Source organism: Cibotium barometz, chromosome 12 (genome assembly GCF_041138505.1).
Source record: "Cibotium barometz isolate CiBa-2024 chromosome 12, ASM4113850v1, whole genome shotgun sequence".
Taxonomy (NCBI): Eukaryota; Viridiplantae; Streptophyta; class Polypodiopsida; order Cyatheales; family Cibotiaceae; genus Cibotium; species Cibotium barometz.
In genome coordinates, this window is record NC_141057.1 from 12,287,447 (window position 1) to 12,431,625 (window position 144,179).

Below are 144,179 nucleotides of genomic sequence, written 5' to 3' on the forward strand. Positions count from 1 at the left end.
TTCACACAATTTCAAAGGAAAATTCCAAAGATAATCCATCTTGTGAATAATTATTTTGTGTTAGCCTAAGAGGTACTCAAGCTAGCTACATATAAGGGCACCAAGATTGGACGACATCTATGCATAGGTGGAATCCATGCAAACAAAATATGACTTCCTAAGTTCCATACTTAGAGTCTTGTAGATCATCATTTGAATCACAATGACATTGGCACCTAATGGGTATACAAATCCAACTATAAATATAGCGGTTCTTTGGAGGCATGGCTAGTTGTAAGGGGTTTTGCACTTTTGTGGGAATTTTCTCACCTAGCCAAATTGACCATGATTTGCATTGTCCTAGCTTCGGTAACACATGGAGGGGTGACTTTTCTAACAAATGAATGTAAGATTTGCTTTCCTTATAGAAAGTTTGATGAGAAGGTATACATGGAAAATCCACCTCTTGGTTTTTTATTCCAAATGCAAGGTATACAAACTAGAGAGGAACTCTATAAACTAAAATAGATTTCATATGCTATAGTACTAGAAGTTGATTCTTGATTTATAAGTATTAATTAGTCTCTCTTGCAACACATCAAATGCAAGTACTTGTATAGTCTTTTATGAGAGTATGGCGTTTATATGGTCCTCTTAAGTGGATGGCATGATCTTAACTAGGGATCACAATAAAAGATTTCACAAACACTAAATATTGATATGCTAATTATGATATGATCATTCTTGGACTTATTATTTGGGGAATTGAGACTTCATAGATAAATAGGTTCTCTAATAATCCCCAAGGTAAATATTAGAAAGCGAGTATGCAAGTGTAAAGATACATCCAAAGTTTTCAAGAGTGTGTTATCAACAAGGTCCTTAGTGGCATTTGGGCACTAAAATTGGGTAAGTGATTCAGAATAAAAATCTCTTATTTTCTTCTTAGTTCAAAATGTATTTCTTGGATCAATAATCTTGAAGTAGCCCAAATTTGTACTCTCATCTATATAGGCTTTGTACAAAGCTATTCACTTTGCATCATGTTTGGCATTATGATTGAGGATGATTGTAAAGGGTATAGAATTGGTGCAAACTTAGCCACAATGTTGCAATGTGAGAACAAAAGTTGCATGGCCCTTGTTTCAAATCATGTGCTTCATGCTTGCACAAAACGCATTGAGATTCACTATCACTTAATGTGCAAGCTTAGAATGTCTAGAGAGGTTGAAATGTTGTATCGCTCAATGAACAACCATTGTGCAAACATCTTCATGAGGACTCTCAAAGAGGCATCTTCATCAACTTAGCATCTGCTGACCATGGAGGTGGTTCACAAGGGGGCTCCGCCACAGGGGGGAGGGATAATGATACTCCACCCTCACAATGTGCCAATCCCCCATTATGAGGAGAAGAGATGGTTAAGCATACCAACAACCCACTTTCCTCCCATCCACCTAAGAAGGTTTCCTAGAGTGTAGAGATAGCTTTGGCAGACTACCAAATAGGCTACATGCTTGAGTCAGCTATGACATCCATAATAGTCTATGTATCGGGTGATAAAGTTTAATTTTGGGCACCCTCCTCTCTTGAGGTTGTGGGTTCGAAGAAGCAAGCATACAAATGGTTTTGAATGTCCCTAAAAGTTACAATGCAACTGAGGGTTTCATGTGAATATTCGTATTGACTTCTTATAATTATATCAACCTAGTTTGCACCTACCACATGGTGATTGCACAAGAATCTGGTTCTTCACACATGCTATTTACATAGTCACACTTTGGTCTATGTAAGTGGTGTTTTCCTAGCTTATTGTCTATTATACCCTAGCTTCTATTAGCATATATATACCTTCCATGCCAACAATATCATATAAGCCATTGAAGCTCCAATCCCACTTTGTATGAGTGTTTTTTGCATTAAAGATAACACATGCATGCTCAAAGGTTACATGTGTGCAAATGGGTTCCTAATAGAGCCTGTAAGAATAATATTTGGAAAGTTTCAACAACCATAGAAAGCTCACAAGTTCACGTAACCATGATACACTATCATAAGGAGATTTGGGTGTTTCTTTATTCATAAAGTGACCTTGACAAGCATGGTATAAAATCTAGAAGTTATGCCATTTAAGCTCCTATAGATATCGGGCCAAAGTTTTTAGTTATAGGTTTTTAAAATGGCCCAAATCAAATTTATTGAGTTAAAAAGACAAAATGATAAAATATACATTGTCTATCTTTTTTATTAAAAATTTCAAACAAGGTACCAGTCAATCTAAAAACTTACTTCAAAAAAGGCATTAGTGCAAGTAGTGTTGATAGAAAAATATTTGTAGAATAAAAAAGAGGTGTGTCACATTATTTAGTGACAACTATGATATAAGAGCTACTTTAAGGTGGTTTTACAACCTTGAGAGACGTAGACCCGGATTATTTATAGAAAATGAATGAAATTCTTCATTTTGAAGGTTTGGATTGAAGTTTGCTTGATATATTCATGTGTAAGATGCATATTGGTGTTTAAACATGGAACCTAGTAGATTCTTGGAAAAGTTTAATTAGACTTCTTAAGATGTATATTCTTTTAAATAAGTGTTATATTGAACCCCTCAACCTTATCAATAACACATGTAATGGGACATGGTTTAAAATATTCAAGGTTCAATTGTTTCATCTTCACAAAATTTGACCTAGAAATACATCATATTATTTGAGCCAACAATTGACTTGCCATGTGGATTTTTGAAATGTGAGTAGGCATTAAAATGTGTGAGGATACAATAAATTATTAGTGTTCATGGTGGACAATGAATGGGCTTAAAAATAAAGAAATTGTTGTGAAGTATCTCATGATGCAATCAACTCATCTTAACAATAAATCAATTGTTGTGAAGTATCTCATGATGCAATTAACTCATCTCTTGATTAGGAGCTCGATGTGTACCCTCATCCTAGAGAGAGAGAGAGAGAGAGAGAGAGAGAGAGAGAGAGAGAGAGAGAGAGAGAGAGAGCAAAAAAGCAAAATTTTACTCCTTAATATTAGCACCCTCTTCTCCCAATGCTCCAAGTGTTAGATTAAAATTTTTATATGTTTGACAATGTTCCTACCTAAAGATTAGAGCCCCCCCTCCCCCCCCCCCCTCTCTCTCTCTCTCACACACACACACACACACACACACACAAATCTTTGATGGCCCCTCTCAAGTTTTTGGAATCTATTAATCACACTATAATAAGATGCAAAATGGAGACCACTTACAAATCAAGACAAGCATCCAATAAAAACTTGTAATCTCAATTCCTAATTTTGTTTTGCTCATTCCCTCGACTCAAGCTCATTGGCATCAAAAGACCTCTCTCTCTCTCTCTCTCTCTCTCTCTCTCTCTCTCATTCCCTCGACTCAAGCTCATTGGCATCAAAAGACCTCTCTCTCTCTCTCTCTCTCTCTCTCTCTCTCTCTCTCTCTCTCTCACACACACACACACACACACACACACACACACACACACACAAGTCTTTGATGGCCCCTCTCAACTTTTTGGAATCTATTAAATCACACTATAATAAGATGCAAAAGGGAGACCGCTTACAAATCAAGACAAGCATCCAATAAAAACTCGTAATCTCAATTCCTAATTTTGTTTTGCTTAAACCTGAGTAATCACCCCAAAAAAATAATCAAGCCAACAATGTTATACTTTCCCTATTCCCAACTTACAATTTGTAGGAAATTCCATAGTAGAGCCTCCTTAGATTGAGGTGTGAGGACGTTAGTCTTGCTTGCATCTCATGCGAGAGCATGTGAAAGGCAAGGAATGACTCACCAAACATGCATGACATGAAAGTTATCAGACCTCTACTCTACTAATACAGACAATGCACGGAAACTATTTTTATTAAGTCTTATATCAATCGACTTTTGTTTAGAGGACTTAATGTCACATAGAGATGGCATAGAACATGCACAATTTTGCAATGATTTTGGTATATCAAGGACACATTTTAGGGTGTGAAAAGTATCCCATAAGTATGAATTTTCTCCTACGTATGCTTATGTTTTGTTAAGCAACTCCATGAAATCTTAAATAACCTCTTCGGTTGCAGTCTTGGGGATTCTAATTCCTGCATCAACATTGGTTTAGAAAAAGCATTTTGTTCAAACACAAGCACGTCCATAGTCTTCCTATTGTCCCGAAGTACTGTACAATACACTGTATACCATATTATCACAATTTGTTGGATAATGAATCATGGGGAGCCAAATGCGGCTGCAATACTGTCGTGAAGAAACGGTGCACTCTCAAATTCTTTCCTTTGAGAGAACTGAAGAGATGAGAGCATCCTGTTGCAAAGAGGGCAGCTATGAAGATTTTTCTAGCGTTAAAAGGGAAGCAATATGTCTTCAAGGAGCTGGCCTTCGTCAAGGGTGACAGAAGTACTGAGTTGAGGCAGATATGGAGAAGGCCATGGAGCTGGGCCGGACTGCTGTGGGCGATTAATAATTGATTGCTGTGGGGAGGGCTTAGGGTTAGGGGGCAATAAAAACCTGTGTACTAAATCTTGCTCTTGCATTTGCATGGCCAACTCGAAGGTGCTTCTTGTTGGGAAGTTCATGGGCGGTACATTTTGCACAGCAGGGAAGCTGCAGAAGAACGAAGGTGACTGACGATTGATAATCGCAGATGATGATGACGGCGATGGTGGTGGATCCAGCGTAGGTCCAATGATAGTATTGTAATTACGAATAGCTGCTGTGCTGCTTGTAAAGAGCTCTGTAGATCCGCGCCGTAGAGCTGCAGGGCTGTGATGGTTGTGTTGGCCCTCATACGTCGTGATGACCATGCTTGAATCCTCTGACGAACGCTCGACTCGCTTCTTCACTGAGCACTTGCTGTATGTGCATCTGTAGTAGCTCCTGGAAAATAAAATAGAGATATTTCGAATTTAGAAAATGGGAGTTTTTTTCCCTTACTACAATAAGAGTGCTACTTGGCAGCAAATGGTTGATCCACGTTTCTTATGGCAAGACAGCTACTACAATAACAGTGCTACTTGGCAGCAAATGGTTTATCCACGTTTCTTATGGCAAGACAGCTACAACAGTACTTGCCCCCCCCCCCCCCCCCCCCCACACACACACACACACACACTTACAATAATTTATGGCAGAATTTTGTGTTCTTTCTAAATGTTCTTGATATGCCTTCTTTACCCTTAGTCTTGTTGAAACACCTTGAGTAAAAAGATATGATGTATATAGCCCTAACAGGCCAAAAGTTAGAGCTCGGACCTTCTTGCATGGCTCTAAGCTTACTACCATCGTTAGCCCCCAAATACACCCTCTTTTCTCCCTTGCCTCTCCCCTAGCTCTCTCCTATGTTGCTTGCCCTCAAGTCTTGTAGGCAAGAAAAGAAATAGTGGATATTTTTAGCCCAATGACTATTTATGAGGCCCTAGTTGGGCTAGCTCACAAGGAAAATTTATGGTTTGAAAATTTAAAATCACGCACATTTATTAATTTTGGCTCGGTTATAAGGGTAATAATGTATATATGTAGGGCTATGTGTATATATATACATACACACACACATACATGCATGCATGTATCACACACATGACACATATACACATGACACATATATAAGTGTGTGTGTGTGTGCACGTGTGCATATACAAGTGCATGTGCACACACACATGTATATATGTGTGTGTGTGTGTGTGTGTGTGCGTGCGTGTGTATACACATATACACACACACACACACACACACATATATATATATATATATATATGAATATATATATGTAGATATATGTATGCATACACACGCTCGCACACACACACACATATGTATCTATGCATAATATACATATTTTTGCCCTATTATCCTTGGTAGCGAGCTCATGTAAGCAAATTTTGCAAAATTGACCTCATTAACGTGAGATAGGTTCTTTCAAAAAAGTTTTACATCATTACATTAGATCAGATTTTACGTCATTCAAGCCTTGTTTAGCAAGTCACAGACCAAAGACCTATCATCCTCAAGAGGAAAAGAAAACTGCTTTTTTTATAATAGTAATTATATATATATATCTATTGGTCCCCCCCAAAAAAAAAGGGTTCTTTCAAGGTTTCTTATGGTGATTGGAACTAAGTCTTCATATGCAATTAAGTTGAGCCATATTGATTGTTGTCAATGGCTCATGTTCCTTCAAGTTGTAGTCTCAACACAAATCTAATTAATAATTTGATGATCTAATAAGGATGCCTAACCTTGGATAAGGGCTGTTCTTGACTGCTTTTTGCCCATATTTCCGCCACCGGTAGCCGTCTTCCAAGTGTTCAATCTCGCTCTTGGTCACCAATGCAACCCTAGGCTGTCGGTTTCGCTTCTGGCCTTTCTTGTGGGGTATGCTTCTGCCCAACAGGAAACAATAATCATCGAAATAAGCATAGTATAACAGATAGTGTTAATAAATAAAAATCATAGTTCCATCAAATATGTACTATATACATAGGTTAGTAGCATATTAGTAGAAAAGTAACCACGACAGCTATGGGGAAATGAAAAAGTGACTAGTTGTATTGTCGGTGGAGTAAGTGCAGCAACTAATTGCATTGTACAGGAAAGAAGGCCTCTTACGGCTTCTTTGCAATGTCTGATGGTGAAGAATCCATCACCATAGCTGCTGCAGCTTCTTCTTGTAGTTCTAGCTTAATGGACTTCTGGCCTGGTGCTCCTTGCATGCTTTGCGTCTCCTCCTCTTGCCCCCCATCGCTTGATAATGAATAGGAAAGCGATGAAATTGGCGTGCTGGGCACTGTTGATGTCTCTCCTCTTGACGTAGCACCCTTCATTGCAGCCTCTTCATGAGCCGATGACTGATCAAGTGTAGACGTTGTTGTTGATGAAGGAAATTCATGCCCTAGTGATGAGGGCCTTGGTGATATCAATGAGCCCATTAGGGCTCCATCAAACGATGATAATAATGGTGATGATAATGAATCTGTCATCTGATTGTAAATGCCTTGGCTAAATGAAGGAGAAGCTAGATTATTAGGCTCCAAGTTGGCACCACCCAATTGCCTCATGAAAAGATTGTTGTAATGTAGCGAGTCCATGTTCACGCCCTCTTTCAAGCACTGTGAGAAACTCGTGAGCACGGAATCGAACCCGGGATCCACGATATCTATAGAAGAAGAAGAAGAAGGGGAAGGTCCTCCTAACATTGGAGCAAGAGCCCTCTGATCAAGGCTCATTAGGGCTTGCCAAAAAAGCTGATCATGGCTGGTGCTGACACTAGTGGTGGTGCTGCTAATAGGGCCTTCCAATGAAGTGCTGCATTGGATGCTAGGGATTGGTTGGAATTGTGGTTCAAGAGACCTCCAGAGCGAAGGAGAAAGTGAAGAAGGCAATTGTTGAGAGAGAGCTGATGGTGCCAAGGGGAGACCACTGTAAGAAGGCATTTGAAGAGTAGAGGGTATTGGTGTAGGTGAGGTTTCTGATGATGGTAATGATATTGTGGATGATGATGATGGTGGTGTAGACGAAGGCCACGAGTTAGTGACGTGCTTTCCTCCTGTAGCTCGGGGGTTAGGAATAGACGGAGGCTCACCTTCCATGCCTTTGCAAAGCACAACAACTCTTATTATACCCTAAGAGTGCTCTGCTATTAGCCAACAAGTTGGAGCTTTTGATAAGATCAGAAAAGAGATATTGGGTGTGCAAAGAACAGCAGCAAATGATAAATGATTGAACTGTGTGTGTGTGTGTCGCGTTGGGGGTGGGGGTGGGGGTGGGCCTCTCAGAGCCGTGTCTGCGAGTGGACGCTTACTATCTGGGGTTGTGGGCGGTAGTCAAAGGGGGATGAGTGTTACAATGTATGTAGCCAGCTGTGTGAAGATAGTGGGGAATAAGGGATTAGAAGTGGATGAACACAAATCCAAGTGATTCAAGAGAGTCGCTGCTTCTTTAAGCACTGATTGGAATTAGGGAGGAGGATTAGAGAAAGAAGTGCAATTTTGCACGAGTGTGGAAGCTTCATGCGCAGCATCGCCCACGTCCAATGCACACACGTCCGATGACCTGGCAGCTCGTCGATCGTCATCGTATACGCCTCTCGCTGCCACGCCAGCGCACGTTCCTGTACCCACCCCCTTATCCCGCCGAAATAATCGCGTGTGATTTCACACAGCTTTTGACCTTTTTTCTCTCTCTCTCTCTTTCGGAGAGTTCGGCCTGGCCGGCGAATAAATAGACAGGTAGATCCTGGCAAGCTTGCATGCAGCCAGCCCTAGATCAAAACCGGGGTGGGTGTATGTGATATGTTCGTCTGTGCGTGTGCGCGTGTCGGAGACATGTAGCTGACCTGCCAACCCCACTCGTCAAAGTTGCTGATCTTGTCCTTAGTCAACTTCCCACTCTTCCCCACATCAAGCCTCCCCTTTCACATGCCCCCCCTGGAACCCCACTTTGAAAGCGTTTACTATAGCTTCCACATCCCCTTCTTTGACCTCTTGGGCTATGGCGTCCTCCTAAAGCTGCCATTGTTTGAAAGCTCATACTCAAAAGGCAGACTTGCCCACTCCATTCCTCAGCTATTGCGCTATGGCCTCCTCCTAAAGCTGCCATTGTAAAGCTCTTTGCAAAGTTCATTGTCAAAAAGGACACCTTCGTTTCTATAGCCATGTTTGAGGTGCAAATTGCAATCGATCAATCTTTTGAATGTTGACTATTTTACTTTCAACCCATCATCCATGTGGCCATTTCCCCCCCATTTTCATGTCCTTACGAAAGCTTTTCAAACAAAAGTGTTATCGAAGTACGCCTTAAAAATTACACATTTTTTTTTCAAAGGGAAGATTAAATTTTCTCAATATCTACCTTTGAGCATGCCATAATATGTACCTTTTCTTCTCATCTAACTTTGAAATGTGTTGCTCTACAATTACAGGGGTTACAAAGTATTATAGTACAATAACTTATGGGCTTGTGGGGTTGCACTTGGAGGATGTCTAAGGTCACAATATCATTGTGGTTAACACATCATTTTTTGGGAACAAACGTTTGGAAATGCAAAAAAGGGGAAAGGGATGGTTGGGTGGGGGGTCTTGGATCAAGTACGTTCTCTAATTATGTATATATGGTGGATATGACTTGCTTATTTTTGTGGACAATAGTCTCCTAGCTAGGTTTACAAAGTTCTACATACCCTAATCATTTTTGTGTTTTAAGATGCATACTAAGGCTTCTTCAATTTGAAAAAGAGTTTTCAAGATGATAATTTTTTTCCCTTGTAATTGGTTGGAGCGTTGGTCTTCTAAGGTTGACACTAATAATCCTAAAATTATCATAAGGCTTCTTCCATTTGAAAAAGAGTTTTCAAGATGATAATTTTTTTTCCTTGTAATTGGTTGGAGCATTGGTCTTCTAAGGTTGACACTAATAATCCTAAAATTATCATTAAAAATTTGATAAAAGTTGATAGAAAGGATAACTAGTCCTATAATGGTCTAAGGTCTCTCTTACCTTGTAATTGGTTAGAGCGCTGGTTTTCTAAGGTTGACACTCATAATCCTAAAGCTATCATAAAAAATTTGACAAAAGTTGATAGAGAGGATAACTAGTCCTATAATGGTCTAAGGTCTCTCTAAGGTTTGGGGAATGATACTTGTGATTCTAATTCTCGTTATATGAGAGAACACTTGAATACTTCAATAATAAATTCAAAAAACATCTTGTTTGAAGAATGTCCTACAAAAGTTCTTTCTCTTCATTTGATCTTTAAGGTGTATTAGTGTCGCGACCTGTCTCCGACGGGCAGGAAGCATTTTGCATGTAGTTACAGGCAAAAGAAATATGTGTAAAATCACCCTTCCTTTCCTTTTAGAAGCTAGGCACATCTAGTTACACACAAACACACATAAAGATGTATGTATGTATGTACATGTACGTACGTGTAATCCATTGAAACCATACATGCTACAACTGGAAGATATGTGTATGTGTGTGTGCGCGCCTATGAATTCATGTGTGCATATCACATACACACATGTAAAAATGTGTCTGTGTATGCGCGCGCACTCATAATATCCATAGTTATTGTTCACATGAACATACATATATGTATACATATATTTATGAGTTGACTTCATCGTCCTCAACTTGCTAACCTTATATATAAACACATCATGATTGCCATATATATCCATATAGAAGCTCCTAAAGCACCAAACTTGGCATATAAATATACATCTAGCATTACAAACCCATAAAATGATGACAATCTTAACACACCTGAACACAGCTTTAAAACAATCTTCGGACAACTGGATTATCTCTCCTTGGTGGCAGCCTATACCCCTCGCCTCCCTGAGTTTTGTAAGCCTATACCCCTCGCCTCGTGCTGAAGAAAAGAAGGATAAGGAGAAAAGCTTACAAAACTCATTTGGTGGATCAATATTTGAGGCGAACGGCATTTGAACAGGCTTGTAAACAGCAAATCGAAAAATTCTGTATTGTCCAGTGCCTATGCACCGAAAATCTAACTTATCAGGCTTTTCATAATCCACAAACATTACACGTACATAAAGTTGATCTGTAACCTTCCGCAATCTTACATTATAAATTCCAAGGAGCCCAAAGCTCTCGTTGTAATTATCTCGACCATATAAACCTAACAATAATCTAGGTTCTAAAAAATAAAGATATTCCGTGTTGCAAAAAGAATGTTTCAATAAAAATATAAATTAATCAAATAAAACATAAAAGCTACATAAAAAGGAAGTTTCTATATGTACTGTAAAACACCAGTGCTCTCTAATAGTTTGATAATTAGAGATGTTGTTGCTTGTCCTTCCCAAAATGGAGGGTCTATAATTCAACCATGAATATTAAATAGATATTGGAAAATAATAATACCTATATTATAGCAAACGTCTAAAAAAATTACCTTCAATATCTTGTCCATCACCATAAACGAACGAAAATGATCTCCTTGCCACATCCATCGTAAGCAATATAGCCCTGATATCAAATATAACACTCTCTCTCTCTCTCTCTCTCTCTCTCTCTCTCTCTCTATATATATATATATATATATATATATGTATATATATGTATATATGTATATATATGTATATATGTATATATATGTATATATGTATATATATGTATATATGTATATATATGTATATATGTATATATATGTATATATGTATATATATATATATATATGTATGTATGTATATGTATATGTATGTATAAATGCAGTCTCTAACATTTGTAAGCTACCATTTACATTTACATTCTTCGGCAAGCCATTTGCAAAACCTCCTTGTAGACAACATTGGTTATGAAGACTTCATTTGAACCTTTTGTGCCGCTCTCATATTCCACAATATACTTTACACACACTTTCACTACACGGATGACCTAACACGTGACATAGCAACGTACAGTTATCCATGTATGAATACTTGTGTGGCAAGATAAAGTCCCAATACACTCAATGTTTGTCCTTGGAACTTATTTATTGACATACCAAAAGCTAACTTGATAGGAAATTATCTCTTTCTCATGTCAAAAGGCAATTGAAGAATAGTAGGCATAAATGTTATCCTAGGAGGAATAAAGACTCTGTCTCCAATGTTTGTACCTCTAATGATTTTTGCTTCTATCACCTTTGAGTTAAATTGTTTGCATATCAATTTGGTACCATTACAAAGTCCCCGTCGAGGATCCAAATTGCGGAGCATCATGATAGGGGGGGCACTAATCTTCAGAAGTAAGCGGTGAGGAGGGTAACCACCACCTAAGTTCAAACTGTTCAAGTACTCAATTGGATACAGTATTACGTCATTCTCGCCCAAGAAACAACAGAATCTGCACTGAGGTATTCTCTTTCAAGACCAGGCAATGAACTCAAGGGTAGTTTATTGATCTCATCAACCTCTAGATTTCGTGGTCCAAGAATAGCATGGTCTTTGAAGAAGCATGCATAATCCTCCACTCTCTGAAGATCTTTGTATACCCATTCTACCAAACTCAAAATAGAGTTGCCATGGATCAAGATTTGTGGTGGAATTACCACTCTGCCTTTATTGTTTGGCTGACCTATAATGCCATCTCCAATTTGTAATGTCCATTTGACAAATTCATGTTCTATACCATTATAAGCACTTTGTCTAACCCGCATGTTTTGGGTGAGCTTTAAAACACTCACATATCTCCAAATATGTGACTGGCATAACGTTGCATCAACAATATCCTAGCACGATCCCTTTGGTACAATCGGTAAGATTTGCCTGAAGTCACCCCACTAAAGAGCATAACTTTTTCACTAAACACTGTATCACTTTGCATAATGTCTTTCAATGTCCTGTCTAGTGCTTCATATGTGTACCTATGCATCATTGGAGCCTCGTCCCAAATGATTAACCATGCAAGCTTCAACCTCAGCCAATGGGCTATTAGCTTTGATTCCACATGTGTTAGAAGCATTGAGTACCAATGGGATTTTGAAACGTGAGTGAGCTGTATGACCATTTGAGAGTAACAATGCGGCTATTCTAGAAGATGCACATGCCAAGGCAACGTGTTTCTCTCCACACAATTGAGATAGCAAGGCATTGTAAAGATAGGTTTTGCCTGATCCACCTGGTCCATCAAGGAAAAAAACACCACCCTAGTTCAAAGAAATAGCTCTAAGGATAGTATCAAATGCTCTTGATTGACAACTATTAAGACTCCTTTCCATGGAAACAGAAACAACCTGTTGAATAGAATCAAACATCATCTCTTCCATCAGCAAACCATTGTTGTGACAGTGGCAACACTTGATCTATCTGGAATAGGCAACCCTTCCAAATCAGCTAAACCGCTTTCCATAGTAGTGTAAGAGATCTTGCATGTGCAACAAAGCCTAATTCTTTGCTATAGAATGACAAACACCAACATCGACACACCCTCTCTACTGCAATGAATGGAAAAAGTCTTCTAAAAGTTCGACGAAGAATTTGTCCCAAAGCTACCCAGGGTATATAGGCTCACAAAAACCATTATAATGACAAACAATTGACACAACTGGAATCCTCTATTCTGAATTGCAGCTTCATTGAGACACATATACCACTCCTCATCGCTCTCCAGCATCCCTTTGGCTTCACATGTAGCCTTAAAACATGGATACAAATGTTCATTCACTGTTTGCAAAGCCTCAAAAGATTTACACCCTTTGCACACTGTGAGTAGCATCCATAAAGTAATATTGCTCACCTGCACTCGGACTAAAATTATACATACGTCCGATCATATTTTTCCTTTTCCTTTTAGTCCATGAGCGAAGAGCCGAATTCCACACCCATTTGCAAGGGAAATCAACATATAGTAAGCTATTTGCATCCGCATACAATTGATTGGTTTTGAACCATTCGATGAAAGATGTTCTTTGGTTTTTGTCGCAACTAATCACATCACGCAAGTCATCCTGGTCATTGAGAAGCACATTATTGTGCATCGGGAGATGAACATGTAACCTTTGTATATCGGACTTTTCATCGTGCAAATCATATTGATATATGCGCCAGCATGCCTCTGATGCAAAAACGTACCGTGCATCCAGATATTGACTAACCTCATCAATAACCCCATTTTTGTCTTACAACTCTATAGTAGCTCTATCATGTCCTTTGTATACATACTTATACAAATACTTTACACTGTAATGGTAGAGCATACTTCTATGCTAATATGGGCTTTGTACCTCAAAGAGAGAAAAGGGTTATATGGGACAACCCATCGACTATCCACTCTATGATCCTTTACCTGGATGAAACTACTATCATCTCGTCACATGTAAGTTGGATACCCATTGTTATCAACGCTAGTAGTCTCGCAAAAATTTTGAGGATACTGATGTTTTCAACTCCCATTAACCATGCAAGGAGAGCGCATATTTAGTTCACCACATGGTCCATAGAAATTACAATGACTAATTATGTTGTGCAACTCTAGAAACATCACCTTGTCAGGAAGTTCAGCACATACCAACATATCATAGTGAGGGATCTCAATCGGTTTACATCCACTTTCCAATATCAATAATATATGTGCATGTGGCAAGCCTCTTTTTTGAAATTCAATAACAGAAACAAATTCCAATACCGTTCCAAATATTGATTTTTTCACCAATAAGTGCATCATGTCCTTATGCTTCACATTATACATAAAAGACCCGTGCAGTCAAGTCGGGTCGATCTTGCACAACCTGACCCGGCAATACTGCATTAATTATTTCATCCCACTTGGGATTGCAAGTAAAGGTGATAAACAGGTCAAGTTTACCCATCTTTCTAACAATAGCCATTGAATCCTGGTACAATTGATGCATATATCTAGGCCTCCTAGTATATGTAGATGGCAATACCACCCTGGGTCTAGCAATGCTGTTATGGCTCACCCTAACCCTCCTTGAAACACATCCAAAAAGAGGTTACTTGGTAAACCGCAACTGTCGTGAGGATCTTTCCAATGGCTGAGCTCATAACCCTTGAGGTCTCCAAGCTCTACAACTCCTTGGGAAGCAATTCCACCGCGTCCCCCCGCGCACACATTGCTGTGTTGTACTACGGGTCCTCGTCCCTCCTCTCACCTCACTTCACTCACACACACTCACTAGCATGCATTAGGGAGAGAGATTAGCAAGAGTAAGACTCAATTGCACAATGGGAGAGTATGTTGTATTATGAGAGAAATTCACTTATATACATGGCCATAAGTGTTCACACTCACTTAAATTGTGGCCGATCGGGCACTTTAGGCTCATAAGAGGCCTAATGCTATTACAATGACTACTCTCATAATATATCCATGAAGTACATCACTTAGAACTTCATCCTAACTTGCTACCACACGCTCTTGAAGTAAGAATCGCCATAAATACTCCGTCACACCATTATGCTATTACAATGACTACTCTCATAATATATCCATGAAGTACATCACTTAGGACTTCATCCTAACTTGCTACCACACGCTCTTGAAGCGAGAATCGCCATAAATACTCCGTCACACCATTATGGACGCCCGTCCAAGTTGTAGCTTTGGACACTATTGCGTCATATCTTGAATGTATGACCCTTTGGTGACTCCTCGATGTAAGATAATGGCGGTAGCTCTTGTTAATCCTAGAATTGGATTAACATCCCCCCCTTCCTGATGATGATCACGTCCTCGTGATCATGTTGAAGACCTTTGTGTGGAGAGAATGAGCAAGATTTGTCGATGGCATTGATGTTGAGTGATGTTCAATGGTCTTTGTTCCTCTAGAAGGATTAAGAAAAGCTAGTTAATGAATGAAGAGGTTAGTTGTTTATTAGGAATTCCTAAGGGGATGGAGGGTGGGGTTTTGTGAATGAGTGCATTTTTATATTTGTGTGAGCCCTTTTTTTTGCTCAATTTGTTTTTGGCAATCATTGGCAAGGTTACATGTGATTTTTGTAAGTGGGGACACTAAGAGACGTTAATAATATGAGAGAAGAGAGAGAAGGATCCGGAGGAATGTAGACTTAATCATCAGAAGAACGAGATGGTGATTCTCAGTTCCTCATTTGATTCATTGAAGCAACATTCATCCTTTGAAGTATCTAGCTTATGATGATGTCCCTTTGTGTGGCAGGATTCTTGTCAAATGTTGTTGAGTAGGACCTGATCCTGTCTTCTTCTGCCCATGTGCTTTTTATGTTTTTATGTATTTATAAGTGCTCTTAGAAGTAGATTTTCATGAAGTACAAGAATTGAGTCATATAGACTCTTATTGAACTGCTCTTTGTTGAAGTAGCCACTTGTTTGGTGAGGATTGAAAGAATTACGTCGGCTTGCGAGACTAATATAGAGATCTTCACTAAGGATTGAAAATCATTGACTTGTGAAGATTGAGGCATCGTTTGGAGAGGTTTGTAATTTGAAAGAAAATTCTAGGCGATGGGTTGTACCATTGACCACGCTTTTGCCCACCATGGCCCCCCCATCCAAAGATGTACCTGGAAGTTGTTGATGGGGTGAGGTTTTGGTGCAAATGTTCTCCAGTGCATGAGTTACTCATGGAGCAGCTGCTACATTAATTAATCCAAAAGAATAGTAAGCAATAAGCTTAACCAATATATAGAGGCTATTGTGTGATATGGCTTAATCTGAGATGAGGCTTAAATCGTGAAAGTGCTGGTTCTTAAGCCGTGAGATGGAACTCCTTGAATTGTATTCCGTGAGATGGAATTCCATGAATTTGTAGATTTTGACCCTTTTTTTAAATTTTATGGGTCATCTATATCATGATTTGCAAGCAACAGCTTCTTATGCGCTCATTTATTACTTCAAGAGGGGTGACGAGAGCATTGTTATTCTATTATTGATATGCTCCTAAGTCTCCGTATTGCTTCTTGAATTTGTTGCTAAAATGATGTCGAGGTAGTAGGGAAGACTATTGATTGTTTGCTTGAAATAGACAAGCTCTTGAGTTGGTGCTGAATGCACGAGAGTGGTTGATAGATTTGCTTGCTGTTTCTTGGGCCTCCATTCTTGTCAAACTATAAGTGAAGTTATTGGGGTTGAAGTTGGTGGTGAGGTTTTCTTTACATTGTTCGCTTTTGGCAACCATCTGATGAAATTACAATCATAGTATCCTTGTTGTTGAAGTACATGCACACGCACCCATCTTTGACGAACACTGTAATTTGGTTGCCGATGTGCTTGGTGTTGAGGCTTTCTTCTTTGTGCAAGCTTAGGGGACTTTGTGATGCGCTTGGGGACCCAAGCTTTGGTATTTCTTTGGTATTACCCTTGTGCTTGCAGCAGTGTTTTTTGGTACCCACACTTGTTGCATTAGTGGAGTTCTTTGAGGAACTCGCATAGACTTTTGTGGATGGTGTTGTGGAGTATTCTTCTTCCTTGGCTTTCGAGTGCTTCGTTGAGGAAGAGGTTTTGACTGTCGAAGCACCCAAATTTGATTGGCACCTTCATAGTAGCCTTGAGCTACAAGTAGGTGCCACATTTTGATACTGTTAAGATATCATGATTGTGGGAGTCTTGGTGGAGTTTTCTTTAGGGTTGATGTGGAAGGTTTGGGGTCTTCCTTGACTTTGGCTAGTGCTGAGGCTGTGGGTTTGAGACTCATGGGCATTGTTGATGATGATGAGGTTAGAGACACTTGTGGAGTGGTTGTCCAATGACGAGGCCTTTGAGCATGTGGTTGTCTCCTTTGTTGAGGTTTATCTCGAAATGAAAATGCACAAGCTCCGGGGTCTTTCCTTCTTTGAGTTCCCTGTTAGAGATAGATGGTTGGGCTCTGAGAACTTCTTTAGGAATAACTGCTGATTGCGAGGTTTTGGCATCGAACTTCATAGGTGAGAATGGGGTTAAAGGAGTTGATGCTTTATGGGAGTCGGTTGTTGACACGGATGGTAGGTCCTTGTGTAGAGGGGATTTTGTGGAAGAGGCTTGTATCCATTAAAGTTGGATCCTCTTCCTCGCAGTATGATATTGTCAACTTTTTATAGTTGACCATCATGATGACTCTATTACTAGCAAAGCACGGTGGTACTTGGGCAGCAATAGTCCATTTATGCCCAAAGATTAAATCTGCTTCCAACACATACTCAACCACAAAAAACTTGCAAGTGAGAGGGTTAGTTTCAATATACATTGTAACACCATATTGGGGAATATAGAAATTTCCCACAAGTTTGGGACACGTGGTTAAAAGTTTGGATTAAACATAACTTGAACACCACTAATCCAAAATGAGCGCTTTATAGCTCTTTAGATTCCCATTTTCAAGCGCTTTCCAATGATAGGTCATATGATAGGGTTTTGAGAAACTTACAAACATGTTATCCATGTCCCCTTTTTTAAGTATTCAAAAATGGGAATTGGGAAATTCCCAAATTCACTAATATGGTATTTTGTATGTTCAAAGTACCCCATACATGGCATGTTCAAGTCTTGTGTAAAGGTAATCCTTTCAGGATGTGCCGTGAGTGTTGGTTGACCTAACAAATCCCATAGCTCGAGGGTCATGAGATTGTGTTCTCGTGTTGGATAAAGATGTGCTTAAGCTATGGTGATTTTATTTGCAATTTACAATCCAACCAAAATCCTAGGGATCTTTTTCGTAAGATATGTTGGAAGTTCCAGCTCCTGCAAGGTTTCTTCCTCTCGTAAAGCATAGCTTTTGGCTCTTTCGTGTTTATGTCCCTTTTTGGCTCTTTCGTATTTATGTCCCTTTTTGGCTTTATGTTGAGACTACAGGCTCCTTTTACCTGTCTTTTAATTCGACCTTGGTTTCGATAGTTTGTTGTCCTTTGTTTTTCTTGGTTTGAGAAGTTTTTGCTCCTTCTTTTAGGTTATGTTTTAAAGCATGTTCTTCGACCCGTGTTGAGGTGTTGTCTTTTACATTCCTTTTGACTGTTTCTCGTGCCTTAGCTTGTAAGCATGTAAGCACATTCCTTTTGACTGTTTCTCGTGCCTTAGCATGTAAGCACATTCAAGGGTACCATGGCCAGTTGCCCGTTTTGTACACTTAAGATGTTAAGAGTTATATTTTGTGAGACAAGTTGCATTGAAGCAACTCGTCTTGGACAATCTTGGAACATGTGATCAATACCACATCGTTCACACATTGGTCGCAAGGTGTCAATGACTATGGGCATGGAAGTATTCCAAATTGTGCAGTCTGCCACCTTGTGAGGTCCACGATAATAGAAACATTGAAGTGTCTGATTAACTGCTTCCTGAGCAGTTTCTACCCTTTGGACTATTTCTATTTGATGCACGGGAGATGGAGGCTTTGAGTACATTGTGGATGAAGCGGGACATTTTTTAGTATCGTGGTCAAAGGTTTTACCATATATGCAGTATAGAAGGACAGGTGCCTTGTATGCACAATGAGGATTGGGATGATCGTAGTGAATGCACTCAACGCAAGGCATTTCGTTCCTCACTTTTAGAGGCATTAAGGATGTTTGGTTTTGAAGGTTTTCATCCTCTCTTAGGGATGTTTGCTATAAGGTTTTAAGCAAGGCTACATAAAATTCTAGGAATGTTAATTTCGAGATCGATCTTTCTTTTGCCATAACTTCACTTGGTTTAGATGAGTAACATCTCGTAGCATGATCATCTTCTAGCATGTTGTCATCTAAACAGATTGCTTCTCTACAACATTAATCGAATGTTTTTGGATTGGATACAATGATCAAGCTGTGTAAGCTGTTATTCTTTAAGCCCATCATGAAACATCTTTTTAATTGAACATCCTTTAATTTTTCCCATGACTCATGTGAGTCCAAGAGTTTTATCCTAAAGGATAAAATCTCTAATGGATTCATTTGATCGAATGTTTTTGGATTGGATATAATGATCAAGCTGTGTAAGCTGTTATTCTTTAAGCCCATCATGAAACATCTTTTTAATTGAACATCGTTTAATTTTTTCCATGACTCACGTGAGTCCAAGAGTTTTATCCTAAAGGATAAAATCTCTAATGGATTCATTTAGTTGACGCTCAATTTAATAGAGTTCTATTGTTGCACTCCACCGATCACCTTGTCTAGAAAAGCCATGTATAAAGGCTAATTTCAAGGTTTTGAAGTTGGTCTTGATCACCGGCATCAATGCGATGAACCATCGACTAGCTTTTCCCTCTAAGCATAAGTTGAACGCATGTACCTTAGTGGGGCAGTTGGGATTTCCAAAGGCTTCACATCTCTGTTCAAACATTTGAATGAATTGAACAGGGTCTGTTGTTCCATTATATTTGCTCATAATTTTTGAAATTTGTACGATCGTATTTCTGTATGAATCACTGAGGCCGTATGTGAGTGCTCTTGTTTGGAAGAGACTCACTGAGTCCTTGGGCCACCCCCTTTCTTGTATGAATCACTGAGGCCGTATGTGAGTGCTCTTGTTTGGAAGAGACTCAGTGAGTCCTTGGGCCACTCCCTTTCCTAGTCAGTATGTCCAAGGTGTGGGCATTCAGGAAAGGGTTGGTACTTATAGGATTTGCAGGAATGTTAGGCAAGGAGCCAAAGCCCGGTGGAATCAAAGTGACAGGGGGTGTAAAACCCGATGACACGCTTGTTATAGGCATGGCCAATGGCATTGGGAGGTGAATTTGCGGCATAGATCTCAATGGCTCGAAGATGTCAGCCATTGGGTTCAGTCCTTGTGTAATCCCTGGCAATCCCTCTATTGTGGCCATGTCAGAGTGCCTAAATGCTCCTTAATGAGCAATCACAAATTTTTTTTTGTGCTTTTTATACTTTCCCACAACCCGTTATAGCTTCAAGAGGGTTGGTGTACCCTTCGTTGGATCAAACGGGTGTCCGATTGTCCTAATTAGCTTAGGCGCTATATGCACGTGAACGACCTAATATATTTTTCTAGAAAAAGCATATGCTAAGAACTTCCCAAATGGAAGAGGAGGTCCTAAAACCTATTTTCTATCACTATCTCAAGAGATGAAAAAAATTCTGAGAATTTTTTCCCTATTTCATAGCACATTTTTTAGGGTATTCCAAAAGGAATTTTGAAAAACTCTGTATGAGGGAGTTGTAGTAATTTTGGAGTACTACAACTTTGTTTCCCTGAGTCGTCCATGGTTTTGTCCTTTAGACTCTCAAAAAGTAGCCCGAATATGCATTTTCGCACTGTTTTTTTGTGATTTTTTGTGGTTTTTGCCCCTATTTTTGGGTCGAATTTTGAGGCTATTGGTCGGAGGCCAAAATGGTCGATTTTGACTTCGGACAACCGGTCCAAAGTCGAAGAGCTCGATGTCGACTTTTCGATGAATCCTAGAGCGCCTTCATTGAATATACGGTTTAGGAGATCGGGCCTCCAAACAAGGGTTTTTTAGTTTTTATTTTTTCGCTGTGAGACGGACCTCTTTTCACGCCGTGAACCGGACTCCATGGAATATTAAATTGGATTTTTTTTTCTCGCATCAAATCTTAGGCTTTCACGCATGAAACACTAGGAAAATGGTTCATGCCATGAACCAGACTCCACGAAATATTAAATTTGATTTTTTAATATTAATTTAAATTTAAATTTTTATTTATTTTTTATGGACCTTTTCACGGGCTAAGCCTTTCATGTGCCAAGCCGTTCACATGCCCAGCTGTTCACGTCTAAGCCGCTTACGTCCTGCACTCACGCCCCCTCTTTTTTTTTAGTTTAGTGGAAAATACAATTTTCTTTTTTGGGGGGAGGGGATATTTTCGAATTTTAAATGAAAAGGGTTGGGCATTTTCCCAAAAAGGTAAGTGAGAATCAAAAAAGTCAACCTTTTAATGACACACCTTACACCCTTCATAAATGACCCCCAAAATGGACAATTTTGACAACTCATGAGCATCTACTCATTGAATGCATTAGCCTTAATGAGTTATGTAAAAAAAAGTGATTAAAGATTAATTCAAGATTAATTCTTTCACTAATCTTTCTCTCTTTTACACTAATCAAGGACTCTAATCAACCATTAATCCCTAAATAATTCACACAATTAAGCACATCATTGGGTAGAGCAAGGAAATGCTAATCTTTGTGCATCAATAATTGTGTAAATTAATCTAAATTAGAAGATTAATTAGACTCTTAATTATAGTCTCCTCTTTTAAGGTAAATTTAAGCAAAGAGAGTCAAATTTCTCCAATTGATCAAAAAATTGATGTGATTAGGTGTTTTGATGCATCTAGATGCTCTCAAAACACTCAAAAATCCCAATTTCAACTACTCATATGATCAATTTAGATCCCAATTAATACATTTTCTAAATTTTTAGCATCTTGAACAAGATTAATCACCCTTAATGACAAAAACCAGTCCATTGAGAGAATTTAGTCAAATTTAAGGATTTAGACCCCAATTAACACATTTTTTAAATTTTTAGCATCTTGAACAAGATTAATCACCCTTAATGTCAAAAACCAGTCCATTAAGAGAATTTAGTCAAATTTAAGGATTTTTTAATGGTTTTAAGATTTTTTTGAAAGATTAAGCTACTCCTAATGCTTGCTAACACTCTAATCCAAACAATTTCAACAACAAACACACAATTAAACTAAAATTGATGATCTTAGATCTATGTTTAAACTAAAGAGGGCTAACATCCACTAAGAAATGCATTCTCTTTCATTGTTTGATGTAATGGATGCAAACTAAGCCTAATACAAACTATGCGCAAGCCCTAAGAACATGAAAAACTACAAAAACAACAACAAAAACATAAATTAATCTAAAAATTTAGCAAAAAGCACTCTTTTCAAAAACAAAAAAGAGAGCTATTCTACACCAAATCTCATACAAATCACCATCAATTCCACATCTTTTTCATGGAAAACCATTAATCAAGATAATGGGCAATGGGTTATGCGTAGATTAGAGGCAAAACGATGGAAAAAGCCAAGGGATGGCTCCCCAGTCAGTGGCGCTAAAAATGTTATGGCTCACCCTAACTCTCCTTGAAACACATCCAAAAAGAGATTACTTGGTGAACCGCAACTATCGTGAGGATCTTTCCAATGACCTAGCTCGTAACCCTTGAGGTCTCCAAGCTCTACAACTCCTTGGGAAGCAATTCCACCGCATCTCCCGCAAGCGTTGTCACATCGTCGTGTTGCACTACGGGCTTTGGTGTATCTACCATGACTCCTTGATGTAAGATAATGGTGGTAGCTCTTATTAATCCTAGAATTGGATTAACAAATGCCTACAGAGACTCTATTAATCCCATCACTTAAATTAACCTTATTTGCAAGACCTTGGTATACTTCAACACGCAATGCTTTCTGGTTATTGCGCATCCATTCTAATCTAGATTCTTCCATGCTACTATATGCATCAACAATGTACTATTGTAAAAGACGACCACCGCGTAGAAGGCATGCATTTGTATCTTCCCTAATCTATAGTCTATATGCATAATATTGTCGTTGAGCTACAGTCTTTGTCTCCTCATTTGAGCCTTCTCTATTCCTACCATTGAGTGGAATTTCAACATGCCAACCATCCTCTCCCCTCGAGGAAATAGAAGAACATATAATAGAGGCATATATGAGCGTGCAAGTTAGATATTTGTTTTATAGCACCTGTGTGCGACATTAGTTGAATGTCTCTATGTCCCACATGAAAATCGTCTCCTTGACCCGGCATGATAGCTGCTACCTCACTTCCTATAGGGACCAAGTATTGCCGTGAGGTTGATCGAGCTTCAGTGAGATGACCATTCTCAAATCTGCATGTGGACTTGACAACAACATTTCTCTCATTAAACGAAGTGCACGGATTATGTACATACATCATTAATTGTAACCTTTCAACAATGTTATGATTAAAGAGGGCATCCCATGAAGTCTATTCTCTAATTCATGCTCTGTATCATACACATAAAGCTGAGCAAATCAAGGAGCCGTATCTTGTGTTTCATCAGGTATGAAAGAACCAACATGATGATAGGTGGTACCATGGATTTGAAAATTGAATACTCCTCCTCCCCTAGTGAACTGAGTATCCAAGTGAGCACCCAGTGAAACGAATGCCAAGGCATTATTATAAGACCGTATATTCTTTCTGTATTCCTTACTTGCATTATCATTACCACGTAGTAACAACTCCACCAATGCAGGAGGTGGATTTTCCAATGGTAGTAAAGATACCTTCCCACTTCCACAACAGTGTTTGCCCACATATTCTCCAAGCTTTCTTGATGCCTCACACTTCTAAAGCATTGTGATGTTCATTGATAGATTCTTGAAGAACCATGGCATTGATAATTGTTATGTTACTTGAATCCAAGTGGATTCAAGTGGATTCAAGTGGATTCAAGTGAGAAAGGGCCTCGTGCCATATCTCTGTGTCTGAGCATTGTGATGTTCATTGATAGGTTCTTGAAGAACCATAGCATTGAGAATTGTTATGTTACTTGAATCCAAGTGGATTCAAGTGAGAAAGGGCCTCGTGCCATATCTCTGTGTCTGAGCATTTGTCTGAGCATTGTGATGTTCATTGATAGGTTCTTGAAGAACCATAGCATTGAGAATTGTTATGTTACTTGAATCCAAGTGGATTCAAGTGAGAAAGGCCTCGTGCCATATCTCTGTGTCTGAGCATTGTGATGTTCATTAATAGGTTCTTGAAGAACCATAGCATTGAGAATTGTTATGTTAATGGAATTTCGCCATGGAGTTCTCTATGCTCCTCAGTTTCAACCCTTCTATATATATATATATACATACATATATATGTATATATATATGTATACATACATACATACATACATACATACAAATTTGTTTTTGTCATAGATCAACTTCAAGATATTTAATGACATGTCTCTACATGAAACATAATCAAGCTATATATTAATAACAATCATGATCTTTTTTATACTTAGAGATAGTAAGAAAGAATAAAAAATACTTATACAATCTAGCACCAATGGTTACTAAATAAAAACACAACCATATTTATTTTCGAAGGAGCTTATGCTTTGGGATACATTTAATAACCTCATCGAATACTTGTCGTGCTTGATCTCTATCACCATGGACATTATAGTCTATTTCATAATGATCAATCAAGCCTAGGCTTTCTTGAATAATCACATGAGCGCAATATTTTCATCTAATTTATATGAATCTAATCATATAGTAATTTGGAAAACATCGTTCCAATTGATAGCATAAACCGGCCATGGCCCATACCAACTTGGAACATGGAAATAATGACGCTCAAACTCTGCAACCAAATTCACCCCTTTCTCAAAGGAAAGAGTGCTTCTCATGTGCTCAAAAAAAGTGCAAGTCACCTCTTCCATTTGTCAATCATTCATACAATTATATAAGTAAGTAGAAGCATGAATACTATATGCGTCAATATGTGTGTCAAATATACTAATGCGATTACATTGTGTGTGTACATGGATGTTTGGACCTGTACATTTGGGTGCTTAACCTTTGTGTGTGTACATGTGGGTTTAATTAAAGACACATAAGTACCTCCCTTTTTCTTGCTGTGTGATAGTGTTTGAGAGTTTCTCTTACTAATCCACTCTCCCTAAGTGTAAGTGCAGCTTGGATTCTTATAAACCTACTATACAAAACATATGGAACAATGCACTCTACAAAGTTAACACACAAAAATCCTCCCAATGAACAAAAAAACTTAAGACACACAAAAAAACCCTACCTTTCTTTTACTCACACACACACACACACACACACACTCTCTCTTTTTCTATTCTCAAAACTAAAATATTTTTCTCGCCCTCATATACACACACTTTCCCCAAAATCACACACTCGCTCTCTCGCTCTCACTCTCTCTCACACACATATGCTGTTTCAAAATTTTAAAAAATCATTTTTTATTTTATAAAATACATAAATATATATATGATTATTACACACACGCACACACACACACACACACACATATATATATATTAACACACACATACATATATTATACGCACATAAAATAACTATAAATACATGAATTATATATATATATATATATATAATTATTACACACACACACATATAAAAGATAAATATAATTACATAAATATAACATATATATATGTGTGTGTATATACATATATATACATATATATGTATATGTATGTATATATACATACATACATATGTACATAAATACATACATACATATATATATATATATATATATATATATATATATATATATCAACACATAAATAAATTATACACACACATAAATTATATATGTATACATATATATGTATATATAAACACAAACATAAATAAATCACACACACACACACACACACACACACACACACACACACACATACACATAAAAGATAAATATAATGCAAGACATATGCAAACTTCAAGATTTAACTCTTTAGAACTTAGAGAAGAAAACAATGGACCTTTGCTAAGATAATGCATGAAGAGAATAATAATGTGTTTATTGATACACATGATGAACATTATCACCATGAGGAGGAAGAGGACATGGTTAACATAGAGTTTTCTTTGGTTGACATAAATACATACATATATACACAAATATATATCAACACATAAATAGATTATACACACACATAAATTATATATGCATACATATAAACACAAACATAAATAAATAAAACACACACATACACATAAAAGATAAATATAATTACATAAATATAACACATATATATAAGATAATTATATAATTATATAATTATATATACATACATATCCTTGCCCTCAATTAGATGGGGTTTAGTTAGGAGTTTTATTGCATTTTAATGTATTTTCTAATGGTGGGCACCCGTGCTTGCCTCCTTCAATGTGTGTGTACATTTATGTGTGTGTGTAGGTGTCTCTGGATGTGTGCATGCATGTACATGTCTGCATGCATGTATGGTGCATGTGTATATACATATACATGTGTGTGCATATATATGCACATGTGTGCTTGTGTATGTACACATGTGCACGTGAACGCGTGTGTGTGTGTGTGTGTGAGTACATGCATGCGCTCTTATGAAGTGTAGCTAAGGGGAAGGAAGTGGGCATTGCTACTTGCAAGTCTTATTGATTACTTCTCTAAAGGATGATCAATTATATGAAATGATATTACTATACACAAAGCCTATGTTTATGAGGGATATGATTTGTTAAAATTACTCTAGTAAGGATAATTACTCTTTGAGTGGTGATACTGTTTATTAAATACTTCTTTTTAAAGGATGATCACTTATAAAAAAAATAACTCTCAACTTACATACAAACTTTACACCCACACACCCCCATAAAATACTCTCTCTCTCTCTCTCTCTCTCTCTCTCTCTCTCTCACACACACACACACACACACACAATTTCAAAAACCCACACACATACCCATAAAATACACTCTCTCTCTCTCTCTCTCTCTCTCTCTCTCTCTCTCACACACACACACACACACACACACACAATTTCAAAAACCCTTGAACGACACACACACACTATTCACTAACTTTTAAAATTAATTAAACTTTCAAAATACTCTCTCTCTCTCTCTCTCTCTCTCTCTCTCTCTCTCTCACACACACACACACACACACACAATTTCAAAAACCCACACAGACACCCATAAAATTCTCTCTCTCTCTCTCTCTCTCTCTCTCTCTCTCTCTCTCTCACACACACACACACACACACACACACACTTGCTATCCAAACATTTTTAAAAAATTCTCTCAACTAACACACAAACTTAGGACACGCACATAATTCTCTCTCTTTCTCTCTCACCCACACACCCACACAAACACACACTTGCTATTCAAATTAAAAAAAAGTTTTAAAGAACTTTCAACATATTTAAAAAACTATCTAAATCTTCACACCCGCACACCACACCATTAAAAAACTTTCAACTACAATTTTAAAAAAAAATCTCAAGCACACACATCACACACACAAACACACTCAAATTAGTAAAACATTTTAAAATTTTAAACATTTTTAAAACACTCAAAACAATTAAAAACCCACCCACACACCCACAAAATACTCTCCCTCTCTCTCTCTCTCTCTCTCACACATAGACACACACACACACACATACTATTTCAAAAACCCACACACACACCCACAAAATACTCTCTCTCTCTCTCTCTCTCTCTCTCTCTCTCTCTCTCTCTCTCACGCGCACACCACACAATCAAAAAACTTTCAACTACAATTAAAAAAAACTCTCAAACACACACGGCACACACATACATACACTCAAATTAGTAAAACATTTTAAAAATTTTAACATTTTTAAAAAACTCAAAACAATTAAAAAACTTTCAACTACAGTAAAAAAACTCTCTCAAACACATAGCGCACACACACAAACACTCAAATTAGTAAAACATTTAAAAAACTTTTAACATTTTTAAAAAACTCTCTCATTAACCTTAACCAAATACATTAACCAAACACATCTACAATTGGCATGTAGGGTAACAGGACCTGCAGCAACCCTCAACAGAGAGATGGACAAAACATCCACTACGGGTGACTTACTTCCGAGAAAGCACGCGGATGACGAAGGAGCTGCTACCTGTCCATCGATGGCTTACAAGTTACCTACCAAAACAAAAAGAGAGTGAGAGATTTATAAAAAAGAAAGAAACTATGTGAAAGAAAGATAACCCCCCCCCCCTCTCTCTACCTGCAATCTTTACAACCGACGGCCCAAATACAATAGGGACGGCACTACAGCATGGATGTGGTGGCCCAGAGAAACCGGTGCATGCAGTGGTGGCCCAACAATGTAAGAGAAGGGGCGGCGCTGTAGCGTGGACATGGAGGCTCACAGAAACTAGCAAATGCAATGTAGACATGGACGTGGAGGCAAAGCAAAAAACACGACACATGGAGGGCAAGGCAAGCTCTATAAGAGATAGTAGAGAAGATGCTACATATTCTATTGTCTGCCTAATTCAAATACACTCATTATACGTAAGTAGAATACACTTATTATTGTGTAAATTAAGTAAAACTTTTCATAAATTTGATTTTCTTTTAAGGAAACATTCACTAAAAACTAATGGTCTTACAAAAAAATTGCTTGACCAATAGGACTGCTTGGTCCAAGATTTCTTAGAGAATGTTAATCCCTTATCAATGGAGGAAAACTTGGGCAACACTTTATTGTAACTGTCCTCTCACACAATGTTAACCACATATTGGTTAACACATTCCTATGACAACTATGTCCACACACTTATGTAATGGTGTGCTCACACTATATTGTAAATCCCATCATTTGATGAGGAAAATGCCCTAAAGATGCTCCCAAGTATTGAGATTTGAAGGACAGACAAGAGGATCTTGGTTAGTTGGCCAAACCATAGAGAAAAGCCTTGTAACTATGTTTTGGGCACCTCGGGTCACTTACTCCTGAGCGACGTAGTGGGAAAAGGCTTGGAACTATAATTCTCCCATTTGGGCAATAGAAGTGGATTGTTCCCTCTCCCTCTCTCTTAGAACTCTAATCTAGCATGTGTGGTGTGCTTAGGGTTAGGGTTTGTGAGTGATTAGTACTAATCACTTGTTCTCTCATGCTTCCCTTTTGCTTCTTCTCTCCCTCTTGCTTGAGTGATTAGGCTACCATCGCGGTCATCTTCCATGGAGATCCCACACGATATTCGCAAGAGAGGTTGCACCACCTGTTGGATTAGCAACAACCGCCTCAATGTGACAAACGAGTGTAGGACGAGCGCCGCGAGCGGCTACGGTGGAGCTTGAGAGCTCGATGGATCGGTAACTTCCCATGGCACTATTGACATGTTTGGCACTATTGACGGGGAGCGCCAATATCCACTACTTGTCAAAGAATACTTTGATTCGAATCTGATAGAGTCTCCATAGCCCAGTGTTGGAATTAGGGTTGCAGGAAAGCACACCAAGCTTGGAGAAGAAGAAGCAAGAATACACACAACACACTATTAACCATTTACAAAGGGGGAGGCTTCATTTATAGGAAAAAGTGAGCCTCTAACCAAGCAAACTGATTCTAGAATTTTCCAGATCAGTTTGTTCAAATTTTGACCATTTTTAGGTTAGTTTAGCTTACTTTTTAGATCTAGTTGAAGCACGAGAGAGGAGAGATGAAAATATCTCATTATTTGTGAGTTTAAAACTCAACCACACATGTGAAATAGGTGCCTCCTTCATGAGGGGAATTCCCCCACACTAAGGTGTCAAAAATGCATCATTTTTTCTAAATATCTCTTCTTTTTTAACTAATAACCTTGTCCTTAGTCAACTCTTCATCTTATGTGAGTATTTACTCATTTTTGGGAGGATTTTCTTTTATTCTTCAATTTATCTCCTCCCTACATTTGGATTAATCTAATTGGTCCATAAGAACCTTAATTCAAAAATTTCAGAAAATCTGGACCCTTAGGCTAAGGTCCTTTTTACCTGATTTCAATTTATTCCAATTGCACATTGGAAATTTCTTTTTGAATAATTATTTCAGAGAAAACCATTTTAGATACTAGGAGGATTTTTATATCCAAAAATATCTCAATTTTGAATTATCTCCCTCTAGATATTTTCTCTCTCTAGGTTAAAACTGGGTAAAATAGGATCTTTCTTTTATTTTAGAGGGGGGAATAATTATAAGATCAGAAGGGGAGGTTCTTACACCTGCACACCTCAAAAGCCAGAGGGAGGAATCTTATAGCTTAAACATAGAGTGTTTTTTGCTTTCAAATATGTTTTTTGTTAGATTAGTGTACATAGGTAGCTTAGGTATGTAAGATAGAATCCTAATCAACCAAAAATTTAAAAAAATCACAAACAATCTCTTAATTTTTACTAATCTACTAGTTAGTGTGATTAGTGATCTTAAAGAGAGCTAAAAATAAAAAAATTGAGCCTAATTGCTTGCAACAATTGGAGTATTTGCAATGGCATTAGTGTTCTAAATATCTGCCTTGACCACTCCCATTAGGTCACAATTAGTGAGAATTAGCACTAATTAGGTCTCATTTGCTTAATTTTTTCTCTTTTGAGTGGGTTAATTAGAGACTTGATTAGAGAGATTAATTAGAGACTTGATTAGAGACTTGATTAGAGAGATTAATTAGGGGTGATCACAGCATTGGGTTAATCTAAATATTGCTAATCCAACAATCCCCATCTCTAAACTCCTCACCATTAGGGAGAAATTAGAGAGCAAAGAAGAGAGTAAAAAGGTGATTAATAGTGGGATTAAGAAGGATTAATCTTTAGTTAAGTTAGAGTGCCTCTAGATTAGTTGAAAATCACTAATCTAGAGCTAACCTCTAACTTTAGCCTTTTCCCACCTACCTTGCATTAATGAGAGGATCTTAGTTATCCCTCACTCAATAATCACCTTACCTCAAATTTAAATTTGCATGGTGTACAGCGTACCACCCGACACTCCAAGAAAAAAGGAAAAAAAACTTTTTTTTTAAAAAAGAAGAAGAAACGACCATACCTTTGTGAAGACACGGTCGTATCTTCTTAAAGCCACAGGTGTACGCTCATAAGCATACAGGCGTACTATCCCAAAAAAACTCTTAAAAAATAGAGAAAAAAAAAAAGAAGACACGGCCGTACCTTCGTGAAGATACTACCATTCCTTCCTAAAGCCATGGGCATACTCATAAGCAAACAGGCATACCGTCTCCAAATTTTTTTAACAAAACTTAGACACGGTTGTATCTTCATGAAGACACGATTGTACCTTCGTGAAGACACGATCGTACCTTCCTAAAGCCATAGGTGTACACTCGAGTATAAGCGTGTGGTTGTACCTTCTTGAAAAAACTTTTTTTTTTCAAAAAAAACTTAGATACAGCCATACCTTCATGAGTGAAGACACGGCCGTATCTTCCTAAAGCCACGGCCGTATGCTTATGAGAGTGTACGACCGTACCTTATTTTTTTTCCAAAATAAATTCATTAAAAAAAACTTAGACACGGTTGTACTTTTGTGAGTGAAGATACGGTCGTACCTTCCTAAAGCCACGGGCGTACGCTTATAAGTGTACAGTCGTACCTTCTAAAGTTTTTTTTTTAAACTAAAAACTTAGACACGACCGTACCTTTGTGAAGACATGGCCGTACCTTCTGGCGTAGGCTAAGCATACGGGCATACCATCCCCCCCAAAAAAAACATTAAAAAAAGGAAACAAAGAAGACATGGTTGTACCTTCCTAAAGCCATGAGCCTACGCTCCATACCTTCAAAAAAAACTTTTATTTTCCAAATTCAAAAAAAAACTTAGACACGGCAGTACCTTCTTAAAGGCATGGGCTTATGCTCATAAGTATATGGGCATACTGTCCCCCCAAAACTCTAAAAATAAAATTTAAAAAAAGAAGAAGAAGACATGATCGTATCTTCGTGAAGATATGACTGTACCTTCCTAAAGCCACGGGCATATGCTCATAAGCGTACGCGTGTCCGTCCCACAAAAAATAGAAATAAAATTTGAAAAAAAAAAGAAGACTTTGCCATACTTTTGTGAAGACACGACCATACCTTCCTAAAGCCATGGGTGTACGCTCATAAGTGTACGGTTATACCTTCCTAAATTTTTTTCTTTAAAATAAAAAACTTAGACACGGTCGTACCTTCATGAAGACACGGCCATACTTTCCTAAAGCCACAAGCGTACACTCATAAGCTTATGCCATACCTTCCTCCCAAAAAAAAAAAATTTTGTTAAAAAAAAACTTAGACACGTCCATATCTTCGTGACATGGCCGTACCTTCATGACATGATCATACGCTCATAAGGGTATGGCCATACCTTCTCGAAAAACTCAAAAAAAAACCTAAAGACACGACCGTACCTTCATGAAGACATGGCCGTACCTTCCTAAAGCCACAAGCATACGCTCATAAGCGTACTAGTTGGACAGTCAGTCAAATGATGGTGGGTAGATTACCCTGATGAGAGATCAATGATTCTCATTATGAAAATATGGATTAAGAAAAAAGGGTTTTGTGGAACCAATCTCAAACCGGAAATTTTACTTGCATAGAACCTCTGTTTTCTTTTAAAGGATTAATTTACGCCAAAATATTGGAGGAAGCATTTGGTATGTGTTTAAACTAAGAAGAGGCTCGTTGACAACAGCTGGCGGGGAGTCGTCGAGGGACGTCACTCGCGGGCAAAGCCTGCCGAGGTCTTGACCAGCCTTAGTACGGTTAAAATGGTAAGCTTCCAGTAAGATGGGTGAGGACCAACGAAGCAATCCATGAGTGAAGTGCTAGGACACCTAGCTAGGATCCTAGAGGGTTTTGACCAGGTGATGCACGGGCTCACGGTTGCTAGGACACCCATGCGTGCATTGAGGAAGATTCGGATGGACTAAAAAATTTGACTTTTGTGAGTCAAATTTTGATATTGGATCTCGTTGGTTGGCCAGCTGGTCTTCAACGGAGAGTCCAGATGACATTTGTAATACAATGGACTCAATATTTTGGAGGATTATGATCAGTAATACTATGATTTTCATTGAAGGATTGTTTTAAAGACAGTCGATTTTGTTATAATGGCAATTTCATATTGGGTGTGTACGTGGTATGCCTATCTTAATTTTTGCATGAAACGTCAGTTAGGCAGCCTGGGAAATCTTTTCCTCTCGGTATCCGGGCAAAACATAACCAAATCTTTATAAAGGAATCCCACTAATACAGTGGTCAGGCGATTGGCTAACCCATGGGCCAGTTGGGGTTAGGTTAGATCGGGGGATTCCCTCTGCGATACAAATAAGTTACGATTAGTTACGTTAGTTAGATTAAGTCCTAGGAAGACCCTTGTTCCCTGCTATACAAATAAGTTGCGATTAGTTATGTTAGTTAGATTAAGTCCTAGGAAGACCCTTGTTCTGTGGGAGGGAATCAGTGTGGCAACTGTGCCTCGTTAAAGGAGGAAAAAAGCAATAATTCCAAGTGCAAGTCTCTTCTTTGATCTGACCATGTGACTTCAAGTTCAGTCGGATTAGTTTGAATAGTTAAGACTTTGACCCGTTAAATTAATTCTCCTGTTAAATAATTTCCTTGTGGAATTGCCCATGCCTTCCGGGCGAGGGAAGTTTTTCCGGGTTCGATTTTGGAGGAACCACCGGACTAGTCTCTTGTCCGGATCTCCGTGGTGAGGCCCCGAGTGTGGATCCCTATCCCGCGCAACAGGCTGACGCTACTTCCATCGCCGCCAGCGCCCTCAGAGGGGACACCACGGAGGGGGCGGGGGTTTCACAGCTGGTATCAGAGCATTGTTAAAAGCTAATAAGGACAAATGAATTCTTATCAAGAAGTTTTTCCGGGTTCGATTTTGGAGGAACCACCGGACTAGTCTCTTGTCCGGATCTTCATGGTGAGGCCCCGAGTGTGGATCCCTATCCCGCGCAACAGGCTGACGCTACTTCCGTCGTCGCCAGTGCCCTCGGAGAGGGCACCACGGAGGGGGCGGGGGTTTCACAGCTGGTATCAGAGCATTGTTAAAAGCTAATAAGGACAAATGAATTCTTATCAAGAATTGTTAATAAAAACTCAGAAAGAGCATTTAGGTATTGTATTTTCATTCCTTAAACTTCATTAATGAAGAATTTTAATCAAAGAATTTGGTTTTATAGATGGAAGTTCCACACTTATCTGGTGTTCCCGACCTCACCCAATCACAAGATATGACTGCTTTCGCCTTTGAGCATCTCATCTCTTCCGCCTATAACTCGAACGAGCCGAGCCAGACTCGCGGGCCATTTTGAGGATTTATAGTTCCCTGACCCAGCGGAGAGACGACAACACAAGTGGTTTGCAGGGCAGTATGCCCATGCCTCTTGTGATGAGTGCACAATGCTGAGGCATAATATCCCTTTGACCATGACTCTGATGAGGCTGAAATTGATACATGGTGTTATTTTATATCACCCAATGCCTCAAAATTTCAAACTTTCATGCCATATCTGCAGACTCCTTAGTTACTTTATTCCTAAGAAGAAGATAGTAGCTTCCTTGGCAGTAAGGGAACATTTGTATTAGGGCATGTCTATAGCCTAGTATCGCCGTCTCATACGTCTGAGGAGATTTTGACTTCTGGACCCAAGCTGCAAAATCTATTACCAGTGGGCATATGTCATAGATCTCCAATAAGATCATTTATCTTGTTTAAGAAATTATTTTTCGAATCTCTTAAGTCTTGGGATCTCATGGACGAAATCAAAAAAAAAATTAATAATGTATCATTTTGGTAGAATCATGAGGCAAGGGAACCGTGGCCGTCAGCCAGATCCTCTCACTGATGAAGAGGAGCTTAACCCCGACGTTCACAAGACTCTTCACAGAACTCAGCCAGGACCCTTCAAAGGTGAAGGGGAGAACTTGGGCGAGGTTGTGGAGAAGTGGATTGAAGCAATGGAGGAATATTTTGATGTCATCGGATACAAAGAGAGGAGCAAAATGGCTCTCGCTAGGTTGAAAATTGTGGAAATACCCAGGGTGGCATGGAGAAACCATTGTGACACCAACCATCTAGACAGGAATACCTAGTCCTGGAATGATCTTAAAGCCTATCTAAGGAAGAGATTTTGTCTCCTCGGATTTTTAGAAACCAAGATGAATGAATTTTTAGAGCTAAATCATGGGAGCAAAACCATTGAAGAATATCACGACGCATTTGCTCTTCTCCTCAGGTACTCACCACTGCTAGATGAAGAGCAAGTTATGGCCAGGTTCATTCAGGGAGTGAACGAATCCTTAGACACACTGGTCAAGAATGCCAAACCAGTCTCCATGGCAGAAGCTATAAGAATGGCCAAGGACTTCGCCAAAGCTTTCATTGTAAAAGTCCCACCAAAGCCAGCTCTCTCATTGTTAACCCATGAGACGGACATTGAGACGTACTATGTTTTACATCATTAATTTAAATATTCTGAGTCATGGACCGGGCTTGTCGGCACCATATGTTAAGGATAAAGGGATTGGGTGATCGCCGATGAGAGGCGCACCTTGAATATCAGCAGGGTAAGGGTTAGGATCAGCGGGCCATGTATGGGCGCCCATGTGTGAACGGCCAAGTCACCTATAAGAGTCAAATGTAACCTTAAAACCCTCATTCTCATGTGTTGACTACAAGAGTGCTCTTACCTTATCCTCTTGGTTTCCTTCTTCTGTGTGTGTGTGAGAGAGAGAGAGAGAGTGAGAGAGCGATCAAGCAGTGTGTAGCGGCACGGCGGCGGCGAGGCGGTAGAGCAGCGAGCGATGGCGGCTCCTTCTTCACTGCGACGCGGGAATCCTTCAAGGCGGCGAGAATCCTTCAAGGCGGCGGTTGAGCGGTGAGTGACACACATTTTGCATTCTGTTTGAGCTTGCTTTCCTAGTTGTATGCTTGCAACCATTCGTGGCTCGCATACGGTGTTCGACAAGTCCCCAGCTACTACGACCTGTGCGGCCAAAGCGCACATTTTTGGCGCCGCTGTCGGGGAGATGCCCTGCACCAAGCTCCAGTTTGCAGCTCTCTCGGGCTGCTGCGTGAAGTTTAATTTACACTATAGGAAAGCGACTGTGTGTTTGTTGTTGAGGTGTTTCCGTATTTTGCAATCTGTTTCTGCAATTTGTCTTCTAAATTTCTGTTTCTTTTGTTATTTTTTCGCTCCGCGTATGGGCGAACGTTCTGTTATCTGGTTTTCTGCGTGTGAGGGGGGATTTTTGAATTCCCAGACCTGTGCTGCGTGCGAACTGCACCGCGGCCAAGGTTGAACCCTAGAAAGAAACCCTAGAAAACTTATCTCAAAAAATTTAAAAAAAAATAATTTCAAAAAATAAAAAAATAAAAAATAAATTTTATTTTTAAAGAAAAAAACAAACGTGTGGAGAGGAAAGATTTTTTAATTGGAGAAAAAAAATTTGAAAAGAAAAACCCTGACCCCGACCCCGACCTCGGTCTTGGTCTTTTGATATATATATATAGGAGAGTGAGCCTCCATAGCTTTCTTTCAAGTGAGAGCTTATGGAAAGTTGTGTCCTATATGTAGCCCACCCCCCAAGGAGTAAAGTGAGCATGTGTAATAAAGCCCTCACCCTTTCCTCCACAAGCAAATAGGCTTTCGCCCCTTCCCCCACCACAAGGAAACAGACTGTTTTGAGGACCACAGAGCTCTGGATAGTCGAACACGGTGCTGTAAAGCACGCTAGGACCCTTTAAACGATACGCTCGTTTCGAGCTATCACACGCTCTAGTTCAAATTCGACCATAAGTAAGGGGGTTAGAAATAGGTTAAACGGGATGCGAAACACCTAAGAAACCACTTGTGTGGGCTTCAAAGGTAGTCACCAACGCCCGTAGGGTACCCACGTCACATGCATCTACGCTCTGGTCGGGTACTAGAGCCTGAGCCACTAGAAAGTGTTTCAATTTACGTAGGCTCACACCATCCCTCCACGTTGGCATCTTGGCCTTCGCGGCTGGAACCCAAGGGAGTGCAACCCAAGATCCACGAATAGTGGATAGTGACTCGTCCTCTGACTCAGAAGCCATGGAAGGGCACCCTACCAAGAACCCTGAGGAGACAAGCCAAAACATGCTAGTTTGGGCCCCACAACCCGGATCTAGCATGTTTAGTCATCTAATAGAGACCTTTAGTAGAGCTACACGCTCTGAGCATGCGACAAGAGAAGTAAATGAAGAAGGAGGGGTAGTAGATTCGCCATTCACATCTTATGTAGACCCTACCCTCCCAAAGAGTGTCCATGTGGATATTCTACCTACTTCATTTAATGAGGGCCCTACCTGAGCTACCACCTTCCGATGCTCTTCCTAAAGTAGAGGTCCCTAGAGGAAGTCAATCCATAAGAAGTGACATTGCGTCCACTTCAAGAGAACCGTTTGGCACACCAAGTCTAGATGAGATATTTCTCAATGAAAATTGGGAATATGATCTACACACAGAGACTCCAACTGACCTATACACGGGTTACACATACCATGTAGGTTGGTTAGAAGTCCTATGATCTACATCTAGTGCCACTAATCTAGAGGAGCAACAACAAATGATATGTGAGGTCATTCATAGAATTATCCAATTTGAGAGGCAAAATAGGGGAGTGAACCTAGTTTCCACTGGCCCTATGAGATTTTTGGATACGGGCAAGGCCAAACAACCAACCCTATCACAATTGGAGACTCCCTCGGTGAGTCCCATAGACCCTTCGTATGTTGTTTCGCCTGGAGTCTCAATGCAGGTTGAGCCCACGAGTAGTAACTTTAGCTTTCCAACCTTGGCTCAACTTTCCATTAAGGAATCCACAATGCCTACCCCAATGATGAGCATAACAGAAAGTGCACCTGTTACCGCTGTAGTTAGTACGATGCCGCTACCTAGTGGAATAGTACCTACAACAGTGCGTGCCAATGCCTATCGACCCTATGTACCTATCGCTACTCATGCTCATGTAGCTCCTACGCCTCTTAGTATGCCAATGGCGTATGCTCCACGACCGCCTTATCACCACCCTTATCCAAGAGGAGCTAGGCCTAGTCACATATCATATCCTATGTCATTTGCCAACATATTCAGACCAACGCCAACTCTTATCAGCCAAGCTACCCCAGAAGTGCCTCCACCAGCTATGCCTGCTCACCTAGGTGATCTCGCAGCGTTTGCTCAGACGATCGGACGATCTATTGTGGAAAACATGCGAGGCATGCCTGAGAGAGAACCTAGAAGCAAGGCAGTACAAGTGGCTAAGCTCACTCAAAACTTCAGTGGTAACGAGGACGTTAGGAAGCACATTGAAGTCTTTGAATATGTGTGTGATTCCTTGGAAGCTCACAATGAGCTGCAAAAGTGTAAAGCCTTAGGCTTAACCTTGAGTGGGAAGGCCGGAGATTGGTATCGAACCTTAAGGGTTGAAGAGCGCACTCACTACCCCACTCTCAAGAGATTGTCCTTGAAAGAATACATACGTGAGGGTGTGCTTTGGGAAGTAGCCTCTCAACTCCAAAAAGCTGAACGCGAGGAAGGGGAGTCAGTGAGAGACTTTATAAGTCGATTGAAGCATCTAAATTCTCGCTGCACTCCCGATGAGCGCTTCAATAATAACCAACTGCTCAATAGATTCATCCGAGGATTGCACCACGAGGACATATACAATGGCCTAGTCATTAGAGGTCTTACAACGTGGGAAGCAGTCACACTGCCAATGCAATCTAGTTAGAAGACAACTTAATGATTGCAGGTAAAAAGGTATCTTCGAAGACAAAATCCGTTAGTTCGCAAGTATCTGGGCATGAGCCAATGACGATAAAACCTATTGCCAAGGAGCCCAAGATATCTGAAATGTCTATGACCGACCTTACTAAGGCTCTCCAAGAATACTTTAGGGATAATCGAGCTCCTCAAAATAGCCATATGTACCCAAGAAGAGAGCAACAATGGTGTTCGGTTTACTTAGGACCACATAGCACGAGTGAATGTCCCACATTCAGAGTCAAATTCAATGGGAATTGCAATGCATGTGGTAAGTATGGCCCCATCAATCTAAAGATTGCCTAGTACTTAAGCGAATGTTGGCAAATCAGGCACCACTAGCCTGGTCAAACACACCTCAAGTACCCGCGCTGATGCCTGCACAATCTGTCGAGCAACCGTCACAGCACAGAGTTTCGAGGAATCCGAATGTAGTCCAGTCTGTGCCGTTACCACCGCCAGTGCTAGGACCACAACCTCCACATCCAAGGATTACCCCAATAAACCAGATGGGTTGTGAGTCACATAGTGCGTGTGGGGATTATGAAGAGGAGATAGACCCCACTGCTCCATACGGGATTGATACGTTTGAAATGACTCCCCAGTACTACATGGAGGATCATTTCGGGCAAGTCAAGCCTGTATATCAAGCGGCTGCTCTCGCCACAAGAGGGCAAAACCTTAATACCTTGGCGAGGAGACCACCTCTTCAATGGTACGAGTGTGGTGGACCGCATCGTGTAGCGGAGTGCCCTAATAGGCTACAGAAGATCGCTACTTAAATGCAACCAAATCAAGGGAGCACATCGGGAATGCCGATACTTACATGTAATCGTTGTGGCATAGATCATTTGATCGCTCAATGTCCACATAATCCTAATGCACCCAAGATTACGCCATTGAATTTGGTTGAGGTCACTAACCAAGCATGAGGAACCACACCCGTTGTACCCACGAATGTAGTTACACGGTCAATGCTTCAAAATCAAAACTACATTCTTGAAGAGAGAGATACTGCATCAATCGCTCAGGCAAAGAAAAAGAAAACACGGAGGAGGAGATCGCTTAATGCCACGAGCTCCAAGCCTAGTTCAAAGACTAACATAGGGACAGGAGATGACCCCGTGTATATGAATGATCCTGAAGATGATTCCGATTCAATAGAAACCATGGGGACCAAAGCCACTACCTTAAGGGAGGAACCCACTCGGGAGCTCAATGAAGGAGAATCAAGCGAGTACATAAATAAGGGGAAACAGAAGGAAACTTCCTCTGCCCCACAACCAAGTCAGTTAATGCCCTCTCGACCACCCAAACTGACTGAGACTCCCCAAGACAAGCCACGGGGGCCAAAAAACCTCAAGAAAAAGATTGGAACTTATCCAAACCCAGTTGAGGAGATTGAACAAGTGCAACACTTAAGGGGTTTGGTGGAAGAAACACAAAGACAACTGGAGCCAAACCCGAGAAAAATCAAAATTCCAGACACAGTGTTTCCTACGCAAGTTCAGCCTCACAGGAACCATAAACCGTTAGCTATACCTAGTATCATTCGAGAAGAAAGTGAGGATAGGACATCAGGAAGTGGGCAAACACCCTTTTTGCTTGAAAGAATGTTTAGTGAGGGAATGCCTGACCCCATCGAAGAGGAAGTGATTCCATCTTAAGTCAAGGGGCGATGTCTCGAAAAGTACCGTTAAATGTGTCTAAGCTAATGGATTTCATGTCCTCTGAAATCAGAACCACGATCATATCCAAATTATACGGAGATCCTGAGCTATTCTTAGCTCTTCGGGCATTTCTCAATGGAGAACTAAAGGCAGGGCTACCACAATTTGCAAATATGGATAGACTTGACACGCTTCAAGATGAAGGGGAACATTGGGATCTACAACCCAACCTAGATGAAGACGCGGTCGTTGAAATACCTGTGAACAAGTTGGGACAATACTTTGAAGGTGACAAATCTAATGCAACCCTCCCCATTACTACCAAGGGATTAACTCTAAAGGGAATCCTTGATGGTGGTGCTGGAGTGAGCATTGTGACTAAAAACTGTTGGGAATCTATGGGAAGACCTCACCTCGAAGTCACAAACATAGTGGTTAAGATGGCAAACGGAACTATTGCTAAACCTATTGGAATGTTAAGGGACCTTAAGATCAAGGTTCTGCGATACAAGGTAAAACATACCTTCATTGTAATGGATTTCTCCAAGCATCCTATGTCATATCAAATGATCTTAGGACGTCCTTTCATGAGGGAAGCACAAATGGTGCATGACTGGTCGAAAAACCATGTCTATCTACAATTCCAGGACTCTGTCATTCGAGTTGATCTTGAGAATGGTCGTGCACATCCTTTAGGAAGCAAGGTTATCATTGATAATCGATCGGATACCACTATTCACTCCGCCCCATTAAGGTATTGTTATACATGCAAAAAAGAGACTAATGATGGGAAAGATTCTCCTTATATGGATGTCCTACCGGGTATCACTGAGTCGGATAACGTGGATTGGGTACACCTAGCGGCAACCATAGACACATGGGAAAATAGAGGCACAAGTTGGGTAACACCTGAGGGGCAAGATATGCCACCATTAGTGCCAATAAACATGATAGGTGTTATGCACTTGACTCCTGATGGTGAGAAAGTGGCAAACTCCACTGACACTGAAAGTAGCGAAGACTCTGACCAATGCAACTCTGAGTATGAATCTCAAGAAGAAACTAACTCTGAGCCTGATGGAAGGGATGAATCAAATATTCACCCAAATGTGGAAGCAAGGTGCTCAAGGCCTAGAACAGTGACCTCTTGCAGTTCATCCGAAAGTGAGGGGGACACAAGTGAAGATCGACCAAGTGAATCTGAATCTGATAGAAACAAAAATCAAAAACTTGGTAAGAAGAAAACGAGACATAAGCGCCAACGCTATCGAGCTAATGTACGCACTGCAATAAACAAGGAAAGATCCACTACAGAATGGCTTAGTTATGTAGGAGCCATTAATGCTCATCGGAAGTTAGCGGATAATTGGGGACAATACCTCCAAAGTGTCATGTGGTGTATTCCGCAACCTCATGACGTCGCCCAATTAGAAATCGAAGAGAAACCGAAACTAAGTCATACTGCGAGAAGGCGGCAAAACCAAGAGTTAGCTCAGCAACAAAAGGAGGCGGAATTGAAAGAAAAAAAACTGGCACAACAAGAACCAGTAGACTTACACCCCGCACCCGAGCATTTCAAATCATTCACCACAGGGGAACGTAAAGTGGTCTACACAAAAGCCCAACGAATGCCTACCAATGGGAGTAGCGGTGTCTACGATGGCTCTGCGGTAGTTAAGGAGATAGACTTAGCAGATCCGAGTGAGGAGTCTAAACCAATTTTTATTGCTCAAGACCTCACCAAGGCGGAAGAAGCTGCACTTACGAAGCTTCTTAAGGAATTCAAGGACATATTTGCTTGGACATATCATGATATGAAGGGTGTTCCACCCTCTGTGGTGCAACACACGATTCCAATGATTAGCACTGCTAAACCAGTCCAGCAACGTCCCTACCCAATGAATCCTAAGTACGCAAAGATTGTACAAGAGGAAATTGAAAAGCTTGTAAAATGTGGATTCATATACCCTATTGAGCACTCAGAATGGGTTTCTTCGATAGTCATCGTACCAAAGAAGAATGGGAAACTCAGAGTGTGCGTTGATCTCAAAAAGGTTAATGCAGCCACCAGAAGGGATCATTACCCCTTGCCATATTCTGAACATGTGCTTAAAAGAGTGGCAGGCAAGGAGGCATATAGCTTTTTAGATGGGTACTCGGGTTACAATCAGATCACAATTGCAGTCGAGGACCAAGCTAAAACAGCATTTATCACGGAGTTTGGAGTGTTTGCCTTTTGCGTCATGGCTTTTGGTTTGACCAATGCACCTACAACATTCCAACGATTGATAAACACGGCCTTTAAGGAATATCTAAGGGACTTCTGTGAAGCTTTCTTAGATGATCTTTGTGTTCATTCCTCTTGGGATGAGCACTTGATGTGTTTACGAAAAATATTTGAAAGGTGTAGATTATATCGCATCTCCTTGAATCCTTTCAAATGCCAATTCTGGGTTAAACACGGAGTTATCTTAGGGCATATAGTGTCCAAGAATGGGATTTTCATGGATGAGAGTAAAATCAAGGTCATTCTGGAACTGCCACCACCCACCAACTACAAGGGAGTCCAACGCTTTATGGGCCACGTTGGTTATTATCGAAGGTTTATTCTCTTCTTCGCCGAGATTGCTCGACCATTGTATAAGCTTCTCATCGAGTTTATTTGGACCGAAGAATGTGACCGTGCCTATGAGCTATTAAAGAAGGCCTTGGCGAGTGCTCCAATCTTGAGAATGCCTAACTGGGATTTACTCTTCCATGTGCATATTGATGCATCAAACTTTGCTATTGGGTGTTTAACCTGGAGAACACAAGCTAGACTACCCCATTAGCTTTGCCAGTCGCCAGTTGAACGATGCTGAGATGAACTACACCACTACGGAGCGAGAAGGGTTGGCAATGATATATGCAGTAAGGAAATTTCGTTATTACCTCCTTGCCACCAAGTTTGTTTTCTATGTGGATCATCAAGCATTGTTGTATCTGGTAAACAAACCATGCTCCACAGGAAGAATCACACGATGGCTATTGATTCTTCTTGAGTTTGATTTCACTGTTGTTGTGAGACCTGGCAAAAAACATGTTATGGCTGATCATTTGTCTCGCATACCTAATGGTGAGGCTCCTACGGGGGTTGATGATGACTTACCTGACACTTCCCTGTTCATGGTGGAGACAATGCCTGAATGGAGTGAGAAGATTGTTAACTTTTTGGTTAAAGGCTTTCCACCCAAGGAGCTTCGTAAATATTTAGCTTGAAAGCTGATCAAAGAATGCGAACCCTATTGCCTGATAGCAGGGACTCTTTATAAAAGAGGAAAGGATGACGTTCTTAGGCGTTGTGTCCGAGAGGATGAGTATCTATACATTTTGCAAGAGGCACATATGGGCGTAGCCGGTGGTCACTTCTCAGGAGACTTAACTGCGCGAAAGATCTTACAATCAGGGTATTGGTGGCCCACTATGTTCCAATATGCATCACTCTTTGTGAAGGGTTGCGATGAATGCCAACGATACAAGAAACCCCAACGAAAAGATCAGATGCCCCTACATCCAATCAAAGTAAACCAACCATTTGAAAAGTGGAGTTTGGACTTTGTAGGTCCAATTAGCCCAGCGGCTCGAAACACACAATCTCGCTATATTATTGTGGCCACTGACTATATGACCAATAAGGCAGATGCAAGGACAACAGCCAAGTTCCTCTTTGAAAAATATAATCACACGCTTCGGTTGTCCTTTTGAACTTGTGAGTGACAATGGTATGCATTTTATAAATGACGTGATTAAGGAGCTCACAACACTGTAAACTTAGGGCGCAAATGGATGATGGCCACCAAGTGCAATATCGATTGGGCAACTAGACGAGTCACAACGCAAGAACCAACACTAGGTCTAACCGCTCAAAATCCCGCACCTAAGTCATCCACTCAAATATTAGATAATGAAAAATCACAAAGTCCAGTGGCAAAACCATCTTTGATTGTTTGCCATCCCTCTAACGCTTCAACGCCAAGAGTGGAAACAGGCAAGGTGGTCTCTAAGGTTCCGCTTACTATGCCAAAGAGTATATACAAATGGGTCCCAAAAGCTTCGTTAACAGCTACTTCCCCTGCTCAATCTCGTTCAGCCACCAAGAAGCCTCGTAAAAGGAAAGCAGCTAACCACCCGAGAAAGGGCAATGTAACATCGCGATGGATCCCTAAAAAATTATTAGTAGCCCAAGGATACTACGAGGGGAATGACCAGATTTGGGTCCCTAAACATAAGCTGAATCCCTCTACATCACCTGTAAAACCTTGCAAACCAATTGTTGCCACCCTAATGACAATTCAAGACCGTGGTAAGGGAAAGGTAACAGAGTGCTCCGCACCACTTCTTCCAGAGTTAGTTTGGATTCCCAAACGATATAGATCATTACCACCTAGCTCAGGAAGGGGGGAGCCACATGAAGCTTCTAGCTCCTCATGCCAGGCACACACTCATATAGAAGCTTCTACATGCTCTACACCTACTCTTGTCAACACCCAACAAAAAACCGATGAGTCTACGTCTTCCCTTGTAAGAGTATCATCGGAAACCATTTCCTCCATTCGTCAATGGGAGCGTACACTACCATCTCTACAATTGGATGTGGCCACAAGGGTCATAAAAAGCTATCTGCCCACATCACAACCTATGACCCACTGGACAAATTGGTTCCAAGAGGCTGCAACATCATTCCAAATAATATGATCTACCCAAGGAAAGGGGGAGCATGTACTCACGCTCGACATTCTAATGCTTCCTCCTTAACCTTCTCCCCTGACCATGTAATTGCCAAATTCAAGGGGATGTATATATATAGCTTCGTACATTTAAAAAAAACAAAAACAAAAAAAACAAAAAATAGTAAAAAGAGCAAGAGCACAAAAAGAGGATAAATATCCGTATACAATCAAGAACTAGATTGACCTGTCACAAACCTGTTGATGCTATATCTGTGTTTGTAGATATGGCAGATGCACGATCATCATACACTTCATCCACTCCCACCTTTGGTGAGAGGTATCATCTGTACCTTTCTCAGATATTTCACATGTGCTATCCTATAATTGAAACTGAATGGGATCATATAGATGTACTAGCCAGAGAGGAAAATGTTGAGGAATTAGAATGGCTAATTCGCCTATTGACCATGACTGACCCCTACTCCGTAGAGGAAATATCCCCGATAGCCCAATGCTTTCCTTTTGCACAAGATGACTATCCTCGCATGATTACATTCTTGATGAGTTTATGTGGATAGGAAAATGAAAAGGAAATATCTGACAATGATGAATGGACGGATGAAACTCATGGCACTACTGAGGTTGACTTTATTTATTTGGATGATGCGGATAGAGGCTTAGCCTTAGGGCTAGAGCCAGGACTCTACAACATCCTTTTACCGTATCCTCAGTAGTAGTGTGGTGATTGGTAGGTAGGTTAGTGTTTTTAAGTTTTTTCTAGTTTGGATTCCTTAAACGAGTCTTTAATTTTTCACACTGATGTGCCTCTCAAGGTATAGTGCTTGTTAGTTGATTGTACAGGTTGAAAAGTTTGAGGTGGGTTCGCTTTCAAGTCCCGAGATAGCCGCAATGCTCATACATAAATATCTCATCAAATTGCGGGCATTTCTCTCATCGCATCAAGGAGATCTCCAAAATACAGGTGTAATTCTTCCATACCCACTCTCTTTCGTTTTTTCTGTTCAATTAATTGCATGAACTATAATGCATGACCACATGGAAATTGTCAATGTAATACTTAGTTTGTGAAGTTGCTTGACGTGCTAGTGTAAATCATTAATTAGCTTAACCTTATTGGATATATTCTTGAGAATGCATGACGTCTTTAGTTAACCTTGGAATACGATTGTCTTAGGTCTAGGGTCAAACCATCTTAATGTTTGACACCTGGCCATGTGTGTGTTGACCTCTAGGACATAGCTTTTACCCCTTTGTCGAAAGGATGTAAGACAAATTATAGTTCAGGAGCGAAGATCAAAAGAAATTTTTTTTTTTTAAAAAGAGCCTACAATAAATGGCAATACAAGTCTATGATGTGCTTTTAATGTTGGCCTATCGCCTTATTGATACTTGGTAGGCGAGGAGTATTCTACTCCACACTGATGCCTTGGTTGATAGGGGGTAGCCTTGCCTAAAGTGAGCTAATAGATTCCTGGATAATGCCTTGTGTTAAACATGGTACCAGGATCGATGTTAGTTTTGCCTTAGGAAGGTCGCCATTGTGTATAAAAATTGTCACGTGCGTAAAGAAATAAAGGCAAAAGGCTCTTGTAACTTTGATGTTTCTTGTGTCCCTAGACTCGTGGTATTAACTTGTTCTTAGAGTAGACACAGTGTGGTCATCTGTTTATTTATTAAGCTTGGTTATTTTCCTTGACTTAAGCCAGTTATTATAAACCTTGATTAACCTTTGACACCTTGCTAACTCTTGATTTACTTTCAATAATTTTAAACTTCTGTTAATTTGCTACACTAGCTCATTCATGTGACCCTTAAACTAAGTTCTCATAGCAACATCCATTGTGGTGTAACATGCTTGAATTTATACACTTTATATCTTTTGAATTCCAGCATACTTTCACTCTACTTCCCTGTTTTGCAGACGATCCACCACAACAACCCTATCGAGCTTACCATACCATAGCTTTTGAGGATGGAATCTACATCAGGAAGGGGGCATGTTAACCATGTGACGGACATTGAGACGTACTATGTTTTACGTCATTAATTTAAATATTTTGAGTCATGGGCCGAGCTTGTCGGCACCATATGTTAAGGATAAAGGGATTGGGTGATCGTCGATGAGAGGCACACCTTGAATATCAACAGGGTAAGGGTTAGGATCGGCCGGCCATGTATGGGCGCCCATGTGTGAACGACCAAGTCACCTATAAGAGTCAAATGTAACCCTAAAACCCTCATTCTCATGTGTTGAATACAAGAGTTCTCTTGCCTTATCCTCTTGGTTTCCTTCTTCTGCATGTGTGAGAGAGAGAGAGAGAGAGTGAGAGAGCGATCGAGCACTGTGTAGCGGCACGGCGGCGGCGAGGCGGTAGAGCGGCGACGGCGGCTCCTTCTTCACTGCGACGCGGGAATCCTTCAAGGCGGCGGTTGAGCGGTGAGTGACACACCTTTTGCATTTTGTTTGAGCTGGCTTTCCTGGTTGTATGCTTGCAGCCATTCGTGGCTCGCATATGGTGTTCAGCAAGTCCCCAAGCGCACACTCATCCTTCAAGAGATTCCTGACACCGGGAAGTTCTTCCAACCTTCCGCCTCCACCAAGGTCCCAACCAGAATCTGGAGTCGAGAAATTTCAGGAATGAAGAAAGACCCAAATCCGGGTACTACCAAATCAGAATCAAGGAACACGACATCCCAAAGACAACATTCAATACTTGCTATGGGCATTATGAGTTCACAGTCATGCCGTTTGAATTAACTAATGCCCCAACAACGTTTAATCGTCTTATGTAAGATATTCTCAGAGAATACTTGGATGATTTTGTTCTTGTCTTTTTTTTATGATATCTTGGTATACTCAAAGAATGCTGCAGATCATGAAGATCATGTGCGCAAGGTCTTGGAAATCCTAAGGAAACACCAACTCTTTGCAAAAAAGAGCAAGTGTTCTTTCTCTGTTGACTAGAGGGAATACTTGGGATTCATAGTATCAAAGGATGGGATTTCTCCTGACCCCGCAAAGATCTAAGCAGTCATAGATTGGCCGCCGGAACCCAAGACGGTAAAGGAGGTCAGAGGATTCCTAGGATTAACCGAATGGTATAAGATCTTTATACCCAAGTATGCTCAGATAGCATCCCCTTTAACTAACCTTCTCAAGAAGAGTACCCTTTTTCATGGACTGCAATGTGTTAGAGTGCCTTTAATAAACTGAAAACAGCCTTAGTAACCAACCCTGTCTTAAATTGCCAGATTTTACCAAACCCTTTGAGGTAGTTATTACTGATGCCAGTGGGTTTGCCTTAGGCGGTGCTCTTATACAAGAAGGTCATGCAGTGGCCTATGAATCCAAAAAACTCAAAACACATGAGAGGAATTATGTCGTCCATGACTTGGAGTTACTCTCAGTAGTTTATGCTCTGAAGTTGTGGGGACATTATCTTTTGGGATAGAGGTTCACCTTGATGAGACAGATCATCAAAGTCTGAAGTGGATCTTCACCAAAAGGGATCTCAACATGCGTCAAAGGAGATGGATGCAAACCCTGCAGGAATTCGATTTTGAAATTAAGTATCGACCGGGGAAAGAAAATGTGGTGGCAGATGCGCTCACCAGAAAATCCTCCTTGCTTGCAATTACAATGGTGTCAAATCCATTGATTAGTGAAGCAAGGGAGAAAATCATGCAGGAAAAATTCTTTGCCCCTATTGCTACTCTTCTGATGCAGGAAAGCAAGACTCCTCAGGAAATGAGTCGAGTTCTTGGGTACAAATTGGATGAAGGATGCATGTATTATAATAATCGGCTATGCATTCCCAATGATGAGGGAATAAAGGGAAGGATTCTGAGAGAAGCCAATGATAGACTGTTAGGTGGACATCCAGGGTTTATAAAAACCTATATTTCTGTGAAGAAATGATTCTTCTGGCCAAGACTCAAAAAGGATGTACTTGATCATGTGCAAAAATGCTTAATGTATCAGAGAGTCAAGGCAGAGAGAGTCAAGATGCCAGGGAAACTGCAGCCTCTAGACATTCCACAGATGAAGTGGGAATGTATCAGTATGGAATTTGTCACTGGATTACCTTCAGTACAATTAGGTCACAAGTCCGTTTTTGTGGTAGTTGACAGACTAACCAAAGTTGCCCATCTGATTCCAGTGAAAGAAACATACACTGCATTGGATGTTGCCAGAGTTTTCCTTAAAGAGATCTTTAGATTGCATGGCTTACCTAGGAGAATAGTAAGTGACAAAGATTCCAAATTCACATTGAAATTCTGGACTGGATTCTTCGAAGCAGTAGGAACTTTCTTGGATCTCAGCATAGCCTATCACCCCAAAACAGATGGCCAGACTAAAACAGTGAACCAGGTAATAGAAGATATCCTTGAGTTATGCTTGAGTCATGCTGCGGGGCAAGGAACCCAAGAAGTGGTTAAGCCATTTGCATCTGGTTGAATTGGCTTACAACGCTTCTTATCATCGAAGCATTGGGATGAGTCCTTTCAAAGCTTTTCATAAAAGATCTTATTTCTACCTGTTTTGGCCTAGAGAGAGAAAATATTCTAGAGAGAGATAATTCAGTTTTTGGATATCTTTGGATGGAAAAATATCCCTTCTTATTAAAATAAATGCCCCCAAAACAGAAGTTTAAAAAGAAATTCCTAAGGTGCATTAGAAATAAATTATAATGTGCACAAAAGACCTTAGCCTAAGGACCCCTATTTTCAGAAAATTTTAGATTAAGGTCCAAAAAAGGTTTGACAGGCCAATGAGATTAATCCAAATGTAGGGAGGAGATAAATTTAAGAATAAAAGAAAAACCTTCCAAAAATGAGTAAATGCTCACATAAGATGAAGAGTGGACTAAGGACCAAAGAAAAGAATTAAAAAATTAAATTTTGACACCTCAGTGTGAGGATCTCCCCTCATGAAGTAGGCACCTTTTTCTCATCATTACCCCAATTTTTAATCAATAAAATGAGATATTTTTATCTCTCTTCTCTCCTGTTTCAAAACTAGATCCAAAAAGTAAGCTGAACTGACCCAAAAATGGTCAAAAATTGACCAAACTCATCTAGAAAATTCTAGAATCAGTTTGCTTGGTTAGAGGCTCACTTTTTCCTATAAATAGAAGCCTCCCTCTTTTGTAAAAGCTTAATGGTATTTATGCACTGTTACTCTACTCATGTCCTAAGCCATATACATTGAATTTTTTTAATAATTCAAAATTTTTGGCCTAATCCTCTCCAAAGTGAATTGGTGGCCACTATTGCTTCAAACAAGAGTAGAACCCTCAGTCCCTCAAGCCAAAGGAGAGCTTACAAGCTCCATGTAAGCTAATTTTCTTACTTTGTTTATATTTTACAAATGATTGAATTAAATTCAAATGCTATGCCTTGATGAAAAGGCCACCCCCTTCTCTTCTTTACATTCCAACTTTTCTTAATCCTAGAAAGATTAACTAAGTGATTAATTAAACTCTTCTTATTGTTTACTCTCTTGAATTTAGAAAATTGTGTAGATTAGAGTTCTACAATTCTAAATTGGGTTAATTAAGTTAAGTGAAGAAAGATAAAAATGAGAAATGGTCAGCCATACAAAGGAGGTTATGGCAAAATTTTCTAAAATTTTAAGAAAAAGAAAGTTTGTTTTTATGTTATTCCAAAAGAGTAAAACATCTTGCCTGTATATCTGAGCGCCCCACAACTTGGACATTCTGCAAGATGTGTGTATTCGTGTCGTTAGAAGATAAAATCGTTGGGACAAGCATGAATACAATCGTAGTCCATGCCAATTGTACTTATTAACAATCTTTTGGCCCCATTTGACAGTTGATATCGCCTTGACTAACCATTTTCATATGCTAAAGTAGCCTTGCTGTTTGCTGTATCACCCATCTAGTAACCCTCCCACTTAGAGCCACTAGAGAGATACCGACTCTCGTTGTGTTTGTTTTAAGTTAAGTTATAGCCTCTATTGTAAGGATTTGGGCTTCCATGGTTTTGTTCAAGTTTGCTCTTTTTTGCTTTGGCTAGGATACCCTCCTCCCTATGTGTCGTTTTTATATTCTTGTTAAATTACACTAGGGCAATGTTCAACCGATTGGAGGAGCTCCTTATGCTTTCGATCCTTCCATTGTAGCTTGAGAGTTCCATCTTCGGACACACATTGGTATTTATAGGGCTTGTATTGTTAAGAAAAACCTTAAAAAAGATAACTTATCTTGGGTCATTGCATTCCTCTTTCCCAACATTATAAGATGGGTGTCGTGTCTTATTACACACATACAAACCAATAATAAGATGATAATGGAATTTCTTTTAAAAATGGATGGGTGGGGCTTCAAACATCCAAACAACTTATTATACATTGGAATTTATTTGAAACTTATTACTTTGTCGTGGAAATGCAGGCCCAGGGATGGGTAGTTAGGGATGAGTACCCAAGTTGTGAGGGCTTTTACACATTAGTGTGCACTCCCACACTATAAATAAGGGGAGCCCTTAGATTAACCGTCCAATCTTGAAGTGCATAGACACTTCTCCATGATGAACATTTTTTAGATCCTAGTCAACACAACCACCTCAAGCCCATCATTTTCTTTGCTTGGATGGACATTGGATAAGCGGTCAATCAAATGTTCTCTCCAAGATTAAGCAAGGTAATGTATAAATAGTTTTTGGATTAGGTTGTAGGCTTGTAGCTTGTCACATAAGCAATTAATTCTTTTTCATCCAATCACATTTTTTCCTAGGCAAATGCATATAACTCTTGGGTTCTAGTAGGCTCGAGCTTTGCCTAGCCATTTCATGATCCAATCACGATCTAATAATTAATCCTAGGTAAGGAGCTTGTGGCTAGACTAGCCTCACCACTATCTTCCACCACGAGGTCTTAAAGACCCTTGTTAGGTGACATCAATGGATAGCATTGATCAAAATCTCGACGCACTTTTTTGGTCGTCAAATAAAGTAAACTAGGGTGAATAAAGTAAACTATAAAAAATTGGAAAAATTTCACTTTCATGGTTTTCTTCCTAGTTTACTAAGTGGGCATAGTTTACTTCCTAGTTTACTCAGCACTTCCTAGTTTACTTCGTAGTTTACATCATGGGATGAGGGTGAATTTGGGTTTGGGACTTAGAAAAATTTGGAGCAAGATGCTATGTGCAAAAGAGGATTTGAACTTGAGGCCTTATGTCACCAATGGAAACATCTTACCGTTACTCTATACCTTCAAGCAATGGAAAGAACTATATAGTTTCAAGGCATTATATTCTATGTTTTCATCCCTAGTTTACTTGTCCTAGTTTACTTTCCCTAGTTTACTTTATTCGACGGCCGAAAAAAGGTGTCACGATTTTGATCAATGCCATCCATTGATGCCACTTGACAAGGGTCTTTAAGACCCCTGTGAGGTTGAGTGCTACTCAATGCAACTAATCATGGTCCAATAGCTTGATGTGATGTACTTTTCACTATGTTGATAATAAAATATTGTACTTTCCTCTCAAAAGAGAAGCAAGTAAACTCTAGTTTTCATAGACAATCTACAAACTATATACAACATTTTTGTATAGTGTACTTTCTTCATTCCAATGTTCATGCAAACTATATACAATGGACCTATGGAAATTTTAGTTTCTCCATTTTCAAAATTTGGAAAAGCCAAGTCATCTAGTTATATTTTAGCTCGAAAGTCAAATTCTCAAGATAAACTTAGTTTCTCAATTTTCAAAAATTTGGAAAATGTAAGGTATATTTTAGCTCGAAAATCTATTGAAGGCTATTTTTTTAAAAGGCTTCAACTTCCATGTTGTTTGAATACTATTACGCCAATGAATAATTATTGGCAGTTTACAGTTATGTGCCCTGAGCAGCATCAGTACAGCTCATGGCAGGGTTGGTAATAGACGGTCAAGGAAAAGGGCCCCTCATGGCCTCATCTTTCACCAGGAAAAGGCCCCTCCAAACCACTTCTTCAGCCCGAACAGGAAGACGGTGCAGGCTCCAGATTATCGTGGCAGAGATAGGGTTTCTGCCGAGAGGGTTGGAAGACTGGTCTCATGGGATTGAGCAGCACCGACGATAACATTGTGGTCATCCAGCTTGGCCAGCAGCACGGCGACCCCAGCGTCATCTCCATCAATTGCCCTGATCAGCCTGGCCTCGCCTGCGACCTTGCCCGCGTCCTCTTCGAATTTGGCCTCTCTGTCGTCAAAGGAGGTAAGCGATTCAGGAATTACTACATGACATTTTAGCGTTCCTCCTTCGTGAAGATAGCAGAATTAGGGTTTCTAGGCGAGCTTAATTAACCAATTTCGGGGCTGTGAGCTTGCTAAGGATTTTGAAGGTAGATTTAGGGTTTCTAAGTGGGTGATTAGGCTCGATTTGTTTTCAAGGTGGAATCAGGATCTACAGATTTTTTTCTCAGGGTAGAAGCATAACCATGTTTTTTAATCTTTCCGATAAGATTGCAAAGGAATTTCAGTTCAAACTAGAGTTTCTTTTCTGCAATGCAGTGAAAGAGAGCGTTTAGGTTCCCGTGGGCTTCTTTTTTGTGGGAAAGACAATAAGCGCTTTCTCTAGGCCCTGAGGATGGCTCTGAACTAGGGTTTCTTCTTCTTGTCTGTTGCAGTTTGTTTGAAAGCTGGACTATTAGACTGAACTGTTTCTTCTTACTCTTCTCTGCCTGTAGATTTGTCGAAAGATGGCCAATGGTGTCTCGTTATATTTTGGGTGACTCCGAGAGACGAGACTTTCCAGTCTAGAAAATGGGCGATGCTGAAGAAACGCCTTGTTTCTGCATGCCCTTCTATGAGATCTCGTCTGTTGATGCCCCTCATGTCCCAGCCCAAATCCAAGCAAGAAGTCTATGTTCTGCAAACCCGGTCACCAGATCGTCTTGGTCTTTTGAATGGTAGGCTTGGTGTTGCAATCCTTTTAGTGTGTTGCTCTATGAACAACAGTATGCATACATGCACACATGCCTGCATACATAACACACACGCACATATATACATATATACTCCTCCATACATAGTTGCATAACAAACATACATACATAGTTTCATAACAAACATACATACATATATACGTACATTTACACATACCTACATACATGCATGCATCACATACATACATACATACATACATACACTCATGGACATTGCGATCAACCTTCTTTTACATGTTTGTCTCAGATGTGGCTGACACTCTCTGGGACCTTGAGCTCTCAATCCACAGAATGAAGGCCACCATCAGCCCTGATGATAGAGCTGTGAATCTCTTCTACCTCACTGATATCAGGTTCATCTTTTCATCATCTCTTACACTTGAGGTCTAAGTTTTTTTCTCCTTGGATGGCTTATGATAGATAGACTTTGTTCGGCTATGTAAAAATAAAAACAAACACACACACACACACACACACACACACACACACACGCAGGGAAATGCTCCATGAGAAGAGGAGGCAAGAGATCCTATGTGATCGTTTGAAGGCTGTTCTTGGAGAGGTCACTACTAGCTGTGAAGTCGTGCATGCGGGACCAGAGTGGGGAGGGCTTGAATGCTCACTGCATTCTGGCCTTCCTTCTTTCATGTCAGATGATATTTTCAGCAAAAAACATGCAGAATCAGAACCAGAATTGAGAAAAACAGGCGGTCTCACAGCTCTTCCCCCAAAAGTCTCTGTTATGTTGGATAATTCCCTCAGCCCTGCACACTCTCTGCTGCAAATTTCATGCAAAGACCGGAGGGGTCTCCTGTATGACTGCATGAGGACATTGAAGGATTTTCAAATCCAGGTGAGATTTTTGGGAATCTACATAGCAGCAAGACAAAGCTCTGACTAAATGGTGTTTTGCATTTTCTTTTTTCAACAGGTTTCCTTTGGCCGACTTGCAACCAACTCGAAAGGGTGTGGAGACATTGACCTGTTCATTCTACAAGGAGATGGTAAAAAGATTGTAGATCCTCAAAAGCAAAAGCTGCTTTGCTGCCGCCTGGAGTCAGAAATTGTGCACCCAATCAGGGTAATAGTTGGGAACAGAGGTCCAGATACAGAATTACTGGTTGCCGCTCCCATAGAGCTGAGTGGATGTGGTCGGCCGAGAGTCTTATATGATACAACTTCAATCCTCAAGAACCTCAATATGGGCATCTTTAAGGTATTCATATACTGTTTGGCTCTATATGTATGTATGTGATGTGGTGTGTGTGTGTGTGTGTGTGTGATATACCTCCTGGCTGGTTTCTGGAAACTTCCTCTGTTCGTGCGTGTGGCTTGATGCAATGAAGCACCCTAGGTATGTGCTAACCCTGAGAAATATAAAAAGCTGAGACGCGCACATATGCATCTCCTTCAGACTCATTCTTAGGTTCTGAAGAAGCCTCCTTCTCGGACTGCTCCTCCAATGTCCTTGGGCAATCCTTTGCGATATGCACGGTGGAGTCACACTTGAAACATTGATCGGCCCAGTCTCTCGGCTCGGAACAACTCCTGAGAGAGTCGTGTCCATGACACTCCCCCACTAGAACTGTCGTTCTTCTCCATGGCCTGAATAACTCCCGCTTGTGGAATCTCCTTGTCCTTTTGTTGTTGGACTTTTTTATGAATCCCAGACTTGGAACTCTCTTGTGTCTCGAGGGTAGTAGCCATACATACCGCATCTGGTTGAGAGATTGCGGGGACAGAGTACACACACATTTGCGTGTATGAATAGTAGGTCACATGGTTGTAGTCGATGTTTTTACTCAGCCATATCCATTGTACTAGAGATTCAGTTGTATTACTTCTTTCTTGTACATAATATAGACAATAGTTTAGGACTCGTGTGTGCTGTGTGTGATTCCATGCACTCTCCTTTCTATCTTCGAAAACCCTAGCACATAGGCACAAGGGTTCTATAGATAGTATCAGAGAGCAGTCAACGCACAAGGTGCCAAAAAAGAAAAAAATTGCAAGTTCACTAGGTGGATAGGGGGTAGTCCCCAATCTCCAAGAGTGGCACAAGTCTAGGTTTGGAAAAAGTAATTATTTGGGTTCTTTCTAGTATTTGTGGCTTCCCTATCCTACTTACGCTTTCTCAGTGTGAGGCTTTCATCCTTGGCCATCATTCTTTACCCTTGGTTTTGGGTATCTTGTTATGGACCCCACAAAGCTTGTAGATTTACTTCTAGGTCTCTGTCTCAATCGGAGAGAGTTAGCACCTCATTCTTCGGGGTTTGGTGTTTATCGAGGCTCGTGGTTCTCAGCAAGGGCTTGATGATTTCGAGGGTGAAACTTTCCGGAGGAGGGTTTTTCACTCCTTCCGATGCAAGTAGGGATGCCCTAGAGCCTTGCTCCCGGTTTGGCGAAACTTCTCAGAGGAGGGTTTTTTCTCTCCTTTGGATGCAGGTAGGGATGTACTAGACGAGAGCCTTGCTCTTGGTATGGCAGTCATTATTCTATACTTGTGCCTAGTTAGCATGAGCAACATTGTTTGCATCATCGACACTTTCCTTCGCAGTGTCATGACCCTGTGAAAGTGGAACAGCACAAGTGTGGGCATGGTGGTTGGTGAGCAAGATAAATCTTTACTGATTCACATTTGGGTTCCTGGACAAATAGAAATATAGTGGACATCCTCAAGTGTGAAGGGGGACCAAGGACATTAATATTTTTAATGTTTCAACCTTGGGTGGCCCCTAAGCATAAGTGACCCTTAGTAAGTTTGATAAACTTGAGAAAGGGGCCACTAGGATATTTTTGGGGAAAAGAGGCAACTCCACTTTGGGAGGTACACGCCTCTCTCTTCTCTCTCTCTCTTGCTTTTGGAGGGGTCGTGCAAGCTACCTGCGTGGAGGAGAAGAGAAAAAGAGTTGACTGGCTGCATAGAGTGTGGCTGCTGGATTTGCTGCGTGAAGAACAGGCTGTACAGAATACAGGCCATACAGAACCTGGCCGTACAGACCAGGTGGTTGCAGGCCGTACAACATTGGTGGTTGCTGCCCGTACAGAGCAGGCGACAACAGGTACAGTGGTACGGGTGCTGCAGGGTCAGGCGAATACTGTGCAGGTTGGCTACAACCCGTACAGAGCAGGTGGTTGCAGACCGTACAGAGACAGTCCCTCTGGTGCAGAACCACGCATTGAAATTGGTAAGCTCTGAACTTATCAATCTTTCTTTCTTTCCACTAGCTTATGTCTGCCGCCGCAGAGTTGTTTCATCTGGCCCCTTGTGAGAGGAGGGGTATGGCAGTTTGAAGGGTGGAAACAGAGATTGGACAGTGGATGTGTATTTGAACTGAGTTTGAAACCATGTTCATGGAACAGCCAGATGTGTGCTCAAGGCTACCCTGTTGAATTGTCTTGGTTGATTAGAGGGAAGCACAGTGTGTTGCTTTTGTGGGACACAGATCTGTGTGTGAATCCTCTGTGCTAAGAGGTCTTGAGGGCTGCCAAATTGGACACGCAGGTTTACTCTCCTGGACTGGCTTTGTTGTACTCAGTTATACATTTCATTGATTTGAATAAAGAAATATCGAAAGGGGCGCCAAGCTTTGGGGCCAACAGGTGTCGATTTCCTTTCACTTCTGGAGCATTCTAGCTCTTGTTAAATTTGTTATTTATCTGGACTACAATTGGATAGGTGACTGCTAGTCTACCGCACTTTGGTTTCTACCAGAGGCCGGTTTCAAGGTTCCGTTTGTTAGACATCATCCCCTACTTGCTGGCTTCCTATTTGGTGTCCTATTTTAGCCTCTAGGGCTGACCATGTTAGTCATAGGGGCTGGTCACCCCTTACTCATATTTTACCCATATTTATTCCCCATTTTATGGTCTTGGGATTTTCCCCAGTCGTGGAGGTCTTTTATCCCTAGTCGGCTGCCTTCATGTAGAGGTATATATAGCCGGCATGCCTCCCTCATATTTTACTGCTTGCATTGCTTGCCTAGCTTGTCTAGGTGCAGTCCCTCACTTACGAGGTTCTCCCCTTTTGCTCGGGACATGTATTCCTTTTGGTGATGATATTGAGAGCAGGTTCTCACCTGTGTTTCTTCTGCATCTTTCTCTCTCTCTCTCCCTCCTGTGTTTCCACTTTCCCTTCTTCCGCCGCACATTCTATCATGGTATCAGAGCGCCGGTGATTTTCAGCGTTGGATGCTCCCTCCTATACCTCTTCATATCTGCGTTTATTTCGCCCCTGGACAGACCTGCGTTTTTGTGTTTTCAGCAAGGGCAGCAGCACATAGATTGCTGCGTTTTCTTCAGGTGGCTGTCTACAGCAGTTTTCAGCAGTTCTCAGCATTCATACCCCCCCCCCCCCCTGTAGTGCTGGTCGCCTGTTTTGTACAGGCCAACAGCAGCATATTTGCTGCGTTTTTTTCTTCTACAGGTTTCTGATGCTGATTTGCTGATCTGAGGCTTGGGTGTACCTATTTCTTCAGCGTTTCCATATTCAGCCCCTTATACCTCTGAGTTTTCAGATTTGCAGCCATGGTTGCTGCGTTTTTTTCTGAACCGATCTTGTTGGTAGCTCTACCTTCAACAACTAGGCTTCATCTGTTGGGCCCGAGGTACCTTCTCTTCAGCTTTTTTCCTCATAGGAGGTGTGGACACTGGTTGGCCTGAATTTTCAGGTTTGTAGCCCTTGTTTGGCTGCGTTTTCTTCTCCAGTGGACACAGATCACTTGCAGAGGGGGTTTCTTGATTGGATTGTGGCTTTGGAGGCAGTTTGGTACTTGAGGAGGATTCTGAATTTCAGATTTCAGTCAACGTTTTGCTGATTTTGGAGCATCTATACGTGTGTTTTGTTCCTGGCCTACACGGTTTCCTGGTTTCTACATGTTCCCTGCCTTCTGTTGGCAGTGGAGTGCTATTTTTTGCTGGATAGCAGTGTTTTTGGCTGCGTTTTGCTTCCCATAGGAGTTTTCTACACTCTGAGGGGGCCCTTCTCCAGCTACTTCACTTGAGGATCAGTTTCGGGAGCTGTGTTGTATCTGTGGAGACATTCTTCTTTGACAGGAGTTTACAGTTATTTGGAGGAGAGCAGTGATCTTTTCAGAGATCCTGAGCAGAGTTTATTTTGTCCGAGCTTGTGTTCTTTGCATTATTTGCAGAACAAGGAGGTTGTTTTGCCCTTTTGCGGTGTGATCCTTTCACATGGATCTTTTATCTATTGCGGATTCTTGGGATCTGGTTCTACTTCTGGAACAGTCTTCTGCTATCTGTGATGCTTTTGAGGACTTTGTTGCCACTGCAGTTTATATTCCTGCTTCCCTTCCTCATTGTGAGGAGTCTACCTCTGCCTCTCTTTGTGATGCTTCTGAGGATGCCTCTCCCCCTGCCAGTTCTGATGGCTTGTTGTTTTGGAGGATGCTTTTTTTTGGACCCGGTGGAATGCTATGGATCTGTGGTTGCTAACCGTGCGCCTGGGACACAGTGGTACTTTCAGAGTTTTTTTTGGATTTGGATCAGAATCAGGTTGGGCTTGTACCAGTCCGACGATATCATTTTTCAGAGGGGGATGTGGAGTCCTTTCATCTTGCGATGTCCACCTCAATGGCGTGTACTTATGTACAGCATTGGGCAACTCATGTTATGGAGTTTGAGCAGATGGATCCCATATTTTCTACAGAGTCTTTACATCTTGCGATACCGACCTTTTCAGAGGATGCTTTTATATAGCATTTGGCTACTCTTGGTACAGAGTTGGAGCAGATTGACTCTATTTCTTTTGAGGGTTCCAGTGAGGAGCAGTTTGCTTCTCCCAGGATTGATTATATACAAGATCTGATCTTGGTTGGTTTTGAGGTTTTTCATACCTTCTCCAAGCTGGATACACGACATTCGACTTCGGGGAGTGTTCTTACACTTGGGTTTGGAACCATTATTTGGAGCAGCACGTGACAGCCTCTATGGTTGTTTTCTTCCAGAGGAATGGTGTACCTGGCAACTTGTTCTGTTGCTTTTGCCGCTGAGTTGCTGAGGAGATTGCTTGTGGAGCTTTCTTGGTACTTGTTTCTGCAGTCTTTCATCTTTGATCGAGGACGGCGTCTCTGGCTTCTTGGAGTTTGCTCAGCATCCGGTGCTGAGAGGGGGTGTTAGACATCATCCCCTACTTGCTGGCTTCCTATATGGTGTCCTATTTTAGCCTCTAGGGCTGACCATGTTAGTCATAGGGGCTGGTCACCCCTCACTCATATTTTATCCATATTTATTCCCCATTTTATGGTCTTGGGATTTTCCCCAGTCGTGGAGGTCTTTTATCCCTAGTCGGCTGCCTTCATGTAGAGGTATATATAGCTCCCTCATATTTTACTGCTTGCATTGCTTGCCTAGCTTGTCTAGGTGCAGTCCCTCACTTACGAGGTTCTCCCCTTTTGCTCGGGACATGTATTCCTTTTGGTGATGATATTGAGAGCAGGTTCTCACCTGTGTTTCTTTTGCATCTCTCTCTCTCTCTCCCTCCTGTGTTTCCACTTTCCCTTCTTCCGCTGCACATTCTATCACCGTTGCCGGGACCCATCATCAACTTTCTTAAGGGGGTGAGCTCGTGGTTGACTCGAGGAAAGTCATTGCTGAAAAATTCAGCAACATGTCAGACACAGAAGATGAATATTTTTATGATGAAGAGGAAGAGCAAGAGACCTCTCTTGAGAGAAATGAATCTGAGGATATTCTTGCAGGAGAACAGGCTGTAGATGATGCACAATATGAGGATGTAACACAGCCAGAAGATATGCCTAGTAAAGAGGAAGATGATGCTCAGTTTAAAAATCGTTTGGCAGGTGTAATGGATGTGTTTATGCAGCTCACTCAAAGTGAGAAGTTTGCTGAATTTATGAGATCCCGTTCTGAGCCGCCTGAAAAGAAGAAGAAGAAAGTGCGTTCTAAGAACCCACCTCAGGGCAATAGTGGTGCCTTCCCACAGGATCCTTCTTTTGGACAATTTCCGAACATGCAACATACTTTTGGTGCCAACTCACAGAGTTCCTTTTTCGGATAGCCATCTATTCCATAGTGGTCTATGCATCCAGGCTATTTTGGTGGTGGCTCTGTGTTCCAATCCATGACTGGGGGTTATCCTCAGGGAGGCATGGGTATTCCAGGCAATTTTGGAGCTAGTTTTCAGCTTGGTATGTGTTAGGCAAAATTTTGTAAAAGTGTTTCGGCCCTCGGGCCTGTGTACATATGGGATGCATGGCATGTAAAAAAGCTTTGCCCTGAATGCCCTGGCAGATGTACAGAGTGGATCGTTTTGTAGTAGGCTAGTACATGCATGTTTTTTTTGGAAGCAAGTGCTTGAGGGTTGAAGTTCTTCTCATTGTAGCTGTGCGTATGGCCTTGAGGAAGGTTGGTCTCCAATGTGTGGAAGGCTTGCGGAAGGTCTTTGAGGTTGGCAGTGTATGGGTAGTGGCCATATTTGGTAAATTATGATATAGCTGATCGAGGACCTGTGGCAGCTCTTGCGTTCGTTTTGGAAAGGTGCCAGCACCGCACATACTAGTGAAGCACGAGGGATCGCAGAGGGGCCCTCCTGGCATCGTGGACGTGAGCATGCAGGCCACCTTTCGAGACACTAACGTGGCCATCCTCCAGGCCTTTCGAGACACTAACGTGGCTAGCAAAAGTTGACTTTCAGGTCCTGGCCGCCCACTATTCTGATAGCAGCTTTGTCAAGCGCAAAAGAGACCTCGGTTTTCTTTTGGGTGGCCATGGCAGCTCATGTACGAAGTCGCCATAGTAGGGGGATCGGGCTGATGTTGATGACAACCGCCAGTTGGAGGTGTGCAGCCAGCCGGTAATAGCAGCAGTCGGGCTGTTAAGAGAGGCGGCCAGTGATTAGTGGTTGACAGCGGCATTCAGCAGCAGATAGGTGTCTGAACTGAGGCGCTGGAGATGATAGAAAGAGAGGCGGGTACTTTGTGTGTTGTTGCCGCCAGTTGTCTGTAGCGGGTGATGCCAGAGAGAGTTTTGGAGGTTTGTGTACTTGGTTGAGGTTGCTGCTAGTAGCGCAGCAGTGGTGTGTTGCTTTGTCAAGCCGCCCGCTGGAAGATGTATTGCTGCTGCTGGTAGCAAGCAGAGCTGTGAAGTTTTGCAGGGCGCTGCTTTTCTCTCTTTTTCGTGATCAGACTCTTGTGGTTAGAAGAGGGTCATTGTGCTGTTTTTTTTCTGGTGTGGGTGGTGTGGTGAATTGTGTGAGAAGTGTTCCAGCCAGTGTGCTGGTGGTGCCCCAGGCTCGTGGTATTTCCAAGGCTGTTGGATGGACAGCTATAGAGGTAGGTGATTCTGTGTCCGGAATTTCCGACAGTATGCAAGGGAATTTGTATGGTGGTATGCAATCCGGAATGCAAGGAAACATGTTTGGGGGCATGCAGCGTGGAATGCAAGGAAACATGTATGGGGGCATGCAGCCCGATATGCATAGTGGTATGTTTGGAAACATGGCTGGAATGTATGGAATGCCAGGTGTGGGAATTGGTAATGTTGACCCTATGATGTGCATGAATGCCGGGGGTAGCAATCTTGTGAAGCCACTTCCTTACGATAATCTAATGCCTTTGGGTAAGGCGAAGGATTATAAGGAAGGGGGAGCTGCTGTGAAATTTGACACATTCAGTGGGGCCAAAGATAAGCTAAAGGCACTTACCTTTTTACAGCATTTTGATGCTGCTTTTTCTGGTGGTAATTACACGGAGTCTGAAACCGGCCTCTGATAGAAAACCAGAGTGCGGTAGATTAACAATCACCCGTCCACTTGTAGTCTAGATGATAAAACAAAACAGATTGGAGCTAGAGTGCCCAAATCTGAAAACACAGCGACACCTGTTGGCCCCAAAGCTTGGCGCCCCTTGCGGTATTTCTTTATTCAATTATAATAAAATGAATGGCTGAGTACAACACAAAGATCAGCCAAGAGTTTACACCTGTATATCCAATCTGACGGCCCACAAATCCTTCTTAGCACAGAGGATCTATGCACACAGATCTGTGTCTCCAAATAACACACTGTGCCTCCCTCTGATCAGCCAAGATCACTAAGCAGGCCAGCCATGGGCATACATCTGGCATAACTCAAGTGCATGATACATCATCTCAGCTTAAACATACATGTGCTGTCCAAACTCTGTCTCAACCCTTGTCAATCTGCCATACCCCTCCTCTCACAAGGGGCCAGATAACTCATATCTGCAACAGACATCAAGCAGTAGAAAGAGAGATAGATGAACAGAAACGGAGCTTACCAAATTCAGCTCGTGAAACAGCACTGGAGGCAGCAACAGCACCAATCTGTACTTGCAGGCACTTGTATCCACAACCTTGCTTCACACATGTGCTTGTACTTGCCTGTACCCTCCTCCTGATGTTCACTCTCATGCTGTCCTTGAAAGTACAGATCTGAAAAACAGCATTGTACTTGATTGTACTTGACTGTACTTGCTTGTACTTGACGGTACTTGCTTGTACTTGACGGTACGGGCTATTTCTGCAGTGAACCTGAAGTAGCCGCCTGCTGGATTTGGTCACCTGCGCTGACTGCAACAGTGTTGCCCAGCTCTTGTACCTGCCCTAGAACTGGCCGTAAAGTGTACCTACAGAAGGTACAGAGCTGTACTTGCAGTCGTACAGCACTGTACAGCCTGTATTCAGCAGTTGCAGGTGCCTGTATCAGTCCCACAGCCCTGCGCTTCTCTGTCCTCAGCAGCACCTGCAGTCGTACAGGGTTGTACGGCTTCTGTACGGCCTGTTACAGCTCACAGCTTGCAGAAAACAGCAACTACAGCACAGATACAGCAGCCGCCTCAGTTTCCTTGTGCTTTTCCACGCTAGAGTGTCCCTTTTGCTCCACGACTCCCAAAAGGGAAGAGAGAGAGAGAGAAGAGAGAGAAACACTCCAAAAGTGGCCCTCTTTCCCAAAATAATCCCTAGGGCCCCAAACTTTAATAAGTTCCCTAGGGCCACTAAGGCCTAGGGGCAAACTTTAATAAACATTAAAGTTTAATGTTTCTAGTTCCCCCCTTCACACCTAGGGATGTCCACACATCTTAAACTCTGTCCGGGCACTCCCCATGTGAATCATAAAATATTCTGACTCTGCAACCACCATGCCCACACTTGTACTGTTCCATTTTCACAGGGCCATGACATACCCCCCTCTTGAAAAATGGCAAGCGTCCTCGATTGCATTCTGGTGATGCATCAAAATATCCAAAGTGAAATATACAATATGGCAAGATCAGCGTCCCAATCTCTCTAAGCCATACACATGTATCAACATTCACTGCAAACCAATGGCATAGTAATAGTCCAAGTTGTATACCACTGTGAACCATACATATCCACAAAAATCTCATGTGACTAGTACACATATATCATAGAAGTCCCATAAACAGATATACTGTCAGCCTCAGTACCTTCGGGTGAGAGAAAATCTGCACCAAGCGACCTCTAGATGTCATCTGAGCCTGTCTGTATCAAGGGAGTGGAGGTGCTACCCCCCTCTTGAGCATCAGGTAATGCTCCAGACCCATGCTCTGCTGAACCTGAATGAGCCACAATAAGAGTCGGCTCTAACTCAAAGGCATCGAGATAAAGCTGCAAAACCTGAGGTGAATCTGTTAAGTCACCTTCGTCCATCCACTTCGCATCCATCGGTGAATAGTTCTTGAACTTCACAAGATAGCGACGGGAAACTTTACCTCGTACCTTCCTTTCTTTATGTGCCAGTATCTGCTCTGGAATCAGAACCTCATCAAGTTCCTCAACTTCCGGCTGAGCCTCATCTAATACATCCTCAGGCACATCCCCACGGAAAGGTCTAAGAAGACTCACGTGAAAAGCATTGTGAATCCTCCAGTGATCTAGTAACTTCAAACGATAGGTTACCTCATCAATCTTTTCCAAAACCTGAAAAGGCCCATAATATCGCATACTCAACTTAGGGAATAAGCGCTCTTTACCCTTCATCTTCTTGAGTCTAGCCTTTTCAAAGCGCAAAAGAACCCAATCACCCAATGCAAACTGTAAATCACGTCTGTGACGGTCTGCGGCTTTCTTTTGCTTCGTCTGAGTTTTCTGGAGGGCCAACTTAACTCTCCGATAAGCTTCATCCAAGCTCTCCACATACTGATCAGCCTCAAAGATCTTATCTTTTGTATGCAAAATGGGTGGAACCTTCTTCCCTCCTTCTACAATCTCAAAAGGCGCCTTGCCTGTCGAGCTATGTACAGTGTTGTTATATGCAAACTCCACCAAAGGAAGATACTTTTCCCATTGTTGCTTGTGCTCTGACACATAACACTTGAGAAGATCCAATACTGTAGAGTTAGCCTCTTCTGACTGACCATCTGTCTGTGGATGAAATGACGATGAAAACTTGAGAGTTGTACCCATGTTGTCAAACAACCCTCTCCAAAACAAACTCGTCATCCGTGGATCACGGTCACTAATGATAGACGTAGGCAAGCCATGATACTTGAAGATGTTTGCCATGAACAACTTCACCATATGATCCACTTTAATTGTCTTCCGCACGGGAATGAAATGAGCCTGCTTACTGAACCTGCATATGATAGTCCAGATGCCATCATTTCCCGTTTGTGTCCGTGGAAGATCAAATACAAAATCCATGGCAATGCTCTCCCAAGGTCTATCCGGAATAGGTAAAGGCTGTAATAACCCTGGTGTCTTCTGACGGTTAAACTTTACCTTCTGACATACGATGCATTGCCTCACAAAGGCATCAATATCTCTTCTCAAGGTTGGCCAATAAAAGAAAGTCTCCACTGCTTTGACCGTGGCGTCAATACCTCTATGACCTGCATACGGTGGAGCATGACTTTCAATCATAACCTTGAGTCGCAATGGCCTGGTAACACACAGTCTGCCATGCATAAAAAAAAACCCATCTCTGAGAGTGTAATGCTCATGCCGCTGACCCTCAGACATCTGATCATACAACCTTTCAAAATCCTCATCATGGGCATACTGCTCTTTCATTTCATCAAGCTCATGATGATAAGCAAGTGAAACTGTAGAGACCTGTGGCTTGCGTGACAAAGCATCTGCCACTACATTCTTTTTGCCTTCCACATGCACAATCTGAAAGTGAAACATTGACAAAAAGTTTGCCCAACGCATATGCTTCTCTGAAAGCTTAGTCTGCGTGAGGAAATAACGCAAGGTTTGATGATCTGTCTGCACAGTGAAATCAGCCCCAAGCAAGTAGTGTTTCCATGTAGAAAGAGCGTGAATTACAGCCAACATCTCTTTCTCATACACCTGTAAATGCTTCTCAGCATCTTGCAAAACTCTACTCTCATAGGCTATCACATGTCCCTCTTGTATGAGTACTGCACCAATGCTACTTCCACATGCATCACACTGGACAACAAAAGCCTTTCGGAGGTCCGGTAACACCAATACTGGGTCCGAAGTAAGCTTTTCTTTGAGCTTTTTGAATGCTGTAATTTCCCGATCAGCCCATTTAAACGGAGTTGCTTTCTTCGTCAAAGCATGAAGAGGCGAAGCAATTTCAGCAAAGTGCCGTATGTAACGCCTGTAATAGGAACACAATCCTAGAAAGCTGCATACATCATGCACGGTCCTCAAAGCTGGCCAATTAAGTATTGCTTCCACCTTTGCTGGATCCATACGGACTCCATGACCAGACACAATATGCCCCAAGAAATGTATCTCCTGCAAGAAAAACTCACTCTTCTTGCCATTAACCACCAATCTATGGTTTCTGAGTTCTGCAAACACAATGGCCAAATGCCTTCTATGCTCTTCCTCAGTTCGTGAATGCACAATCATATCATCAAAGAATGTGCCCACAAACTCTCTATGAGGTCTGAAAATCCTGTCCATCATTCTGTTAAATGTGGCAGGCGCATTCGTCAAACCAAAGGGCATAACCAAGAACTCATACAACCCAAACGTGGTTCGGAATGCTGTCTTATGCACATCCTCGGGTCTAATGCGTATCTGATGATACCCGCTTTTCAAGTCTATACGACTGAAAACTGTGGAGCCCTGTAAGCGGTCCAAGATGTCATCGATCCTCGGTATGGGGAATCGATTCTTGATGGTATTCTTGTTCAACGCCCTGTAATCTATACACATGCGCCAAGAACCATCCTTCTTCTGCACTAAGAGCACAGGTGAGCAAAAGGGTGATGAGCTAGGCTGAATCAATCCCTTATTCAAAAGCTCCTGCACCTGACTCATAATCTCTTCCTGTTGGGCTGCACTAACACGGTACGGCAGTCTATTCGGTGGAGTATTACCAGGAATCAGATCTATGGCATGATCTTCTGGCCTCTCAGGAGGTAATTCTCCTGGCAATGACTCGGAAAAACAGTCTTGAAACCCACTTAAGAAATCAGTCCTGTCCTTATCTAACATAGACAAATTAGACTTAGACTCATCATCCTGTGCATCCTTTACATAAATCAAGTACGCGGAAAGATGCTTTTTCATTACTGATGAAATCGCCGAAGCGGATACAATAGGAACAGATTCCCCTTTGAGTTCTACATCCAATACATGCTCTTTCCCTCTATGAGTCAGAGTAATTTTCCTATTGTAAGTATCCACCACCGCATGTACCCTGTGGCACCATGGCATCCCCAACAAAACATCACAGCCATCCAAAGGCATGATGAAGAACTCTTCGCTATCCACATAACCCTGTAAATGAAGCCGAAGCTTCCCAATAATAGGAGTAACGGGTTCTGCATACCCTGGACAAGCCATATTAGCCTCATGTAACGGCCCCATCTCCTCTGCGCGAATCCCCAATCGGCCAGCCAAATCTGGTGAAATGAAGTTGGCTCTAGCACCTGTGTCAAAGAAGATCAAAGCATTCTGATCTCTCACTTTGCCCCATGCCCTGCACAACTCTGTAGCTTCACCACCTAGCTGCTCCCCCACAAGATCAGGAACTAAGCCTGCAGAAGGCTTTGGTTTCTTTGGCTTGGGCTCTCCTTTATTGTCAGGGTTCTTTTGGGACTTTCTTTTGGGACAATTGAATGACATATACCCCTCTTCATTACAGTAAAAACACTTTTGAGCAAGCCTGTCTTTCCTCAGAAGTCCTCTTGGGCATTGGCAACTTCTTATACTTTGTCTCTGAAGACCCTTTAGCATCACGAGAAGCATGCCCAAATTTTTCAGCTTTCTTGCTCAATTTCTTACTGCCTTTAAACCCAGATGAACCACCTGTGAGTAACGCATTGGCTGTCATAGCATTTTCAATCATCTGTGACATGTTCGTTACTCTTGTCTTTATACAATAATCTCGTACCTCCTTGGGCAGCCCACAACAATACTTCTCTACCTGCTCAGATAATGGCACGGCACGATAAGAAGTCACTGGGAGTAAAGCTTCCCAAAACTTCTTGTTATAATCCTCCAAACTATCACACTTTGAAGCATCCAGCTTGTGCCATGCGGTCATAACATCCACCTCAAATGTAGATGTGAGCCATACGGAAGAGAAAACCTGTTTGAATTGGACCCATGTGGTGCGTGCTATGCCCTGCAAAAGAAGAGTAGACCACCACTGCAAAGCATTGCCCTTGAGAAAAGTGGCAGCTTTCCTCACCTTAGAGGACTCTGTGTAATTCCCACCAGAAAAAGCAGCATCAGACTGCTGTAAAAAGGTAAGTGCTTTCAATTTATCCTTGGCCCCACTGAATGTGTCAAACTTCACTGCAGCTCCCCCTTCCTTGTAATCCTTCGCCTTTCCCATAGGCGTTAGATTATCATATGGAAGTGGTTTCGTAAGATTGCTGCCCCCAACATTCATACCCATCATTGGGTCAACATTTCCCATTCCCACACCAGGCATACCATACATTCCAGCCATGTTTCCATACATTCCATTAGGCATACCTGGCTGCATACCACCAAACATATTGCCTTGCATCCCAGGTTGCATGCCTCCAAACATATTTCCTTGCATACCGGACTGCATACCACCATACATATTCCCTTGCATGCCAGGCTGAAAATTGGCTCCAAAAGGCCCATACATACCCATGCCTCCCTGAGGGTAACCCCCAGTCATAGATTGGAACACCGAGCCACCACCAAAATAACCTGGATGCATGTTCTGCTGAGGAATAGGTGGCTGTCCATAGAAGGAACTCTGAGAGTTTGCTCCATAAGCATGCTGCATATTTGGAAACTGGCCAAAAGATGGTTCCTGTGGGATGGCACCACTATGACCCTGAGGAAGATTCTTCGAACGAACCTCCTCCTCCTTTTTCTGGGGCTCTGTGCGAGATCTCATAAATTCAGCAAATCTCTCGCTCTGTGTGAGCTGCATAAAAGTATCCATAACACTAGCCAAGCGATCTTTGAACCGAGCATCATCATCCTCTTTACCATGCACATCTTCTGGCTGTGTTACATCCTCATAAGGCTCAACATCTGCAGCCTGTTCTCTTGCAAAAATATCCTCAGATACATCTCTCTCAGGAGAAGTCTCTTGCTCTTCTTCTTCATGATAGAAGTACTCATCCTCTGTATCAGACATGTTTGCTGAATTTTCAGCGATGGCTTTCTTCGAAGCAACCATGAGCTCACCCCCTTCAGAAAGTTGATGATTGGTCCCGGCAACGGAACCTTGAAACCGGCCTCTGATAGAAAACCAGAGTGCGGTAGATTAGCAATCACCCGTCCACTTGTAGTCTAGATGATAAAACAAAACAGATTGGAGCTAGAGTGCCCAAATCTGAAAACACAGCGACACCTGTTGGCCCCAAAGCTTAGCGCCCCTTGCGGTATTTCTTTATTCAATTATAATAAAATGAATGGTTCAGTAAGCAAGCTCATTTCATTCCCGTGCGTAAGACGATCAAAGTTGATCATATGGTGAAGTTGTTCATGGTGAACATCTTCAAGTATCATGGCTTGCCTTCATCTATCATTAGTGACAGTGATCCACGGATGATGAGTTTATTCTGGAGAGGGTTGTTTGACAACATGGGTACAACTCTCAAGTTTTCATCTTCATCCACAAACAGATGGTCAATCGGAAGAGGCTAATTCTACAGTGTTAGATCTTCTTAAATGTTATGTGTCAGAGCACAAGCAACAATGGGAAAAGTATCTTCCTTTGGTGGAGTTTGCTTATAACAACATTGTCCATACCTCGACGGGCAAGACGCCTTTTGAGATTGTGGAAGGACCACCCATTTTGCACACAAAGGATAAGATCCTTGAGGCTGATCAGTATGTGGAGAATATGGATGAAGCTTATCGGAGAGTTAAGTTGGCACTCCAGAAAACTCAGCAAAAGCAAAAGAAAGCAGCAAATTGTCACAGACGTGCATTAGAGTTTGCATTGGGTGATTGGGTTCTTTTTGCGATTTGAAAAAGCTAGGCTCAAAAAGATGAAGGGTAAAGAGCGCTTATTCCCTAAGTTGAGCATGCGCTATTATGGACCTTTCCAGGTATTGGAAAAGATTGGTGAGGTGGCCTATCGCTTGAAGCTACCAGATCACTGGAAGATTCACAATGCATTTCATGTGAGTCTACTTAGACCTTTCCGTGGGGATGTGCCTGAGGATGTATCAGATGAGGCTCAGCCGGAAGTTGAGGAACTTGATGAGGTTCTTATTCCAGAGCAGATACTGGCACATAAGGAAAGAAAGGTACGAGGTAAAGTTTCCCGTCGCTATCTTGTGAAGTTCAAGAACTATTCATCGATGGATGCGAAGTGGATGGAGGAAGGTGACTTTAACAGATTCACCTGAGGTTTTGCAGCTTTATCTCGATGCCTTTGAGTTGGAGCCGACTCTTGTTACGGCTCATTCAGGTTTAGCAGAGCATGGGCCTGGAGCATTGCCTGATGCTCAAGAGGGGGGTAGCACCTCCACTCCCTTGATATAGACAGGCTCAGATGACATCTAGAGGTCGCTTGGTACAGCTTTTGTCTCACCCGAAGGTACTGATGGCTGACAGTACATTTGTTTATGGGACTTCTATGATATATGTGTACTAGTCACATTGGATGTTGTGGTTATGTATGGTTCACAGTGGTATACAACTTGGGCTACTACTACACCATTGGTTTGTAGTGAATGTTGTTACATATGCATGGCTTATAGAGATTGGGATGCTGATCTTGCCATATAGTACATTTCACTTTGGATATTTTGCTGTATCACCAGATTGCAATCGAGGACGCTTGCCATTTTTCAAGAGGGGGCTATGTCATGACCGTGTGAAAGTGGAACAGCACAAGTGTGGGCATGGTGGTTGGTGAGCAAGATAAATCTTTAATGATTCACATTTGGGTTCTTGGACAAATAGAAATATAGTGGACATCCTCAAGTGTGAAGGGGGACCAAGGACATTAATATTCTTAATGTTTCAACATTGGGTGACCCCTAAGCATAAGTGACCCTTAGTAAGTTTGATAAACTTGAGAAAGGGGCCACTAGGATATTTTTGGGAAAAAGGGGCAACTCCACTTTGGGAGGTACACGCCTCTCTCTTCTCTCTCTCTCTCTTGCTTTTGGAGGGGTCGTGCAAGCTACCTGCGTGGAGGAGAAGAGAAAAAGAGTTGACTGGCTGCATAGAGTGTGGCTGCTGGATTTGCTGCGTGAAGAGCAGGCCGTACAGAATACAGGCCATACAGAACCTGGCCGTACAGACCAGGTGGTTGCAGGCCGTACAACGTTGGTGGTTGCTGCCCGTACAGAGCAGGCGACAACAGGTACAGTGGTACGGGTGTTGCAGGGTCAGGCGAATACTGTGCAGGTTGGCTGCAGCTCGTACAGCGGAGGTGGTTGCAGACCGTACAGAGCAGGCGGCTGCAGGCCTATTGGCTGCTGGTTTAGGCGGCGCTGGCAGGGTACGGATAGCAAGTACAGCTCCGTACTGTTGGTACAGGCGGCGGCTGTTGTACGACAGTTGACACAGGCGGCGGCTGCAGGCGCAGGACTGTACGAATTGGTACAGTCGGGTATTGCAGACCTGTACGGACAGGTACAGGCGAGTACAGTCCTGTTCAGTCCCGAACAGTTGCAGGCGGCGCATCATCAGGCACAGTCGGTGCATCAGTCAGGTGGCTGCAGGGAGAAAAGTACAGACAGTCTGTTGCAAGTATAGATTGGTACGGATAGTCCCTCTGGTGCAGAACCACGCATTGAAATTGGTAAGCTCTGAACTTATCAATCTTTCTTTCTTTCCACTGGCTTATGTCTGCTGTGCAGAGTTGTTTCATCTGGCCCCTTGTGAGAGAAGGGGTATGGCAGTTTGAAGGGTGGAAACAGAGATTGGACAGTGGATGTGTATTTGAACTGAGTTTGAAACCATGTTCATGGAACAGCCAGATGTGTGCTCAAGGCTGCCCTGTTGAATTGTCTTGGTTGATTAGAGGGAAGCACAGTGTGTTGCTTTTGTGGGACACAGATCTGTGTGTGAATCCTCTGTGCTAAGAGGTCTTGAGGGCTACCAGATTGGACACGCAGTTTTACTCTCCTGGACTGGCTTTGTTGTACTCAGTTATACATTTCATTGAATTTGAATAAAGGAATACCGAAAGGGGCACCAAGCTTTGGGGCCAGCAGGTGTTGATTTCCTTTCAGTTCTGGAGCATTCTAGCTCCTGTTAAATTTGTTATTTATCTGGACTACAATTGGATAGGTGACTGCTAGTCTACCGCACTTTGGTTTCTACCAGAGGCCGGTTTCACGCAGAGTCCCTTTCTATCAGATTCACTGGATAGTTCTTGTTGCCCTTTACTGGCTTGACGTCGGGGTACCACTAGGTTACCAAGTTCTTCCTCCATGCCTCGTGAGGAACGAACTTGGTCATTGAAGCTTTTGAAGCCTCCTTAGTTCAATGGGAAGATGAATGGGGAAGTCATCACTAACAACTGGACCCATGAGATGGTTGCTGCCATATTGGCGGCAACATGTGGTTCATATATTTTCATCTCCATTTGGTGCATATGACTTTGATAGGTGCCACCCTCTTGTGATGGGAAGACCGCCTTAGGAACCATTCTCTATAACCTGCAACTTGTTGGGATGATTGTTGTAAGGGGTCTTGAAGCAATTTATTTGTGGACTATTTACCCTGAGCTAAAGCAGCAATGGGAGTGCTTTGCCCAGAAGCAGAGTGAGTAGGTAACGGACTACCTGGCACGTTTCTGGAAGCTTCTGCTCATGCTTCCAAGGACCATCCGACGGTCGCAGCAAGTTGAGCGCTTTGTGGATGGTTTGAAACTGTCCTTGCACGAGATGTTTGTGCACATCAGCCCCGTGATCTTTCGGATGTAGTTCATCTCGCTATGATCCTTGAGATTCGGGAGAGTTCCAAGTCTGGAACTCTATAGAAAGTCGAGCAACAAAAGGGCAAGCTATGGAGAATAGGAACAGTTCTAGTGGGAGAGAGTCGCTGGCACGACTCTTTGGAGTTTTGAACCAAGCGATTGGCTGGTCAATGTTTCAACTGTTGCTCCACTGAGCACATCAAGAAGGATTGTCCACCCTTTTATGGCCCTTGGTTGTGGGATGGCCACCCATATTTTTTCCCTTTTTTCTTGGTATTTTTTCGAGGTCAGGTGATGTTGCTCCATTAGCTAGCCCCTTTTACCTATTTGGGCTGTCCTCTCTCATTCCATATCATTCATAGTTGAGTTGTGTGGTTCATGTGTTGACATTCATAGTTAAGTCAGCATTTAGCATAAGTAGCATAAGTAGCATCAGCAGTAGGAGCACCTCATCATCATCATCAGCATCTTGAGCTCCTCCCAGGTTTCTAATCCCCCCAGTAAGTTTCCATATTTCTTGAGCAAGGCCATGGAGATGGAGTTGGACCGTCAGCTCCACGAATTGCTGCAATCTTGTTTCATACGCTCTAGTATGTCTCCATTCGCAGCCCCGATTCTCTTTGTGAAAAAGAAGGATGAATCCTCTTGGCTATTGTCACTCAACAAGCTGACGGGGTAAAGAGCAAGTTCCCTATGCCTTGGATTGATTACTTCTTAGAGAGGCTGAATGGAGTGAAGGCATTTTCAAAGATTGACCTCAAAAGTGGGTCCCATCAGGTACGAATTGTGGATGGGGTGAGCGGACCCACTACGAGTTCATGGTCATGCCCTTTGGTGTCATGTGCACAGTGTGTATCTATCGTGTGCTACACGCACACAAGACTAGCTTCGAGGTTTGGGGAAGCTTGGAGCTAGGCATGCTGATTGGCGAGCTGAGTTAGGGATAGACTAATGGGCGGGCACCCTAGTATGGACGGGCGGGCGCCCAAGTGTGGATGCCCGATGATCGGCCAAGAGCCTATAAAGGAGTGGCCAAGGTTAGTCGTTAGTTCATAGAGTCTCGCGTGTCTTTGTGAGAGCTCTATGGTCAGGAGCCTGGATCTAGTGCAGACATGCACCTGCTTCATGCAGCTAAGGCCGACAGTAGTCTCGAGGCCGCGAGGGTAGCTTCGTGGCGGTATGGGACGTCACGAGGTTGAGATTGGTCGGTACGTCCATCTAGTTAGCTCAGCTCGTGGCTCGATGGGGACAGCCAAGACTTGTGGGCTTGCCTACGGTTGTCAAGGTTGGGAGGTGCGTCAGGCCTGCACCCCCTTCACATTTGTTTGGTTTGTTTGCAGGTTTCGCGTCTTGTACCAGGAGCGTTCTAAGAGGCGATCCTATGGGGATTTGACAGTGGTATCAGAGCAAGCCTCGTGAACGAGCAAGTCGGTAGGTAGAGAAGATGAGGTCTAATAAAAGGTATGAGTTCATGAAGATTGTTGTTTTTTCTGTTTATACTATTGTTTTTCAAATTCAGCATGTTGCTTTTGCATCATAGGAACCCGTGATGAAGGTTGTGATCTTGTATGGATTGTTTGCTTTGCAAGAAGGGCTTAGGTGTTTTCAACTGTGTAAACAGTTTGAGGAGAGAGAGAAGTAGAAAGCCAGTCGGCTGTTTTTGTAAGAAATGAAATGATATATTAACGTCTCTAAGAGGCCATAATGGCCTATGAGACCAAAACTGAGAGTACATCTGAAGTTGGTGTCTCATCAAAGAGAACAAGACTAAAAAGTACAATATAAACTGATTGTCCTACAGTTATAAGAACAGAACTGCAAGACTCCGAGATGATACTGAGTAGAAAATACTGGAAAATGTAGATCCATGTATGCTGATCAATTGAAGTGTTGCCCTCTCCTTAGATTAAGAGAGAGAGAGAGAGAGAGAAGTGGCACTTGAGTGGCTGCACAGTCCACGTAAGCGAAGCAGGCAGGCATGTGTACGCATGCAGGCGAGTGTACTTGCGCACGTGGGCTAGTATGCGTAGGTAGCAGCAGTCAGCCAGGTGTATGTGCAGGCAGGCGCTGGTGCGCAGAATATACGCAGGCACGTAGGTGCGCAGGCGGCAACTTCAGTCACACCTTCGCAGTGGGGGACCCGTACACAGGCTAGTCGCAGGCAGCGTTGGCAAGCGGACGCAAGGTGGCATGAAGGTGCTGCAGAAAAACGCGAAAAACATGTTGCCGGGTGGAGGTATTTTTAGCTTTTGTTTTTAAAAAAAAATCCACCACGCTACTTTTGGCGTTTCAATCTGCACTCAAGGGTTTTAATAAACCCACACCGTAGTAGGGGGGTTATAAAAAAAAACCCATGCTTTGCTTCATAAGTGTTAAAAAAAAAGAAAAAAGAAAACAAAATATACATATATATTACAAAAAAAAAAAAACACAAAAGCAAAAGCTAAGTTAGCTTTTGGGGAACCCTATATATTCCCCTTAAGCGGGCTTCTTGCCACACATCTCTCCAGCTCTCTAGCTCTCTAGCACTCTTATTTGTGCAAGATCAAACTTTTCTCTCCTCTTGCCCTCTTCAAGATGTCGACCCAAGAATCCGAGTTGGAGCCCATTCCCGAACGTGAAGACTCGCCGGCTACGGAAGCCACCGATGGCGATATTTTCGACGATTTTGTTTCAAAATCAGATTTCCAAGAGTTTAAAGTTGTTCTCGAAGCTTCTTCCTAGGAACGTCAAGCACAAATCGCCGCGCAGATGCAGACTTTATAGAACTCCATCTCTTTGATGACCACTACCCTATCTACTCTTTCGAGTATGGATACTTTGGCATCTGCTTTAGGCCCCAATATTACTCCGGAACAGTTTCAGGGCGAGCAAAAGCAGCGAACCAAGGAGATAGTGGACACTTGGCTACATAAGTGACAGGTCCATTTTCAGTTTTATCCATATGACGATGGCAAAAAGATCCAATTAGCAGGTTTCCTCTCAAGCAAAGCTTTGCTTTGGTGGAAAGAACTCAACCCTAAACCATCGACTTGGGCACAATTCGAAGAAGTCTTCAAGAAAGAATTCCTCAAGAAAGAGGATGACTATGATATTGTTGCCCGGTTTGTTACTTTGACCGTGACCTCGTAGAACCTCAGTTATAAGGTCTATCTCCAGAAATTTAGTGACTTGCAGATGAAAGCTACGAAGATGGATTCCACCACTCTTTTGGGTTTCTTCGTAGTCGGTTTACCTAACTCGTACCATTTATAGGTTAAAAACAACAAATGCAAAACTTTGGATGAGGCCATTCATTCCGCTCGTATCTATGATGATACAATGGTCTCTTCCAAGTCTAAACCCATGACCGAGCAGGGGAACAAGCACAAAAGGAAGTTCTCCGCATCGATGGCTAGCACGACAGAAGGAAAGTCTTCGGACCAACCTTCGAAGAATTATACTTCGATCCCAGCACAGAAAAAACGTCTTCTTAAGGCTTTGAAGCTCAAGAAGGAGGGATGTTGCTTCATCTGCGAAGAAAAAGAATATATGCGTAATGAGTGCCCGAAGCAAAAGGGTGCAAAGACCAACGCAAGACCCAAGCCAAAGGCAGCTAACCAGTTGTCTTTGACAAGTACGTCAGTTACTGTACTTTCTCGCCCTAGTTCATGTTCTGATTGTCTGTTTAACTCTAAAGTTTTTGGCTTGCACGATCTTCTCCGAGTTTATGGAGAAGTGAATGGCCATAGAATCCACATTCTTCTAGACCCTGACAGCTCACACAATTTTGTTAATTATGCGGGTCGGCAAGTATGAGATCGAAAGGTGGAGACGCTACTGATCCGGATTCAGGACTACGAAGATACTCTGGAATGCTATATTATGCATCTAGAGCATGTAGACTTGTTATTAGGGATTGAGTGGTTTAAGACTCTTCAAGTCCAGATAGATTGGTCTAGTCATACTTTTTCTTTTGAACATAGGAGCACCCAGTATAGTATCTTAGGTGATTGTATACATCCCTCTCAGGGACCTCTTGTAAATACAGTTGATTTTGGAAATATAATGGATTCTTCCTTGTATACTGCTTTCCATTGTGTCTTGATTCCACTTTCTTCATTTCTCATACCTACTATGGATGTCAATGAATTAAGTGTGTTTGAAAGCAAAGAATTAAAGAAGATACTTGATTTGTTTCAAGATGTATTTCGTAAGGAACTGCCATCAGGCTTACCACCTGAAAGGGCAGTAGATCATCGTATTAACCAGTCCCTGGTTCTCACCCTGTTAGTATTCCATCTTACAGGATGAGCTGAGGAAGATGAGCCGAGGAAGATGAGTTGGCCAAACAACTTGAAGATTATTTGAGGATGGGTGAGATCCGTCCAAGTAAATCACCTTGGGGTGCACCTGTGTTGCTTAGGAGAAAGAAGGACAACACCTGGAGAATGTGTATAGATTACAAGAGATTGAACAAGCTGACAATTAAGAACCGTTATCCTCTCTCTAGATCAGATGACCTGATTGACCGGTTAGTGGGAGTGAAATATTTCACGAAGATAGATTTACGTAGTACTGGCTATCACCAGATACGTATTCATGAAAGGCATGTCGAAAGAACCGCCGTTCGGACTAGGTATGGCCATTACGAGTTTCTCGTATTACCTTTTGGGTTAATCAATGCTCCAGCCACTTGATGAACGATCTTTTTCGTGAACATTTGGAAAAATATGTGGCTGTGTTCTTGGATGATATTTTGATATATAGTCATACTCTTGTGAATCACGTTAGACACCTCACGATTGTCTTAACTATTTTAAGACAGAATTGACTGTATGCTAAATTAAGTAAATGTGAGTTTTTCATGATAGACATCATTTACTTGGGACACAAGATCACTAGAGATGGATTAAACAATGACTATGACTGAGTTCAGAAGGTTCTGGCCTGGCCTATACCGTAGATAGTGAAACAACTTCGTTCTTTTCTCGGTTTTGTTGTTTTTCTTTGGAAATCTGTGCAAGAGTACTCTCAGCTCACACTATTGATGACCGACTTGTTGAAAGGTCGTGAACATAAGCCGAATCAGTCTATCACTTGGAATAACGATCTGGATATGGCCTTCAGACTTTTGAAAGATAAAGTCAAGGAAGCACCTATCTTAGCATTACCCGATCCTAGTCGGCCTTATGTTCTTGAAACCGATGCTAGTGACTATGTAATCAGGGCTGCTCTATTTCAAGATGGTAAACCTGTTGCTTTCGAAAGTAAAAAGCTAGACGACACTTAATTTTGTTGGTCAACCCTTGAGAAGGAGCTTTATGCTGTGATTCACGCTCTCCAGGTTTGGAGATATTATTTATATGGCTCCAAGTTTGTGGTATTGACTGATCATGTGGTATTGACTGATCATCAGTCAATCAAGTATGTATGTGATGCAGATGATTTGAGAGGAAGGAAAGCTCGATGGGTTGAATTAATGCAAGATTTTGATTTTGAGATTCGTTATAGAAAAGGGTCCATGAATACTATCGCATATGCGCTTAGTCGAATTCGAGAGGTGAATACTTTGTCGTTCACCGAGATTTCTATTGACTTATTTCAGTCATTGAGAGGAGTTATTTTGGTCCATGAGGCGGCAGCAAGCTGGTACGCTGACGGTGTGTGTAGGGTGGCGGCGGGCGCTGGCTGAAAACGGCCATGGGTTCTTTTTTTTTTCTCTTGTCAAGACCTCCAATAGGGTACAGGGCAGCCTTCAAGCATTTGGATGGAACCCTGATGTGAGTCTCTGCTTCCCACCATTTTTTTTTGTTTGAGAAAAATTGGGGAATGCTTAATCAAGTAAAATTGGCAAAGTTGGGTAACATTAAATGGGGCATTCTCTCCTGTTCTTCCATACAACTCTTGCTATCCCTAATTCTAAGGTTAATTTGTTGATTTACTGTTTCTGATTTTTAGGGTTAGGGTTGGGGTTTTTTGGATGTTGGCATCCTACAGGTTGGAGCTTGTTTGCTCTGATACCACTGTGAGGACTTCCTAGTCTATTAAGACATGATTAAAATTGAATACAAGAACTAAAGTGAAGAGACACATCCCTGGGAAGGGGTGTAGCTCTTGAATCAATGGTTATGTCCTTTGGACTTAGGGGTGTGTCTTTTAATGAATAGACATGTCCTTCGATAGTGACCTATGTGTAAGGGTGTGACCCTTCACAGGTGTCCTTTCAGTCAATAAGGGATTAAGGAGAGATTAAGAGAGTTAGTCACAATCGTGACAATTACCCTACTGTCCAAGCTTTTTGGTAGCTATTGGATGTAGTGTCCAAAAAGCAAGTATTATATGGTCCTTGCTTGAAGGAGCGATTTTGCTTGACGTAAGTCGTGGTGTCTATGCGGCAAGAAAGATCTGTAGAGATCCCAAAACCAGTGTACAGATTTCCATTACAACTTTATACTGCTTAATGTGCAGTTACAAAAAAAAGAAATGGCATCGTGCTTTGAGCATGGTTGAGTTACATCCATGATGGCCTATTAACCGGCTAATCCGTTTACTGTTACTCGACTGAGCCACGATTGTGGTGTCAAATGCACCCGATGAGGCTACGACTTTGCGTTCCGACTCGCGTGGTTGTCAGGCCCCAATACTAGTGACTCATGAAATTCCATCTTTAAGCCATAAAATTCTATTTTCAAATGGATTCCTAAGTTTTGGCCTTGGAACCAAATATTAAATTTAACTCATCCAATGTTGCCGAAGTGCAATCCAATTAATGACCAAATGATTTCCTTCCATAAAAAATAATCACAACTTAAACATTCTTTTTTTTCTCCAAGAAAAAGACTATTCTAGGCTGTGTTATGCACTATGAATGAATGAATATGATGCGTTTTACCTTCACCAAAGTGGCTGTAACAAAACGATGAGGTGTATGAGTGGTGAAAACTGTTTGTATGCTGAAAACGCAAGGTTCTGTAATGCTTCTTCTGGCTGAATGCTGATGATGCTGTGTTTTGATGATGTGTGGCTGAATGCTCAAGTGTTGATGCTCCTTGTGCTGAAGGACTGAAACGCTTGACTCCAATGATGATGAGATGGAATGAATGATGCAAGGCTATGCGATTTATATGCTCTTATGTGCTGTCGGCTGGTTGTGAAACTGGCCGATTGCTACACAACTTACATAAATGGATAATGCTTAAAATAAATGGTAAAAATGCTAGAATAAATGTTGTTAAATATGGTAAAAATACTAGATGATACCTAAGGCTTCTACTGACTCTATATGCATGAATGATTCTCTCCAAGTGGGTTAAGGGACTTGACTGACTGACTGACTCTCTAAGGCTGAGGAATGACCTACGTAGCTCGTGCTTGACATATCCTGGACTGAGGATTACAATGGGGTCACCGTGTATGACAAATATCAAATCCTAAAGGGTTCTACTGCTGTAGAGTGTTGCACTAATGATGAGCCATATGTGAGGACAAAAGGACGAAAGGACCAGATATACGAGAGATTAGAGCAAAACCACACAACATGAAATATGTGAGTGAATATATATATAATGGTGAGTGCAAATATGTACAAGAGTCCTCAGATGTGAGGTGACTTTGAGTAGAAAGACTAGTGCAGAAGCAGAGACGATGTTGGAGCTGAAGCACCGTTGATGACGAAGGCTTGCGTCAATGTGAAGCAAAGCATTCCGAGAGGTGGTTGGTGTTGAAGGCTCGCGTTGGTGGAAGCAGAGGCACTCCGAGGTGGTAGTGGCAGTGGAAGATGAGGTGATGCAGGCTCTGGTGACGAAGGTGCTGCTGTACTTGAGGTGGTCGATGAAGAGCAGAGAGGGCTGCCGTCCCGAGTGGTGGTGGTGGTGCAAGCTCTGATGACAAGGGTGTTGCAAGACCTGAAGGGTGCAAGCTCTGGTGACAAGGGTGCTGCGTACCTGAAGGCTGCAAGCTCTGGTGACAAGGGTGCTGTGTACCTGAAGGGTGGTGAGGAGCAGAGAAGGCTGTTGTCCCGAGTGGTGCAAGCTCTGGTGACACGGGTGCTGTGTACCTGAGGTGGTAAGGAGCAGAGAAGGTTGCCGTCCCAAGTGGTGCAAGCTCTAGTGACACGGGTGTTGTGTACCTGATGTGATGTCGATGATGAAGCTAAGCAGAGAGTGGGCTGCCATCCCGATGGTATGATGTTGTAGAGAGTGGGCTGCTGTCCCATGGGCTGTGGTAAAATGCAAATGATATGCTGATGTAAGCACTGATGTGAGCCCTGATGTAAGCACTGATGTAAGCCTGATGTAAGGCTGAAGATAAATGCTGATGTCAGCCCAGATGTAAGCGCTGATGACAGGCTGAAGATAAACGCTGATGTCAGCCTGGATGTAAGTGATGATGACAGGCTGAAGATAAACGCTGATGTCAGCCTGGATGTAAGTGATGATGACAGGCTGATGTAAACGCTGAAAGTAGCAGAGAGGGCTGCTGTCCCATGGTGTGGCTTGTAGCAGAGAGTGGGCTGCTGTCCCGTGATTTGGCCACATGAGATAACATTGAGGTGTTGTCTTGTCAGGCGGAGAAGATGAAGCTATGTGGTGTAGAGCCCGGTAGAAGAAGCAGCAGCAGCAGCAACATATGGTGCCGGATGTATGCAATGGAGTGGTACACCGTAGTGAATGATGAGGCAAGGCTATATATAGTGAGGAGGGGGGTGCTGGTCGGTCAGCCTAAAGGTTGTAGGCCAGCAGCCAAGACAAAAAACCCCAAATAAAACCAAAAATACCCAAAAAAAATCCCTTTTTAGGGTTGGGAAAAATACTATTTTCACACACCATCTTGTCACCATGCACTATAGTGTAGAGTGCATGTGATAGTAACACCACACTAGGGCTAGAATCCCGGGCCGATCCCCCCCCGTGTAACTATTTGGCCCTCCTAGCTCTATTTCACATGATGGAACCCTTGCCTGGACACCGCCGCCGCCATATTTCTGGACTGCATCACCTTTTTTGTGTAGCTTGCACCTGTGCGCACTACCTGCCTCTGCCAGAACCCTCGCCACCTTTGTACACTGCCTAGGCATGTTGCTGTTGCCGCCTCCAGCCTAGCACTTGCTACTGCCATCTATGTCTCTACACCTTTTGCCGCCAACCAACGCCAGCAGCACAGCCAACCAACCAACGCCAGCAGCGCAGCCAACCAACCAATGCCAGCACCATTGCCAGCAAGCGCTGCTAGTGCCGACTAGTACTTGTGCTGTTATGACCGCCTCTCGCTAGCGCCAGCACTTTTGCCACCTGAGCTACCGCCTATAGACATCACTGCCAGCCTAGTGAGTTGTACCTGCCTCCTGGCTGCTTGCCAAATACTTACTGGCCTCTTTCATCATCTACTGGCTACTAGTGCTTTCCTGTGCAACCTTCTCAAGGTTTTGTCTCCTCAGATTTGGGCAACAAGCTTTACAACCAGATTTGGTACTAGCCGGGTGAGAGATTCTTGGGTCATCCTCGTGGTGTGCTGAGCATCAAAGATCTTGTGCCTCGACATCGACATCAACATTGACTTACATCGACATATTTGACACGACTAGTACCTGTGATGTTATGACCGCCTCTCGCTAGTGCCAGCACTTTCGCCACTTGAGCTACCGCCTACTACAGACATCACCGCCAGCCTACTGAGTTGTACCTACCTCCTGGCTGCTTGCCAAATACTTACTGGCCTCTTTCATCATCTACTGGCTAGCACTGCTTTCCTATGCGACCTTCTCAAGGTTTTGTCTCCTCAGATTTGGGCAACAAGCTTTACAACCAGACACAATAAGCTTTGTCATCTACACATACTTCTTGTGTACCTCATATTTGGACTTGGATCAAGATTTGGATTTGGATTTGGATCTGGACTTGGATGAGGATTTGGATTTCGATATTGGATTTGGTACTAGCCAGAGTTTGTCAAAGATGGCTTCCATAGTCGTAGCGGCCTTCCAGCAAACCTCATCAGTTCTTCCTGGAGTGATGCTAGCCTTTCCCTAGTGTTCTGGGTCCATACACTGGTCTGGTGTGCCCGTACAAGCACAACCTACACCCCTCACAACGAGATCTTGGCTGAAAGCTCAATTCTTGGCACCGGAGAACATTCTTGGGCCCAATCTCCAGCAACAGCTAGTCCTTAGATTATTCCAGCCGCGCTAGAGTCTCCTTGGCTGTGCTTTGGCCGCCCAAAACAGCTCCAAAACACAATTCAGCACTGTAGATGAAGTCGACCAACACCAATACACCTTTTGGCCGCATCAGAGTCTTCACACAAGCTGTCTGGACAGCCCCTACAGGATGGTTGCTGATGTGGCAGCTTGTGTCAGAATACGCAGCGGAGATGATGACCAAATCTGGGAACACAAGAGCAAAAACGCAGGCAGAAAAACAGCACAAGAGAGAGAGAGATGTAGGCGTGTAACTCTGCTCTATATACACAAGAAGATCCCGAGAAATGATACAAATAGTGGTATGGGACTGGGGGCCTATATATATGCCCCCACATCAGCAGTCGGCCTGCTGTAGGGCAGCCGACTGGATATTGAAATCCTCCACAACTGATAAATACAGTCGGCCAGCATCACAATAGGTCGGCCAGCAGCAGAGGAGTCCCACGACTCATACAGTGCAGTCGGCCATGTCCGAGATGCAGTCGGCCAGGCTCTGGGTCCACCTGCCACTACTAGACTGCCTCCCAAGCCACAGAAAAAATGGGAAAAATAGGGGAAAAATACGGAGTGTGGGGAAAAATGATAAAACACCTCATAAGGGCGGGCACACCCACAACAAAGGCCCTGGTGTATAAATCTAGACAGGAGATGACTTCTAACACCCCCTCTCAGCTCCTGGCTGTGAAACCAACCACTGGGAGCTGGGGTGCCGCCTGAGCAAATCCTGAGAGAGCGACTTCGTGAAGAGGTCCACCGTACTGTCCCCCCGTCGAACAGCAAGATGTCATCAACAACGATCTGTTCACGAACAAAGTGCCTCTGGATGACCATGGGTTCCTCCAGTGGAAACCCAAACCTGCAATGTAACCTCCTCCTGCTCCGTAAAACTGCTCCTGGGCCATAAGTAGATCCCCTCGTGTCCGGATCTCCTCCCGAAACCGAGTCACTCCAACAGCGGAGTCGGACTCCATCCAACAATCCCCCTCCTGTGTACAAGAGTCCATGATCCTTTGCATGCCACAGAAACCACAGGAAACGCAATCCTGCCGCCCAAAGAGACATCTGCAACCATGAGCTCAACCGCCTCATCAGGAAGCTCCCGTCCAATCTGGTGTCCATCAACCAGAGCCATGAACCATACAGCTTGTGAGTCACAGAGACATCACACTGCTCACAAGGATCACCACTTGTTACGGTGCACAAACAAGTCCTGGAAACCTGATGAAACCCGTCACCCACCCCCTCTGAATCCGGAACCACAAAGCCTGGAGAAACCACCTCCACCTGCAAGTAAGCACCTGTCACCTGCCTGGCTTTCCGAAAGGTCCCCGTGGAAAAAACATCCTCATCTACTAGAGGTTCTATGTCCTGAACATGATGAGACATCAAAGCATAAGTGACCCGTTCAACTTCCTCTGACTCATGAACACAAGAACTACCAACCTCAGTACTGGAAAGTTCCTGCCAACTGCTGCCATCTACTGGCAAGCTATCCACCACCTGGTCTCGGAAAGCCCGTACCTGCAGCGTATCCACACTTGAGTAGCCATTACCAGACTGCCACTCATCACAACCCTGAGGACATGGGAGAGAGAGTGCTGAAAGCCTGTAAACTCCATTCTCCACTCCGCCTTCCCAAACCACTTGGCCTGTTGCTTTGTCCCGGAGAGCAACAAAATGCTCATCAAACTCCACCCGTACGCCAGTCTTGCAAACCTGATGCACTGACAACAGATGAAAACCAAGTGCCGAAACATGCAACACCTGGGAGGAATGCTTCCCCCCTCTGCCATCGGGAACTATCTCCATCCTGCCCTCACTGTGAACTGGGATAGTGGACATATCCCCAGTAAGAATATGACCAGAAAGCTTGTAGAGATCCTGTAAACCGGAACGGGAAGGAGTCATGTGCCTGGAAGCACCACTATCGAGAATCCACTCCCGAGTATCCGTTGCGGAGAGTCCTCCAATCTCCTCCCTGCCTGAAGAAAATGAAGCATCGGTGTCCATCACCTCGAGGTGCACAAAAAGCCGGAGTCTTCATGATTGCTACTGAGTAATCTTCACCCTTCTCGGTCTTCTGCTTGGGACACTGCCTCCAATAGTGGCCTTTCTCGCCATAATCATTACAGGTCCTCTCTGCCTTCAGTTTCTCGCGGTCAGCGTCGGACTTCTTCTCAGAAGACTTCTCCGATGAAGCCTTCCCTTTGCCCGAGTTACGGCCTTTCGACCGTTGGCCAGTAAAGGCCTCCGAACCTCCACCCTGAGGAGGGTTCGTGAATCGTTCCTCCTGGTCCAGGACCATGGGCACAAGCTCCTCCCACGTGATGGTGCTGAGCCTGCCACTGGTAATCAAAGAGGAGTAAAATGCTGAGTACGAAGAGGGCAAGTGTGTGTCAGAATATGCAGCGGAGATGATGACCAAGCCTGGGAACACAAGAGCAAAAGCAAAAACGCAGGCAGAAAAACAGCACAAGAGAGAGACAGATGTAGGCGTGTAACTCTGCTCTATATACACAAGAAGATCCCGAGATATAATACAAATAAGGCATGGGGGCTGGGGTCCTATATATACCCCCCCTAGAGGGCAGTCGGCCAGCATCAGGAGTGCCCACGACTGATAAAAAAGACCCACGACTGCATAAATGCAGTCGGCCAGCAAAACAGGTGCCCACGACTGATCAAATCCAGTCGGCTAGCAGCCCTGAAGCCCACGACTGATGTAGATCCAGTCGGCCAGCAATAGGGTGCTCCTGGCATCACCTGGCAGCCCTCCCAAGCCTCAGAAAAATGGGAAAACACCTCATAAGGGCGGGCACACCCACAACAAAGGCCCTGGTGTATAAAACTGGACAGGAGATGACTTCTAACACCCCCTCTCAGCTCCTGGCTGTGTAACCAACCACTGGGAGCTGGGGTGCCGCCTGAGCAAATCCTGAGAGAGCGACTTCGTGAAGAGGTCCACCGTACTGTCCTCCGTCGAACAGAACTCCAGCAAGATGTCATCAGCAACAATCTGTGCACGAACAAAGTGCCTCTGGATGACCATGGGTTTCTCTAGTGGAAGCCCAAACCTGTAAAGTGAGGCCAAATGCTGCCATATACCTCTGGCCAGCGTCATATGCTTTACATGATTGATTACCTGTGGTGTGCAGTTGAGGAAAATAAACGAACGGACCCTGGTGTTGACACGATCCTACATCTGTGTCTGAGCCTCACGGTCCTTTCGGGTTGACGGTAACTCCCCTTCCTCTACTTCCGGCCGTGGAACACCAACAATGACGAAATCGGCGAGGTCGTACGACTCCAGAACAGATTCCATCATCACCTTCCATATGCCGTAGTTACTCCCGTCCAACTGACGGTCCACTGGGAACGTGGGGAGTGTCGGGATCTTCACATGTCTCTCGGCCATCTCAAACAGATCTGCCATAGCGGGGATGTACTCTGAAAAGGGTGGGTGGGTGGGTGGGAACAAAGAAGAAATAAAACCTGCAAGTGGCTGTCCAGCAAATCAGCCGCCTTCCTCTTACTTCTCCTCTTCCCGATCAGCCCAAAACAGTCCACCAATCAGCCACAAAAACAGTCCCCCTCTTGCTCACACAAATCCCAAGACCTATCTAGAGCCTTGGGCTCTGATACCATGTCAGAATACGCAGCGGAGATGATGACCAAATCTGGGAACACGAGCAAAAACGCAGGCAGCAAAACAGCACGAGAGAGAGAGATATAGGCGTGTAACTCTGCTCTATATACACAAGAAGATCCCGAGAAATGATACAAATAGTGGTATGGGGCTGGGGGCCTATATATATGCCCCCACATCAGCAGTCGGCCTGCTATAGGGCAGCCGACTGGACACAGAAATCCTCCACGACTGATAAATACAGTCGGCCAGCATCACAATAGGTCGGCCAGCAGCAGAGGAGTCCCACGACTCATACAGTGCAGTCGGCCATGTCCGAGATGCAGTCGGCCAGGCTCTGGGTCCACCTGCCACTACTAGACTGCCTCCCAAGCCACAGAAAAAATGCGAAAAATAGGGGAAAAATACGGAGTGTGGGGAAAAATGATAAAACACCTCATAAGGCCGGGCACACCCACAACAAAGACAGGAGATGACTTCTAACAGCATGCACAGGACCAAATTTAGGGTCTACAGAAAACTGATGTTTGAGGCATGGAATGGGGTGCCCTCAGCCTGTAGACCGGTAGGAACAAATCGATGAAGAAAGAGCTTGCACAAGGATGGTCGCCTGAATGATATGTGGGGGAGAGGAGGAGGCGTGCATGAGCTTGCCAGTCCTCACACCAACGTTGTGCCACATGGGTGGGCTTGGGCCACTTGTCAGGTGCCCAGCCCACACCCTCTGGTCACGTGGGTGCCCAAACAGGGTGCCTAGTGAGTTTGGGCCCTGGGCACTTTAATAAAGTGTCCGCCTAATTCATTCCTCTCCCGAGCCAGGAGGCTACAGATTGTATCATCTATTCTATCATGCTTGGACGGAGATTGAGGAGATGTAGCATGGAGAGGATCATCCCAGATACCAGGCTTAGTCAAGTGAGGATTGTTGGTCGTTCGAGGAAGCACTGGTTCATTGATCCTTCTCCTCAGATAGTGACTCATGGCTCTTGGTGTTGGTGGCTGTATGGTGGCAGTCCTATGAGATATCTTTAGTGGGATCTAGGTGAGTGGGAGTGGATTGATGCCTCTGATCCATTGAAAAGACTTCCCTTTTTCAGTTTCATGGTCCGGAATGCCAAGCTTCTCATCACTCGACAGATGCATAGGATCCCTACTCTCTCATTGGGAGAGTTATGACATCTCTAGTGATACAGTGCAGATATTGGCATAGGCTTTGGCATTCATACATAAGGAGCCAGATCTCTCATTTCTTTTGGTTATTTTTACATGGTGGTCTCCCACCAATCTTTCGGTGTAGCACCTACCTGCCTGAGATGTGCAGCAAATTCTGAGACTATACAACATCGTTTATGGGGATGTAGCACTGCACAGTGTATTTGAGGTTCTATAGCCCAACTTATGGGAAAATTGAGTAGCTGTGCTATGCATGTTACTTGGGGGCCAATTGCTTGGTTTTCTGAGTCTGGTCCGCAGCTTTTCTACGAAGGCAGTGATACATACACTGCCATTTTCATTCGTAGAGGTATTGGCCAGCATGGTTTGTTGCAGGATGTCCCTCACTCACATTATACATCCCCCAGACAGAGGATTGACACTAGTTGGGAGATTGTTGCCAGTATTACAACATGGCAGATTTGGAGAGCTAGATGCATGGAGGCTATTGAAGGTGTCCAGATCTTTGAGTCTCACTGCATTAGCACTATATGGGGTGATATCATCCATACTCTCATGGCTACTTGGGCTCGTATTCAGGGATCCTCTCGTTCCGCACAGGCAAAGTGCGTTGTATTTATGTGGGAGTCGGACCATGGCATTTTCTTTTCCTCTAGTTCCACAGGGCTTTCATGGCACCATGATGCTCTTCAGTGGTTGAGATCACCTTACATATTGGAGTGATTCTATTCTATTCCGGCTTATAGCTATGATTGATGTATGCTTTTTTTCATACTTAATAGAAGTCTCTTTCCTGGGGAAAACAAAAGTGAGTGTGAACTTACAAATGTTATAACATTACATAGAACATTTAATGAAATAAACAAAGGTTTCAGACATACTTATTACCTATTCACAGGCCACAAGACACGTTAGAATACAAGGCACTTGCATAGTTCACGGGTAGGCGTTGATAGGATTTTTTGTGCCCAAAGAATATGCCCAATAAAAATGTCCACCCCAAACCCAGAAAATGAAATAAATCGCCGATGCATGGTTAGAAACCTTAGAATTAGATAAGTGTTGCGTGGCCACTTGCTAGTTAGAACTAGCCATTGCCACTTCAGCCAAAAGAAGAAAGAATACTTACATGTACAGTAGAGGCTAGGTGGATGTTTGATAGTGGAGGAGAAGCGCATAGTTGTGGGAAGCCAGGAGAGAGAAGAATTGCATGGTATGTGAGCCTGGTTGCAAAGAAGAGAGTTGTGAGAGAGCCAAGGTGTTTTTGTGGTGACGCAGCTCTGAGATAGCTTGCTATTGAAGTTTGTATTGTTGTGAGAAGAAGGCGACATAGGATTTGTTTGAGGAGATTTGGGTCCGCCCAGAGCAGAGGTTGTAGAGGTGCTAGAGGGTCTTGTAGGAGGTGGGTTCCGTAGGACCTCTAAAGCTGCAACTCTATTGGAACTTGGACCAGCTCAAAGCCTTGCTCAACAAGCCTCTGCAGTATTTGTTGGTGGAAATCTGCAGGGTATAGCTGCAACTCTTGTTGTTGTTGTTGGTCTTGGGGAGTTGAAATATAGGATTTTTGTTGGGGATAATTGTGTGGAGGTCCCTTGGTTCCATGATGTTCTCTCTTATCTGTTAAATTCCAAAATCTCAGGGTTGTTGAGATCGGCTCAATTTTTTATATTCACAGGGAAGTCTGATTGTGTTGAATTGATGAGTTCCTATGCTTTGGATTTATCTGTGCTGTTTTGATAGAGTTTTTTGAAAAGAATCAACTGTGAGTGAAGAGCTAACTTGTGTTGAATTAGAACCGTGTCAGTTGTTTCAGTCAGCAGGTTCTGACAAAGAAAGCTTGGTCAGCTGTGTGTCAAGATAGGTCAGCTGATGTTGTTGAAGCATTGGTTTGGTTTTGTTTAATACTTGTGAGATCTGGGCTGACAATCGAAACCAGTCATAAGACAGTCTAATAGGTTGGGCATTGCTAGTGGTCTAGGTGTCAAAACCGAGGGCTTTATCAGTTCAGAAGGGAGTTAGCTAGGATCAGTTGAGGCTTAGAAGGATCAATAGAGGATATTCAAGGGCAGATCTAGTTGTTTTGGGTTGGAGCCAAGAGATTTTGAGTCAGGTCTGACAGTCAGCTGTTAGCAGTCAGGCAGAGTTGAAGGGAAAGGTGTTCCAGAGTCGAAACAGAGTCGGCTACTGTCAGCTATGAATGTAGGGAGTTGAGTCTTGGTGGGGTTTGAAGTGTTTGAGGGATTGGAGGTGTCAACGGACACTAGAGGGTTGAAATCTAACTCAGAATTGGGTCAGTTGAAGTGGATAGGTGGGTGAGTTTCCAGTAAGCAAGGGTCAGCAAGGGGGAACTGACAGACTCAGTAAAGTCCAGAAGCAAGTTCTTGAAGTTTGATAATGCTGGAGGAACTCTGAGGAAGCTTGGAGGACTCATTTCTAACTGGGGACAGTAGTAACTGTCCGACAGAGTTTACAGTCAGTATCTGATCAGTTTGTGTCAGCTGGGGTTGTTTTTGGTTAGTTGATAGTCAGCTGAAGGTTTGTAAGTGAAGATGAAAGCTCTGGGAGGTCAGAGCTGACCTGGGAGGACCTTTGGAGTAATCAGCGGTACAGTTTGAAGAGTTTGGAGAGTGCTCAGGCATCTGCCTGGGTCAGCTGAGAATCAGGGGACATCAGTTGGGTGGATTGGTGCTTGGATTTGGTGTTTGTGCTGGGTTGTGGTGCTAGGTGGTAGTTCCCTCCTCACGGTGGTGTGTTTTGGACGGGCTATAGAGGTAGGTCTCCCCGACACATCAGCGTCCCAGGCCCATGAATTGGACATTCATAGCAAGCAAACACGCAAATATAGATCACGCGAAAACAATGTCATGCATGCAAACATGTGTGCATGTGCACTTGATTTATGGACAAATTTCCCGGTCATGGAATATGTACAACACTGGCATTTTCAGGCATGAATCTGGCACATTGGAAAGCGTGGAACTGGGACCCAAAACACTCGGATCCACACACTGGCCACATTTGGGCGTTAGAAACTAGCCACATTTGGGCATGAGAAACTGGAGAAAACCATATAAATGGACAAATGATGACATCCCCCGGGCTTCTAAACAGTTGTCCCGACTCCTCAACTGAAAAGCGTCGAGGTACGCCTGTAGAAGTTGTGGATAGTCGGTGAAGAAGTCCTTGTCAACCCACTTTGCATCGATGGGAAGGTAGTTTTTAAACTTGACAAGGTATCGCTTGGAAAGTTTGCTTGCAGCTAGCTCTCTCCTTGTGGAAGACTGTGTGTTCTGGTTGAAGTATTTCTTCTAGTACATCAACTTTTGGCGGCTCTTTCGTGACAGGCTCTTGCGGTTTTGGCCCCACGTACTTCCACAACAAACTCACATGAAAAGCATTGTGTATCTTCGAATGATTAGGTAATGCCAACTTCAAGGCAACTTCATTGATCTGCATGATTACTTTGAAGGGACCATAATACCTGGTAGACAATTTAGGATATGCTCCCTTTTTACCTGGCCTCTTGCGAAGTCTTGCTTTCTCAAATTTCAGCAATACCCAATCTCCTTCTTTGATGTCCATCTACCTTCTATGTTTGTCAATAGTCTTTTTATGCTTATCTTGAGATCTAGCAATGGCTTCATGTACTTGTGCAAAGGCTACATCAAGATCTTTACATACTCATCAGCAGCAGCAAAGATCTCATCCTTAGTGCGAAGGATGGGAGGTAGAACCACTTTGCCATATATAATCTCAAATGGAGCCTTCCCTGTGGATGCATGTACTGTGTTGTTGTAGGCAAACTCTACAAGCGGTAGATTTTTCTTCCATGCTGTCTTTTGATATGCAACATAGCATTTGAGAAGATCTAACACGGCTGAATTTGCAGCTTTACTTTTGCCATTAGCTTGGGGATGATAAGCTGACGAGAACTCTAACTTGGTCTCCATATTATCAAAGAGAGCCCTCCAAAAGAGGCTCGTAGTTGTGGGATCTCGATCCCCCACAATGGACTTCGGCATACCATGATGTTTGAACACTTGTGCAAGGAACACCTTTACCATATGCTCGGGTTTTATGGTCTTCTTGACAGGCAACAAATGTTCTTGTTTATTAAACCTGTCTAGGATCGTCCAAATGGCATCATTACCCTACTGGGTCCTTGGCAAATCCATTATGAAGTCCATAGCTATGCTTTCCCATGGTTGTGAAGGAATGGGCAATGGCTGAAGCAAACTTGGAGCTTTTTGCGTATCAAATTTCACCTTTTGACAGGTGATACATGCACGCACATATGCCTCTATGTCCTTGCACATACTTGACCAGAAGAAATAGCGCTCAATCATGTGCGTAGTAGGCAATATACCTCTATGACTAGCATAAGGAGGAGCATGGCATTCGTCCATAACCTTTTGCCTCATGTCAGATACAATGTAGAGGCAATTATCTTTCATGAGATATCCTTCTTTTATCACATAAGATGCATGTGCATGACCAGCCATCAAATCAGTCCATAAATGTTGAAAATCAGCATTTTGGGGGTTCAAATCACGCATGGCAGACAAGTCTCCATGTGAGGCAATTGAAACTGCAGCCATATATGGTCTTCTGGACAATGCAACTGCCACTAGATTCTTCTTTTCCGGAGTGTGTACAATGTGAAAATAAAACATAGAGAGAAAATTTGCCACCCTCATTTGTTTCTCAGAAAGCTTCGTTTGCTTGAGAAAGTACACCAAAATTTGGTGATCTGTCTTGACTATAAAATCAATCCCAAGTAGGTAATGTTTCCAAATTTTTAAGGCATGAATGGCAACCAAGAGTTCTTTCTCATAGACGTCCAAGTGAACCTCGGCATCATGCACACATCGGCTCTTATAAGCCATGTCATTTAGGACAGCTCCAATGCAATCCCCACATGCATCACATTCTACACTGAATGGTTTATGCAAATTTGGAATGATCAATACTGACCCATGTATGATTACATCCTTGAGATGATGAAAGGCATCCTTCTCATTGTTAGTCCATTTGAACGATGCTCTCTTCTTAGTCAGCTCATGTAATGACGAGGCATTAAGAGAAAAGTGCCTTATGAATCGCCTGTAGTAAGAGCATAGACCAAGAAAACTTTGAACCTGGTGTACATTAGATAATTTTGGCCAACTCTGGATTGTATCAATCTTTCTGGGTCCATGCGGACACCATCTTTTGAGACAATGTGACCAAATAGATCCTCCGGTCTTTCTGGAGGTAGCTCCGCAAGCAATGTGTCAGCAAAACAATCTTTAAAGCCATTTACGAATTTCAGCCTATCCTGTGTTAAAGTATCCACATGAACATCACTATGTTCTACATAATCTCGAACAAAAACCAAGTACGTGGAAAGGCTCTTTTTCATAGCTTTATTAATCTGGATGTGGGATACAATTGGGATTGAATCCCCTTCCTTGCCAGCATCAATAACATGCTTGCGACCCTTATGCATGAAAGTAATCTTATTTGTCTTGTAGTCCTTGAAAGGCTCAAGATGGTCATTGGTGATGCCATGGTTTGCCAAGTAACACATCACATCCATCGAGTGGAGCAACCAAGAAATGCTCATGGTCGAGATATCCCTGAATATGCACACGTAACTTTCCAATAAGAGGAGGAACCTCCACCTCCTTTCCCACAAAGGCACATTCTGCTTCAATTTGGGGTTGCATGTCCCCAACCTCAATGCCCAATGCGGCTGCCATACGTGTGGAGATAAGGTTGTCGGTGGCACAATCATCAAACATGAAAAGAGTAGGCTGATCCTTAATTTGGTCCCATGCTTTGCATACAACGCTCTCTTTATTGTCATGTCTTGTATTTCCTTGTACATCTGGAACTGCATGTACATTTACTTTTGGTTTCTTATCCTCTTCTTTCTTTTTGCGTTGTGAGCAATCTCGAAACATGTGGTCTTTACTTCCACAAGAGAAGCACTTACCTTCCTTTGCATATTGTTCTCTTTGCTCCGGAGTGATCCCAAACCTGTGCCTCTTGCTAGGACCATAGATTTTGAGCTTTCCCTCCACTTTTGCCCTCTTTAAAGTCCCTTTTTTGGTGGCTGTCCACCTTTTTGCAGGTTTGGGATAGCCCTCTCTTTTGCTTTGTAACCACGGCTATCCCTCTAAGATTGCTTGATCTTGAACTCCAGTTGCTCGATAGCCAATGTGGAAGCTATAAGCTGTTGTAAGGTGTGGTTTGGATGCAACTTCAATCCTGATTGGTACACCGGATGATGACCCGACTTAAACTTCCACTTCTTCTCAGCTTCTCCAATATACATGAATGGGGAAACTTCCAAAAGAACCTTCTAAAATTTGGCTACATAGGATTTGACCAACTCATTGTCCTTTTGTTCAAGCTTGTCCCACTTCTTAGTGATTTACCTAACTACATTTGGAGGTAGGAATTGAGCATAAAAATTCTCCTTGAACTCCTCCCAACTGGCAATAGGAGTTCTTGAGAGCTTTTCCGAGATCCACCAATGAGCAGTTGTCCCCTTAAGAAACATGCTTACGTGTCTTATTTTTGACTTCTCGGAAAAAGCCTCATCACTAAATGCAATATCAAACTGAGCAACAGAAGCCATCACCTTGGAAGCATCATACTCTCCATGGTAAGCTTCAAACTTGACGGATTCGTCACCTACTTTAAAGTCCTTGAGCCTTCTTGTATTAGGCTTTTGCTCTTCCCTCTTTCTCTTACCCCTATCCAATGGGGCAGCCCTAGATGCATGGGCATCCTGCACATTATGGCAAGATACATGAGGCACAGTGGCTTGTGCCCTTTGAATTGGTGGCCTTGGCAACGGTGGCCTACTTGCATGCACAGATACATCTCTTCTTGAATCACCATGCTCACAGGAATACTCTTTGGCATGAGTACCATGAGCTGAATTTTCATCATATTCATCACCTTTATAGCGAGAAAATTTCAGCCCATGTGTGGTTTCTCCACTAGCCAATTCTATGAGCAAAGTAATATGTCCTGCGTGTGCATAACCACCTGGCTGTCCACCCTCTTTGGGATAAGCATGTCTCTCTCCCCTTGCATTAAGTGGTAAAAAAGCATGGCGAGAAGTCACGGAGGGTTCTTCTTGTTGTACAAAAGATTTAATCCTGCGAGAAATGGCACCACCCGGCTCTATGCAAGGAGGCTTTTTGAACTTAAGAACACCTGCTTCACTTTCCATTACATCTCCATTGCGTAAAAGATAAGTAAGGGCCAACTCCCTTGGCTTCACATCCAACCCCTGGCTATGGAGTCAAAAGTACGGTCCACCATGGATTCAGCTTTGGTGGCTTCAATGAGCTTGTGAACCTGTGGGTTCTCATGAAGAAGCTTCATTTCCTCTTCTCTTGCCTGCAACTGCCTCTTAACATGATCCAATTCAGCCCTCAACGCATTGGGCTCCTCTTCAAAAAGTTTTTCCTTGCCACGGGGCAGCTGTCCCACCAAAACCACATTCGGTCACGAGGCTTGCCACATATTGGCCATGCGGCTGTCCCACCAAAACCACATTTGGTCATGAGGCTTGCCACATATCGGCCATGAGATGCATCCGAGGCATGTGTAGCACTAGAGTACCCTCTAGAGTTGGGCACCTCTTCACGTCTTGCTTGGCTGTCCATAGTGTCAAGTGTGCTATCAACACGGTGTCGAGACTCCAAGGCCACAAGATCGTTTCCCTTATGAGAAGAGGGAAATAACCGTGCTTTGATCCCGATGTAATACACCCCTCAATATGTAAGCTCGTATTGGGCACCGTATCGTGGTTTAGCAATACTTAGACAGCTCAAGACATAGATGAAACCGAAAAAGAGAAAATGCTTAGTAACACCACATCGGGGCCAGAATCCCGGGCCGCCCCCCCCCCCCCCCCCCCCCCCCCCCCCAAAAGTACCAAGTATATTATTGGAGTATTTTATTGGTACTATGTTGCACGGGCTTTTAAGCCAAATTTGCCATAATGAAATGTGAAAACATAATCATCAAACCAGAGTTTGTCGGAGATGGTTTCCATAGTTGTAGCCACCTTCCAGCAGACCTCGTTAGTTCGTGAAGTAATGCAAACCTTTCCGTGGTGTTCCGGGTCCACACACTGGTCTGGTGTGCCAGTACTAGCACAACCTGCACCCCTCACAATGAGATCTCGGCTGAAAGCTCAATTCTTGGCACCGGAGAAGATTCCCGAGCCCAATCTCCAGCAGCAGCTAGTACTTAGACTATTCTGGCCGCACTAGAGTCTCCCTATCTGTCACGGGTGCGGCCCAAAGACTCAATCCGGCACTTTGGCCGCCCGAAACAGCTCCAAAACAGAATTCAGCACTGTAGATGAAGTGGACCAGCAGCGATACACCTTCCGGCCGCATCAGAGTCTTCACACAAGCTGTCTGGACAGCCCCTACAGGTTGGTTGCTGATGTGGCAGCCCCTACAGGTTGGTTGCTGATGTGGCAGCCTGCACAGGACCAAATTTAGGGTTTGCAGAAAACTTATGTTTGAGGCATGGAATGGGGCGCCCTCAGCCTGTAGACCCCATATATATGCTCCCTTTCACCAACAGATGAAAATTCAGCCCTCCATGAGCAAAAACGATGATCAGCTGGGTAGCAATGAAGGATGACGATTTGCAGCAGCAAGAGGTGAAATGAGATGCTTTCAACTTCCTGATCACAGATATGTGCTCAGTTTTGCAAAAGGATGCCTGTAGCACCTGGTAGGAACAAATCGGTGAAGAAAGAGCTTGCACAAGGATGGTCGCCTGAATGATACATGGGAGAGAGGAGGCGTGCATGAGCTTGCCAGTCCCCACACCAACCTTGTGCCACTTGGGTGGGCTTGGGCCACCCAAAATGTGTTTGAGTCAAAGGAAATCAAAAACTGCAACTATGACCTTCCCATTCTTTTTTGTGAAAGGGGTCACAGGTTATGTGTGCCGGCACCTTGCCTGGGGTTCACCTATTGACTCTCTTACTTAATGTCAATATTCAGAATTTGTTGAGTGTTGGTTTGCACATTGCAGATGCTTGAAAATAATGCAATGTGGGATATATAGGGATCTGTTGAACCACCAAAATTTGTTATTAATGTTTGTTTTTTCCCTTATGCTGCAGGCAGACCTTGAAAGGCATGTGTTTGGGGATCGTCAGTGGGAAATATACAGATTTTTGTTTACTGAGAAACCGGAATTGGGTCCATTAAGCAGTGAATTTAGAATTCATATTATGGAACAAATCAGGAATATCTTGGTAGCTTGATTCACGACAGTTTTGAGGGGTACTTCACATGTAACCTGAAGGGCTGAAGTACCATCTTACATTATACGAAATCACATAAGCACGTCTGAGATGGCCTATGAATCACCAACACCAGGGGAAAATCACCTCTTTAAAGGCTCACTCATTTACAGTGTGTAGGTGCTACGCCGCTTCCACGAAACATCACTCTGCAGCCCATTTAGGTTGAAGTCTCTCTTCTCTTAGTGGGTACTATGCTGCATTGTACATGCTCCTCATTGTTCTCCATGCTTGATGCCCTTCTAAAGAAATGCATGGTGGGGTAGGACTCAGGAGCCTCCGGCCCAGATGATTCATAACCAGAATCATTAGATCAAGTGGGTGTCCTTTTGGGGTTGGTGGAGAGTCCTTTCATCACCAGCCTTGGATATCACGTTGTAAGAATGTAAAGTATTGTTGTAAGAATGTAGAGACACATGCTACTGTTGTATACAAGCATGAGTCGTCCATTTTTCAATGTCATTTCTTTCACATGATCAATCACAGACAGAGCTAAGAGCAGGAGTAGAAAAGTATTTTTTTGAGTTGATAACTTCAACAATGGCTGCATGAACATAATCTGACAAGGCTTTTCTTATAACTTAATGGGTGATTTTTGAAGTGGTGGTGATGTATGAGCTTTTTGCGAGAGAAGGTGATCTACTTCAAGTTGTGGTCATTAACATTAGAGTGATGAATGGAGGGGCTTGACCCAAACTTAAGGGGGAAGGTAATGGTGAAGAAGTAGCTTCAAAAGATTGTGTCTAACTCTCAAAAGGCGAGGGTCGATTTGTATTGTGAGGGTCGATTTGGATTGCCTACCTCATTGCAGAGTAGAGGGACTAACAGAGTTTGAGACCACTTCCTTATCCTTGTGAAAAGGGAACGATATGATGTAGTTGTGAGATTTTAGAATTTGGATATCCTATGAAGAGCAATCCTTCCCTTAGGGGAAGTCAAGGATTGTTCAGGTAAAGGGATAGTTTTTAAGGGAGATTGTGTCATAAAACTAGTGATAAAGGGATGTTTTTAAAGGTAGATTGTGTCACAAAACCAGTGGAGTGTTTACATAGGCTGATCTGACTCTCAAATATTTGCCTCTTTGTGTGGTGGTGCATATAGCTTTAATGTCCGCATTAGGAAGGTGTAGTGTGTAGGTTCTAGCTAGTTGATGTATTTAAGGCTCCCATTATGAGTAGTGGCCATGGTTGAGCAGTGTGGAAGCCAAGGTGCCCTAGACTTTCGGGCCTTGGTGTTTACACCAAATGGTAGCCTTTGGGCCTTGCATTTTACATCAAATGGTAGCCATACTATTTGTAAATGGCTTAGTTAGGTTTGCATAGTGTTAGATAGCCATTAAAGATGTGAAGATATGAACTTGTCAACTTTTTGGTAGACAATGAGGTGAGATGAACACCCACTTGAGCTCACTGACAATTGACGTCTTTGTTGCTTTGAGAGTAAATAATGTGATGTATTTGATGAGAGTCTGTCTTGGATTATTATTGAAGGAATTGTAGATGGAACTTTAATGGCCAGTACATAATGTTATCCGTGTTGTGAAGCGGCAATGGCATATTTGCTAGTAGGTTCTTTCTCTATGATTCGGTAAAATACACAGGAAAAACACTGGTCAACTCAAACATTCGTTGGCCCAGGTAGCACACAGGAAGGAAAACATGCCTCGAGTGTTCGAAGCACGTAAGGAGGGGAAGTGGGCTGTAGATAGAGATGGGCAAGTATTCATCCGGGAGCGCCAGTCATCCTGACGGGGTGTGGCCTATGGGACCTTGAAGCTATCGGTGTGGAATTGCAATGGAGCCCTACGGGTAGATGCAGGGTACTTTGAGGACACTTTCAAAGGTCGGGATATTGCCATGTATACAGAGACACACCAATGTGCACGGAGTAAATTACCGGAGGTTCCTGGGTATAGATGGGAATCAGTATGTTGACCCCAACCACGCATAGCAGGGGGGACTAGAGGAAGTGGGGGGGCATTAGTACTGTTAAGGGAGGACTTACGGGAGGCAGTACTTGTGATGCATAGAGGTGCAGACGCATGCTACATGTGGATCAAAGTGAGACCTCGAGACATTTACATTGCAGTATGCTACTTCCCACCTGCACATTCCAGATACGCTACGCCAAGAGAATCACCATATATGCTGCTGTACGAGGACATCATGAGATTTGCGAGCTTGGGAGATGTACTACTAACGGGGGACTTTAAAGCACGTACGGGCCGGGAACAATCAGCTCTCTATGCTACGGATGAGCCCATGTACCGCGAGCTAGCAGCGGGTGAGATAGGGATGCAGAGATCTGCCTAGGACATAGGAGAGGTGACATAATATGGGAGACACTTCCTAGCTTTGGGGAGTGCACATGGGCTAGCTATCTATAATGGCCTATCCCGTTGGCCAGGTTCAGATGCTCTCACATGCTGGAACAAAAAGGGAGGAGCTAGTACAGTGGATTACCTGGTGGGCTCACCTACCTTGATACATGATATACAAGATCTCTCCATTTCGGGCAGACCCATTGGGATAGCAGCAGACCATGCATATTTGACATTTTCTGTGACTTGTGGATAGGCACACCACCCTCTAGTCATACCAGATACCCAAGATATCACTTTACTCCGGAGACCTCTAGGGTATATGGCAGTGCAGTATATGATGGTCTGTTCGCTCTTGACCCGAGCAGTCCACTTGATGAGCTTACGAAAGAGTTGGCAGATGTATTACATGGTTCAGCAGCATATGCTTTCCCATATAATCCCCCTCTTTCTACCCCCCCTCGCCATACAGCCCCACAGAATGGTTGGTACGATGATGAATGCTGCGAGAATCGTGACCGCTTGCAGTAAGAGATCACCCTTGGCATCCACACACATAGACGGCCTAGAACGCTCTTCATACGCCTTGTGCGGAAGAAGAAGCGGGATTACCTGGCCAAGCTTGAGAGGGAGATATACCAACTATTTTTGGGACAAGACAACAAGAGGGCGTGGAAGATGTTCCATGAGCGACAGCCACCCACACTTATCACAGCACCTGAGGCATGGCATGAATATGCAAGAATTTTATATGAAGTACCAGGGCAGTGCCCCGTCCCTCATCCGTCAGCGACTCGCCGGGATCATAGTACTTTTGTCACCATTCGGATGGTTTTGGATGCTATTGACATACTACGTAATGGAAGAGCCCAAGACCAGGATGGTCTGGTGGCAAAACATTTTTCACATGCCAGAGATGTATTGACACCGCTGCTAGTACACATGTTTAACAGGGCCATTTGCGAAGGTTTCCCAGATAGTTGGTCGGCACATACTATTGTACCTCTATTTAAGAGTGGTGACCCCATGATACCAGAGAACTATAGGACCATCATGATTGGCCATTGCTTGGCCAAGATATTCGAATCTATTTTGGATCGAGATCTGAGTAGATGGGCTGAGACACATGGACTCAGAGCACTTGGGCAGGCAACTTCATGTACTCTTCGTGAGCGATGACTTCTTCTTTTCGACACCTATATTTGATCCTCTAGATTTTCTGGGGCTATCCTAGCCTTGGGGCTCATACTCAGGCTTCAAGGGTGAACTCGAGCTTTCGACTTATTTGCAGCCTTGGAAGTTTCCTTAGCTACTACCCTTATCTTAGCTTCTTGGGGCCTTGTCATAGCAATTTTTTGTTTTATTTTGTATGTACTCTTCGTGAGCGACGACTTCTTCTTTTAGACACCTATATTTGATCCTCTAGATTTTTTGGGGCTATCCTAGCCTTGGGGCTCATACTCAGGCTTCAAGGTTGAACTCGAGCTTTCGACTTATTTGCACCCTTGGAAGTTTCCTTAGCTACTACCCTTATCTTAGCTTCTTGGGGCCTTGTCATAGCAATTTTTTGTTTTATTTTGTATGTCAACTTTTTTTTAATAGATGTGTAAAAGTATAAGATTTAAAATACATAAGCCGACCTCTCCAATTGGAGTGAATTACCCAAAAACAAACCAGTCCTACATGAACGTTCCCAACTTTACTCTAATTCCACATAATAGCAAGAAGCATGAAGAGAGGAGAAGGCAACAATTTTCTCCTTCAAGACATCATGTGGTAACTGCAACCAAAGGCCCACCTCAATGTATCTATCAAATAGGGGAACTCTATATCCAAGCTTGACATGAAACCAACCTTCTTAAGGCCATTGGAAACTAGGTCTTCCTTTTTGAGCTATTGTGGTGGGCATCCAGGCCAAATATTTGAAGGTACATAAAGTATTGGTGCTTGCATGCTATGAATGCATATCCCCCAAGTGCCGTTATTTGAAAGTATTAGCAATTATCCATGGGATGTTTTGCAATAGTGATACCATATCTTTCACCTCTATAATGGCAATTTTTTTTGTACAACCGGGGTGTTTTAAATTGTATATTTTACCTCATGGTAGAATTACTTGTCTCCATTACAAAGATCTCATGCTCCAGTTTCTTAATCACCCTTTTAGCCACAATGGTGCACGATAATGGTAAGGCATGTTCAATCCTTTTTGTTGCAGCCTCATAAACCCTGGTCCTATTCCTTGATGCTTGTGCATGTCTAGCATCTTGCTCCCTTGCACTATCTTAAATATCCTACATTAATCATGTGCCTTCTCTATTGCTGCTTCCTCTATCTCCATTGGATTAGTTCCCTTTAGTACTGGCCACATGGTGGCCACATAGACGGAAGCCTCACTAAAGCATTTGTTATCGTTGTGCAAATTCTCTATGTGTGGACATGTGTGGTCTATGGTAGTGTTGCAAAACCACATAAACTGCCTCTATTGTCCACCACTTCATTCTCGTAATCTATAGAAGCTTGAAGTAGGAAATCCTTTGCTTAACTACTGATGGGTTTCTTGCACTTACATGTTTGCTCCCCTAACAATGCTTTGCATGCAACTTTACTATTAGTACATGTACATCGGAGTTGCCCATATGGTATCATGAGTCGCGACCTCTCTAACCCTGTGGATGCCCGATAGTTGAACTACAAACATCGACCATGAAGATTTCAAGGTTCAATCTTTGTCATGTACTCTGGTCAGTGGGAGCTACTATCATCTTCTATTGTGATGGTTGTTGGGCACCATTTTCATTGTATATCTTATTGTTTGCAAACACTGAGATATTGGATTGACTATTGTCAAAAAGTTTACACTGCAAATCCATTTTTCTTTAATATTGCCCATGGGATTTGAAAAGAGTTCCTCATTTCCTAAACTTGATGAAATCACGCAAAAGATAGAGACATCTATCCTTTAGGACAAGAGCGAAAGTGAAGGAAAGAATGGAGCAAAATGTGGTGGAGTGGAGAAACCAAGGAGCAAGGAGGATCAAAGATAGTAGCAAAGATGATGAAAACATGTAACACAAAGAGGAGGATGTAAACTTGAATTGTATTTTCTGGTCCTAAAGAAAAATCAAATTTTAAGATTTTGTGTTCTCTGACTTAAATCTCTGAGTGCAAATTTTAAGATTTTGTGTTCTCTGACTTAAATCTCTGAGTGCAAATTTTAAGATTTTGTGTTCTCAGACTTAAATGTCTGAGTGCAAAAAGGAATGAGAGATATCGAAGAGAATTTAAGATTAGACGAATTTAATGGCCAATTAGTATTCATAATAGGAATGTAGATCATTTAACACACCTCACACCTGACATCATTTAAGATTTAGTTATTTTCCATTTTTCTTTGTTCTCATCTTTGTCTCTGTCTCTCTCTCTCTCCCCCCAGTCCCCCAAGTAGCGAGCTTGCCATTCGGGATGGGGGGAGGTGGGGTTTTTTTATTCAAAAAATATTTCCTTTTGTTTATTTTTTATTTCAGCAATTTGCAAGAAGTATACATGATCAGCCACACTAGGTTATGAGAGTGATGTACATCCAGATTTTGTAACCAAGTTACGCAAAGCCTTGTATGGCTTAAAACAAGCACCCAGAGCATGGTCAAACAAGATTGGGGAGTATTTTAATACCATTGGATTTTAGATATCTAATGCAAATTTTTCACTTTATGTGAAAAAGACAGAGAGAGATCATGCTATTAGTCCTCTATGTGGATGACTTGATTATCATTAGTAATAGTAATGCTGACATACATGAAGTCAAGAGGCTTTTGAAGCAGAAGTTTGAGATGAAGGATTTGGGTTAGATGCGGGCATAGAGGTGGTGAGATCACCTCCTCTCTATTCAAAGTGTTTAAATGATATATTCAGCATCACATCCAGAAAAAAAGTCGCTAGCATTAAGAAGGGCTGCACCAATCATGGCAAGGACACTCTATTGAGGCACTAATAACATCTTGTTCCAGATCATGCGTAGGAACATCAGCATCCGTAATCTTTCTCCTCCTCAAATCATTTTGATCCAGAACAAAGCTCCATGCATTGTCGTTGGCTATCTCTTGGTTCCCTATTCGTGAAAATATGACATATCTCTTGCCAAACCGAGCATGAGCTAAGGATCACATGATAAGATCAATCCAATAAAAGTGATACCTAAGTAGATGTATGAAGTGACAAGATATCAACAAGCTTATATGAAGGACCTTCAAAGTGCTACTTAGTGTGAAGTGTTCAAAAACATCACCTTGGTTTTACCTAGTTTCGGAGTGAGCTCTCTCTAGTCACAAAAGGCTTGGAGTCCCTATAGATATCTCTGGAATCCCTCTATTGAATTGGAGATGTGAGAACTATGCCATCTACATACAAGAGAGTGGACACTACTTTTGGACTAGCCACATTTTGTGCCTCGTGTTGCTATTAATAAAATATGCTCTCTCATCATATATAGCCCAAGAAATTAGGAGAGAGAACATCCGTGATTGATCCCGACCATGCTACTATGTGGATGAGTCCCCTAGAGCCCAAAACCAACCATTCATCAACTCATACAATGCCATGATCTAGCATAGAAAATGAATCTCTTGGAGATGCCTAAAGAATTGTTCCTTGGATGCTTAGTCAAAGGCCTTATAGAAATCAACAATAGATGCATTCGCATAATCTAGCCTCCTCAATGATGACTCCAAGGGTGAAAACATGACCCAATATCCAAGTTCTCAAAAGGAGTGCCTACGAGAGAGAGAGAGAGAGAGAGAGAGAGAGAGAGAGAGAGAGAGATATTAACGTCTGTGAAAGGCCAAAGTGGCCTATGAGACCAAAACATAGTACACAGTTGATGGTGTCTCAACAAAAGTAAGACAAAAAGGACAAAAGTCCTAAAACAGTCCTAAACAGCTATGAAAGGAAAAAACTCCTACTGAGGTACAACAAAAGTGTATAATATCTACAACTAGCATAAGACTAGTGTAATCTGCTCATCTCAGTATCTCTCTCATGGGGTGCTATAAGATAGAGAAACTAAAGTGGTGGGGCAGTTGTCTCCTGTGGGCGGGTGATGGATGGCTCTAATCCACCGGTGATGAAGCGTCTGTTTGGACGAGGTCCTAGTAAGCGTGGGCATCTCGCTCGACAAAGTGCTATGGCTCTGTCAAGGGTGACTCCTCCTAAAGGATGTCTATGGGACGATCGGCTCGCCAAGGGGGTTCTGGAGGTCTTGGTCGTATATCTGCCGAGGTGGTCCTAGCCCTGAAAAAATATGTCATGGTTCGCTAGCGGGGTGGATCCCGATGTGATGTCCTGGCTCGTAGGAGAGCCTCTCGATGGTGTCTGAACTCCAATAAGAAAAGCCCCATAACCTCTGATCCTCAAACTCCATCACATGTCATAATGGTCCAAAACCCTCTCAAAAGAGACACCAGTATCTCCCTCGTATCTCATAGTACACAGTACATCGGCATATGTAGTGCTACTCTGACTCCACTTCCTAGTGACATAGCTGACAAATGCAGTCTTCTGGCTTCATCCCCTCGTATCTGCCAGTCTCTACCCTCACCTGATGTGATGAAGTGCGGATCTATCCAATGGCACTGCGAATGCCATGTGAGAGATGGGTGTCCATGTATGTAGACTGTGTCACAAAGCCATTTGGAGAGAGATGTAGAAAATGGCCCTGATAGTGGGCCATCTTCGTGCCTAGTGGTGGTAGGAGGGGGCTAGACCATGTCCTTTCTGCATCTAGCCTCACGATGTCCATCTTGATCACCCTATTCTGCTCAGAGTTACTAAGGTCCAAGAAGGGGAAGTCCAGGCTGTAATCATATGGAGGGAGTGCATAGTGTGGGTATCTCTGTCTGGGGAGCTCCCATATCCTCTACAAAAATGTCACTGACTGGAACAGGGCTTCGGTAACCATTGGTGCGGCTCCTATCTCTGCTCTAACAATCTCATGAGGTACCGATGGTTTGCTTTGAATCATGCATGCGATCATAGTCACCAGTGGTTTCTCTAGTACCTGCCATCCATCATAGAAATCTCTCTGGCCCAACCTGGTCGGCAAGCAGCTCCCTCCTCGTGTGGTAGAGGCTAGGTCCCCATATGGGTGAGCCATATAAGAGTGTAGGTGTGACCAATGTGTCAAACAACCAGAGTTTGTTGGTGCGCGGCTCCTGAAACTGAGTGTATAGGGACATTGTCTCTCTAGTGCCTTGTCACAGGACCCTTTAATCTTCTTGAAGAGAATAATCAAAAACTCATAAATTATATCAAATACTAAAACAACTACTTGAATTAAATTAAAAATTAAAGCACATAACAAAACATAAGGCAAGAGAAAGAAAAACATCACCATCAACACAAGGCTGGGTGCAATCTCCCCCCCCCACCCCCCAATGTGAGTGGCTTATTCTCGCGTGGGTATTTGTGATATATTCCAAAAGTAGGCTTTAAGCCAAAAATAGAGTACACATCCATATTTGGACTTTGCCATTTAATTAGCCTTTGTCCTCAAGCCTTCTAAGGTTTGCACAATTTTCTAATAAAATAATCTAACTTATGCACATATGCATGCACATTACAAAATAAATCGACTAGTGCTTGCACGCACATTATGTAGAATAAATTGATGCATGTGCACACACACATCACAATGATGTCAAAATAATATCAAACGCCATCATAGGGCCACAAAATATTGTGAATATAATAATGAGATTTGTCCACACGCCACCACAGCTCAATTCACCATCCATGCGACACCTAAATCGGTACCCTCGCACTGTGCAACACCTAAGTCGGTACCCTTGCACACCTTATCACCTAAACTCATAAACATAAACCATGTCAGTCAATTGACATCGCATCAATCAATCCTAACGCATTCATGAGAAATAGGCATCACTAAAAAAATATAAATCAAATACCAAAATGTCACCAAATACACGTGGGAGTCCACCCACACATGGAAATCCATCCATTACTGACTAGTAAAAATACTCGGGCATCCCCGTCAAATTATAAATGAGCATGACTATCATCCATCAAATAACAGATCATAACAGTCCCCGTTGGGAAGCAATTGTCCTCAGTTGCGCCAATCAATGAGTGGATGGCTTCATGGCACAAGTGGAGGACTAGATCATCACATCAAACAATTTCTGACTATAAAACCAAACAAGTGAACGCATGTGAAACGGATCTAAGTCTCCCATTTCACAAAGATACCTTCCATATACAAACACTGGCTAGTGAAAGATAGAAGACATAGATGCATCTGGTGTGGCCATGTGAAACCAATCTAATGTCCCATACCATAGATTAACTCCACACGACACTACCTTAAGAATAGAAGTTTGAGAGATGGAGTAGCTAATTCCCTCTGAAACTTTCATTCTGACACAACTTTTCTCTATCCTTAAATTTAGACTACAAGTCTTATTCCAAAAATGAATTAGGTCGAAATGGAAATTCTTATCAACTTAAGATTGAAAAATAATCACTTACATTGCTGTGAATAACTTGATGAATTTTGGGGATTTATTCTTGATCTTAATCTTGTAATTGTCTAACTAAATTCAAAAATTATAATCTTCAAATAGGTTTATAATTCTTGAATTTGTGAATCTTACTTGTTGTGTAAACATTGAAATCTAAAGGGGATCTTGATCTTAAGCTTGATCTTAAACTTGAAGTCAAAACTTGAAGAAAGATGGACATCTTGCGTCCTAGATAGCAAGAACTTGATATACTAGGAATGAATCTTGGCTTGGATTAAAAATACTTGAATGGATAAAAATTGAGAGATTATTCTGTAGTAAATTATAATTATAATTATAAAAATTGAGAGATTAGTCTGTAGTTAAAAATACTTGAATGGATAAAAATTGAGAGATTAGTCTGTAGTTAAATTATAATTATAATTCTTGAATAAATCTTGTTCTTAAAGGGTTTAAATCTTGTGATTAAATATATCTTTGACTTAGACCAATTCTTGGTCTAGAAAGAATCTTGCACTCGGATAGATCTTGAACTAGAACACTAGAAAATTTAGAGAAAACTTTACTTGAATTGGTATAAACTTCATAATTGTGATTGGCATACAACTTAAGCTTGGTTTCTAGTCACTTGAGAGCTATTTCTTTACTTTTCTCATCACTAGTCGATGGTTAAGCAATTGATAACTCGAATCAAGGACTGGAAAAACTTGCTTGGATCTTGAATCTTTAAATTGGTCTTAATCTTCTATAAAATGACTAGATCTTGAAGATAACTTTTGCTGATCTTGTCTCGATCTTCCTAGTTAGTCGGGGTGTCTAAAATTCTTTTCAGGAGCTAAAGTTTTCTAAAATTTTCTAACTGGGTCTAGAAGGAAAGAATATTCAGAAGACAGATATACAAGCAAACAAGAAATTATATACAATAAATAATTTTTAACACATACCTCCACCTTTGGTTAATCTGTCGAGTGCGTTAACCTCTTTGGTGTCAAGGTCCTTTGGTGCAATTTGGTTCTTCTTTTTAGTTGGGCAAGATTTAGCATAATGTCCCATCATCTTACACCTGAAACACTTGACAATAGACAGCTTGGATACGATGTCATTGGTCGGGCTATGCATGTCAGATACTTCCACATTTTTCACTTTCTTCCTAATATCTTTGTTCATTCTAGACATACGCCGTTCAATCTTTCTTTGAAAGTTGTCTCGATGCTCTCGTTCTTGAATCAAAAGAATATGGAGAGAATCAAGATATTCCTAAATAGTAGGGCAGTGCGGATATTCACCCATTTTCTAATAATTAAAAGGAATAGGAAAAATTAAAACAAGAGAAAAGATAAGGTTTCTTATCTCATATGGAATGTCGAGCTAGATGTGAGTCTCGCTAGGTTAGCTCAATACACAAATGCATAACTTTTCAAGAAATAATCCATGTATCCTTTAAAATAAGCTTTAATAATTAAAGCTTCAATCACTTAGGCAAAATTAAAGCAACTTCACTAAATGGTCAAAAACTTGTGGACAAAGAGGTGAAAGAGACAAAAACAGAGGTGATTTTGGTAATTTTCTTGAATTTAAATTAAAGAAGAACACGTTTAGGGATTTTTGTTTATGTATGGTTGAAATAAAGCTTGTTTTTAACCATTGGGTAATCAATCTCCATCAATCTATTACCCAAAGGGTAAAACTAGGTGAAAAACCATTAGTGGATTTCCCAAAACCACAAAACTTCCTCTTCCTAACCTGTCTGTATGGATTGAAAGAGCAAGGAAAGGAGCATTGAGAGCCATAATCAGAATCGCTAAACCTTCCCTCTGCTCAATTTCTATAATGGAGGGATGAGAATTGTTCAAGAGTTGAACCTCCCCAAGAAGTTGAAAGAGTATCCTAACTTGGTATTGAAGAGGGAGTGAAACAAGCCCAAGATCTTATAAAGAAGTTGTGGGGGCTGAGAAATAGAGCCATTGTTGATGAGTAAGAATCCAACCCCAAAACTAGTAAGGGAACCTTAGAGCCAGGCAAAGGTCTTGATCAAATCCATGACCATTATTTTAGAGGCCATAGAAAGAGATTATTTCAAAGCCTGTGGCTCTAGAACCAATCTAACGAATCCCCACATTGTTAGATGTAGTTGATGAGAGCTCAGAGAAAGGCCAAAGTTTTACCTCCAATGGGTTGTCACATTATTTTCTTCGAGGTCATTGACGACAACTTCATTTCATCCCTTTCAAAGGCACTGACTCTTAGGGAAGACGGCACATCTTTATATGATTGCAGGTCCTAGCCTAATTCTCAGTGAGTGAAAATATCGCATGTGGAACCTAGTAATTCTCAAAAGTCCAAGTCTTGCCCCATAGTCCACCACTCATTGTGTGATGGATTTCTAGATAAGAGGGTATCACCATGCGATCCTCAGAAGGCCTTACATGAGAGGTACAATGCTAATTCATGCTTGGGAAACAAATCACATTTACATATGCTAGTTCATGATTGGGAAACAAATCATATCTACATATGTGGTGACCAAGCCAAACTAGACCTAAAAATCAGGAAGACTAATCTAATGGGTCAAGTTTGATTGGATTGTTTGAACATCTATAAACATTGCAACAAGTTGTCGGATAGTGAAGATGAGGACCCGGACTATGATGCCACTAGAGCTAGTCACAAGCGAAGACACTGAAGAAGATGAGGACCATAACACTAGAGCTAGTATTGATAACTTGGAGAAGTGGATCTCATTGGGCCCACCTATGCCTAATCTTTTCAGTAGGGCTACCCTCACAGTAGTGCCCTTCCCCTTACCCTTATTGAAATGAAATCCCCCTCCCTCCATTTTACCTCCCCTACTAAAAAATATCTCCTTAATTAAAAAATCCTCCCAATCCTTTTTATTTCTTTAATCTCCCCTCCAAGGTTCAATCTCCCTTGGATCTAGCTATGAACACTCCCTAAACATCCACATCCTCATCCATCACACTTCTTAATTGCTACTCTCTGGCTGCAAAAGTACCTCATTATCCACCTGTAATTTCATATTGTGATTAGAGAATATACTAAGTTCCATCATAAACTTATGTTGCATGTCATCAATCCAACCTTTCACCATGTCAATAGAAGTTAACCTTTTCAGGAGTTTCTGTTTCAACTCTGAAATCTGCAAATCTTTATCCTGCATATCCGATCAAACCTTTAACTTAAACTAATCACATTCACTCTTCAATTTGTCAAATTCTTGTTCCTTTCTAAGTTGTGCTTCACAGCAGTGAGCATCTAGCTTTATCTTATGCACCTCCAATGCTTTTTGTTTCTTCATTGATAATTGTAGATTACATTCCCACTGTCCCACAAAAGAAGATAATTTGGAAATGGCCATAAGTGCTTCAGAAAATTGTTCCACAAAAGAAGATAATTTGGAAATGGCCATAAGTGCTTCAGAAAATTGGACTCCCATCATCTTCATTTGAGAACCCTACAAATGCAATAAACTGTGAACATCCTATTCTGACACATCCTTTCCCTCAGTATTTTCAACATCATTACCATCTGCATTGTCACAAACAGGGGCGTGGTTATACAGAATTTAATACTGAAATCATAAGATTTATCATCCTTTGATCACTACCATATCCCACATACATAGCCATAACAATTGATTTTACAATGTGGAAGTACTGAAAAGAAATGATACTGCACTAGGGACCAGAAGATGGGCTGGTCCCCCCCCCTTCCCCCCTTAAAGGATATGTATTTCCTTAAGGGAGTAAGAATTTTACAAGTACATTAGATGGGTGGATTGGCCCAGCCATACACCACAGTTTCTTCCAAAATGATTGAATATGAAAACAACTTGCACACACTATACTTGCCTACAAGTAGCCTAGCTACAAGTTAGCAATATGGTGCCCACCAACACCCTTCACCAAGATTGCCCAGTAATCCCGGTCTCTTCAAATGTAGCTTAACTTCAATAAAATCAACCACCTAATGGCTAAAAATCAGCCTTATGAGAATGCCCATCATTTCCCACCAAGGGTTCTCCCGCATAGAACGTGTAGCAACCGGATCCAAGATGATTCTTCCACAGCTTCAATCTTGGGAATAGTCTTCTTCTTCTTCTTCTTCTTCTTCTAGCTTGAATGGAGACTTACAATTCTGAAAATCAGAATTCAGCCAACTTCTAAGTGTTTTGAGGAAATAAAAACACTATGGTATGGCTGGAAAAATACTCTAGAATAAGTGCATTAGATAGAGCAATAAACAAAGGCCAAGAAGTACTCTTGAATGAGGCTGGAAATTTGAATTTATAGAGTTCTATTCAGCCTAGAAGGAGGCGCCTAGATGAAGAGAAGGAGTGGAGGTTATTGCTCATGAAAACATGTGGTAGGAAGAGGTTTGTGCAAGACTTTTGGATCAAAGAAGGGATATTAGCAAAGTAGCAACTCGTGTAGCTAAAAGAGGAGGAAAAGTTTATTTTTTATCTTTTTCTTTTGTGTTAACTAGCTTGCATGACTCTTTTGGTGAAAAGTGAGCTTGTATGCTTTACTTTTACGAAAAGTAAGCTTGCATGGCACACTTTTAGATGCATGAAAAGATAAAGCATTGCATGATGCATGCATGTAGCTGAAAAAGCTTGCATAGTGCATGCATGGGGGTTTTTGGCCATGCATGTTGCATGCATGAGGATTTTTGGCCATGCATGTCACATGCATGGGGGTTTATAACTATGCATGTTGCATATGCATGAGGGTTTTTGACTATGCATGTCACATGCATGAGGGTTTCTGACTATGCATGTCACATGCATGGAGTTTCTCATCATGGAGAAGAAGTTTATCAACAATACTTAGCTAGACTATTATGCATGCATGCATAGAGATAGAAAACCCGCATAAGAGTGGGCTGCCTTCAAAATGTCAATTATTCCTGTACAAATCCATCAATACAAGTTAATTGAAGACAGGTTATGCAACATACTAACCCATGGGTGCAATCCAGGCATCCCCAGATCCATGAGCTTCATCAATAAAATACAAGCATTGTTCAGGCAAACACAACAATACACGCACATAAAAATAAGCCATGTACACAAATGTATGCATTTAAACACATATTTTAGAAGAAACCCCATCTATTTATATGTACTTGATATTCACAAGGGCTATGGTATTTGGCTCTCTAAGATCCATCAAATATCCATGGCATTATGTATTGCATTTGGTTCTCCAAGATCCATCAAATGCTTAACATGCTTCTATGCAGCTAGGATCTCGTAGATATAGCTAGCATACACATACATGGAAAGGTGAACCATAAACATTCCATGGCTACATGTAGTGTCCAACACCCATGTCCACGGATAATAGAGAATTTACAATATGAATCTCGAGAAATTAGGGAGTAGTTACATTCCCCCGGCTTCTAAACAGTTGTCCTCAACTGAAAAGCTTCCAAGTAGTTGTTGAGGAGATCGGGATATTCTTTAAGATCTTGTTCTTGCATCCACCTTGAATCCATAGGAGAATAGTTTTTGAATTTAAGGTCATACTTGCGTCTGACCTTGCCTCCCTTAAGCTTACGCTCTTGATGGAAGACAATTTGTTCGGGTTGTAGTACCTCCTCTAAATCATCCACTTCTGGTAGAGTTCCAATATATGGTTTCAACAGGCTGATGTGGAACTCCACCTTCTACATTCACCTTGGACCTACGAGATAATGCATTAGCTATTGAATTATTCTTTCCAGAAGTGTGAAGAATCTGAAAATGAAACATGGAAAGAAAATTATCCCACTGCATCTGCTTCTCTGAGATTTTTCTCTGTGTGAGAAAGTGTCGGAGACTCTGATGATCTTTTTTGACCATAAATTCAGCACCTAAGAGATAGTGCTTCCATATGGTTAAAACATGAATCACAGCCATTAATTCTTTCTCATAGATGGTACTATGTGTCTCTGCATCTTGCAATCTTCGACTTTCAAAAGCCACAGCATGGCCTTCTTGATTTAACACTGCTCCTATACAATCATCACTTGCATCACATTCCACAATAAAGGATTTATGCAAATCCGGTACAATAAGAACTGGTCGGTTGACTAATGGCATCCTTTAGCTTTTGAAAAGCTATCTTTTGTCTAATACTGTTATGAGAATATATTTTAAGTTCTCTTTAAGAATATTATTTTTTTCTTCTTGAGTAATTTGGGGACGCCTAGGTTACTCTTGCGTCATGCCGGCTAGGTTAATATCGTGGGTGACACCACTATAAATATTAATACGTGCGGTATATGACGTATGTTTGGGGCCGTCTATGATTATTTCAGTTAGGTTTGTATTGGCAGGGTGATCCCTGGAAGTACTTACGCCTGGTAGTCATGAGTTGGTTATGGTTTGTGCCTGTTTAATATTTATGGGATTAATTTAATTATTAATTGGACTTATATTTTGAGGTGAAGAAGATTACGAGGATTGATAAATAATGTTGAGGAGAATGTTTCTTATGTGCATCACATTTATTTTTACAAGCATAGCTTGTAACCTTAGTAGTTGATTTTTCCATTTTGAACTTTAGGAAAGATACATTTATAATGTGGAATTTATTAAAGCCTATGGCTTACCCTAGCCCCAATTTTTTGGGACACTCTATTTTTATTGTGGAAGAGTGTCGTGCTCTCTAAAAAGCACACTTTGTATATTTTTGGGGGCTATTGCCTATTTTTGCAAGAAAGCTAATAAAAATACTCTCGTGTGGGGGAAGGCCACGCACAAGGGGGGGGGGGGGAAGATTGCACCCAGCATGGTGTTGATGGTGATGTTTTTCTTTCTCTTGCCTTATGTTTTGTTATATGCTTTAATGTTCAATTTAATTCAAGTAGTTGTTTTAATATTTGATGTATTTTTATGAGTTTTTGATTATTCCCTTCAAGAAGATTAAAGATCCCATTTCAGTGGTATCAGAGCTTTGGTGTAATTTAATTTTCTTGAAGGCGGTCAAAAGAGTTGAAAGAGACAAAAAAAAGAGGTGATTTTGGTAATTTTCTTGGTGATTTTGGTAATTTTCTTGAATTTAAATCAAAGAAGAACACGTTTAGGGATTTTTGTTTATGTATGGATGAAATAAAGCTTGTTTTTAACCATTGGGTAATCAATCTCCATCAATCTATTGCCCAAAGGGTAAAACTAGATGAAAACCATTAGTGGGTTTTCCAAAACCATAAAACCACCTTCCTCTTCACTAATCCTCTTCCTAATCTGTCTGTATGGATGGGCTTCAAAATTGATAGCCAATCCTGCTTAGCTTTCAAATTGCTAAACCATTGAGGGAGAAAGCAATCTATAATGGACGATGTATAATTCACCAAGAGCTAATTTATAGAGAAATAAGTTCTCTGAGAGAAAAACAAAAAAAAAATCTGAAATTGATCTTTTTTCTCTCTCCCTCCTTCATACCCCGGTGGCGAGCACTGCGAATTCAGAAGGGGGAGGAATTTTTAGACCCCGCGCTTCTCTCTCCTTCTAATCTCTCTCCATCCGGCCGCGAGACGGCCTGCGCCCTGCGCATCCTGAAGGGCAGCTTCATAGATTTTAAAAAATATATATATAAATTTTCAATTGATTTTTTTATCTCTCTCTTCCTCCTTCATACCCGACGGACGGCAGCACGCTAATGTCTCCATCCGGTCGGCGACGCCGATGGCTGCGAATTCAAGGGGGGTGAAGTAATTTTTAGACCACAATTTAATTAATTGTGCTTATTGAGGCTTAAAAAGCTTTGATTTACAAAGCTTATATTAGCTAAAAGCTTTATAAGCTTAAATTGTTTATTTCTATTTTTATATTAGATGCGGTGGTGGGCGACTTCTTCTCAGCTGCTGCTGGAATTACTTTTACCCGTTGTGTTGGGAGCTCCGCTCAGATAAAGGCATTACAAACTTTTAATAATAAAAGCTTGGATTGACTTTAAAAAAAAGCTTTATTAAGATTATTAATGAGCATAAAAGCTCCATAGATTATATATATATATATATATATATATATATATATATATAATTTTTAGGCTTTTGACTAAGCTTTAAAAGCTTTCAAATAAGTTTTCAAATAAGCTTAAAGCTTTTCAAATAAGTTTTCAAATAAGCTTAAAGCTTTATAAATGAGATCAGTAAAATGTTTTATAAAAGAAAAATATTTTTTGACTATTCCCATCATATTTTATGAAAAAGGATCCCATGTACATATAGTTAGTTTGGATTTCTTCTGCAGATTTTTAGAACTTACCTCAAGAGAAATTTTGAGAGTTGTCAAATTCTTGTGAATAATATTGTTTTCTAAATCCTCATGAAATACGAAAAATATAAACAGCTTGTTAGTGAAGATATCATTAAAATGTTACTTTAACTTACGACTAGTTTTCTAATTTTAAAGAGTACATGGATTATTTCTTGAAAAATTATGCATTTGTGTATTGAGCTAACTTGGCAGGACTCACATCTAGTTCAATGTTCCATATGAGATAAGAAACCCTATCTTTCCTCTTGTTTTAAATTTTTCCTATTCTTTTAATTATCAAGAAATGGGAGAATATCCGCACCATCGTACTATTCAAGAACAGCTTGACACCGAAGAGGTTAACGCACTCGACACATTAACCAAAGGTGGAGGTATGTGTGAAAAAATTATTTATTGTATACAATTTCTTGTTTGCTTTTGTATCTGTTTTCTGAATATTCTTTCCTACTAGACCTAGTTAGAAAACTTTAGCTCTTGAAAAGAATTTTAGATACCGTGACTTAACTAGAAAGATCGAGACAAGATTATCAAAAGTTATCTTCAATCTAGTTGCCCAAATTCAAGTAAAAATGATTGCTAGACATTTCATAGAAGATTAAGACCAATTTGAAGATTCAAGAACCAAGCAAGTTTCTCCAGTCTTTGATTCAAGTTATCAATTGCTTCACCATCGAATTTAGTGATGATGAGAAAAGTAAAGAAATAGCTCTCAAGTGACTAGAAACCAAGCTTAAGTTGTATACCAATCACAATTATGAAGTTTATACCAATTTAAGTAAAGTTTTGTTTAAATTTTCAAGTGTTCTAGTTTAAGATCTATCCAAGTACAAGATTCTTTCTAGACCAAGAATTGCTCTAAGTCAAAGATATATTCAACCACAAGATTTTAACCCCTTAAGAACAAGATTTATTCAAAAATTACAATTATAATTAATTAAAGACTAATCTCTAAATTTTCATCCATTCAAGTATTTTTAATCTAAGCCAACATTCATTATTTACTAGTATATCAAGTTCTTGCTATTAACTAGGGCGCAAGATGTCTATCATTATTCAAGTTCCGATTTCAAGTTTAAGATTAAGCTTAAAATCAAGATTCCTTTTAGATTTCATTGTTTACAAGTAAGATTCACAAATTCAAGAATTATAAACCTATTCAAAGATTATATTTTTTGAATTTAGTTAGACAATTACAAGATTAAGATTAAGATCAAAAATCAATCTCGAGAATTTATCACGATTAAGATTAAAAATAAATCCCGAGAATTTAGTTAGACAATTACAAGATTAAGATCAAGAACAAATCCCCAGAATTCATCAAGTTATTGACAGTAATGTAAGTGATTATTTTTCAATCTTAAGTTGATAAGAATTTCCATTTCGACCTATTTACATGGCTACACCAGCCGTATCTATGTCTTCTATCTTTCACCAGCGAGTGTTTGTATGTGGAAGGTACCTCTGTGGTATGGGACACTTAGATACATTTCACATGCGTTCACTTGTTTGGTTTTATTTTCAGAAATTGTTTAATGTGATGATCTTGTCCTCCACTTGTGGCATGAAGCCATCCACTCATTGATTGCGCAATTGAGGACAGTTGATTCCCAACAGGGGGGACTGTTATGATCCATGTTAGTTAAATACCTTTTGACATTCAAAAACCATCCTCAAGAAGATGCAAAATGGATGCCGAGAAATTTTTCCGAGCTTATGCTGAGATCCTTCGTTCTTTTCAAACCCAGCAAACCTGCAATTGAGGACAATTGCAAACTCAAGCAAGAGGGATGTTATGAGAATATATTTTAAGTTCTCTTTAAGAATATTATTTTTTCCCTCTTGAGTAATTTGGGGACGCCTAGGTTACTCTTGCGTCATGCCGGCTAGGTTAATATCGTGGGTGACACCACTATAAATATTAATACGTACGGTATATGACATATGTTTGGGGCCGTCTATGATTATTTCAGTTAGGTTTGTATTGGTAGGGTGATTCCTGGAAGTACTTACGCTTGGTAGTCATGAGTTGGTTATGGTTTGTGCCTGTTTAATATTTGTGGGATTAATTTAATTATTAATTGGGCTTATATTTTCAGGTGAAGAAGATTACGAGGATTGATAAATAATGTTGAGGAGAATGTTTCTTATGTGCATCACATTTATTTTTACAAGCATAGCTTGTAACCTTAGTAGTTGAATTTTCCATTTTGAACTTTAGGAAAGATACATTTATAATGTGGAATTTATTAAAGCCTATGGCTTTACCCTAGCCCCAATTTTTTAGGACACTCTATTTTTATTGTGGAAGAGTGTCGTGCTCTCTAAAAAGCACACTTTGTATATTTTTGGGGGCTATGGCCTATTTTTGCAAGAAAGCTAATAAAAATACTCTTGTGTGGGGGAAGGCCACGCACAAGGGGGGGAAGATTGCACCCAGCATGGTGTTGATGGTGATGTTTTTCTTTCTCTTGCCTTATGTTTTGTTATATGCTTTAATGTTCAATTTAATTCAAGTAGTTGTTTTAATATTTGATGTATTTTTATGAGTTTTTGATTATTCCCTTCAAGAAGATTAAAGGTCCCATTTCAAATACCCCAAACAAAAGCAATCTTCTTCTTTGTAAAATCATGCAATGGAACTCTTCAAACATAACATCATTCGAGCACCTTTCCAAATACCAAGTTGATAGTTGGCTTCTTCTGATTGGGTCTACAATATTCTTAGTCCCAAATTAATTGTGAGTACCCTCGGGATGCCCAAACTCTTTAAACATAACATCATTCGAGCACCTCTCCCACTTGGCAAATACCTCATTGGGCAAGTGAAACACTTTGGACATAAACTCTGGTGGTGTGTCAAGAATATTCCTAGTGCTATCTACATCTTACTTTTCTTTAACATCTTTTCTTGCTAAGGTGCATAATATTCTCTTTCCAATCATCCCAAGGTAAACATGCATACTCATAAAGACCTATAGTCTTTAACCATACTTGATTGGTCTCCTTGATGACATCCAAAACGTACTTAAAATGTTGAAATGGACACATTAGTTCTGTGATCACCATCTTCGTATGAGCCAAGCTTGTGCCACTTTGCAAAGTCTCCCCCGCTAGAGCTTGAAATCTCATTTTCCTCTTGATTAATCTGCTTCAAGATGTGAGGCAACTGATGGATTACAGCCTCTTTCTTCGTCAAACATTTCCCCATTGGCATTTGCAATTCTCGCATATTCATGATAGAAAATGCACCAATTTCCTTTTGCATGAAATGAAGAATACCCACACACAGGTGCATGCAATAATAACAAAGTGTGATGGGAAACAAAAACCCAAATTTTGAATTTGACTAGTTACACACTTGAAAAAATAATTCATGCCCCGTTTTGTAAAACTTGAGTACTGGTGAAATCAAACCGACTTAAATATCATTAGTGCTCCCTGATGACTTGGACATCTCCATTGCTCCTAAGCTATGGATTGGGTCGCACAAAGGCTTTAAGTTAGAACCCATTAACCAGATTAAGAAATAGATTGCCATGCAAATCAAATAATCGGAATGTCACATGACCCATTACTTCTGATATCAGAAAATGACCTTGATAACTCAACTTTATTTCCCTGGATTCTGGAATTATAAAGCATAACGAGATCACCCTCCTTAAAGACTTTGAACTTGATATTCCGATTCACCCAAGCTCGTCTTGTTTGCTAGAAAACATTATAAATATAAGAACTCCACACACTATCTTCATCCAATTATAACAACTAACCCATTCTATTCATGAGAGACTCCTCTGGTAATAATGTTTCCTATACAGCAGCCCTAAAGCTGGGAACTATAAAGTCCATTGGTATCACAACCTCCAACCCATACATAAGTCTAAAAGGAGTCATCCCTGTAGACACTTTGAAAGTTGTTCTGAAAGCCCATAATGCTGAATCCAGCTTCCTATCCCAATCTGATTCATTTTCTGAAATAATCTTTTTAAGCATCCAAATTAGAGTTTTATTTGAACTCTCTGCCTGACCATTTTCTTGAGGGTGATAAACTGTTGACTTCTTGTGGTTAATCATATGAGTTATTGTTAGTTTAGAAATCACGTTGTTCAAAAAATGCACACATTGATCACTAACTAACTCTATGGGACAACCAATCCTGGTCATAATATTTTGATAAAGAAAATTAGCCACACTGGATGATTTGTTATTTATGAGTGCCTTTGCATCTACCCATTTTGTACAATAATCAGTTGCAACTAAGATATATTGATTCCTTGATAACCATGCCACTGGCTTGATAGGACCAACAAAATCCAATCCCAACTTCTAAAATGGCTCTAATGGCAAAATAGGATGATGAGGCATCCCATTAACTGGAATGGGTTGCCCCAATCTCCGACAAACCAAACATTCCTTAGCAAATGTATGAGCATCTTTCAGAACAGTTGGCCACCATAGACCAACTTGCAAAATTTTCCTTCCTTCATGGGCCTCTTGAAGCACTATCTTTTGCTCATACTCAGAAACACACCTTCTGATAATATGATCAACACCCCTCTTATACAAAAATCCAGTAATAACCAAAAAAGACTTACTTTTTAGGGCCAATTTCCTTCTCTGATCTTTAGTCATTATTTCAAGAAACACATCATCTATCAGAAAAAATAGCATCTGATCATACCAATCATTAGCATACATTGTCTAAACAAGAGACAACTTTGAATGAGGTAGTTGATCTTGAACTCCTACTGCTAGTTCCCCTGATTCAATTCTACTCAAAAAATCTGCAATGATCATTCCCAAGTGTATGAACTACCGTGACTTCAAATTCTTGTAGCAACAGCATCCACCCAATTAATCTCTTGGTTAAATGAGGTTTCTTCACCAAAGTACAACAAGTGCATTAGGTTTGTATGATTGTTTGATTGCCACCTTGGGCACCAGCTTAACTTTCTTTTTCACTTGTCTGATAACTACTCTTCGAGCTCCCCAATCTTGTTTGAGTTTTGTTGTCCTAAACCAAGGTCTCCCCAACACCATTGAGTAAGGGTTTACTCCATCCTCTAATCTTAGAACCACAAAGTTAATTGGAAACTTCAACTCCTCTAAGAATACCAAGTGGTTGAATTCTTCTCTAATTAGCGATCTTTACCTGAAATAGTGCAGGTTCCAATTTTGAGAACCCAATTTTTTTATACATGATTCATGAAGTATTTAAACCCCTAATCCACCAACATCAAGTAATGCCCCTCTAACTACTTCCTTTTTGAAAGTCACATCAATAGTGGGAACCTTATAAATCAACATCAGTGGCCTGATACACCTCAAGAACTCCCAAAACTATAACTCTAGATACAATTTCTTCCATTCTCTTTTGGGTTAATTTTTGAATAGCCAAGTCCGTGAAAGTAGGCACTAAGTTCAACATTTGATCCACCATCATCTGAAGTGGAGTCTGTATTAGGGCCCTCATACATAGGATAAGAATATTCTATTGCTACATCTACACCCTTCTTCTTCTCATCAACAAATTTTTTAAAATTCTTTAGAAATCTATTCACTCATTGGAAGAACATCATCAATGGGAGGATATATCATCTGATCAGAAATAGGTGGATGCTTGGACTGTTATTTCTGAATTTTCTCAGTAACACCCATCTTGAATTCTCTCTGCTCCCCCCAATGCAATGGATTTTGTTTCATTATGGTCTCTTAGACTTGATCCTGGATTTTGTTTCACTATGGTCTCTTAGACTTGATCCTGGATTTTCCCCTTAGATCCTAGATTTCCCCCTTAGATCTGATGACTACCATTAACTAAACTGCACTCTAGGAATCTGTACAATCCTCCATCTTCATGTAACCCACACAATCAGATTCCATCCCCAACACATAACAAAAATGACATTCAGATTTTGCATCCCCACAGGAATATCAAATGCTTTATCACAAAACCGACTTGACAATTTGTTAAATTTGCAGCAATGTGATGAGCTATGGTGGATCAAATGCTAGAATCAACATCATTAAAAAAGAGATTAGATGATAATTAAGATGTGATTAGTGAGCAATTAACTAATAGCTTAATGTAGACATGGATAATCAAAAACCAGCAAATTCTCATTAGGCCAATGCCTCAATTTATAGGGTTTACATCTAAGCATCTAATCCCACTGATTTCTCCTTGATTCACTCCACCTGTTTTGCTTGATTCTCTCCACCTCTCCCAGAATATCTCCACACCTCCTAAATCTCCTCATGCTACCCTTTATTCTCTCCTAGTAGATACTTCTCACCTTTTCACAGATTCTCTCACATTTACAGATTCTCTTTTACAGCCTCTTGCTAAGGGCTTGTTCCCCCACACACCCTATTCACTTGTATATTTCAACACCTCCCCTCAAGTGAATATTCCTAGCACACCTGGACCCTATACCAAGTTTCCCTCTTACTTGATAGTCCGCGACCAGGGCCTCAAGTCCCTAAACTCATAGTCCTTGACACTCTCTCTCTCTATGTGTCCAAGGCTACTACAAGTGCCCGTGACCTTGACTAAAGTGCTCACACATACATCTACCACATGGCCTACATCATCGGTGGCTCAGAGGTGGTTTTACTCTGTTGGGATAGGTTACATTGGGTTGTGGGGTCTCTCTCTCTCTCTCTCTCTCTCTCTCTCTCTCTCTCTCTCCCCCTCTGAAAAGATGATCTGACTCCACTTCTTTAGGAGCCTCCATGAAGTTTGCTGATGTCGTTCCTTCTCCACTAGGTTTGCTATAGCAGTACACATGGCAGACAAAAACCATGTATCTGCTCATGAGGAAAAATCTGTGGGGGCTAGTTGAGGGAAGAGATGAATGCCGAGAGGTGAGAGGGGAAAATGAGTGGAAGAGAAGGAATGAGAAAGCATTAGGACTTATCGCAAGCAGTTTAAATGATGAAATCATTCATCACATCACAGGGATACAATGGGCAAAAGATGCATGGGATGAACTCAATAAATTATTTGGCACACAAGCTAAAAATTCAAAGATAAATCTGTTAATGAAATTCTACAAATTGGATATGAAGGAAAGTGAACCTTTAATCACACACTTGAACAGATATAAAAGCATTAAGCAACAACTGGCAGCTATTGGCAAAAAGGTAGAAGATGATGAGGCACTAGCAGTGCTTCTGAAGAGTGTGGACAAAGGTAAATATGAAACCATTATAGCAACATTAAAAAATGTACTTGAATTGAAGCTACACGAGATAGAAGGAGCTCTACTAGAGTAAGAGACCAGAGGCAAAGAGAAGAAATAGCTGGAGTCAGCAGGAGAAGAAAAAGCATTCTTCACCTGAGGAGGATTCTCTCGAGGATGACGAGGAAGAGGCAGAGTAGGAGGCAGGACCTTCACTTGCCACACAACAGTGGAAAGCCATGATCGTCTCATTGATATCACATCTTTGAGCTCATCATCAATATCTTTGTCGGCATTGTCATTATTTTCAATGAATTTTTATCCTTTCCAACAACATTTCTACACTCTACACTCTTGCCATTTTTCATACACTTTGGAGGTCTCTTTATCATCAGTGATTCAGTTGCATTCATTGGGCATGTACTTGTGTAGGGATATTTGCATTTTATGTCAGATATTGGTTACTTTCAGGTTGTTTGAAATGACATGCAGTGATGTATTTTGGATGAGGATAAGCTTGACGGGACCAACGACCCGTTATGGTCCTACATGATGCATCATGCCACAAGGCTTTAGAATGTTATTATTGGCATTAATGCACTCCTTATCTTGCCAGTGTAGGATAGTACATGTACTTCAAATGGTGATATTGGTTCAGATTTAATCGTGGGATGGTAGGAATGCACACTGACATCCATTAGATGCACTTTTCATGAAAAGGAGCATTATTCCTCATATTTGCTCATGTAAAATTGTCAAATAGGCTTGGGATGCATTTGATGCACATTACTAGGTGTGTAACAAGATACTTGTGGCCTACTTGCACAAGAAGTTAGAGTCCAAGCATATGAATGCGAGAGACTCAATGGATGAATTTATCACAAGGATCAAAGATCTCATAGAGTAGCTTGCATGTAAAATTGTCAAATAGGCTTGGGATGCATTTGATGCACATTACTAGGTGTGTAACAAGATACTTGTGGCCTACTTGCACAAGAAGTTAGAGTCCAAGCATATGAATGCGAGAGACTTAATGGATGAATTTATCACAAGGGTCAAAGATCTCATAGAGTAGCTTGCATGTATTAATGAGGCCTATGTAGAGAGTTCATTGGTGTCTACTATTCTCATAGACTTCTGAAGGCCCAATGCTTGATTTGAGAAATGGCACAAATCAAAGTTAGAGCAACTCATAAACATGTGATTTGAAGCTTGAAACCCCTAAAAAACTAAATGAAGGCCCAATGCTTGGTTTGAGAAATGGTGTAAATCAGAATTACACCAACTCATAAACATGTGATTTGAAGCTTGACACCCCATAAAAAAACTCAAAGTGATTAGTGTTGATCACTATAATGGTGTAAATCATAATTAGACCAACTCATAAACATGTGATTTGAAGCTTGACACCCCCAAAAAACTCAAAGTGATTAGTGTTGATCACTATAATGCGATAAAAACTGATGAAATGCTTAGATCTCTTTCACTATCTTCTTCACTTCTCTATAACCATAACAGAAAGATAAGAGGACATACTATAAAGTAGTCTACTACTAATTAATACAAGTTATATAGTGTGAACCTGATTATATATGAGCTCATGCTATAACTATGCCATAACTCTAGTAAACTAAAGTGGATGCCTAGCCTGTAAACCACTGGTGGCATATCAACTATAATCTCACCAATCATGCCGGTCGCATAAGTGAGGAGTTGTCATCCATATTTGCACTAGTTGAGCTTGATATCTCAACACCTAGTAAACATAAATTGATCAAATAAAAATAGTTTTTTGGCACTCACTTCTCATTTTTCTGTGTTTATAGTTGAGGGGGAAAAGTTTTCATTAATTATAGTTAATAGCTTCTTCTAGGAATATTGAATGCTTTTCTATACACTCTCTAAGAAGTGTGTATTATAGATTTGATAGCTCGATTGAGCTCGGTCCATGGACAGATCAAAAAATCTTTGAAATACTAAATATTCCTCCAAGCAAGAAAACACGTGAGAGGGGGATAAAGATATTGTTGGCCCTCATTAAGATACAAAATTGTGAGTATTTATTTGAAGGTAACTAACTGTGCGATAATGAATTTGGACGAACCTACTTTTGATGTGCTTTGGAAGCTGTTGCTTACATGGATTCTTCTTACTTGTTTTTAAATCTCTTGGGAGTTGAGATGGAGACAATCTACAAAAACATTCAACAGAATTAATGTCATTGTGCTTATACCAAAGTTGACAGAGAGCGGGTTCTGCAGGTTTTGGGGGCACTAGGGGTGGGGGCGTTTATGTGGGTGAATGCGTGTAGTAGAGGGGGGCAGATGTGCATACGCACGTGTTAGTGGGGGCTGCCTGAAGGGGGGGGGTTGGTGAGGGCGAAGCTGGGGTTGGCGAGTTAGTATGTGGTTTTGAATAAGGATGATGGGCGGTTTTAAAAAATGTGGGGCATTTAAAAAATAAAGAAATGTTGGTTTGGAATAAGAATGAGGACTCGGCCAAGGAGGTTGGTTTTTAAAAAAAAGAGGGGGAGGGGGGGTAAGGGTGTTCACACAGATGGGGAGGGTTTTAAAAGAATATGGGCCAAGGGGGGTTTATTCGAGAATTTTTAATGAAATTGTTGTGCTAGACCGATGGCACATATGCCGAAGACTTATCGATACTATTAAGCAGATTACTCGTGTAGAGTGGAAGACACGTGTGCATATTGATTTTACTCTTTGGCTATAGAGACAAGCCGTATTGTGGGCATTATGAGAGACAGACGCACAAAGGGCATTTGAGGTGTACTATCATCGTGTGCACCTAGGGTGAAGGCTGTACGACGAGATTCTACTATTGCACAACAAGTTATAGAGACTCCTCGATAGGCAAGATCGGTTCATAGATGATGATCCGAATTGGCTAGAGTTGGAGAGTGTCAGTGACTAAACCCAAAGTGGCTGGGTTAGCACGCACTTTTGTAATCATTACATGATGTTTCTTTATTGTTGTCTAGTGGCTAAGCCTAGAGTAGCTGGCCTAGGATCCTAATGTTGTAGTTTCATGATTTGTCCCGTCATCATCCCATGTATTATTCTCTTATATTTATACATCATCCCATTTTAGTTACATAGAAGTGTATCATTTCTCTCTCTCTCCAAGGCACATGTACACACAAACATCCACACACACACACACACTCTCTCTCTCTCTCTCTCATACACACACACACCCTCCCTACATAATGCACATGCATTCACACACACACATATACACCTACATAATGCATAGGCATTCACACACACACACACACACACACACACACACACACACACCCACCTAATATTGTTTCTCTTTCACTTTAGTTGCAATGTGCGTGTCAAAGGCCTAATTTTCAATGTGTTGTGGTTTTAGAGAGCCCCTTGAAATTGGGCATTTGGCACGTACATTGCAACCAAATGTGTTTCGATGGTGGCCAAACTTTGAAAAAGTGAGGGTGGGCCACCATCGAAACACATTTGGTTGCGTGTGGCCCTAGAGAGCACCATCGAAATTGGGCGTTTGGCGCACATATTGCAACCAAATGTGCTCCAATAGTGACCAAACTTTGCAAGAGTGAGGGTGGAGTCTACATATACACTTTTACAAAGTTTGGTCACCATCACAATACATTTGGTTGCAATGTGAGTGCCGAAGACCCAATTTTCAATGTGTTGTGGCCTTAGAGAGTCCTCTCAAAATCGGGTGTTTGGCATGCACATTGCAACCAAATATGCTTTGATGGTGACCAAACTTCGCAAGAGTGTATTGTGGACCCCACCCTTGCTCTTGTAAAATTTGGTCACCATTGGACCACATTTGTTACAATATACATGCCAAACGCCCAATTTTCAAAGTGTTACGCACATTACAACCAAATGTACTCTGATGATGACCACACTTGATATCAATCTTATCATTAGCACCTTCTCTAGCTCTCAAAACATTTGATATGCTGTCGTGCTCATCTACATAAAGCCATCAGGGAGGTCAAGCATCACTTTTGGAGCTATAAACTCGATCAAGATCAGAGAAGATGTAGGCCTCATAATTAACCTCATACTACTAGAAATGAATGTATCTCCCATGCCTAGTAGCCTGCCACGACCATACTATGTGCATTAAACTAAACCCCATGACAATCCATGACATCCTCGTTGAGAGTGCTCGTCGGCATAGAGCATCTCAACAAATAGTAGTCCACCTTCTCCTCATAGCCATCGGGGGCAATGACAACAAAGATATCATCCATAGTTAATAATCCTGTAAACTCGTCATAGTCAACCGTAAATATGGCACCAACATCATGTAGTATGGGTACAACGTACATTGGATGCTCAGGTGTAATCACTCGCTCAGTCCAAGGATCTGCCCATGCTGACATGACACACGCACCCGTCACCATCAATGCATGCTTTATAGAAGCATGTAAACTATTATGTGAAGATAGTGGGGTCATGCGAGAGGTGCTCCGAATGGAGTGAATGCCCAAAGTGCCAGGAACTGTCTGATAGTCGAATGCCACCAAGCGATCCACAATGCTACCATTCACACACCAAAAATATCTCCTGACCATCCTCGCATCACGTGAGGGATAAGAAAAGGTCACACTAGCACTCAAGTGCTGTACACCACTCCACCACTTGCTGTGCATCTCTAAACCTCTTTCCATGCACCAGCACGCTTCATGCATGCACCACCACCATCATGCTCACCCTTCCCATGGCCAAAAAACTCCAAATGACCTTTCAGTCTCCGAGTGCCACCTATAAAGCCAGTAGAACTGCCTCAAAGACTTGAACTAACCACCATATCCGGCAGACCAAATCCACCCCTCATGCCATGTGACTCCACGATCCATCATAAATGGATCATGAAGGAGAAACAATGTTGTACAAAATGTGCATCATGCGAGCGATCATCACTTCTATAAAAATGGTACTCCTTGATAATGCTACGAGCCTTGTTGAGGGTGCTGGAAACTCCATCCAAGTGTATCTCTGCATGACGATAGCTAATATACACCAAATAAGCCACCTAAAGTGCAATTCAATTTTATCTTAATACAATGGTCAGAAGCGATCTATTACATCACAAAGCAATCAAAGATATGATACCTGCTCTGAAAAGTAGTACTCAGATTGTATCTCTTGGTAGGGCGAGAAAGTATAGTTCTCAATAAAGTCCACCACTAAGATAACCACAACAATGGGAAATTTCTCCAAGCACCCATGAAACTCACAGTCCTACCACTTAGCACAATGGGTGTCGTATATAAGGGTAGATGTGCTCTCTAAAAGTAGTAGTGAAATAATGCACATGGAGTATGTTTCTCCATGAGCTACAACCTCTTGGATTGCCCCCCACCATCGAGCTAGCGTACTACATACTCATATTGTTGTTGTCAATGCAGTATCTCAATGTTACTAACATCCCCCTTAAGTATAGGTAGTGCTACCAACCCCCCACATACACCACCTCGACACACGAAAGGTGATGGTATAGTGCATTTGGCTCTCGTGGACACAAAAGAGAGTGTATGAAATTGCATGGGCTAGTAAGCCTCCCATTGTTTCCACTAAGGGAATGAAACACATAATAGTAGAGTTGAAACTCCACACGGTATGGACAACATGTATCAAGCTGATGGGAGTAGCGCATAAACCATGGCTTGCATCGCTCCAAAAGATATTTGGCTAATCTTGAGGTGAGGGTGTGCCTCCACAAATTGAGCATATAACTCAGTTTGACTCACCTCAAGAAAGCAAGTCCCATGTTCGATGAACACACCCTTTAAGACTCTTTTTTGCAATGCTTTCTTGAACACTTGCGAAGCTCTACAATTCTCCTCCCAAAATTTCTCTAGAAGTGCCTTAGTGCTATCGTTAATCAAAGGATTACACCTAGGAGCACGGCCACTAGAAGGCCCACAGTACCCCAGTATCATTTGCATCTAGACTTTGTCTCCTCAAAGAACCACCTCTAAGATTATGTGGTGCTATGCGATGAATGCAAGAGGTAGCTCTCATATTGATATGGCCGCTACTACAATAGTGCAACAAGCAACTAATGTATCTAAGGTATTCCTCTTCTTGATGGATGCATATGAGGGACAAACACTATTAAGAACAATATATTGTGACAAGGGAGTGAGATCTTGAAAAAAGTTGTGAATGACCTTGGACACATGATGATGTACGGCTAGCTTACCTATGGTGGCTCTTGCATTCACACTCACTAGGAGGAGGAGGAGGCTCACATGCTTCATCCAAACCAAGGGGGATGTGGAGGAGGTGAGAGTGATGGTAGCCCCCCCAACATTGGCGGTTGCACATTCATGTGCTATACTCTCTTTTTCGCTCATGAGCTATCTATCCTCTTTCTCTCCGCTTCTTGAGCTTCATGAGTAGGGCGTTTCCTATTCTTATCAGATTTATTACTCCTACAAATTTGTGAGCCCATTCTCTACACACCAAGCTATGATTGAATGAAATAAGCATAGAAGTGTGCATTTGTAGAAAACAATACTCTCTTATCAATTGGATGACGTATGGCTAACTTACCTATGGTGGCTCTTGCATTCAATACTCTCTTATTAATTGGATATCTCTTGCATTGTACATACTGGATATTTTAATTCATAAGATTTTCTTATTTAATTGGATGATTATTAATTAATAGATATATCTTTTTAATTAGATCTACATGATATCTTTGGTTAGATTTTTAAAATGGGGACAATTTTGATATGATATTTTTTAAATATTTTAAAGTAATAATTCTAAAAAAGATATAAAATATTTTTTTAAAGAAGAAGCCATAAAGTATATTTCTTTTATCTATAAAATAATATATTATTTATTTTTTAAATTAAAATCTATTTAAAAAATAAAAACATGTCTCTAAATTTTATATATATATTAAATAAATTAATAGATAGCTAAATTTTTAAAAATCATATAGGTGTAATAATGTATTTTTAAATTGATTTATATTTTATTAAAAAATTAAATATCATAAGAGTATTTTACATATATATGTATATATTATCTATAATATACATATATATTATATTATATGTATGTAAAATATGTATATATTTTATATGTATGTAAAATATGTATATATTTTACATGTATGTGAAACTATGAATGGATGCACCCATGCGCATAGTTGGCGATGATGACATGGAAACTTGGTTGATGATGTGGCATGGTGGAATGCTGATGTGGCATACACGTGTGTGACAAGTGGCACCAACTCAAGACGATGTGATATATCCATGGTGGATGTTTTGATGACATAGACTAATGATGTGGTAATTTGAGTGAGATGGTAGCTCTCCCTCCTTGATGATGTGTTAATGCATGTGACATGACATCTAATGAGGTGTCATGCTATGTCATCAATGTGATGAGGTGGCATAGTGAGGAGGCACATTGAGGTGGAATGTATGCCATGTGTAGGTGACATATCAGACACGTGGCCACATACATGGCCACCTTAGGGGTCACCTAGTTTTGGTACATTACCTAACCTACTTTACCAAGCCTAGCTAGACTTGGGTTTAGGCTTGGAAGGAAAGAAACTACTCAAGTAGAGCTATTTTCACATAAATTGGATGAAAATAGACCTTTTCTTACTCAAATTAAACCAATTTTTTCATAGATTCACCATGATTAACACTACTTTCTCACATAAAATTATTGCATAATCTCATAAAAATAAATTTTATAATTAATTTACTAATTATGTTCAGCTGGTCTGGAACTTCGAAGCAAATTTCCAATGGAGATCTTAGAAAATCTAACTGTTAAGAATGAAATTTGACCATATGGTCACATTGTCCTCATAATTGTTTATCCTTGGATCATTCAATCAAGTAAACATGCATAATTTGACCATGTGGTCATATTGTCCTCATAATTGTCTGTCCTTGGATCATTCAATCAATTAAAAATACATAATGGTCTATCCTTGGATCATAATCAAGTAAAAATACATAATGAAATGTGTTGTACAAAAAAAACTACTCTTTTTGTATACTTTCAAAACATAAAATACATAATGGTCTATCCTTGGATCATAATCAAGTAAAAATACATAATGAAATGTGTTGTATAAAAAAACTACTCTTTTTGTATACTTTCAAAACATAAAATAATTAATTTAAAATAGAAATTACATGCAAAAATTACTCAACAAATCAAGTTAAGATCTCCATTACATGCCTTCCTTGTGTGCAAAGTGGGGATGGAATTAGAGTTAAAACCAAGAAGTTATTAACATTTTATAATCGTACTACCTATTTGTCTAAGTTTGGGATATACTGTATACACTATATTTGTGACGCAGGAAATTTGGCATTTGAAATATTCGAATTTCGATCATACCATATGTTTAAGTGCATGGTTAACAATGTGATCTTTCATTAGAAGAGCTCAATGTCAAATTCCTGGTGAGGTTAGCCAAATTTAGTGAAAAATGGCTATTTTTTACTACAAAAAAAAATTGAAGGTGATCCAAAGTGAGGACCCTTATGATACAACCACCCTTATCTCCACAGACTTAACTCTCCTTTTGTCAATGTGAAGAAGTACATAGTTGCCTTGGTTGAAGATGACATGTTTACGTTTATGATTTGCATATTTCATGTACGTCTCTTGAGCTTTTTGAATGTTCGACTTCATTAACTAATGGATTTGGTCAAAGTCTATAATAAAAGAATATGTAGCCTCAATAGAATGTGAAAGACGAGTCGTAGTAGGAGTCGGCAAAGACTTACCCCATAGACTATCTCAAATAGTGCTTTCTTAGTAGCAGTGTGAGGACAATTATTATATACAAATTGCAAAATGTGTAAATACTTATGCTATTACTTAGGCTGAGATGAAACATAAGATCTACATAAATCAAGAGTTATACTATTTGTTACTTCGGTTTCTCCATTTGATTCAAGATTAAAAATAGTAGAAAAACCAAGTTTTGTTTGTTGGAATTAGGGTTGCAGGAAAGCACACAAAGATTGGAGAAGAAGAAGCAAGAATGCACACAACACAAAGTGTTTTAGATTGTGTCAATGTACAAAGATAAGTTAGTCCTAGAATGATGGGCGTATATACAAGCCGGGGGAAAAAACCTCCTAAAGAGAGAAAAAGTGCCCCGGCGGTCCTAAGTGTGTTCACACACATCACTGCCTATGTATATGGCAACAAATCCCCCCTGGGAGTGATGGTGTGAACGAGAGCTGGCACTCATGTATAGGGGAGTGCCATGCCCGAAGTAGATCAATCCACAAAGGGGAGAAATCCCAAAGCTTTGCGGAAAGCTTCGAACTTCTCACGAGGAAGCGCCTTTGTGAAAAGATCGACGAGGTTGTCCTGTGTTGGCACATAGGCCAAGCTGATCTCTCCTGCTGAGAGTCTCTCCCTGACATAGTGATAATGCACCTCAATGTGCTTTGTGCGAGCATGAAAAACTGGGTTTCTCGCAACTGCCAGTGACTGTCAGTGTAGATAGAGGTGGCAGACTCCTGTCCAACACCCAAATCAGCCATAAGCCGTCTGAGCCACACACACTCAAATGCTCAACCAAGATATGCATGAGCTACCGAGCATGAAACAAAAACCACTTGTGGACACTCTTGTGTCATAGCAACCAGCCCAATCTGAGTCCGAAAAAGCATGTAAATTTGGCGGAACGATCCCCCCTTGGGATAAAACAACCCAAGATGTATGGTGCCACTCAAGTAGCGAAAGATGCGTTTAACTGCCTTCCAATGCTGAGACCCTGGGCTATGCATAAACTTGCTCACCTGTGAGACTGCAAACTGAATGTCCGGCCTCGTAATGCATACATAAATGAGGCAACCAACAGCTGTCTGATAGAGTGTGACATCAAAGTGATCTCCAGCATCATGAAGACTCAACTTCAAACCTGTCTCCATTGGAGTAGCAATAGGCTTGCAGTCTTCAAGGCCAAATCTCCTGCAACAATGTCTCAATGTACTTTGTCTGACACAAAGCAATACCTCCATCACACTGCTTAAATTGTATCCCCAAATAATGATGCAAATGTCCCAAATCTGACATCTCAAATGAGGCATTCAAATCAGCCTTAAAATCAGCAATATGACTCTCATTTGGTCCTGTGAGCAGCATGTCATCAACATAGAGAGCAATGATTAGATGTACACCATCCACACGTTTAACATACAAAGTGCTTTCTGTTGGACTATTTTGAAAACCATGTGAAGTCAAATATGCATGTATCTTTTCATACCAAGCACATGGAGCTTGCTTTAAACCATATGAAGCCTTTTTCAGCCTGCACACTTTGTTTTCCTGCCCTCTTTGAACAAAACCACGAGGCTGCGATACATACACCTCCTCATGCAAATCTCCATTCAAGAACGCAGTCTTTATGTCCAGTTGATGTACATTCCAACCATTATGAGCTGCCAGTGCACAAATGCTACGAATGGTAGTCATACAACAAGTGGGAGCAAAGGTCTCATCAAAATCAATGCCCTTTTCTTGAGCATAATCCTTTGCAACAAGTCTAGCCTTATAGCGATCAACACTGCCATCTGGCTTTCGTTTCAACTTAAAAACCCACTTACATCCAATGGCCTTTTTACCAATAGGCAAATCACACAAAGACCATGTACCATTCTTGATTATAGTATCATATTCACTTTGCATTGCAGCCAACCAATTTTCTGATTTTTGTGCCTCATCAAATGAAAGAGGTTCTTCCTCTTCACACATACTAGACACAACCAAAGCATAACAATCTGATGTATAAGAGGCATGCTGAAAACTTGAACGAGTACGACTAGTCATAGGTGCATCAATCTTACTATCACGCAAGGTTTGCACCAGCCATTTTGGCATACCTCTAGCCTGCTCATTTTCAGCCCTATCCTCATGAATTACATCTTGTAAATCTGCATCAGAAATAGGCTGATCTATGATGTCGTTTGAAATCTGCATAGGCTGAATATTTGCCTCATTAGGACTTACATTTGAATTCCCACTTGTAAATAGAGGCAACAATGTATCAAATACATCCCGTGAGCTCACACCTGTCTCTTTGGTACATGATAACAAAGGCTACACAGCATCTTCCACAAAAACAACATCTCGACTAATCAAGATACGCTTTGATTGCGGATGATACAATCTGTAACCCTTGCTCTCAGCACTGTAACCAACAAAAATGCATTTGACAGCCTTATCATCCAATTTTCTACGTTGTTGCACAGGCACTAAAGCATAGGCCAAGCAACCACCAAAGACACACAAGTGACCAATAGAAGGCTTCCTCCCATTCCAAGCTTCGTATGGAGTAATAGACTGCAAGGCCTTAGGGACACCTGTTGAGTACATATGCAGCACACATGACAGCCTCAAGCCAAAACGCATGTGGCAAAGCTTGGCTCTTGACCATACATCGTGCCATCTCCATAAGTGACCTGTTTTTCCTCTCAGCAACACCATTTTGCTGAGAGGTATATGGCACTGTACATTGGTGTTTTATCCCACGACTAGCCAGAAATGCATCAAACTCTTTAGACATGTACTCCCCCCCTCGATCAGAATGGAGGGTGTCCACCACAGTACAATTGGAAACATTTTCAACCATAAGAAAAAACTGTTTGAAGCACAAAAACACTTCGGACTTTGCCTTCAGTGGATATACCCATGCATGCCTTGAGTAATCATCAATGAAAGTCACGAAGTACAAGTGTTTACCAAATGACGGAGTTTGCATATTAGGCCCACATACATCACTATGTACAAGTTGCAATTTGCGAGTGGCCCGCACAGAACCATCCTTTGGAAATGCAAAACGCTGCATTTTGCCCAAAATACAGCCTTCACAAACATGTTTCAATGAAGCCTCAAGAGGGGGCAATGAAGCAACCATATCAAATTTCTGCAAACGCAGCAAACTAGCAAAGTTCAGATGACCAAAACGAGCATGCCATAGTTTTGCATCTGAAACTGCCTTTTCATCAGAAACTGCATTTGCTGAATCTTCCACACACTTGTTATAAGAATTGAGCCTATACAGCCCACGAAACAAGGTGCCAGATACATTAATCGTATCACCAGAAGTCAAATCATGAACAGTACATCTGTCATCCACAAATTTGACTACAAGTCCAAGTCTAGTAAGCGCAGAGACAGACAATAGATTCTTCTTTATCCCTGGCACATACAAAGCATCTGAAAGTGTGAAAGCGCTGCCGTTTGCAGCCGTTAGCATAATTTTACCAACACCCTTCACTGGGTAAGAAGCATTATTGGCACATGTGACAGTATTCCCATTAGGGACAGCCTCAAGAAAAGTGAACATATCACAATGCGAGGTAATGTGCTTTGTAGCACCACTGTCAAAATACCAAACATGAGAGTCAACAAAAACTGCCAAACATGCATCATGTACAGATGAGTCATACTGGCAATACACGCTAAACGCCCATTCTGTATCCTACACAACATTTGCAGAATCTGCATTTGTAGAAGCATCCGCTATTGTGGCTGCATTTGACTCTTTCTTCTTTGCCTCTTTAGCCTTTAGCTTAGGGCAATTCTTAATGACATGATCATTTGCCTTACAATAGTTGCACCTGGTCTTTTTCTTGCCTTTATCAAGAGCCTTCTCAAACTTATTGTTGCTACCTGTGGAAGGAGAAGAAGTTGCAGACCTACTTATAGGAGAAGAAACAGTGGAAGGGGCTGCCTTACCACTTCTTCTCTGCTCTGTTGGGCAGCAATAAATGCTTGATCAACTGCACGATGCTTGGCCCTGTTTTGTCTGGACTGCGCTTCTTGCAAGAGCTTGTTGACTAAAGTATCATACTTGACAACATCAGGTCTGTCCTCATTAAGAAGTCTCCACGTGGAAGCAAAAGTTTGATATGTCTCAGGTAAAGCATCAAGAACAGTCTGCACAAGAGAATGATCAGGAATAATCTCACCTGCAGAAATCAATTGTTCTTTGAGATCTTTAATCTCAACAAGAAAAACATTCATGTCATCATCTTCTTGCATAATCTTCAATTCTAGCTCTTTATGCAGGTATGCGATTTTTGCCTCGTTTTACGACCTGCATACAAACTAGCTAGAATATCCCAAGCCTGTTTTGCTGTTATAGCTGAACGAATATGTGGGGTGATGTTACGTTTGACAGAAAGTGCAATCAAGGCATGAGCCTGCGCATCTTTACCATCCCAAACGAGCTTGTACAGCAGTGGGTAAAACAGCAGCAACAGTAGAGCTGCTAGAACCTGCAACATCCTCAACAGATCCTACATCAACAGAACTTGGACGTACATCCATACCCTGCACAATGTTCCACACTCCTTTTGCAACCAAAACATGCTACATCATGTATGCCTAAAGTGGGTAGTTGCTGTCTCCATCCAGTTTGTCTTCACAGCAGACAACATGCGAAATACATCATTGCTGTTATCAGCCATGGCCACTGACTGAAACTGATGCAAAAGCTACCTGTAATGAAGCAAAGACTGAACAGAAAACAACTCGTGCTATGTAGCACGGTCCACAATAGAGTATGTATGCCTGTTTTGCAGAAAATTGCACTGTCAAAATTTCTGCAAAAAATGACGAAAACACCTATGCAGAACTTGAAATGCAAAAACGGAGCCCGAACGACCTTAGATGTAAATTCTGAGAACGCTAAGCCCTACGGGCTTATTTGCAGAGTATAGGGACCTGCAAGCGCTCTTGAAAACTCACCTCAATCGGAGAACGTGAGTCGGAGGGTTCTGGCGGCGTAGCCCTGGGAGCCGATGCCTGCTCTGATACCAATTGTTGGAATTAGGGTTGCAGGAAAGCACACAAAGCTTGGAGAAGAAGAAGCAAGAATGCACACAACACAAAGTGTATTAGATTGTGTCAATGTACAAAGATAAGTTAGCCCTAGAATGATGGGCGTATATACAAGCCGGGGGAAAAAACCTCCTAAAGAGGAAAAAAGTGCCCCGGCGGTCCTAAGTGTGTTCACACACATCACTGCCTATGTATATGGCAACATTGTTCTAAGATTATCAAAGAAAATAATCCAAAAATCACTACAAAACTTTCTATCTCTATTAGAAACAATGATCTTTGGGGTAAGTCATGATGTACAATCTTTGATGAAAACATGTGCAGCTTGATAAGAAATCAATGTCTTTTTATAAGTAATGAAATAAGCATGTTTACTAAATTTATCTATAATAGTCCAAATCATATCATTCTTATTAGAGCAATTAAAAGAAAGCCAATAATGAAATTCATATTTATTCTTTTGGTTCATTAGGAATAGGTAATGGCATAGGCATCTTTCCTTTATGACTCTTAATCTTTTGACAATTAACACATTTATACACAAACTTTGAAACATCTCTACACATATTAGTCCAAAAGAAATCACTATCAACAATTTGCAAAGTAGATGAAACTCCTCTATGACCAAGAAAAGGTGGTTGATGAGATTCTTCTATAATAACTCACCTAAATGGTCTAGTAATGCACAACTTCTTTGGAAAGAAAAAAAAACCATCATAATAAGAATAATCTAAATGAGGTAACCAATCATTATCTTTCATCTTATTGTATGCATCGAAAAAATTAGAATCATTTTCATAAGTTCCTTTCATGTTATCAAAAGAAATTCCCTCAATAAACTGATATATTATTAATGCTAGGTCTCCTACTCAAAGAACCAGCAACATTCTCATGACCATGTGTATATTGAATAAACTTTGAATAAAAGATGTCCACTTAATATGTCTATCCGAAATTAGAGGTTAAGAAAGCAAATGTTTAATGCTTTGTTGATCAATTTTAATAATAAACCCAGAATCCATAAGATAATGCTTCCAAATTTTCAATGAATAGACAATAGTAATCAATTCTTTATTATAAGTACTATAATTAAGCTCAAATGGTTTCAAATTTCTACTTTCAAAAGCAAGTGGATGATTAGCTTGCATAAGCACAGCACCAATACCATGTTCACTAGCATTAGTCTCACTACAACAAAATGGTCTAAGGATATCAGGTAATGTAAAAACAAGTGCATGGCTTAAGCATATTTAAGAGCATTGAAAGAATTTTCTTACATGTCAGTCCAATGAAAAACTTTACCCTTTTTCAAGAATTCAGTCAAGTAATGCACTTTGTAAGCAAAGTTTTTTATAAATCTTCTATAATAAGAATAGAAAAGATCTTAACTCATGAATGTCCATTGGTCTAGGCCATGATCTAATGGTCTCTATCTTTTTAGGATTTACATAAATTCCATCAGGCAGACACAATATACACAAGGTATTTATTTATTTAATTCACTCTTGCCTAGATTGGCATAGAGTTGATTCTCCCTCAAAAGATTGAATACTATCTCTATATGCTTTTCGTGAATCATAGACCAAGATGTCATCGAAGAAAACAACCACAGAATTTTGGTGCTTTAAGAATACATGGTTCATCATGCGACTAAATGTAGCCGGAGCATTAGTAAGTCGAAAAGGCATTACTATAAACTCATAAGGATCCATTTGCGTGTGAAAGGCAATCTTATAGACATTTTCTTTGGCCATTCTAACCCGATTTAAGGTGGAAAATACCTCAGCTCCTCTCAACTTATCTAAGAGATCATCCACACATGGGATATGATATCGATTCTTGATAGTATTCTTATTTGAAGCTCGATAGTCTATGCACATGTAAAACGTTCCATTCTTCTTTACGAGAAGAATAAGTGCTCCATATGGTGAACTACTAGGCCTAATAAAGAATTTTTACAAGTTTGCGAGATATTTGAGAAGAATGGATTCATGAGTGTGAATCTTTATGAAAATGTATCTTTGAACATTATGGTGACATTATGGTGGCTTGATCTACCATGGGAATTTTACTATACCATGAGTGTTACACATTTACTCACATGAACATGCCCCTTGAAATTCTACCTATGAAAATTCTTGATTTCACACATGAATTCTTTGCACAATTAAGTCTACCTATGGACATGTACAATTAAGTCTACATGTGGACATGTACAATTAAGTCTCTACATGAATTCTTTGTACATTTAAGTCTACATGTGAACATGTAGAATTAAGTCTCTACATGAACTATGTGCACATTTAAGTTTACATGTTTACACTTAAGTTGATATATTGATTCCAAACATTTGGTATATAAGCATACATGCAAGCATGCTTCTCCTTTACTTCTAACAAGTATCACCAACAAATATTAGGGCACTCAAGTTTTTGATTGTTATCTTGCTTAAATTTCCATTATTGGTTCTAGGGAGCTTGAATCAAGACCTTGGTGGGCTTCTCTTCTTTTATATTTAGTGAATGTATAAAGGAGAGTATTGCATGTTAATGACCCTCTTTTCCCTTAAATATCAATTGTGAATGACTATTTGTTTCATCTCCTTTAGTGAGTATTAACATTTTTCTCATTCAAAGCTTGATAAAAAAAAGATCATGGAGTCCTTGTAGGTGACAGGGAGGTCCTTTACCCTAGGCTAAATAGCATGGTTTGATGTGTGGTGGGAAAGATATGTTAGAAAATTAGATAGTTAGACATGGTCACCCAAGGCCCTCTTTTTTAAAGTTTCCTTTTAAAAGTTTACCTAGGAAATCTTTTTAAAATTTAAGTTAGCGGCTCTAATTTTTATTGAGCTTTAAATTTCACTCCTTTCTCACAGGGTGTTTAAGAAATGTCGATATATTAGCAAATGTAGATTCATACAATGATGACAACATTAGCCTAGTATAAGTCTTGGAGTATTGTGCATACTTAAGAGCTTTCATTTAGATCTTTATGTGTGAGGTATTATTATTTAAGTACTTGCTAGTACTAAAGTTGAAGTCAAAGGTATGCAGTGATTTGGGGCAAATCTTATTCTAGAAAGAAGAAAGGATATAAAAATTAGTCAACCATGTGGAACATTAGCCACCCCTTTGGTATGATGATAAAAATTAAGAAGAGCCTCTCATTATGAAAGTGTAGAAGAGAGAGATAACATGTGCACATGCATGGTGGCAGACCGATCAAACAAGGGATCCACTCGCAACTGAAATAGTTTTCGCCAATAAGAGCCGCACTCGTTTCATGGCTTGAAGAGGAAAGTGCTTCCCGCAAGGATTTGTGGAGGTAAGATTGAGAGTATTTTGCTAACAAGAAAGGGAAATATAAAATTTGATTGGCCCAATCTCTATCGACCCATCAACTGTGAAATGCAAAAGTGTTCTGTTCCAGTCGACGGTGGATTTGGTGAAGATCCCACCGAAACCTACGAGGAGGAGAGGAATCTTGTGTTAGGAGGTGGAATAATCCATCGGCTCGCACAAGCAGCCCCTACCGTGTAGCTCACAGGCATCGAACTCGGGCCCCATCATGAGACCCAACCGTTCTACCAACTCGACTACGGAGACAAGAGGAATCTTCATGGGAAGAGCTGTATGCGGTGCGTGTAGGCATCCGAGAGAGAGAGAGAGAGAGTGTTAACAAGTGAGAACATGAATATGCTGTGGCATATTCCTGCTTTGGTTTGTTTGAAAAAGGCAGGACCAAAGTTTAACTTTTTAAACTATGCACTGACGGAATCGGGCTAGTCCTGTTTATCTAGTTTGACGGGGCTTACAAATCCGACTAATCCTGTTTCTCTCTTTTTTTGTCTTGCATATCAACTTGTAACGTGAAGCATTCTTCTTTAAAGTAAGGGCAAAAACTCTTTAATTTAACACCCTAGGTTCCTCCGAAAACTCTTCTAAATCATTCTTTCAGAAAAGCTTCCGTTTTTTAGCAGCTAGCGCAGCAGGTTAAGCGCACAAAAACACGCCTTTTGATTGTCTTCGCCTATTAATCAATGCTCGCTGCTGCAAGTCTTCCCACTAATCTAAGCTTCTCTCTAATATTCTCATTAATCTAATCTAAGCTTCTCTGTTTTGAGGGAGATTCTCTCTCTCAATTATTCAATTTCCCGCTTAATTCAAGGCACGTTCTGGTGTAATTTGTTTTAAGAAATAATGCATTTCCAGCTCTTTGAGATTCAGCATTCATGCCCTAAATAGAGTCAACTCATTTCCATGTGCTTTTCCTCCTGCATTGACCCTTGATTACAGTGTCTTCCTGTTTTCAGAACTTCGCGTGTGATTCTCACCCATTGATTGGTTGGTGGATTTCTTGAGAATTTCTTGGCTTTCATCTACGTCTGTCTGTCTGTCTGTCTCTCTCTCTCTCTCACACCCCCCATTCATATGATTTCTTGCCAATTTTCTCTCTCTCTCTATCTCTCTCCTGAGCTCAGGATTTGCCCACATCAAGGCCATGTCCAAGCTTCTTCTCCCATTTTGCAAACAGATTGAAGGAAAACCCCTAAACAAAATCATCTTTGAGAATATTGTTCAATAATCTCTCTCTCTCTCTCTCTCTCTCTCTCTCTCTCATGTCAGCACAAAGCAACAGAATAAGCAGGTAGTACAGATGGAGAGATTTAATCATCATCATGGCAATGGGCGATCTCATCATCAACATGACATTAGGCGGCATTTTCCATGGAGACTGGATTTCTTTCTGCTTTGGGCGATTTGTGCTGTAGCCTTTGGTGGTGACCAGTCTCATGCGTGGGCATCATCTCCAAACAGCAGCAGCAGCAGCAGCAGTAAGGCAGCAAGCTTTCCCACTGCTTATGCGACCATCCTGTACGTGGGCACCCCACGCGACTACGAGTACTACATTGCCGCCCGTGTCCTCCTGCAGTCCCTAGCCGCCCACCGTGTGAAAGCAGACCTCGTGCTCATCGCCTCCCGAGACATCCCCGCACCCTGGTTGAACAAATTGTAAGTGCTCACTAAATCTTATTTTATCCAAATTTTTGTAGGTGTTTTTCTTGACAAAATCTGTGCAAATCCACGTAAATTAACTCCCAAAATAAGATTTCCAGAATCGAAATTGTATTTAGATTATTAATCTGATCCAACGTATGTGACAATCTCCCAATGTAGATGGACGCACTTCAAAGACGGATCTTGCACTCTGAGCATTCCCACACGTGTGTGAAGCATTCCCACATGTGTTTGCCATTCCCACGTGTGTGTTCACAACATGTTGCAGTGTGCAGGAAGGGGTCAGGGTTATTCGAGTGGAGAACATCCCAAACCCATATGCACAACAAAATGGGTTCAACAGACGCTTCATGTACACTTTGAACAAGCTGCTGGCATGGAATTTGGTCGAATACGAACGTGTCATCATGCTGGATGCCGACAACTTGGTCCTGCACAACATGGATGAGCTTTTCCAATGTGGGCAGTTCTGTGCTGCTTTCATTGACCCATGCATATTCCACACAGGCCTCTTTGTTCTACAGGCAAGCCCCTTGTTAAAAAGATCCAAAGTGTCTTATTACATCCATAAAAGTTCTACAGTTGAGATCTAATAAGTGGTCACACTATCAAATGCAGCCATCCTCAGATGTGTTCAATGAAATGCTCCAACGTGTGACCACGATGGCGGAAAACAGGGACGGTGCAGACCAAGGGTTTCTGGCGGCTTATTTTCCGGACTTGTTAGACATGCCGATGTTTCACCCTCCGAGTAATGGGTCCAGGTTGAGTGGACACTACCGTCTACCGTTCGGATACCAGATGGATGCATCTTACTACTGTAAGTAACACTCTCATGCTCCAGATGAACAGGAACTTTGCCTTGAGATTGAAGTGAGCATACAAATGCAGACAGTGTTTCATCACCCTCTGATACTGTATGCCCATGCCCTTTGTTCTTTTCTCTCTCCAGATTTGCGGTTGAAATGGCGTGTTCCATGTGGACCCAACAGTGTCATGACATTCCCGGGGGCATCTTGGCTTAAACCTTGGTACTGGTGGTCCTGGCCTGTTTTGCCTTTGGGTTTGTCCTGGCATGACTTGAGGGCATCCACCATTGGGTAAAATTCTCAAGCACATTTTTTATTCAGTTTTGCTCTATTGTCCTTACAAGTATCCATTGACTACATCCAAGAAGCTTGATTATCTTAGATAGTGTATGGTTCTCTGTTAATGTAACTTATTGTGGTGTACTGATGACAGATATCAAGAGGAGCTCCCTGCCCTTGTTGGTGAAGCCATCTTCTTCACAGCTTTGTTGATCACCGTGATCAGCATGTGCCGCATGCGACGAGCTGAGCACGCACTGCTCTGCAGCATTTGCATACCCAGAACCTTATGGGTAGACTATGGTTTTTACTTCCACATCTTCATCGAGAAATTGCTGACGCCTATGTGCATTGTGGGAAGCTTTTTCCTGCCGATGGCTTTGGTGCCTATAACAGCACACCCTTTGACAGGATGGGGTCTCTCCCTTCTTGGATCCTTGGCACTTCTCATGGGCACAATGCATGCTTTCCACTTGCCTGCTATTCCTGTCTTGATTCCTTGGCTGTTATCCTTTGGGAGTCTGGTTGTTATGGCTTCACCTTACTACAGAAATGGGATAATCAGAGCCTTTGCCATTATGGGGTTTGCAGCTTTTGCCACTCCCTTCTTATGGTGGTCTTTGAGAGAGGTTACAAGAAGCAGGAGTTTATATGTGGAGAAGGAACCCTCAAGGTCTCAGTCTATTCTATTGAAACTATGCTAAGTTGTGTCTCAGCACCTGTAAGCAAAAAGCTACCCTTGCTGATCATGCTTACTATAGGGGAAGATAGTGTCACAGAGCATCCGACAGAAGAAAAAAATCTTTGGACTGAGAGGTTGCTCTGTGAAGCATGGATATTAAAGTAAAGGCTTGGAAGTGAGTGAAAAGAGGTCATATGCTCGCAAGGCCTGGGCTAACCAGATCAGACAGTTTCTGAAGGCTTTTGAGTACACACATTGATTTCTTTTGAAGGCGGTCACCCTTCAAAATGAAGGGTTTAGTAAAAATAATGCCCATTTTTTACAATTTACCTTATTTTCTGATTCACCCAAAATAAGTGATGATATTTTATGGCCAAAATGCCC

At 41.5% G+C, this 144,179-nt stretch overlaps 3 protein-coding genes across 4 annotated transcripts; 2 read left to right on the plus strand and 1 right to left on the minus strand.

The window, feature by feature from the left end:
• Positions 1-3,870: 3,870 nt before the first annotated feature.
• Positions 3,871-7,732, minus strand: LOC147633064 (uncharacterized). Its single transcript, XM_086806058.1, has 3 exons — positions 6,626-7,732; positions 6,256-6,399; positions 3,871-4,897 (listed from the first exon to the last, which is right to left on the minus strand). The coding sequence occupies exons 1-3, from the start codon at positions 7,603-7,605 to the stop codon at positions 4,363-4,365; spliced, it is 1,659 nt and encodes a 552-aa protein (XP_086662184.1). The 5' UTR covers positions 7,606-7,732; the 3' UTR covers positions 3,871-4,362.
• A 45,279-nt stretch (positions 7,733-53,011) lies between these two features.
• LOC147633065 (ACT domain-containing protein ACR9-like) lies at positions 53,012-98,375 on the plus strand. 2 transcript variants are annotated; one of them, XR_015267075.1, is made up of 7 exons: positions 53,012-53,408; positions 53,881-54,102; positions 54,386-54,491; positions 54,634-54,991; positions 55,070-55,354; positions 74,806-74,926; positions 97,616-97,751. XR_015267075.1 is itself a non-coding variant. In XM_086806063.1 (6 exons), the coding sequence occupies exons 1-6, from the start codon at positions 53,249-53,251 to the stop codon at positions 97,757-97,759; spliced, it is 1,275 nt and encodes a 424-aa protein (XP_086662189.1). In that variant the 5' UTR covers positions 53,012-53,248; the 3' UTR covers positions 97,760-98,375. The 2 variants fall into 2 exon arrangements, 1 of the variants encoding a protein (XP_086662189.1); XM_086806063.1 differs by lacking the exon at positions 74,806-74,926 and having other exon boundaries at positions 97,616-98,375.
• Positions 98,376-141,068: 42,693 nt separating this feature from the next.
• Positions 141,069-144,068, plus strand: LOC147633066 (putative glucuronosyltransferase PGSIP8). The gene is made up of 5 exons (XM_086805787.1): positions 141,069-142,019; positions 142,294-142,549; positions 142,644-142,845; positions 142,978-143,125; positions 143,268-144,068. The coding sequence occupies exons 1-5, from the start codon at positions 141,664-141,666 to the stop codon at positions 143,815-143,817; spliced, it is 1,512 nt and encodes a 503-aa protein (XP_086661913.1). The 5' UTR covers positions 141,069-141,663; the 3' UTR covers positions 143,818-144,068.
• Positions 144,069-144,179: the final 111 nt, after the last annotated feature.

Excerpts from the sequence above, each read along its gene's own strand:
- LOC147633065 (XM_086806063.1), top strand. The coding sequence starts at position 53,249 with ATGGGATTGAGCAGCACCGACGATAACATTGTGGTCATCCAGCTTGGC. Across the intron at positions 54,103-54,385 it reads TCGTCTTGGTCTTTTGAATG|ATGTGGCTGACACTCTCTGG; the intron begins GTAGGCTTGGTG and ends TGTTTGTCTCAG. Across the intron at positions 55,355-97,615 it reads TCAATATGGGCATCTTTAAG|GCAGACCTTGAAAGGCATGT; the intron begins GTATTCATATAC and ends CTTATGCTGCAG.
- LOC147633066 (XM_086805787.1), top strand. The coding sequence starts at position 141,664 with ATGGAGAGATTTAATCATCATCATGGCAATGGGCGATCTCATCATCAA. Across the intron at positions 142,846-142,977 it reads GATGGATGCATCTTACTACT|ATTTGCGGTTGAAATGGCGT; the intron begins GTAAGTAACACT and ends TTCTCTCTCCAG. Across the intron at positions 143,126-143,267 it reads TTGAGGGCATCCACCATTGG|ATATCAAGAGGAGCTCCCTG; the intron begins GTAAAATTCTCA and ends TACTGATGACAG.
- LOC147633064 (XM_086806058.1), bottom strand. The coding sequence starts at position 7,605 with ATGGAAGGTGAGCCTCCGTCTATTCCTAACCCCCGAGCTACAGGAGGA. Across the intron at positions 6,400-6,625 it reads TCAGACATTGCAAAGAAGCC|AAGCATACCCCACAAGAAAG; the intron begins GTAAGAGGCCTT and ends CCTGTTGGGCAG. Across the intron at positions 4,898-6,255 it reads AAGAACAGCCCTTATCCAAG|GAGCTACTACAGATGCACAT; the intron begins GTTAGGCATCCT and ends TTTATTTTCCAG.